General features: G+C 40.1%; 4 protein-coding genes across 6 annotated transcripts in view; 3 read left to right on the plus strand and 1 right to left on the minus strand.

Annotated features, from left to right (window-relative positions):
- The first annotated feature begins 34,640 nt into the window (after positions 1-34,640).
- Positions 34,641-53,367, plus strand: SLC34A2 (solute carrier family 34 member 2). Of its 3 annotated transcripts, none has more exons than XM_079305904.1 (14): positions 34,641-34,997; positions 35,088-35,143; positions 40,743-40,918; positions 41,022-41,156; positions 41,626-41,754; positions 42,685-42,828; positions 43,493-43,604; positions 44,693-44,888; positions 45,651-45,746; positions 47,982-48,102; positions 48,854-49,021; positions 50,746-50,862; positions 50,948-51,072; positions 52,376-53,367. In XM_079305904.1, the coding sequence occupies exons 3-14, from the start codon at positions 40,813-40,815 to the stop codon at positions 52,949-52,951; spliced, it is 2,025 nt and encodes a 674-aa protein (XP_079162030.1). In that variant the 5' UTR covers positions 34,641-34,997; positions 35,088-35,143; positions 40,743-40,812; the 3' UTR covers positions 52,952-53,367. The 3 variants fall into 3 exon arrangements, with proteins under 3 accessions (XP_079162030.1, XP_079162031.1, XP_079162029.1); XM_079305905.1 differs by having other exon boundaries at positions 40,804-40,918; XM_079305903.1 differs by lacking the exon at positions 34,641-34,997 and having other exon boundaries at positions 35,028-35,143.
- Positions 53,368-72,205: 18,838 nt separating this feature from the next.
- SEL1L3 (SEL1L family member 3) lies at positions 72,206-104,641 on the minus strand (the record flags this gene model as incomplete). The annotated part of the gene is made up of 24 exons (XM_079306336.1): positions 72,206-72,375; positions 73,622-73,694; positions 73,789-73,891; positions 75,520-75,647; positions 76,907-77,016; positions 78,559-78,577; positions 78,932-79,022; positions 81,232-81,315; positions 81,945-82,072; positions 83,599-83,775; positions 85,189-85,251; positions 86,311-86,451; positions 87,239-87,358; positions 88,478-88,657; positions 90,199-90,410; positions 90,832-90,978; positions 91,661-91,793; positions 92,398-92,524; positions 93,516-93,571; positions 94,319-94,434; positions 95,794-95,915; positions 98,716-98,866; positions 100,385-100,952; positions 104,504-104,641. 24 exons carry the CDS (start codon positions 104,639-104,641, stop codon positions 72,206-72,208), a joined length of 3,357 nt encoding a protein of 1,118 aa, XP_079162462.1.
- Positions 104,642-105,103: 462 nt separating this feature from the next.
- Positions 105,104-111,206, plus strand: SMIM20 (small integral membrane protein 20). Its single transcript, XM_079305914.1, has 3 exons — positions 105,104-105,813; positions 109,398-109,454; positions 110,769-111,206. The coding sequence occupies exons 1-3, from the start codon at positions 105,153-105,155 to the stop codon at positions 110,804-110,806; spliced, it is 756 nt and encodes a 251-aa protein (XP_079162040.1). The 5' UTR covers positions 105,104-105,152; the 3' UTR covers positions 110,807-111,206.
- An 8,552-nt stretch (positions 111,207-119,758) lies between these two features.
- The window catches only part of RBPJ (recombination signal binding protein for immunoglobulin kappa J region), a 141,778-nt gene continuing 117,357 nt past the window's right edge, over positions 119,759-144,179 (plus strand). Inside the window, exon 1 of the mRNA XM_079305911.1 lies at positions 119,759-119,871. Coding sequence (XP_079162037.1) covers positions 119,858-119,871 — 14 coding nt within the window. The 5' untranslated portion in view covers positions 119,759-119,857. The remainder of the gene's footprint in view (positions 119,872-144,179) is intronic.

Consider the following 144,179-nt stretch of genomic DNA (forward strand, 5'->3'; position numbering starts at 1 on the left):
CTGGAGCTGTTTTGCTCCAAAACCTGGACATGCTGAGCTACCATTGCCTCCCACTTACATGGATTTTGTGGCATGTTTGCACCTTCTTTCATAAACAGCCACTTGAGCTGCTTGAAAAGACAGGAGATGGATGTAGAGCAATAGTGAACAAAAGCTTGCTTTATTATAGATTTAATATAATGGGATGAAGGATGTGTAGCTTTGTAACAACCTACAGCTGATCCTAATGCTCCTTGACTTTAAAAAACCTACCTAAAAATGCCTTAAACCCCATTTATAAACCTTAACAAAATGGGTAAGCCATCTTTGTAAGCACAAACATTCCTTTGTATGTTGCCTGTATTTAATATCTGTAGTCAGAATTTGTTCATGTGTCATGTTACCTAGTGCAGCAGTAACATCTGAGATCTCTCATGCTACCTGGAACTCTTGGAGTTGTAGCTATAATTGCTTGCTTCACAAGCTGTTTTTTGTGCCATGGAGCAATGGTAGCAGACTAGGAAGCCCATACTGGGGAGAGGAAGGAAGACTTCATGGAGCACGTTACAATCACTCCTCCCTAAAGCAGTAACAAGAGAGGCACAATGGCATAGGGATCTCTAGGGAGAATGCCCAGTTGAGGAATTCCAAGAAAAAAGCCAAAACTACATACCAGCTCTATTAGCTGAAGAGAAGAAATGCCACATTTTAGGTGAATAAAATGCATTTAACTATTTCTTTAGGTTAAGTAATGTTGCTGCAAGGAAATCAGCAACTGTAGACCATTGGTGCCAGTGAAGTTCAGGGTTGCAGGAAGTTACAGTGGGATGTAAGTGTCCTGTGGTGTTCAGCATTCTGCCCACAGGGGGTATTATGGCTTCTGTTCCCAGCTGGCAGCATCCCAGTTCTGCAATTATGTAATGGTGCCTGCTCCTGCTTTTATGCCGTTCTCACACTTAACCTACAGGATAAATAAAGAATCCTATCAGCCTTAATTGTGAGAGCTCCTCCCAGGAGCCCTACCTCCCAGAGTGAGTCTGCTCTTGCTGGGAGCATTATAGGTGGTGTCCCTTTTTCTCTGTGTCCTAGACAAACCTCCTGGATTCAGAAGTCTACCACCTGAATTTCATGCTGTCTACTTGACCATGCACATCCAGGTGCTCATGAGTATGTGGATATGAGAGTGTGAATGAAACTGGTTTTAAATTAAGATTAAATTGGCTTCCCCTACACTGCCTGAATACACGGTTTGCTATGTTGCTGTTGTTGATTATGTAAGGAGTAAGGGCAAAGAGAGAGAGCCAGGGCCTTTTAAAATTTGAGAGGATGGACCCAGTCTAAAGAGAGTATTGAGGGAAGGTGGAGAGAAAGAACTACATGCAAATATTTTTAGCAACGTATCTGATGCCTTCTCCCAGGAGCTATTCAAGATCAATATGGATGGTGCCCTGAGCAATCTCATTTAGGGAGTGGCATCTCTGCCCATGGCAGGAGTGTTGAACTAGATGATCCTCAAAGTCTCTTCCTATTCAGGCCATTTGATAATTCTGTGGTTTGTGAAGACTTAAAATACTAGTCCAGGATTAAAAGGCATGTTGATTTACCCGTGGTCTCTATTAAGGATTTTTATTCTTAATTTAAATTGAGTGATCTGATGGCTTGCTTAGGAGGAGTGACACTGAGATTGGGATGCAATAGAAATTGCAGGCAGAAGAGAATGAAGAGACATTCTGTCCCCACCTTCCTATCTCTCCAATGCATTTTATCTTTGTAGATTACTGATATTTCCTTGACCTGAACCTCGATTGCTCAGTACTGAGTGAAGGAGCAGCCTTATCTGTCATGGTTGAGTGTATTGACATTTGATTGGCACAATCTCAGCTCTAGCCAAAGTCCTGTGCCACCCTGTCCTTAACCCAGAAAAACCAACCAGGGTTACCCTTTGGTTCTAAAGTCCTGGCCAAAGGAGATCCCCCAGGAAGGGAGACTGCTTCCCTCCTCTCCTCCCTCCTAGCTTAATACTGAGCCAATAAAAGCAGCTTGGAAGATGTCAGTAAACATGCTTATCTGATTCACTTCATAGCATTAACAGGAGAAATATGCATGTCTTTGCACTCAAAGAGGAGTGGTAAACAAAATCAAGAAAAATGTTTACAATTTGTTGAAATGAAGTGCATCAGCAAAAGTGCCAATTACATACTTTGCAGAGCATATCCAGCGGGAACTCTTAATTGCAAAGGCTGTCTCTTAAAGTGAAGCTGTGCCAGTCTCTGTAGCCATGTTGGCACTGGGTTGCCTCAAAGTGAACCAAGGGAGAACTTCAAAGCATGTGTATCCCTCCTAATTATAGGTGCAGGGAGGGGAGAGTGTCCCAAAAAAGTAAGTAAAATTTACACCTTCCATTTTCCCTCAATGTTTATTGACTATGTTTTTCTTTTCCTGTGTCACAACTGGAGACTTTCAGCTTGCATTAGAGATTGCATTGCTTTTTATTCCATAATGTGTCTCAGACATGCTAACATACATGTATTCATGGCAACAGTACATGCAGCACAGCTGTTGCTGTGTTGGGTTTGTAGTCTGAGTTGAATTTGACTTCCTAGAGTGGGATTGTCCAATCTTTGTTGAGCCACTTTCAGTAAAACACAGTGGCACTAATTCAGTTTGTTGTGGCTGCCTCCCCTTTCTACCGCACAAAGTATACACAGGGAGTATTTTAGAGGAGAGGAATGGTTCTGAGCACAGTCAGAGCTGGCTGGAAGGGACATTGTTGGCTTGCCAGGTTGGGCAAGTTGAAGTCTGTTTTAATTGACCAGCATCCTTCAATGTTTATCTTGTTCATCTGTTGTTCTGGCTCATGGGTGGGACTTTGCTGTGTCTAGGGGTGAAGAGCTGAAGCTGTGCTGAACTCACAAGGGAGCTCTTATATCCTCAGGCTATTTCTGATGTAATATTTTATTCATGTAAAAAGCTGCAGGTGACTTAGTGAACAAAGTAGCCTACCTGCACCCATCTGCAAATGCTTTTAACAGAAACCTGTCTCCAGTGTTCTCAGTTCTGTCTCACACTGGGATCCTTCAGCAGCTTGAGACTGGACTGGACTCTTTGTGAGTGCTTTGTGCCTTGGGGTGATAACCAAAGTTTGTATTTAAGTAACAATATTTTAAACTATTGAGTTTACATCAGAAAAAAAGTTTTAAGATTTTATTCTTGCTTCCCTTCCAAAGAACTCCAAGGAGAGCATGCAAATTCAGACCGAATCAGCTTGACTTTTGCAAAACCAGCAGTTAATGAGTGTTCAGCCAGGCCAAAATTCATACCCTGTTTTGAGTATTACCACTCAAGACAGTATTTTTTCTTACATGTTGATGTCATGTTGTTTTGAATATCTTAGGATGCTTGAAGTACAGAATCATAGATCTGTGGAATGGTTGGGTTGGAAGGGACCTCAAAGATCATTTCTAGTTCCAGCCCCCTGCCATGCCCAGGAACACATTCCACTAGACCAGAACAATTTGATGGAACTCTTGTGTGAAGGTTGGGAGGGATATTTTTAGTGTGTAATTTGGTTTCTGATTTTGTTTCTTTTTTAAAATTAAAATTATTGGCCATAACATTTGTGATATAGTTTCATGGATTTATAGCAGAAGTGTTTCATCAGGTAGCTTTGTGACTTCATTTTCAAATGTGCTATAAGGGAGGTGATAACTTTAACAACCTTTAAAAGGTATTTGGGGGCATTTTATAGCAAACTGCTGTGACTGTCTCATATATCAAATATGATTGGACTGAGGGAATTCAACAAGAAACTTCTAGGTACTACACAGAGCTCCATTGGCTTTTCAAGGGAATAACATTTTTCCCTGAGTCCTCACTGAAGACTCCTCACTTTGCTTTCGCAACTACATTATTTTTCCAAGCCTTTCATTATTGCCTTCTTTTTGTTTGCCATCACTCCTGGAATGAATTTTCTTAGCTGATCTTAGTTCCTTAGCTGATCTATTGCTAAGTCAGTATTGCTTACACCACCTTCTATCCAACACAAGCTGCTCCAGGTATCTTTGCTCACCAAAACCTTTCTGCTGCCTTTTCTCTAAAAGTAGTAATAAACAATTGCTCAATTTAGATTCTATGCTCAGTTTACAGTCTCAAGAAGGTGCCAGACTAGGCAGTAAACTAAAGCTTTGGCACAGTATCATGTCACCAAGATGTCAGCACTGGGAAGTGATGCCTGTTAGGTTGTTTCCTGAAGCTCTGTCTTCCAAGCATTTTATCAACCTCTTTGCCAAACACATTTTGAGTTACTAGCCCTGTGTGTCAGCACTTCAACGTTGGAAAATCCCTTCACTCTGCAACAGGGTGAGGTCAGAAAATATGATTGCAAGTTTACCAGGATGAAAAACAACTGGTAGGACGTGGATCCTGCCACACATTAGCCTCCTGTCTTTTATTCTTCCAGCTGCTGTTTTAATATAGCCAATTTTCTACACTCTGAAAGTCTGCTTCTCAAACCAGCCCTTAATATGGGGTAGGAATTGGTCTCCTCTAACATCCTGGAAACTTGTCCATAGGGAAACAGCAATGATGGAAATCCTGTGCTGGTTTCTGCAGAGTGCCGGATTGCTGTTGCCTATCAAATCTTTGGAGACTGCTTCCACTGTGTAGTTCTTAATCTTATTTAGTCCTGTGTCAAGCTTCATAGTTATTTACAGCAATCATATAATCACAGAACAGTTTGGGTTGGAAGGGACCTTAAAGATAATCCAGTTCCTCTCCCTGTTATAAGCAGGAACACCTTTCACCTGACCAGGTTGCTCAGAGCTCCATCCAGCCTGGCCTTGAACACTGCCAGGGATGGGGCAGCCACAGCTTATCTGGGCAACCTGTGACAGTGCCTCACCACCCTTACAGAGAAGAACTTACTAACATTTCCAAGTACCACACATCATGATTGTTAATGTATTACATCATGGACTATGATATTTTTGTTTGTTTTTCCTCCTACACATTCAAAAGCCCACAGAAAACATGGGGCTGATATAAGGTGCTGTAGCTTCATGATAGCCACAGGTCTGCTTTGAGATGTAAGGGAATGTATTACTCATAGGTAGCCAGAAAAGTTTCAGGCACTGGCTTCACAAAAGTATTCTTGCAGATGGCTTGTAAGCTGCATGGGTCACAATCTTTTTTCAACTTGGTTCACTAATTCTGTAGAAAATGGAGAAAATACTATATGACAAAAATAACTATACAGCATTTTTTAAAATCAAATAGGCTCCTTAATTAACTTCAACTTTTGGTTACAGGCAAAACTCAGTTCTAATTTTTTTTCTGCATACTCTATATACATGTTCTCAAATTTTAACCCATGTAATAGTGAGGACATGCTTATACAATTGCATCATTGACAAAGATCTTAATCTGATGTTTAATTTTAAATCCTTGCAGTTCTGCAATAGATAATTTTGAAAGAGCTGGTTGTTACTGTGATCAAGACTGCATTCTTGTTTTCAAAGAACACCCTACTAGATCAGAATTGTGGCTTACTTTATGTATAATCATTTGCAGGATTCTTATTTACAGAAGTATTTTCAATAAAATGGGGAATACTTGATAGTGCCAGTTAGATAAGCAGTGGGGGACAAAAAGGCATTTTCATTCTAGTAGGCTTTCCAAGTGTTATTTTAAAAAAATTATGCAGCATTCAGAAATTCTCTAAAAATAGTTTTGCTTTTCTAAAGCAAGAAATAATTTGGAAGCTTTGAGAAGAATAGATAAGTGAGAACATCCCTGAGAAATTAAACTGACTACAATCTATCTTCCTACACATGTTATCTACACTATGGTAAAAAGAGTTTTTGTTCCAAATGTTGCCATCCTCCCAGTGTCTTTAATTTCTCCTTGTGATTCCTGATTATTGGATTACTTTTAGACATTCACTGAAGTAAAAATGTAAGGGAGGCACTATTTTTGTTACACTTTGCTGGAAGTTGCTTCATTGTTTGGATGGAATTTACCTAATATTTCTCAGTCATGTAAACATTTGGACAAATATTTATAGTTTCAAATAACTCAGAATCATTTAGCTAATAGAAGAAGAACTTGTTACCAGAAAAAGTTGATTCTTTCCCAGAAGCTAGCAGCAAGGAATGTTACAGATTCCTGAAACACACACTTGAGTTGCACGATCATCACTTGTGCTTCAGAGGCCTTATGGAGACTGGAATTAAATTAAATTTTAAAGTAAATGAAGTAATTTTTGTCCTGGTTTCCACACTTTGGATTGTAAGGTTTTAATTTCAAGAGCAGTAAATGCATGTTCCTCTCACTATGTATCCGTGTTTTAGAAGTTGTCATTTTTTTCATAAAATATAGCTACAAACTATCACAAAGACAGGATAAATAGAAAAAAACTGTTTTTTTAATCAAGGAATTTGTTTGACTTGATATTTTGATAGGGAAAGGAAAAGAAACGTGTACGTATACAATATGTACCAAGTTTTCACTTCTATTGAAAAATAAACCCCAGTTTTGTTACTTGGGGGAGAAGAATGTACTGAAATAGTTTTTTGCTTTTGCTAACAAAGTATTTATCTATATTGTCTGTATGTAAGCAAACACATGCCAGACAAAGGATCAGACACAAAGTAAGGTACTTATCACTTCCTGCTTTCTACATATTCCCATAATTTTTAACAGTGGAGTATTTTTCAGAAGTTTTTTCAGGAGTTTTTTTCAGAAGAGTGCCCTTGATGGAGGGGAAATAATTGGCTAAAAGGTTGTTTCTGTTAATGTGGGTGGGGTGAAAGAATATTCACATTTGGGAGTGGATAAAAAAATCCAAAAGGGCCAGTCATCAGTAATTTTGGAGACTGGGAGGTGAGTGTGAGAGGAAATGGGAGAGACAGGTGGAGACAATGTTGGGCAAAGCTGATGAGATGAGATCTTGTGCCTTGGCAGTGTGAGCCAGTGAAGACTTTTGGAGAAGCCCCAGCCTGAAAGATTCAAGAGGACGTTTTGTGTCAGAGCAATGTGGTTCCAGTAGGGTGTGTAGCCAGAGAACTACTTCTGTTTTCTGGGTTTTTTCACATTAAAAAAAAAAAAAAAACCAAACAAAAAAAGAGAGAGAGAAAAAACCCCTAGCAATTTCCTTTAGCAGAGTTCCATCAAGAGGGAGGTCCAAACACCTTGCTGTTCTTATCAATGTTGATACAATTGTGTCAGCAATTTTGCAGATTTTTTTTATCTAACAGAATGTTAGATAAACTTGAATAAGGTGCATCGTTTGCTGTGTTGGAGTTGTAGGCACAGTAAAGAAGTAAAGCTGACCTGCATCTAAAAATAGAAGTACCTGGCAGAATGCAAATGGAAATCTGCGTCATACATTTTTATTTGAACAAAACTAACTGTAAATCAGATATGGGCATAAGAAGTTATTTGTCTTAAAATTAGCACAGGGCTCCTGTTTGAAGGGCTGTATCTGTAAATCATGTCTGGACATAATGAAAGGTTTGTTTTCAAACTGTTGTAGGCAAATGCTGATAATACTAATGCAATGTCAAGCATGTAATGCCTTTTAAAAAAAATCTACCTGAAGTTTTTTATCTGTCTGAAAAACGTGAATTCAAATAAAGCACACCTTATTGGTTACTCCCAACAGCTGCCCAATATTGGTTCTACTTGCTAATAAGACTTATTAGCTTAGCTCAAAAGTTTCACATAGGCAGATCGGTCTGTGCTTTAAGAGTCCTGTACTGTATCACTTAATTAAGAAGAAAAATCTAGACAGTCTTGCTTGTGATATAAGCAGTGACTTGACATAATCTTGCCTTGTGTAAATCCATTAAATGTTTATCAGCTAAACTAGAGGCCTAAGTTCCTTTAAAAGTCTGGATGGCTGGATACAGATATGGACCCACAAACAAGATAAGGGTGTAAGAGTTTGAGTTTATTAAAATAAGCAGCTGAGTGCCTGCCCACAGGACTGGCACCCTGCAGGGAGGGTACCACAGCTCCATGAGAGGAGGACACTCTCCAGGGCAGCTCCTGTGAAATGCTGGGTGTGTGCTGTCAATCCACACCCTGCCTCAGCTCACAGCAGCTCATTCAGTAGCCATGTCTTCATATCTTTCTATCAAGTAGAATTGTTTTTGGTGAAAGAACAACCTGAACCCTTCTTTTTAATATAATTATGATGAGCACAGGAAGACTATGTTCAGAAAAAAAACCATTCAGGACTAACTGGATAGTTCATGTGACTATGAGAGGTTCTGCACACCAGGAAGGTAATCTGAAAATCTGGGTTTCAGTCAGGATAAGTTTCCTGAGAATGGAACTGAAGCATCTGGGTGCATGCTGCTGTTGTTATGAGCACATCTGAAGTATGGACCTGATGCATCCTCACAACAGATTGGTGAGAGGTTGATTTTCCTGTTTACTGCCTCTGGATAAAAATGTGCTGGCCTCAACCTGCTTGCAGTGTCTGTGCACACACTGTAAGGTTGGCCTGAACATGCACTGAGACCTTTTTTCAAGGGCCCCAAGGTACCTGATAGCCCCATTGGAGCAGCAGCTACCTCCCATCCAGAAAACAGGGAGAAATGACAAACAACCTAAAGGGGAAGAGGAGGGGGTGTATGTACAGAAAGCCTCAGAATTTTGGTGACTAATTCCTGACCGCTGGATAATTTGCATGTTTTAGTACATAAAGCACTGTAATTATTTTAAAGGTCCAGGTGCTTGGCCTATTCATTATTTTCTCAAAGCCAAACCTTAACTCTGTACCAGGGGACAGAAACCATAGAAGATTTTCAATGCTGTTCTTTTTCCTTTATGTCTTTTCTGTTTCAGATGAAAATAATATCTATGACTGAAGATTTCTGATTAAACCTATGCTTTCCCATTTCCATATTTGTGATGTGACACTACAGGAGTATTACCATGTCTTCTTGGCTGGTCCTCCAGTCTGTAGACTCAGGTAGAAGTGGTTAGATCTGGGATGGTTAAGAGTGTTAGAGCCCAACTGGAGAAGAAAGACAGAAGCTTTTTTCTCTTTGAGTTACTGAAGTTGTTTAAGAAGAAGCCAGAGATCAACTATCTATTTTTAAACAGGAAAGATGGGGAAAAGAGGAGTTATATTGTGAAGTCTGATTTCAGAAACTCTCTGTGAGTCTCCTGTACTTTCTGGGGAGACTAGGAGCTGGTGGGACATGTGATTGAAGTGAATATGGACTTTAGGAAAGCAGCTTTACCCATTAGCCTTATTACTTCTCCATCTTGACTACACAGAATGGCTTTTCCTTTTTCCCCCCCTTTTTTAGGTTATGCCTGTTCAGCCTGCCTTCAGTTTGTGTATATCTTACTCTACATGTGAAGTGATCTCTTCATAGTAATTGCTTAAAAGCAATTTTCTAAGAATAATTTAAATTGTTTGCAATATTTAAATTGTTTGCAATAGTGAGAACAGAGAACAAATGCAGAAAATGAGAACACAGATTAAGTGGATTTGTTTTTAAATTAAATTAGTGGAAAATATTTACAGGATTCATTGTTCTCTAACTGTAAAAGCTGCTACTGAATTCCTCATTGTCTTACTTATTCCTGGAGCCTTCAAGCAATGTTTTTCTTTATATCAGGTGCACTCTTTAAATGCCAATATCCTCTGCTTAATGACCTGCCAGAGGTTCCTTACACTTTCTCTGTTGTACTAATCATCATGTTAGGGAATCTTCTGATACAAGGCTGTGCACCTCAGCTAGTGTCAGGAATCTTGCCCCATTATTTCACCACTTGGAGCTCACCCTCAGAGTGCTTTGGAGAAATGTACTTTGCTCACTAAGAACTTCATTTGGCCTATCAAAATTTGTCCTGTCTTTGTGCAGTCTGAAATGCAGTGGGTCTAATGTTGGCACTTCAGAAATACAGGTATAATGCTCCCTCAGATTTGAACCTAAATTCCTGTCTCAGTATCAAACCTGCTCATTTGTTGTAGTGGTAGTTATGACATATTGGTGGTGTTCTGAAAGGCAGCATTTATAGAAAAATATCATTGTATTTCATTAGATCAACAAATTTAACTGGAAAAAACCTCAGAGTTGCCTTAAGAAACAGAAGTGCTTCTTTAGTCTTCCAAAGTTTGTTGCAGGAACAGATTGGTTGAAAAACCCCAAAATATTGCTTCTTCTCTATAAACACATTTAGCTTTTGTATTGAAAAAGGTTAGTGACCTGCTTCTGGCTAATGACCTGATAATATTATAACCTGCTACTCCACAAAATAATAACTCTAACTGAAAGTGGGGCTTGTCTGAATTACCTGCATTAAGAGGGGAGACTGAGTTTACTGCCATAAGCATTCAGATGAAATAGCAGAATTGTTGTGAATGTTTCATTAGCATCAGGTTCCCTAAATTTGTGTCTGATTCTGTTGTTTGGTTGCTATCTCAAAGTGCTTTTCATAAGAAGCCTGAAGGAACTTGAAGTACTGCTGTGTGTCCAGATGCTGGACTGTGGGAGTCCAGAAATGAGAACAGAGATGGGAACACTTCTTTCCTTCACTTGCACAAGGATTTACCTTCTAAGCCATGGCATGAAGGCCACTCTTATTTTCAGTCTTTGCTGTGTTTCTATAGCCTGTGTAAGCAGTGCTGCCTCAGAGATAAGCACTAGACAGGTTCAAAGGAAGACAGACAAGCCAGTTTTCCTGTTGCAGAAACCCTACTATGCTGTAGCTCACTCTTTCTTCTCATCACATTCACCTTTTGTTGCTGTAGCTGGAAGAATAAAGCCCCCTTCAGCTGCATCTCTTTGCTGCCTTCAAAAAAGAAAGATTGGGAATATAATGCTGCACTCATTCTGCCATCCTTTCTGCCAAGATTAGTGGGCAGCATGTGCTGATAGAGAGTTTGGACCAAAGCAAATGAGAAACTTGCATAAAAAATCAAATATTGGTTAAACACTCATCACTTGGTACCAGAATACAACTGAATATTGAATTTAATGGTGAAACCCATCCAGTACAAATTTCTGCTGAAATATGATGTTTGGGTTGGATTAATAATTACCTCTGTTAGGAGTTCCTAAATTAAAAATATGAGCACTTTTCAATACTCAGGAAACCAGGAAATACAGGACAACTGCTAGAACTGTTTCACAGCAAAGAATGTGATTACCCACCACTCTAATAACATTAGTTGTTTTAAATAGTTTCAAAATCTCTCTTAATTGCAGTCTTAACTTTTTAGGTTTCTGTATTTATTAATTTAGTCAAATTCTATATAAATTAATTTCAAAATAAGATTATTAGAGAGGCTTTTTCTTCTTTTCCTGATAGAATCAATAGGGGATCTCAGCCTCATTATAAAGCTTGCTTTGAAAATATCTAGTAATTATAAGATGAGTGAACAGCTTCTAATTGCACATTTAGGATGTCTCATCCAGATTTGCTTTTTCCTCTGAAGCCTAATTTGGACCTAAATTAATTAGATGACTAATTAAAGTGAGGCCTTTGTTTTGAGATCAGGAAAGCTTGTTTGAATGACAGCTACGCCCTCTTCTTTATCTGGCAGCATCCTTGAATATTAGCAGTGGGGAGTAATTAGGTGTGTCAAGTTATGAGTTGATTCATCTTCAAGTGGTCCCAGAGGAAGAAGTGGAGGATGATCATTCCCCAAAGGAAGCTGAAGAGAGTAAGCTGCACAATGTATCCTCAATTCCTGATGCTTCCTCAGAATACGTAGCTGCTAATATTTGAGTTCTTGTGCTCTACAACATCCCTGAAGTGCAGACATGAAGTGAAAGGTAGGAGTGTGAGCAGAAGCACAGCACATGCATGAAAATAAAATAGCCCAAAATTAGTTCATTTTATAGAGGTAAAACCAAAATCTTTGGCAGGCCAGTTGGTGAAGCACTTGCACTCCTTCCACCTGTTTTGCACAGTTGTTTCAGTAAGCATAAATGATCAGTCCCTCATGTGACTGATAAAAGTAATCTGTGTACTTTTTGTATGTGGAGCCCCAAACACCACAACTTTATGAATTATTTATTCCAGGAGGGAATTTTCCAGAACTGCTGACCACTGTAGATTCAATGTTGAATTAATGATTGAATCTGACAATGTTAAGATTGATTTTTGGGTTGCAATCTACCTATGTGCACCTTGAAAAGAAGTGCTGTTAAATGTAGAACAGACCAAAATACAAGGTCATGGCCTTGCTTCCCTATGTTCTGTAATTGGCTATTTGAGCAACAGTCAAACAGACAGCCCAAGCACAAAACTTAGTCTGGAGCCCTGTGCCTGGCCAGTCCTTCATGGTGGTCCTCATCACCTGATGGTACTGGAGAAGAAGCTACAAGTCTGTAGGAGGGATGATGTCAAGCTCTTACCTACCATGAATAAATAAAGGCTCAAAAACTTCATCATGGAAAGAAGATTACTAAACATGGAAAAAAAAATCACAGATAATTTTAGTAATATTTTGAACCTGTAACTATTGTGAAACGAGCAAATGGTCTAGGATGAAGGTCCATGTCTATGATAGCAGAACTGTTGCTGTTAAATGAAGACCTCAGAAGCAAAGCTAAGTCAAATAATAACCTGTATATGAGGTCAGGGTTCAGTTTTCAGATGATTCAATATGACAGTAAGGAGCAGGACCTAGTTAAAATCATAAAGCAGAGAGAGACAAGGAGCCTTCTAGCAAGTTTCTTCCTGCTCCCAAAGCAAAACTAGCAACTTCATCTTATTTTTAAGATGTTAACTTCAAACACAGGGAACTCCGAAAGCTGACATAGAAATAATTGCCAAGAAGCTCTATCAGTATTAATGCCATTTGTACTGAGAAAGTGGTACTAAGTGGAAATTACAGTTCTAGTGCTGATTGTAAATTGATTGAGGAAGGAGAAGATAGGACCCAATCTTCTCTCCTCCTCCAACTCGCCTTACAAAATTTCAGAACTTGGCCCACACCTGGCTGGCACATTGGTGCTGTGAAACTTGTATTCCCAGCTCCAGCTGATGGGCTATGTCTGTTATACTTAGGTTAAACCCCACTGCTCAAACTCAAAGATCAGAAAGGAAAGCACAAAGAGATGCAACTTTCTTGTAACATACTGTAGCTGCTTCTGGGCTAGGATGTGATTAATAGCATGATATTAACTCTGATTCCTGCAAGCACTCCCCTTCAAATCCAGTGTACTGCTTTGAAATAGAAAGTAGCACTGTAGTTTGGACATGGGGAAAGGCTGAAAAGGGTCCTAAGTGCTGGATAGTATCCTGGGGGTTGGAAAAAACTACGTGCTTGGTATCACAGTCTCAGTTAATCCTTCATTTCCTCCCTCCCCAAGATGCTCATGTTCTCTAGCTCTATCTCAATCTGAGCTGGACCTAGCCCTGTCCCTTGTGCACACTCATTGCTTTGCTATCTCCTCTGCTCTCTTTATGAATCTTCCACCAGCCTTCAGCCAAGCACAGATGTCACCCTGACCTCGCTATGGAAATCACTACCCAAGCTCTTTGAGATTCTCACCTGTAAATCCCTCCCCCTGCTCAGATACCACTCTCCTTTCTGGGCCTCTGCAGGTGTCCTTCTTCTGTCTCCCATCAGTGCCCCAAGATCTTTTTACCTTTTTGTTGGTTTAGCTGGTTCCCATTGCAGTCTGGATAGCAACTCAAATACAATGCCTTTTCCCCTTATGTTTCCTTCCCTCTGAATTGTAATTTCTTACCCCAGTCTATGTTTCCATCCAAAGCTTTCCTGTTTTCTGTCTGTGTTCAGGTGAAATGGCACTCCTGGTGGTGGACAGTGCCACTGAGGCTATCACAGGAGATCAGGCTTCACCCATTCCTGTCTCCAGTGTTCTCCTATTCCTATCTCCAGTGCTGTTCCTGTTTCCAGCTGCTGTCACTCCTGCCACTTTGGGCTGATGCAGGCTTTGCACGAAGTCTAAAAACTGTGCTGGGATAAAGCCAGCTCAGATGGCTTTATGTGTAAAACCAAGGATTGCTTTTTATTGTTGGTGTTTTTAAGAGCTGTTATGTTGGTCTGCTCTTTTTTGAAGTGCTTGTGTTTACTGTAAGCACAGAAATCTAGTGCAGACTGTATAAAGGCTATCAAGCTTTAAAAGTAGGCTACACTCAGTTTAAATGAGATAACAAAAGGCTAGCTGAAGCTATCAGTAAAGATGTTTCAGAAGGGCCAAGAGCTGTCTCATGATGGGTGTAGCTTATTTCCATGCTCAGAATGCCCAGAGCAGGGCACTAGACTGCTTCTGTAGGTAACCTGTGGATGCTTCTCAAGGAATTAGGTGAAAACATAAAAAGCTTCCTAAGCCAAAGTACAGCCTGCACGTGTAAAAGTTATGCTGCTTCTTGTTTCCTTGTAAGTCATTGTTATATACTATATAATTTCTTAAATAATATGCTACCAGGTCATGTTTTGTTCCCCAGCTTTTTGAAGTTGGACTTGATGATCCTTATGGGTCCCTCCCAACTTCAGATATTCTTTGATTGTAGGAAATTGAAGTGTCTATTTTAAGAACACAAATTAATTCAGTTTAGCAGCAGCTCTGGATTAGTTAATTTTTTATATTGTATATAACATTTCAGGGAGGTCATACAAAACCAGTCATCAAAACATGGGAGAAGCTATCTAATACAAGATGCTATCTTTATTTTATGAATGAGTCTAACTTAAAAAAAAAGTAGGACTTGCTCTACCTCTAACACTTCAGTGCTATGAACACTGTAGCTATAATTTGTTTGCACTTGGGATGCTGGGAGAAATTATTTAAGAGAAAGAAATCAGGATCTGTAGGATGCTAATAGAAAGTGGAGGAGAGTTGCAGAGGACTTGCAAAGGCAAGCAGCCTTTTCTGAGAACTACAAGAAAGTTAAAGAAAAAGCAGAAGGCTGGAAGTGCAGGGAAAGGAAAACAACATAAGTCAGCAGAACAGCATCTGTGTCAAAGGAAGGTGGGAATGCAGCACCTTGGCTGAGGTCATTGCAAACTTTGGCAAGACAGGTTTCATGAAATTAGATGTTGCATTACATCTGAATGTCACCTAGCACGAGGCAGGGTGTGGCCCAGCACCTTTTGTTTAGTAAGTGTAGACATAACAGAAACAAGCTTGAGAAATCCTGTTTCTGGAGAGGCCAACCTTTCCCAAAGCTGGGCTGCAGCACTGCCACTGCTGTGGGACCAGCCCTTACAGTCCCTCCCCTGCTCACCCAGCATAGGGATTCAGGGGGATGGCTGCCCTGCTCTGCTGGGGCTTTCTGTGTCTCCACTGCAGCTTCTGGAGGTGCAGGGTGCTGGCAGGTGCTGTGTGCCTGCACTGTGCAGAGCTGCAGCACACGGGCTCCAGCCCCACCACCCTCCTGCCTGGGACAGGGGCACCTGCCACACCCTTTGTGTCCTCTGGGCAGCCTGTGCGTAACCTGCCTCCCACTATTGCTGAGCACACTTTTGATTTATGTATGTAAACACTTTCTGAAAAGAACCAAAACTACAAAATCAAGCACAGTAAAAAAAATGGTGCTTGGCTGTCATCTGTTGTTTTCCAGAAACTCATGATTAGGCAAAGGGGTTGCAGTATTTCTATGGCAGCACAGTTGATTTGCTCTTTCTGGTAGGATTGTGCAGCCTTTCAGAGCATCTCTGGTGGTGTTATAACTGAGGTATGGTGAGCAGAGCTGAGTGTGAACAAAGCTTGTGTGATCCACCTGTTTCCCTGTGGGGAAGTAAATCTTTGATTATCAGCCAGCATAGGTGATATCAGATGGCCACAGGTGATGCAGTTTCAAATGTAAATACATGGTGGAGATGAATTAAAACTTTACCAGCTGTGGGAAAAGGATGTTAGTACACATACCTATTGACAGCCACTGCTGTTGTATTCTTCAATGCAAACACACTTGCTTGACATGGGAAAGCTCTGATAGTAGGAATGTGTAAGGTAAATAATAGAGGAGAAACCATAGGACAAAACAAATATTCTTTAATTTTTGCAATGGTGTTTCTTTCACATGATAGCATATTTTGTTTTTCTTATTTATGAATATCTATTTGCAATTTAAAAGCCCTTAAAATTTCCTTAAAATTATCCTTAAAAATAAGGATAGTAGAATGAATACAGAAAATGTAAAATGGATTTGTGTGTGGATTTGACCACAGCATCCAGTTTTGAAGCAAACAATTGTCATAGAAAAATTACTTGCTCAGCCCTTAAATTCCTTTTTTCCATTTTTTTTTTTTTTCCCAGATTGGCAGGTTGGCAGGCACAGTGATAAGTAGGCTCAAACCAGAATTTGATTAGTACCAGATACTTTATTTCATTGTATGAGGAAAAATATTCAAGCTCTTAATGGTGAACAAAGAGGCTTTATGTGCTATTCATATTTTTAACTGAGGATCATTTACCTCTAAACTGTCAATTCAAGCACTTATTGGCTTTGTCATCTTCTGGCCTTTTTATCCAAGATTAAGTTTTATTTATATCCTCGACACTTCAGCTTGATCTAAAATTATGGGTTTGATGATAAGTTATTTGGTCAAGTACAGAAACTGCAGCTGCACAAATCAGATGAGATAATAAATAATAATTTTCTCTTACATCTATACTAACTTTTTCCTCAATTGTTGCTTTTACAGAGCTCTACACTTTCTTGAATGTATTCCAGGGTTATAGGACATATTCTCAGGCACTGAAATAACTAAAACTATCATCACAATTAAGCAATAAAGTATGGCAGCTGCAGTTTCTGGTTTGGAAGAGAAAGCAGAACTTTATTCTTAAGTTCTTTATTTATAAGTAATAGGTTATTTATAACTAGTGCCAGTGCCATTGCTTCCTTCTCCATCAGGAACAATTTTTGTTTTGCTGGTTCTCCTTTCTTAAGTGACTGTTTCATCTTGTCTTTCTGGAGCAGGTCCAGGTCTACAAGTGGAAAATGCATCTATTATATTCTAATATTCATGTTGAGATAACTTTTCTACAGGCCAGCTGCTTTAACTCCTAAAGTAGTGAGAAAAGGGCTGTTTACTCTGAGTGAGGCAATGAAACTGCAGCCTTTCACTTGCCCCTCTTTCCTGCAATGCCTGCTATGCAAACCAATGCTCACTGGTTTGTACTCCCTCAACTTTCTCAATTTTCCAAAATAAGACCTACACTTTAGACATCCTGAGCATGCAGTGCTTAATTGGTCAGAATTGCAAATACCTGCAGTGCTGGGTATTATACAGATTTAAAACCTGCTGTTTGTTTGTTGTTGTTCTCAAAGTTTCTTGCAAAGGCTGTTTTATCCAGAGCTGTCTCTCTGAATATTTTATTTTTGTGAAGGAGAAAGTTCCAGCTCTTCCCTGGTAAATCAGTGGGTGGGGAGCTGGTGTTGCTGACTGAAAACTATGCCTTTTGATCAATGGGCCAGGAATCAAGATAGTTGGGGCCAATTCTACACCAGCTTGTACCTGAACATGTCTGGTCAAGGCACAGTACCTGCAAACTTCACAGGGGGTATTATTCACTTACTTGGACTCACTCTTTCCATACTAGGAACTAGGCTGAGGTGCTGTATTGTATGACTTTCCTTTCCTTGTAGGAATGTGATGCTGCTTGTTTCTTTAATATTCAGAGAAGCCTGTGGCTGGTGCTAAAAATAGTAATGAATAATCATGGCTTTAAAGCCAAAGAAAACAAAGAGAGAATCTGGGAACCCTGAGTATGTAAGTCTTCTTATTTGGCTGGTGTTTGCTTAGCCTTTTAATTTGGTCTATCTTTTTTGCAATCAAATAAAACTTTGATAGATAGGTTTTCAGCTAAGCTGACTCTATCTGGAAGGCTAACAAGCTTTCCAAACAAAACAATTCTTTTAATGAGATCATAAAGCTGTCTCCTTGGGAATGAAGCAAGGTTAGATGTTCAAGGCTTAGTCTGCAGAATCTGACATTTTCTGATGCCAGAAAAAACTGAGGCTCCTCAGCTTTTGTCTTTATATGTGGTTCAGTGCCATCTTAGCTGAAGGCTTCTGGTCATTCAGACACTGTGAAGTAGAAGTAGAGCTGATGTGAAAATTTATATTCTAGCACTCCTTTTTCATGTTCTTTTCCCATTGTGTGAAATGGGGGAGTCCATTAATGTCACTGTATTTCAGCTCCAGGAAAAGGACAGAGATGGTTCTGCAGGAGTTTTGTGTTGAAGTGTAAGTGTATGGAGTCCACACTACAGTGTTTAACACCATCAATGCTTCAGAGGTTGATCCTCTTGTCAGCTGATTATGAGCATCCTCTGTTGCTCTGGAAATTGCACAGCTGCCAAGTCTCACTCTGGAGCACTGCTGTCCATGCAACAGAGATCTGGAGATCTGTCTGTCACAGCCTCTAATACCATCCCTGCCTCTTCTCTTACAAGGACAGCTTTTATTTTAATTGCTAGCTTTTAAAAAATTGAACTCTTTTATGCTATTCTATATGTATATTATTATTATAATGCTTTATTGTATATTTTAATTGTATTCAGAAACATGAAGACTGTTGGTGATCAACCACATGAACAGCTAAGAGAATAAGGGACACTGAAGAAGTACCCTGAAATGTGCACTGTTGTGGTTCCTCATGTGTGCCTGTATCTTGTCTATTCTGGGCAGAAGATGAGTGCTGGTCATAGTAAAATTAAGCCCTTGGTAATGTCAAAAACAGTCTCATTAGAAGTCTGTGAAATTTGGGCTTCCAAGCCACAGAGGAGAGGTCTGCAACAGACACTGAGTGATGGCACAAGAAAGACTTGAATAGTGCCAAGCCAAGCTCACCTGTTCATAAACAGTGCCCTCACACAGAGCTGTGTGTTTGGAGCCAAAACTGAGGCAGCTGCACTCCAGAAATGCTGTACCCCATCAGATAAAACCTGCTAGTTCAGACACTGCTTAGCACAGTGGGGTGGCCTCACCAGGAACTCTGAATTTCTGCTCCCTCAGAGATGTCTGTGCTCTGTTCCAGCAATGGAACCAAAGGAGACCAGTGTAAGCAGGACATGAGCCTGAGACACGCTGCTGTTCAGCAGCTGGGAAAAATATCTATTCAAAGCCTTAATGTTACTTCTGGAATAAAGCAAACTGCTTTAGAAGGCAAGTTGAATGTTGAGAATAGTTAAAATAAAAGAATCTTGCAACATACACATAAATCCAGAGCAACAGGTAGAGGTCCTTAAAAGCTGATGCAACCTCTTTCAGATTCTTTTAGAAATATTCAACCTAGAAACTTGAGCTAGTGCAAACAGTGAAACTGGACTACCCTTAACATTGACCAGGAGCATGCTATGCCTTTTTATTTCCTTAACCTAGAAAGTTCTGTTACTGCAGAAAGATGAACACAGTGGAGTTAGAACAGAAACTCTAAAATATGAGTGTCTTTATTTTAAATCTGGTCTTCCTCTCACTTCCTTGAGCTGAGAAGATATTGGTTAAGTTTGGCTTGGGTTCAGATCTTAACTGTATAGAACTTCTAATTCCCTGATTAAAAGAGAAAGAAACATTGTTTTTAGAAGTAGCATCTAATTTATCTTTTGTTTTCCTCTTGCAGTCATGGGAAGCTGGTTTATAATCTCCCCATTCCTTGCATGCTATTTGTCACCAGAGGCAAAGTTGAGGTTTCTGTAATATGTACAATCAACAAAGATGAGAGATCCTGAGTATTTAACCTGTTTAAATATCCCATGACATTTCTTTCCTAAGCTGTGTAAATGAAAAATCAACATCCAATATTTCTTCACCCTGCTGACAAATGCTGATGTTTGCCAAGCACTCTGCATCACCCTAGCTGAATTGTCCAGAGAAATCAGTGTGGTTCAATGCCCTAATGTGCAGGGGCACCTGGAGAGTACTGCTGCTGTAGGATGGGATTATGTCCAGACTAATCACAATGTCCTCTCTGCAACACTACTTGGAGATGCTGTTGCACTCTTTCAGTTCTGAAGCTGGTTTGGCAGTAGATTAAAAAACCTAAATATTGACACTGCACATGTAAATATATCTCAAACCTCTGTGAAGGTCATTTGTAGACACTGAATTCAGACTGTGGTCTAGCCTACATCCTAACTGAAAACATGGTACATGTCCCACCCCCTCACCCCCTTTTCTTCTTTTTGGGGGATCATCTCCTAATATTCATAGTGCTTTGCTTTTCCGGTCTTCTGGCCTTACCCCACTGCCTTTGCTCCATCTTGCTGAGGAGAAGACTCACGCCTGCTGTGTGTAAAGTCATCAAGTCCCCAGCCTAGTCCAGTGGACAGGGAAGATGCTTATCACTGCCTTCTGGGAGCTCAAGGTGCCTGAGTTCTTGTCCTGATGTAACCCATCTGTCAGCAGGGGTCACAATGTACTGGTTAAGTTCAGAAAATGAGTTTAAGGAAAGAATTCAAATAAGCACTTTTGTACACTGCCTCTTCAATTAGCAGAGAGAAAAAAAAAAAAAAAAGCTGTTTTTGTAGGAGTGGTGTGGTATGTTGCTACCTTCTGAACACCTTCTGGAAAAGCCAGTCTCTCTCTGTTGATTGTGAAGGACTAGAAACTTAAAAAAAGGTTTACAGAAAAGCTACATTTTTCTGAAGAGGGAAAGTTAAGATCAGCACCAGAAAGGCAAAGTACTTTCTTGTTGGTCTATGTCACTAAAATACCAGCTTTTAATAATGCCACTAAATTCTATAGATCTCTGAGTTGTTTGATGATAGCCATCACAGCTCTAAGTACTTTTTACCTGTTCTTGGCAATTGCTTGTTATTGTTACAAGCAGTCATTGCTAGATCTAATCAAGTTTAAACATCTAAATCATAAAAATATAAGACCAGTAGTCTAGAGAAAAGGGAATTTTATTGTAAGCTAATGCTCAAAGAAAGGTGTAATTGTCATGTGGCTTTGCTTTTGTATCTGGAATACATGGCAAGGAACAGCATGAGGGAAGTGTTTCCATAGGAGCATCTCTTAAAAGTGTTGTCCTTAAATTACTCCTGTGAGTCAGTAAAAGAGACGTGTTTAAGGAAATGCTCAAAATTGGAAGTGACTTTGTGCATCTGGGTTTTTTTTTTTTTTTGAGCTATTTAAAAGCGTGGTAAGCTTTTTATTTAACTACATTCTTCACATGGCACTGTAATTATTGGCTATACCTATTTTTTTTTTCACTCTTCCTTGGCTTCTTTTAACTTCTAAATTTTAAACTTTCATTTATTATGACCTTAATTTTGTTCTCATATAAATGTATGGGTTAAAAAAAAATTAAAAATCTTTGCTGTGGTTTGTGTAGAATTTTACACATGGATCCTCAGTATCCTCAAGTAATACACATCTGATACGGGCAACCATTTTCTGACCACAAGGTTAATAAAAATTAAAAAAAATCTAAATTATTACTTTTCTTTCATAGTCTTACTGACCAGGCAATTAGTATTTGGTGTCAAACATAAAAAATTCGATATGCTGATTACTATTGACATTTTTGGTCACTTCTCATTGTATGAGGGGCAATCAGGTTAGCTCAATGAGGGACACCTGCAGGCCCCTGACTGATGGCTGTCTCTGCTCCAAAGCCAGTCCTGCTGCACAGTTGTTTGGGTTATCAACTCCTAATCTTTTCAAGTGAAAATCATCTCAAGTAGCTCTTGACTCTCTCACTTGACTCCAGTGACCCTGTCCACAGGTGTTTGCATGGTTAGAATGGTTTAGCCATGGTTAGAAGAGAATGTACAATCAAGCCTTACTGGGAGCTACTCATGAACTAAACTTTCTGGGCTCACATCCTACAAATCTTGCCTCTTTTTTGAACAATGCAGCAATTTTTCATCCAAAAACCTTTCCTTCAGAAGTTTTATTGCTATAAAATATATGAGTCACAAAGAGTTTGGATGAATCAGCATTATCTAATTAGTTGAAGGTTCCAAACACCTTCCTTCATCTCTAACCTTTCCTGACTCCTTAGGTTTTACAGAATACTTCAGAGAGGCAAGCTTGAGTGATCTGCTCTAATTTCTCTTGAAGAGTTCAAATTACAAACTCCTGAATGTATGGCAAATAAGACAGTGAATTATTATGTTGTTCCATCAAGCTGTGGTGATCATCTTGATGTCCTTCATTTCCATTCCAATTTCCTGATTACCTTTATGTACACTATTGCTGAATACAAGTCCATGTTTACTCTGCTGGCCTTCTACAAAATATGAGTAATAAATTACACAAAATGTTTTGAATCTAATGTACAAAATGCAAAGTTAATTGGAAGGGCTTAAAGGTAGAGGGATTTAGAGTTGTTTCCTCCTTCTCAGAATTTTTTGAGAGCTGACATACTGCTTTTCCTACCCAGTGATTTCTGTATGGGACAAGGATCAAGTTGTGCTGGCAAGCCTGACCAAGTTTCCAGGAAAGGTGAGAGAGCTTTTTCACCTTCTGATTTTATATTCAAGTCTGTGGAGTGGTTTCCCCCTCCTTGGAGGAGGAGAGGCCTCTGCCCTGGCCTTTTCATTGCAGGGTGTAGAAGAGTGGTGGCTGCAGGCTTAGCCATGCTGGGCTGGCTCTGGTTGCTGTGACTTTGGCTGTGGCAGTGTCCTGCTCTGAGCACTCACCTTCCAGAGCTGTGACTGTGTGACTTGGCACAAGATGAAGGCTGCACCAGGGGAAGGCTCTGTGTGACACATCTCTATAAAATTTCTCTGCTGTCAGGTAGGAAAGTATTATTTACTGTGATGACTAAAAGTGAGCCCCATTTTGCTTCTTAGGCATTTTTTCTCAGGAAATGCTGTTTTTTATGCAATTACTGAATACTGGTGAATTCCATGCTGCACATGCAATCCCAAACACAGTGTGCTCTTACATGCTATTGTGTGATGTAATGACAGCTGAGGGGGTGACATGCTCTGTAAGGCAGTTCTTCCCTTCAAGATCTGCTTAAAGAAAGGGGATTTAAGAATGGATTTTTTATAAAGTATTACTAAAAGCCTTGAACCTCAAAAGGCTCATGAGTGTGAAATAACAAATCCTTCATACTAGCCTTTTCTGTCTGTGAAAGTGATTGGAGTGTATTTTGTCTTTTAATAGCAGATAGTTTGTCTTTGCTTAAACCCCTAGCCAGAGAGGATCTACTCCATTGTGTGCTTTGGGTAAGTGGATTTGTTAAACATGCCTCAAACCATCTCTTCTTTTCTTTACCCCTAAAAGAAATGCAGAGATGTGGGTGTCTGTGTCTTGTTGGTCATCAGGTTGATGGTGCATCTTTGAGGGGAAAAAGAAAAAGATATTTCTCTTCTAGGGGGAAAACAGCGCAGCAATTAGGGCCAGGAGTGTGGGAATATACAGACCATACCTGAAATGGCTATAGTGCACTGGGGAGGCTGTTCATTTGAGAGAAGAAATTCTGTAATAAAGGCCAGAGGGAATGTGTGTCAGACGGCTTAAATGGCTGCCAGCCTAGGAGGGAAATAACGAGACTGGAAATAGCAAGTGTGGCATGTTATCCATGAAAGAAGGGACAAAAAAGTGACTAAAACAGTGCAGGTATGTTGCAGTGTTCAAGGTCTCAGAAAAGAAAATTGAGACAAGAATTATGAACATATGGAGGTTGATAAAACAGAAAGTTGAGTGCAGGTGGGATGTGTTAACCTACAACAGTTTTGAATGAAAATATCTGTTGTCTAGTCCTGCTGAATTTGTTATGTGTGCTCCTGTGAGACTGTGAATATATTCTCAGAAAAAAGTGAATACCTAAATCATTAGAAGAAGCATTAGTGTGAGAAGTATGATGCTGTAGCAGTCACTTGGTATTGGTCCTAAGTGTCATAGCAAAAAACCACATGAGGACTGCAATACTAGAAATCAGTCTAAATATATACACAAAATGAGTGGATGGCAAGAATATTAGCAGTCAAGCATTGTTTGCTTTATCCAGAGAAAGGAGAGCAGTTTAGGAGGAGAGTAGCAGGGACAGTATTTTATCTAGATATTTGTGACTCCCTGCCTTCTGCAGTGTGGAAGGAGTCATCTTCCTGTGCTGGAAACTCTGTTGTAGCTCTAATGCCACGTTTTAACTCCTTGAATCTTAGGCCAAGGCTAAAATTCTTTTAGTGAAGCTTGTTCTGCCTGATGGGGTTAATATTATGGCAGAAATGGCTTTAGCATCCAGGCTGTTCTACTTTAGAGCAGAAAAAATAAAGATAAGATAGAGGTTATCTCACAAAACACATCTGCAATTCCTGCAAACCAAAGCCCACAAAAAACCCTGTGCATTTTCTTATCTGTGAAGAATTTACTGTAATCACCAGGATCTATGGACTAGACTAAGCATGTGCAAGTTACACCCTGAACCTCCAGGCCTGTGAGCTTTCATCCCCGCAGGCAAGTTGTAAACCCTTTGAGGAGGATGAGAGCTGCACATCTCACCCTGCTCATTACAGCTGGTACATGTTCCTGTGTGGCAACAGATCACAGCACAGTTGGATTTGCTGGTGGCTGGGGTGAGGACCAAGTCCTACACTAACAGCAGAGAGTACCTCAGCCCCTTCCCCTCCATCCCTGCATGCTGTCCTTGCAGAGCACAGTTTGCACCCATGTCCTTGCAGAGCACAGCCTTGCTGGCAGATGTGCAGTTGTGGGGCTTGGTGTCCCTGCTGGGCCATTCCCCTGCTGGCCCTGCCAGCTCCTCCTCACCCCTGAGCTCTGAGCCCCAGTTTGTTCCCAAAGGATGGTGTCCCCTTGGGGCTGGGACAGCTGCATGCAGTGCTGTGCTGGGCTGCTCCTGCATCCTTTGGAGCAGCAGCCACCCCTGCAGCTGGAGCAGTGTGGGTCCTGTGCTGCTCCCACAGAGAATTCCCTTTTCCAGCAGCACAGAGCTGTGGCTGCTGTACTCAGGCTGCCCTGGGAGGGGTGAGGCATGGGCAGAAGGAGGAGGAAGGGGTTTGATGGTATTCTCTGCACTGAAGGTGCTCTGGGGGGTCCAGTTCAAAGCAAAGCATCCCAGCAAGGACTGTGGCTAGAGCAGGAAGGTTTCCACCATTACCTTGAAGCTTGTGTAGACCCAAATATTGTTTCAAATCATGGTAGCAGGAGCTGGGGTGCTGCAGGCAGCCTGACCTGGACACTAAGGAGCCACTGGGAATCAGAGGAAGCTGCTCCACTGCTGGAGATGATATGATGCTGTCACCTGACTGGAAGGTGGCACATTTTGAAGAATTCAGCAAGAATTTTGTCAACCATCTCAAACTTACCACCCCAATGTTCCTTTGCTTACTGGCCTGGATAAAGCTGCCACTGAACTACTTCTTTTGAGAAAGTATTTAAAGGACAGAAGATTCTCAGAAATGGTTGTTCAAATGGGCATCTCCCTGTCTTCCCTTGCAAAGAACATTTTTGAGCTCAGGATCACCTGAAAGATGATACTTTAAAACAAAGATTGCAGAGATGTGTCAGTATCTTGTGTAAGGTATGGCACCTGTCTCAGGCTACATTACCTTGTCCTTCACCAGAAACTGCTCTTAACCATTTATAGCTATCTTAATATCTTCAGTGTGCATCTTACATTTTCAACAGATTGATTCCCTTTAATGTGATATACACTATGCAAAAATCATCTATAATTGTACTATTATGAATCATAATTAGCCTTATGTATTTTGTTTACAGATTACACAAAATGTGCTGAAAACTGTCCTATATATCTCCTGAACAGGTCATGCTCGCTTTACATTAATGGCATTTTATGGTCTGCTTTAATTTTCAAAATTACCAGTACTTGAATCTCTCACATGGTAAATATGACACCCTTTAGAAACAATGAGACTAAGAGTCAGTGACTTTCCAGAGGAAATATTAGTAAGCCAGTAAAAGGCAAACAATAACATGCTTGATATTCCAAAGAAATTTGTTAAAGCTATTTCTCCTTCTTCCTGCTGCCCTTTGCTGGGATGGTTTGCAATCTTCAGCTCTGTAATATCCTGCTACAGAAGAGCACTTCCAGCTTTGCAGGCGAGTGCATGATGTATCACACATGTGAATGACACACTGCAACTAGAAACAACATTTATGTGAACTGCTCCTGTGTGTAAAAGGGGAGTTGAATTGAGCTTGTGCACTTGTTTGGTGTGTGAATCACACTGTAAGCACTACGGGAAACCTTGGCACTTCACTGTATTCCTGTTTTTCAGTTTTCCAGGGCTTGTATTTCATGGCACTATTTATTCACTCCTGAGAAACAGCCATGTGTTTCCCAGGGCACCAAAGCTGGACACTGATGCTTAGTTGCTGCCAGGACTCATCTGTGTGCCTGCTGGAGTGTGTGTTGGTCACCCCTGGGGGACCAGGGATGTCCCTGTCCCTGAGCACAGTGGGCAGCTCTGTCCCAGCTGACCCCATCACTGCTTGTCTCAGCTCACAGTTGGTGCCTCAGACAGGATTTTGTTCCATGCCCTCTGTTCCCTGTTGCCCTTAATGCACCTGGGCTGGAAGAGGATCCTGGCTGTTATTCCTGCTGCTGAGTTCCAGTGAGAACAGTCGCAATCATGGAACAATCACATCTGATCAAGGGGTTCAGACATAAAAGCCGTGCATAATAATTGTTCTGAAATGTCTGCTTTGATTATCAGTGAGTATCACAAGCTCTATACTTCATCCTTTTTTATTTCATTCAACAGTATTTTTCAAATAAAGAACCAAACTCACCTAATAATGAAAGAGTGTGCTCTGTGGAGGATGACATGTGCAAACCCTTGCTGTGACTGACAGGGGAGAATGCTGGTAGGTCAAATCCTGTTTCCTGGAGCCAGTAAGAGTTTACAAGACCTGTGGAGACAGAGCTGATTAAAAAATAGCAGACCAATCCAAACATGGTGTGAGGATCAAGGACAGCACGTAACGTATTGTAAATGGGCTATATATTATTTATATAAATTAGCATAAAGTTACAGTTTTACAACTCTGGAAGTCTTGAGTTACACGTCAGCTGTAACAGAAGCACCTCTTTAAATCTTAATATATGCAAAATGACACTTGTTACCTTCAGGTACAAAAAAAAAAGTTCTTCCAGCACAATTAAGAACCAATTCTTGTCTTCTCACTGAACTAATTTATGCTTGTTACTTGAACAAAGAAACACTTCATTTGAAAATAATGGGAGTCATAGGTTTGCAATAGTATAATTTTTGTTGAAAGTGTAGAAACATAAATGAAAATGCATTAAATTATTACCAAGACTGTGTTTCTGCTAACTGATAAAGATACTTAGCAAGACTTAAAAGCAAGAGCTTAATTAGGTCACATTATGCAAAAATTCCAGCTTATCAATAAGCATAATATTTGGTCTTAAGTCTGAAGAGGTTTTGAAGAGCAGCCAAACTATATAGCCAGTGGTTTATCAATGAATTTTTTTAAGAGATAAAATTATCTTTTCCTGAGCAGAAAAATTGTTCATAATGCTTTTAAAAGTTAACGTGATCCACTCTTTAAAACAAGATGATATTTGCTGTAGTATTTTCTCTTTGGACGTGAGCAAGCAGCCAAAGTTTAGATCTGTTTCCTTTAGGAAAGATAGCTAATGATGTATTCAGATATCCTTGAACTATCACTCTGTATTTCCAAGAAATGTTCAAATTCCTGTTTCGTGAATTCAGCTTAAGAACAAGACAGAGAATATTTTGTTGTGAGTTTTTGCTGTAATTTTTCTGCCAACACTGAGCCTAGAGATTTGGATATACTTTTGATTTCTGCTCTGTGTACTCAGAAGGAAAACCTGTTACAGATTCCAGGCCTTATAAAGTAGAGGGAGAGGGATTTTTTCATAAGCAGAGAGTAACAGGACAGAGGGCAATTGTTTTAAACTGAAACAGGGCAGATCTACATTAGATGTCAGGAAGGAATTCTTCCACATGAGGGTGGTGAGGCACTGGAAGAGGTTGCTCAGAGAAGCTGTGGATGCCCCATCCCTGGAAGTGTTCAATGTCAGGTTGGATGGGGCTTTTAGAAACCTGGTCTAATGAAACATGTCCCTGCCTATGGCAGAGAGGTGGGAACTAGGCAATCTCTAAGGTCCCTTCCAACTCAAGCCATCCTATGATTCTATGACTGATTTTATGATTTTCCATATAAAGAGACACAACTGCAATAAAATAGCATCACTTTCTGTCCTTTAGGGGAAGCAAGCAGCAAAAATACTGCACAAGAGGAAATACTTTCTGTCTTAGGCTCCTTTTCAGGTTTGCCTTGTGTCTATTGAAGTCTTCTTTTGTAAAAGCAAGTATTGGTCTTGCTACTCACTTAATTACCCTTAATTATAGAGGTAAAAATATTTGTGTAAAAGGATGAACTGTAAACAATTAAAAAGCAGCTACTGCCTGCATGCCTTGCTCAATATAATGCCTTACACACATATATTTACAGTTCTGAGTCAATAGGAGCTGTAATTGTGTATGAATAGGACATTTAATCTTTCAGAAGTTTATAAGAAGCTATGTCTTCTTGTTCTAGTGAAGTCACTCACTGCATGTATCTTGAAGATGGGCACCTGAAGTCTACAGAAACTCCTGAGGATAATATTTTAAAAAAACCAAAAAGCCTTGCATTTCTTCATGTGTGACTTAAGACTGGAGACTTATATCCAAGGAGAGTGGCAATGGTTCTTGCACTATGTGCAATGTCATGTTTCCAAGAATAAAATCCTCCAAAAGAATCCACAGTTTCAATGTCTGACAGCAGGACTGGAGCAAAACTGTTTATGTGCCACAGGCATCACTGAGAGAAGCTGCTGTGAAAGAAGGAGACAATTTTTCTGATGTTTGGCACACTCCCAATTGCAAGATCTCTCAACTATGCAGCAAGACTTGTTTGCCTAATGCAGTGAGAAAATTACTGCAGTGCTCACACAGGAGAGGGCCATCCTCACACCTGACTTAGATTGATTTCTTTCCTGATTATCCTGGCTGGAATAGAATAGAATAGAATAGAATAGAATAGAATAGAATAGAATAGAATAGAATAGAATAGAATAGAATAGAATAGAATAGAATAGAATAGAATAGAATAGAATAGAATAGAATAGAATAGAATGAACTCAGTTGGAAGAGACTTACAGTGATCATCTAGTCCAAGTACCTCACCAATTCAGGGCTGACCAAAAGTTAAAATATGTTGTTAAGGGCATTGTCCCTGCATCTCTCAAATGCTGACATGCCTGGGGCACTGACCTCTCTAGGAAGTCTGACCTGGGGTTTTGTTAAAGAAATGCCTCCTAATGTGCAGGGTAAATCCTTCCTAGTGCAGCTTTGAACCATTCCCATGAGTCCTATCCTGGGTCCCTGGAGAAGGGATCAGCTCTCTCTCTCTCTCTCTTTACTTCCCCTCCTCAGGCAGCTACAGAGAGCAATAAAGCCACCCCTCAGTCTCCTTTTCTCCTACGTGGACAAATCCAGAGTCCTCAGCAGCTCCTCACAGAACATTCCTTCCAGCCTTTCACCATCTTTGTTGCCCTTCTCCAGATGCATTCAAAGACCTTTGTATTAGAGGATAATCATGGATAATTGCTTATAAACTGTACATTAAGGAAAATTACTGTGTTTGACATTTATTAAATACCAGATGGTTTGATTTTGCTGTTCATTTTGCAGATCTGGTTTAATGACTTGTACAGAATTAGTGAGCTGGACAATTAGTTGTACAGCAAGTAAGTTCAAAGAAAAAAGGTTAATTCCCCTGCCTTATTGCAGAAGATCACATTTAGGTAAGTCACCTAGAGTTGCCCAAAAGCTGTTTTATGCATGAAGGCTCAGAAAGGAGATACTGTCAAGCATTTTGCAACATTAAGTACAGAACAGTGTCATTGATGAAATAATATGCAATTTTTTACTTGGAGTTTGAGGTGTTTCCTACTATATTTGGAATGTACATTTTTGTACAGAATTAGTGCATATGGCTTTGAATAAGTAACTTGCTCTTATTTTGTCAACAATCCTCATTTTTTTGTCACTCTCAAATTTGCCTTTTTTGGCAGAATTAATTTAGGGAGAAGATAAAAAAGTGTGGGTGTGGAAGCTGAGCAGCTGCTCTGTAGGCAGGCACAGGAGTGCCCAGGTGGGAAAGGTGAGATGAAGCTTCTCTCTCTGCAGTCATGCTCAGCTGCCAGTAATTATACTTGCTTGTCCTGCTAGCAGCAACACCGTGCCCAGTGTCAGCCAAGAGTTAGCAAAGCATTAGCAAATCATGTAGGAAGAAAACAATGGATTTCTTAAAATTAAACATACCTTTAAACTGTCTCTCAGTAATAAAGTAGCCAACATCACTTATTTTCCCACAGCACTTGAATCTGTAAATTAAGGTTTTCCTAAGAGTGTGAATATTATGATTTATTTAAGAGCTCTCACATTTCTCTTCTCTTCCTCTTCCCTGTTACTTGTTTGTTGGGAAGGTGCTACTTGCATTCACGGATATGTGTCCAAAGTGGGAGGCAGCCAGAGGCTGTGGAATATAAGATTGGCTGAGAGAGTGAACAGGAGTGGGGAAAGAGGAGTGTGGTGTCGGGGCAAGGTAAGGGGAGAGACTGTAAAAAGTGTAATGAAAGGTTAGCAGGAGGGGAATAATATTGGGTTTCTTTAGTGATTAAAAATTTCTGACCCCAAAGCATCACCAGTTCTTCGTTTTGGAGATTGTTTTTTAATGAACTATCTTAACATTTAGTTAAACCTTTTAGTTCTACACTCTAGACAAGAGGTAAAAGTTTAAAACAGCTATGGTAAGCAAAGTTTTAAAAATTTATCTGGGATTTAGTGGTCAAAGCAAACAACATGATCCAAATTTTTAGCATTTTTGCTGAAATCAAAGGCAGGCTACTGTTGGTGCTATTTTTTCCCTGTTCTAGCCTGTGCCTTGTTGCCTCTGGCCATGCCTCCCCTGGGAGAGGGTCAGAAGCTGTGGTGCCTGGTTGCTGCAGGGCTAAACAGAGCTGCCCCTGCTCTGAACCCCTCACCCAAGTGCCTGGACTGCAGGCTCCAGATGAGCTGTACACCACAGTAAATGTTGAGAACAGTGCATTTTAGTAGCAAAACATCAACTAAACAGGACATTAAAATAAGATACTGCAGGAACAATAAAAGCAACTGTAATAAGTGGATGGAAAAAATAGTTATTATGCAAAATGTGAACAAAATAACCCCCGTAACTCATGTTCAAGGATTCATTTGTACTGACAAAAATATTTGAGACATAGGGGTAATGAGAATAAACTCATTCTATACTGGAGGAGCTGCTCAGTTATTATAAGACCAAAAGAGATTTCCTTTTTCCTTTCAAATACTTCTGTCTAAAATGGTTTGACATATAATTGGTCCATAAAAACGATTTCTCCTATGTTGAAATATGTATTTTCCTTTGTATGTCTGAAAACCCTTCCTGTAGTTTTTCTCTTTGTGACTCCTTTGTTCCACATTTTATTTCCCCCTTCCATTCCTGGCACTGGTTCTGTTGAATGCTGTCTCTTTATGGCTTTATTCATTACTCAGTTTTGAAAGTATGTTAACTACTGCAGCTCCATTAATTTTTTTGCCTATCATTCATGTTCAATGAAATGCACAGCATTGTAATATGGAACCCTGTGGTAGGATCCAGTTTCTTTATACATTAAATTAGGGGTTTTCTTATTCCTGTCAAAGTAGACTTAGGTGTTACTTAGTTCTTTACTATTCCCAACTATAGCAGAAATACTGGGGTAAAAAGAGTTCTGAGTATGTGTTGCAGTAATAGATAGAAGAGTTCAGGGTAGCTAAAAGCCAATGATTTCCTTCAAAGATAAATTTACACTTCTTAATGAAAAATAGATTAATTAGTGAACAGCAAAACTGTAGCAGTTGCCCTCTGTTACAAAATCAAAGCATGCTATATAATATCAGGGTCAAAGTCATCTACAAATACTGTTTCCAAATAAATACCCAGATGGGGACCACTGTGGAAGTTTGTACTCAAAAAACACATCTGCCTGGGTGTTTTCATTAATAAGCTCTACTGCTAAAATGTTTATAGGCAGAACAGGTTTCAGACAATAGGTAAAGCCAGGACTTAAATTTTTCCAGGTAATTGCAGAAAGAAGAAAAACGTTTTTTAGCTGAATGGGTATAAGTCCTTTACCAAGTAACTCTTCTGGCTGTAATTCTTATTGAAATCAGCACTGGCCTCTCTCTTTAATGTTTAGGGCTTTGTGTTTTGCATTTTGCGTATCTGTAAGAGGGAAGACTGATTTACACTCATGTTGTTCCCAAATGTAGACAACTAGATTTGTTCAAGGTTTCTGAACATGATAAAATAGACACTTTTGTTTCCAAATGATGGAAACAATACCTGTTCTCTTCAGTAAAGAGTCATATGGCTGTTTTCTAGATTCTCATCCTTTTGAATGTACATTGTTTAGGTGTGCATTCATTGGATTTGTGGAATATAAAAAATTAAATTAAAATGTAAGAAAGGGAGAGAGTTTTTCTCCTAACATTAGCTGAGAGCCATGCTCATGCTTGCTGTCTTTTGAAGCTGTGTCTACTGAAAGAGCAAACCTCATTATGTTAATATTACTGTTAATGAATATTTATCTTGGACTCCACCGACACCTTTGGAGGATAAATGACCATTTCTTTTACTTCCTTTTAATTATTTCTGTTTTTAGCTGTGACTTAGGTGCCCTTGGTGTACTATACTAGGGTTTGGGTGTTAAAGATGGATGGGGTTGGCACTTGCACAGCAAGTATACCTTTTGTGGGGGAGATCTGCAAGGGAACTTTTAGCACAGATGCTATGTAGACATGTTTCTTGTCTGTGTCATAACTTCTTGCAACATATAACAATGACTGGACAGAGTTCACCTCTCACAGAATTTGCACATGCTAGGAATTTTTTCTTATTCTGTGTTTAAGACATTTTCTGTGTTTGCATTTCCTTCTAAATGCTAGACTTTCACAGGTATCATTCCAAATAGCTGCAGAGTAATCTACCACCTTTATTGGAGGAAACCAGGAGCCCTGAAATTTGCTTGCTTGCTTGCTTTGCTTTATTAAGTGTTTCCTATTCTTTTCTCTCTTTTTTTTTTTTTTTTTAATTAGGTCAGTTTCAAAGTAAGTTCTAAAGTGGAAAGATAGAGCATTGCCCTATACCTCCTGAGAGGGAGCAGCATCTTTTGAATGTGTGCCAGACAAGCACTCTGGACTATCACTCTGATTGCCCTGGTGTTCTGGGAAGAACATCAGCTTCTTCTCCTCTGATTTTGAATGAAGGGTAGGCTTCTGGAACAAATAATACCCACCTTCAGCCCTTGCAATAAGCTTCTTATGAAGGCTCTTTCAGAGTGACTCTGCAGAAGATTCACCCTGGACTTCCAAAGACAGATTGTAAACTGTCTGTCTTTTCCTAATGACAATTTTTCTTTCCTATTTTTTTTTTTTTTTTTTAATACAACAGGTCTCATATAGAATTTTTCTCTTTCTAAAATGTTAACTTGGCCAGTACTTAGGATTGTGTTTAGCAAATGGAATGAGCAATGTTGGAATAAAAACATTGCAGAAGACATCACCACATTCTGGTTGTGCTATGACAGGGTACTTGGATACTTGAAATGTGCACATCTCATAACTGCCCACTCAAAAGAGCTGGGTTTCCCAACCAGTGACTCAGAAGAGAATAAGCCATACCTCAAAGAAATACAAGTATTCCCAATTTAAAGATTCCTTATTCCTATATGTTGGGCATCACTGAAAATGTACTATTTTTAGATGTAATATTAAAATACACTCCTGTTAAGAAAATTGAACCTGTGAACCCCCAAGGTAGTCCTAGTGTCCTTTTTCCATTACTTCTTGGACAGTTCTCCCCTTCACACAGAAGAGAAATTGGTTTCCTTTCCATCCCTTCCAGCTCTGTGCACACTGCAAGTGGGGAGAGGGAGGCAGGGCTGGTGCTTCCATCTTTGGGCTGCACCTGCCAGGGCAGTGTGGGCAGGGGGGTCGACAGCAGCAGAGCCCCTGCAGGCAGGGGAGGTGCTTGGTGGTTCTGCTGCCAGGATGTGATGCTGCACACGGGGCTGCAGAGGCTCTCATGGCCACTGCTTATTAAACATTTCTGACGCCGACTCAGAAGGGGAAGTAGTGACTCACCGCTCCAAAGGCTGGGCATCTCCACGGGACTGAAAGGTGCAAAAAGCAAGAGTTTTACTTTGCTAAGTTACTAAGTCACTAAACTGCTGGGACATGACTGCATACAAGCAGACAAAGCAGATCTGCTGGTTGGACAGCTAGTTTACAGCTTATTTTCTCAGTGTAAATTGCCTAGTGAAACAGAAAAAATTCCTAGATGATAAAGCTGTAGTACCTAATGCAGTCCCTCATCCAGCTCCCTTTTAAGATCAGCACTAGAACACACAGCAATGCTGGTGGCTGCTTTGTCTAATCTATAGTACCACACTGTTTTACTGAATAACATTTCTCTTTATCATCTATTTGTCTTCATCTCTAGGGTTCCGAATGTGATTATCAAAGGTGTCCTTACACCTTTAAATCTACTTTGGAAGTAGAGCCAAGCCAAAATGCTAATGAGCTTGCCTTAATTGTAAACATTGAGCACTGATAAGAATGAAACTCCATCCTCTGTTCTAAGGAGTTCTTACGTGTTTCCTACTTACACCGTTTTTTATCTGATTCTCCTTCACTTCTGTTCTTAGGCAGATTAATAGGCACCTGAACAGACAAATAACAGTACTACATCTCCTTCACACCCTTTTGACAGACTTTTGAGACTGCAAAATATTTTTGGAAAATTATTATTGGAAAAAAGATTACTGAATGATCAGGCGGACGGCAATTTTTCAGGCTGGAACAATCCGTTCCCCAGCACTCACATGAACACATTTGTAACTTGTACTTAAATGCTGATGGGACATTTTTTAGAATGTGATAAGTGTGAAAGAGCCCATAGTTTTATCAGTGTCGGTTGCTGCCCACTCCTGAAAAAAAAGTTTTATTGTGATCATTAAGTTGCAGGTAGGCAGTGCCTCTGGACTGTAAAATAGGAATGTTAGTGTGCAGTGATGAAAGCAAACTTTGCTCAACACCTGTCTATATATATTGCAGGTTTCAGTGGCTGCCCAGTTGATCCGTTCACTCTATTGTCTCGGAATTAAGTTGTGGTAAGTAAAAGCAACTGAGTTTTCTTTTCTTCTCTTCTGAACTTTTTTAGCTTGCAAATCTAAAACTCTTTTGCAGTTCAAGAAATAGCAAGAGAGAGGTAATGTGGGGTACTGGAGTGGCATAGGAAATGTCATTCCCTTGTTAATATTTTCACCTTGTTTTCCTTTAAGTGCATCTATGTTTCAAGGAAGTGATAAAAACCCCCTACAGTTCTGAAAACAAACTGTGCTCTTTTTTCTGCAATTAGCTAGGTTTATTTTTATGAAATATGATAAAGAATGTATTTTGCTAGCAGCTGTCAAAAAAATCCCACCCCCCAAAAAAAATCTACCAATAGCAAAAGAAAAGTATTTATTTAACTATTATTTGAAAAAGAGTGAAATTTTTAGTCATATTAATCAGTGGTATTGGATACTGGAAAATGTCTAGGATATGATTAATGAAACATTGGAAGGAAATACTGTCAGTTCGTGTGTTAGCATAGATCTTCTGTGAAGCCTGTGTGCCCCACGACTGCTGTGTCAGGCTATGCTCAATGGAAACATTTTCTTATGCTAATTTGGTTTGATACACGGAGGTAAAAGGAATACATTAGAATCTAATGCAGTTTGCTCAACTAATGTGGCAGTAGGCAGAAATCAACTGGTTTCTCAGTAACTTTTATTATCAGCTCTTCCATTTGATCAGTAAGTCTTTTTAATGTCATTATTTTTCCTCTCTTTATTCTTTACTATGTATTTTGTGTATGGGATGGGGTAGATCTGTACTATTTCCTTATTGGTGGGGTTATTAATTTTCTTGGCATTTTATTATGAAAAAGTGTTTTATTTAATACCTACTAAGTATTTTGAGTAGTTCACTGGTATTTCCTGGCTCTGGTTCCTTGGTGGCAGTCTTCAGTGCTTTGCTTGATTGTGAATTCAAAAATTAATCTTTGGGATTTGTTCTCTGTCTGCACATACCTAGATATTAGTTCTCTTTTCGAGTTTTTTAAATGTGTTTTCTTCGTTTTGCTGTGTGTTAGATTCAGGAGTGTGAGCAATGAGTCTTACAGATCCATAGGAATAGAACTGAGCACAGAGCTCTGTTTTTGTAGCTCTCACATATCTCTTCTTGCCTTTACTACTGCATGAGTCGAAAGTTTACATCCTGGCTAAGCCTGCTGACTTATTCAAAGAAAAAGCCCCAAGGAAGCAGCTGATGTCAGAGCAAAGACAAGACTTGCTCCTAGCAAGGCTGAATCATTGCTGGTGTTTATTTAAGTTGTTACTGGTTCTGTTGCACCTGGGGCTTTGTGGCTGTCATGGAACAGGTTCTGAGGCAAAACTATCAGTTGATGTAAAGCTACTGAATGAATTGTGCTGGTTGAGGGGCTTTATTTTCCTGTCTCTACATAATGTGCTTCTATATTACAAGTGATATACGTTGAGGGGAAAAAGACAATGTTTCTTCAAACTTTGTATATGAAAGGCTGGTATGTAGCTGAGTATTTATTCCTATCGAGTATGTGTGATAAATACTCATATTTACTAGTCGTATATTTGGATATCAGGAGAGCTAATAAATCCCTTTTTTAAGATAACAAACTTCAGTGCTGTGGTAAATGATAAGGAATAGATGCATTTTTGTAGAAAAGCTGAGGCAGAAGGAGGGAGTATGAGGGAAAGAGAATGGGGAAAGCCTGGCTGAACCCAAAATCTGATATGGAGCAGCTTAAGCAGCCTGTAGGTGCATGTATTGTCATGTAGGTGGTTGTAGTTATTATCAGTTAGCTTTGAAAATACTGCTCTTTTCTTCAGTACTTTCTTTTACAGGAGTGAGATTTCTTTAAGGCTTTCTGCTCCATAGTTTTTATGTCAGGAACAACGTGGCTTTTTGGTGATCTGTCATGGGTGGAGAGGTACGAACAATACTGGCCAGGCACACGGGGCTGGTAGTTCATCTAGCTGTGTTCAATCCAGCAAAATAAATACATTGACAACTGTTTCTGATTTAGACCTGCAGAACACAGAGGGTGCAGCTCTGCAACTGAGGCAAAGCTGTTACAGCCCAGTGAGTCACTGAGGAATGCAATATAGGGCAACTGCATGACACCTAGTGCTGCTCAGATAATTCCCCAGAGTCTTTAACTCTTTGAAATGCTGTAGTGAGAGAGTATGGTCATAAAGACCACAGGAGCCCAATTTGGCTCTGAGTTTTTCTCTCTCACATTTTATTTCAGAACTTGAAAGCCGTGGATTTTTTTTCTATCTATCTCCCTCTTAGGAGAAGGAGGGTTCAGTTTCTTTTGAAGTTAGAAAGGTTGTCACACATGGTTAGCATTTTCCAAAGGCAAGGAAAGATTATACTCACAACGAAAGAGGCACACACGATGGTGTGAGAGGATTTGCCACGAGGTTCACTGAAACGGGCTGGATTACATCTTGCACAGGCATTGGTTTTCAGACCTTTGCAATATGCATAGCATATTGTGACCTGCCACTCTCAGGAGGAAATCAGCTCCCGTTTCAGTACCGCTCCCAGCAGGTGGATATCCAAAGCACCAACGCGTGTCCTGACGTGAGTGAGCTCCATGACTTCACCCTGGGTGCAGGCACCCTGGCTGCCAAGCCAAGGCAGGAACCAGATGAATGGCACTGAGGCAGCTGGGCTGGCACAGGGGTGGGCAGAGCTCATCACTGCAGCGCCTCATCCAGCAATTGTGGCTGTCCCTCCTCTGGACCCAGACCGGTGCGTCCAGCTGAGCACAGCAAGCTGTTGCAGTGTGGGCTGTCCCTGGCCTGCTCTCTAATATGTTCCTTTGCATGTAGTTGTCTTTGGTGCTCAATAGTAAACCACTATTAGGGTTTCCATTGTCACTGCTATCCTGCGTCAGCAGTGTTGCTCTTTTCTACCACACCTGACGTCAGCCTTCCCAAAGGCGCCCGTGAGCTGCCAGGGAGCCACGCAGACACTGCTCTGCTCCTCCAAGCACGCAGATTATCTTCTGGCTGTTTTCTCAAGGTGTTAATGTCTGTATTTGAGCCAAGGAAAAGGAAAAATTATAGAATGTAGATTATCTTTGTGGCACAGTGATTAATTAAAAGTTAGTAGCTGTGGCTAGGACTCCAGCAGAGAGTATCAAGTGTCTCTCCACTATCTTCCCAGCAGTTCCTCTTCATAAGAGCTGGCATCTGGGAAAGCTGACAACTTTGGTAGGACAAGGGTATAGATGGTTCTACTAGTATCAGTCCTTGATACCACTCACATGGCATGGGCTGTTCCAGTAATACCTCTGCAAACCCAAAAGCTCAAGACAAATGATGTAAAGGCCTCCAGTATTCAAGACTTCCTTCTTAAATTAGAGGTTGGCTAGGGCTCATTTGATTGACTTTATATACATACCTACAAAAAGCTTCCTCTACAGAGGTGATTAACTCTCATTCTATGATGTTTAATTTACATAAAGCAAAAACAATAATAATACATGACGTATCTGTGGGATCCTGAGCACCTCAGGAATATGGGAGATACTTATTATGGAAAAATGTTCTTCTTGTTTGGAGAGAGTTTATTGAGGAGACGTAGAGGCTGTCTGTCTGCTGAAGTTTTCAAGCTCCAGTTTCTCCTCTGAATGCATCAGCTCAGTTTCCATACAGTAATCATGCAGGCTGAATCCTTCATTTCCATACTAAGCGTAACAGAAGAGCTGTGGTACTGATGGCATCTCTAGGGATGGTGGTGTCCAGCATATTCTGTGTCTCCATGGCTGGAATAAGTTGCAACTTCACATCTGAATTTCCAGTATATTTTCATGATTACATTTCACTTAAGAATCACTTGTGCAGAGCAGTTATTTTCTTAATAGCTTTTAAATGCTGAACATATATAAATGAAACTTGTTTAACAAGATGGAGGTGTTTTTGCCTGGGTGGGGCTGGAGGTTGTTTTAGCATGGATGAAAATGCAAGAATTTGCTTCAAGCAAATGGGAATCCTTGTTGAAACAAGCAAGAGTGACTTTCATCTGTTCTAGGATCTTTGTGTATCTTGGGAGCTGCACTGGGTCTTACACCACAGATAAAGAATGTAAAGCATGTAGTTTCTGCCAATGGAATTATAGAATAACTTTTCCTGGTGAGGTGGAAGGGGAGGTATTCTTTCCTTTGAGAAGTGCCAGAAAACAATACCCACCTGTGTTACAGTAAGACACAGGTGATTTTGTCTGTGCCTTTTCCTTCCCAGCTAAACAAGGAGGATGTGTGGCTTACTGATGTGGGTAGGGACAAAACATACTGACCATCAGCTACTTAAAGGATTATGATTAAATGAATGATTAATTATATTCCCTTTGAGTGGCTGCTAACTGCCAGCAAACCTTATGTGTAGGAGCATGATGCCAGCTCTGACTTTTGGAGGCTGGGCACAGGGGCTCTGTTTGTGAGGAGCACTGGAGGCAAATTTGCTGGCCAGTGTTTCAGCCCTGTGGGTGCCAGATGTGCTGGTCATGGGGCAGCTCTGTCTGCAGCACTGACTGACTCGTGTGGCAGAGAGGGTGGAAGAGACAGACATGAAGGTGGGGCTTTCCTGGACAGGGTTCACTTCTCCCGTCCTCTCCACAGAGGTTTTGGATGTGCTGGTTGATGTCACCAAGTCTGTCAAGGCAGAAGCATTGTGGTACAGATTGGCTCGTTTTTCCATAGTCACTTTCCCTCTCTTTCATGTCTCTCCCTCTGCCTTCCAGTATTGGTGAAGCAAATAGGGAAGACTCTTCCAAGTTTGGCCTTGTCTTGTGCCTGGACCAGGTCTGTCCTGTGTGCTTGTGCCTGTGTTGGCAGGATCTGGACATGTGATGTCTTACTTTTTAAGTTATTCTTTATTGATATTACAGTGCATGTCAAATATGCCCAAAAAGAGGAAGGAAGAGGTTCAGAGAGAGAGATGGGTGAGCTGGACCTTGCTGCTAGCAGCTCAGCTTCTTTTGTAGCATCAGCTGTGAGGTGTAGGCAAATACAAACCTGCAAATGGCCACTGCTCCCTAATTGTCCTCTTCTGTGGGCATTCAGCAAGCTCAAAACCCTGGGCTCTTCTAAAACCCTGTCCAGGATTCTCCTCTTCATATGTTTCAATGGGAATGAACCATTAAAGGCAACAAGGCATTGTGTTTAGCATTCATGACCCAAACTAAGCAGTGCTTTAGGGAAGAATTTTTTTGCTAAAAAAAATTCTATGTATTGAATTACCAGGTAAAGGTCTCAGCATTGAATTTACCAGGCAGTTGCTTAAATCCAGAAGGTGGAAGAAAGTAAAGCAATTCTCTGACTTCTTCTTGAAAGGAGTTAAAATTCATTAAAGACAAGAAATGCCTACCTTTTGGAAAATAGAGGAGTCTTTGCTTTCATGACAGTTAAAAGTGTATGAAAACACAGATGTAAGATGAAAATAAATTTTTAATTGTGTAAAAAATTAATTAAACTGTGATTTAAAAAATAATTGAGACCTCAATTTCCCAAATAGAGGAATAACTCATAAAATTTAGTAAAAATTTGTGTTCAAGGGAAAATAGCTTATATTTAATTTGAATTTCCTTTGCTCTTTATCCTTATCATATTTCTCACAGACACTGCTGTAAGGTGAATATTTTGACTGCACTTGCATTTCAATCAGCACTTCTTTATTAGTCACAGATCATGGCTCCCTGGCCTGAGGTAGAGAAGCCTGAAACCAATAACTATATTGGGGACTCCTCCAAACAAAACCAAAACATGACTGGGAAAGAAGGAGAAAATCACAAAGGTAATGTGCTCACTCGTGAGTTATAAAAAATATATAAGTTTTGGGGATCCTTGGAGAAGATGGAAAGTAATTAAACAATTTTTTAAATGTTGTGTTTCACCAGGCAACGTGTCTTCACTTGGAAATAAAGGGGAAATTCAACCTGCATTTTCCACAGTAGCTTTGATAGATGAGACAAGGCCAGAAGAAGACCCATGGGCTCTGCCAGAGCTGCAGGACACTGGGGTCAAGTGGTCAGGTAGCCATTTCTCTGTCAATAAGTTACCTACATTGTTTTCCCATCATCTCTCATGTTCTTCAAGACTTAAAGAGCGTATTATATTCAGTCAGTTAAGAAAAATCCTGAAGTCATGTTTCTTACCCTCCTTAAAACACAAGGAGATTCATGTAAAAGAGTCCAGCACTAATATAATTTTATATCTGGTCTTTTTGGTCTTTTTTTACTCAGTAGGATGACTGTAACAACAAGGGTCAATGTCAGATTTCATAAGGCTTTTGTCACATACCAAAAAAGTTTTTTTGTGGTAAAAGTAGGTAAACAAAATACCTGCTTCTGCAGTTAAAATGTGATTAAGAACATTCTTTTGTGTTTAATCACACACTGGAGCCATGCCATTGTCTTTGTCTCCACCATCTCTGCTTGTGCACTAGATATTCCAGAGAAAAATTCAAGTGACTCTTTTATACATCATGTATTTGTTTTGCAGAACTGGATGGAAAAGGAAAAGTCATTCGTGTACTCTATGGGATAGGGAAATTCATTATGCTACTTGGATTGCTCTACATGTTTGTGTGCTCTCTGGATGTGCTGAGCTCTGCTTTTCAACTGGTAGGAGGTATGGAAATGTCAAAAATATCAAGAATGAACTATGAATAAAGCAGTTAATTTTGTCTGAGACACTTAATTACAACTATCTCTCCTCAAGAACATTCTTCATATGTGATGAGAGGTAGATTCAGAAGGAAGTAGCTCTGAACACTGACCTTCATTTGTTTGAAATGATCTTTCTGTCTCAAATACCAAAGAGCTGTTGATATAGGGATTATTGCTCCAAATTTCCCAGTAACTTCCTGCTACTTTAGTGACAGTTTGCAAAAATACATCTGTGCATAAATCTGTCCCATGTAAAAGACATTTCAACAAAGAGAAATAGGAAAATTGTACTCTTGACCAAAGAATCTAATACTGAAATATCCCCTAAATCCTTCAAAGATGAACACTATTGAAATGTATTTTTTACATTTCATTACATTTTTTTACATTTACATTCAAAGTGTTGAATTCTGGTGATGGACTCAGAAGTGGTTATCAGAGAAATATATGCACTTCTGTGGAAGTATTTTGCAAACACACAAGGGTACAGGAACATAATTAATCAGTATTAGTGAAAGCATTTTCCTTAATTCAGTATCCAAAAATACCAAGTAATAATATTTAAATCAAGGAATGTGTGGATTTTTTTGTCCTTAAGTCTTTCCACAGATGGCTGTGGCATTATATGCTTCTCTGCAGAGTTCAACAGGGCTTATAGTCACTGAAATGAGAGAATATAAAGTATTCTCTAAAAACTGAGAAGCTGAGAGTCCAGGACATGAATCTGGATCCCTGGGCTACATTGTACTTTTTTTTTGGGATAGCAAACATAGTTTTATATATATCAATTAAATGGCTGAATAATCTTTAATTAAACACTCTGATAATGTCTATAGACTTCATCTTGTACTTCCCTCACTCTGAGAATATGTTATTTTGGTGTTTTTAATAGGTAAAGCAGCAGGGGACATATTTAAAGATGATTCAGTGCTCTCGAATCCCGTTGCGGGGCTGGTGATCGGAGTTCTGGTGACTGTTATGGTGCAGAGTTCCAGCACTTCTTCATCCATTATAGTCAGCATGGTGTCCTCCACATGTGAGTCTGCTTACAGTCTCTTCCTAGAGGTCACTCATAAACCTTGTCTCAGGTCCAAACATTCCCACTTGTGTTCAAATTGTAGAAGCTTTGGGCAAAAGAATAGAAACAGTAGGAAAAGAATTTTACAGGTGCTTCCCTGGTATTAAATCAAAATTTCAAAAGGAATAATAATGGTATTAATATAGGTAGTAGCAATAGTAGTAGTAGTAGTAGTCGTAGTAGTAGTAGTAATAAAATCACAATTGCAATGAAAATCATTGGAAGCCTTGGTACTGAATGACTTAATTTTGGGATTACCTGCATATATTCTCATGTTAGGCAGTCACTGGACTTCCTTGTTTCTGTGATATCATTTCAAAATTCAGCAGTAAGTAGCCAAATGCCTGGGAAAGAAGAGACTTTATCTTAATCTGACCCTCTAACATGTGGTGAAAATGGTGAAATAACCACTGGCCATAGTGGCAGTGGGGATCAAGCGACTATGGGAGTGCCATGTTCCCAGGGGGACTGATTAAAGCAAACCTGTTTGGATTGGAGCAGTTTATCCCACTGACATCAAGGGAAGTCAGGATTTCACTGATAGTAATAGAAATTTTCATTGAAGCATAGAGCTTGCTGATAATCTGATTTTTCATTCAGCATTTCCATTTCTGCTTTCCAGTGCTGACTGTTAGAGCAGCTATTCCTATCATCATGGGAGCAAACATTGGCACCTCAGTCACAAACACTATTGTGGCACTTATGCAAGCTGGGGACAGGAATGAATTCAGAAGGTATTGTACTTAAACTCTAGACCTGAAAAATTGCTTTTTTCATTTTTGAAGGCCTTTTTCTATATTCCCTATCACTACTACAGCCATTCAAACTTTCTATGTAGGAAATTCACAAGCATGGCCATGGCAAAGGTATAATGCTGCCTATGCATATGGCTTCATATGCTTGAAGAAATCATGTTCCTTTGAAAGTTTTGTGAGTTTGTAAAAATTCATCATTTTTAACAATCTTACATAGGGATAAATTTTAAAGTGCTCCCACTGTACCACCCACTTTTTACTATGTCTTAGTTATGGGAGGGCTGTACAAGAAGTTCATATTACATGAATTTGGTCTGGTTTCCTTAAAAGAGATTTCAATGTTGAAGGCTTCTTAAGTCTGCAGAAAGCCAGAGCTGGTAATTGTAGAGAAATGAAGTGTTCTGGCTGTCAAATATATCCAGTGACAACTTTTAGACTGGCACCTGACATAGTCACAGAGAGAGGTCATGGAGCACTTAGAGGCTCACTGGAGATGGGCATTAAACTTGGGAGGGTTGGAGACTTTAATGCATTGTCATTTGTGATGCACTGGGCATATTGAGATACTCTTAGTCAAAACCTCTGAGGGAAGAGCTGTGGTTCCTCAGGCTTTGGAGGAAAAGATGGGAAGGGAGCTATACACCATTTGCAGAAACATTTGGGAGAGTTGCAAAGCCCTCTTGCCCCAGGAGTCAAGGAGAACAGGTCCCAAAGGCAATTACTGGTTGAGAATTAAAAATGTACCTAAAACAGGTGAGAGGCAAAGCAAATACAGGCTGTACAGCCACTTCTTTCTTCAAACAAGTACTCTTGGCAGCCTCATGTTAAGGATCACTTTTGTCTTTTCTAGTTTTTTTTTGTTTTACTCACCTGTCTGGCTCTTTAATTGGCCAACAATGTCTAGCCAACCTAGTACTCCATAACAATGTAGTATCTCCTTTGACCCCAGAAATTAAATTATTCCCACCTCGAAATGGCCTTCATCTCCCCTTTTATGATTTCATAATTGAAGTTGTACACATTTCATTTAACTAAAAGCAGCTCTGTTTTTTAATTTCTTCTTGCAGGGCCTTTGCTGGGGCAACAATCCATGATTTCTTTAACTGGCTAGCTGTGTTTGCCCTGTTGCCCATTGAAGTTATTACTGGCTATCTCTTCCATCTGACCAATGTCATAGTTGAGTCCTTTCATCTTGAAAGTGGTGAGGATGCCCCAGAGCTACTAAAAGTTATCACAGACCCCTTTACAAAGCTCATCATTGAGGTAAGTTCTTTCTCACTTCAAGATAGCTGCTTACTTGGTTCAACCACAACTAATCAAAATCTCTGAGTATGAGAGGGCTTCCCACTTCTTTCTCAATGTCCTTGGGTTAAAGCTCATTAGCAGATGAATTGTTCTCTTTATTCACATTTCATAAAGCCCCAGCTCTATGTTTCTAGTTTCTATTTCCCCCACATTTCACTGTAGCAATGGCAGACCTAGCCAGGATGGCTGGGAAGGCAGGAGAGGACAAAGACAGCCCTGTGGGATGGATGGGAAGGCAGGAGAGGACAAGTACAGCCCTGTGGGATGGATGGGAAGGCAGCCTGTTGCCTGGACATTGGCAGATAGCACTGGGTGAGCCAACCTGCCCCAGCCAGAGAATCAGCATAGGACCTGGTGATGGCACTGAAATCATGGGACATAATCATGTGCATCTAGAGGCTGGGGGCATGCACACAGCTTCTGAAGGGACATGAAATACAGTCAAGCAGTTGTGTCAGAGCAGCTGATTGAACAGAAAGGGTGAAACGAGGTAGTGGATGATGTGGGGAGAATGAGACAGTGTTTGTGCAGGCAGAGCTGTACCTTTTTTCTGGGAGTAACCCCCCTCCTATCTGTAGGGCAGGAGTTCCAGTGTTACATTCATGCAGACTTTATATGGCTGAGCTTCCAATGGGGGCTATTTGAGTAGAGCTGAACAGAGGTATGTGATACAAGCTGGAATAACGCATTTTTAAAATTCTTCTTATTCTTCTTTTTAAGCTTGATAAATCAGTAATAAATGCAATTGCTATGAATGATGAATCAGCAAAAAACAGAAGCCTGGTAAAGATCTGGTGTGTCACTGAAAGCAATGTGGTGAGTATCATGCTAAATTGATTGTCAGGTACCTCAGGAAATATATTACTGATCTGTAGCCGATGCACCTTATCTTAGGATTGTGAAATTAGATTTTTAAATGAGGGTGGGGTTTTTATCAACAGAAAAAGAATGAAAAAAATTTAATGTAGTTTTTGCTCCACTTAGACCAAGCATGATCATCAGTGGTAACCTTGACCTGGCTGCTTTCAGTACTGTGCAGAACTGGTGGATTGGAGCCAAGTCTTTCACTCCTTTCAAACCTAAATGCCTTTAAACCCTGATACTCCTACCAACTCCCTGAAAGTGGAAAAAAATCGACAACACAGAAAGATCGTTAGAGAAAAGATCATTTCAGCCACGGCTTATCTACTGATCTAATCAGCTTTAGGTTTACATTAGGGTGTGTTAGGGTGATCTGGTGGCAGCTGGCTATTTGCAGCTTTCTTGGAAAACTGCCCTAGGAGAAACACGGCCTTTGTGGGGCTGTGTTCTGTTCCCCTTCCCCCAAGCAGCCCTGCAGCTTGGAGCAATCTCTTGCCCAGATTGACACCAAGGAGTGTTTTGGTAAACTGTGGAGCTGAGTGTTTGGTTTGCATCGTTCAGCTAACTAGCAATTACAGCATTAAATACCCTTTGATTCTCTAATTAGAGTATCCTACTTGTTGGCATGCATAGAAAAGTAATTCCTGAAGTCCTGAGGCAGAAGATACTTAAGGACACACGGTGGAGGTTGAAATTAAGTGCTGAGCTGCTATTGAATGACAGTCTGGATGGCCAGTGAAATGCTACCTACGGAGATAGCGCCGGAGCAGAGCTGGGCTCACCTGAAACCCTGCTCAGGTTACAGCACTGAGGCTCCGGGTGTGTCACCTGGGGGAGCCCGGGCTGGGGCAGCTCTGCCCCGGGACAAGAAATACATGGAAAGTGCAGGCAGTTCTAGACACACGTACCTTTTTCTGTGTTTGCCTGTATTTTGGCTGTATACCTACTGCTCAAGCTTATAGTCAAGTTACAAAAACATGTGAAACCCCCAGAATTTTGACTTGAGCTTGGTGGGGGAAAAAGGATAACAATTTACATTGTTTTCATTCCTACTGGATTAAACTAATTTCTAGCAAAAATTATTAAACAGACTTATAGCAAAGATAAATACATGCAGACCCTATATATTTAAAGCAAATCAAACATTTTGATCTAGTGCAGCTGCTCTGAAACTCAGATGTTTGAAAAAAATTCAGGAAGGTGAGGAACAAGACTGTGTTGTGTTTGTAAAGGTCTATAGGATGGGGGGCTTGGAGCCCAGGTGCTCCCTGGAGATGTGGGGAACTTGTTTTGCCACACCTGCATCATCTGGAGAGAGGTAAAATGCAGGCGTCAGTAGGCAGTACCCAGCAAAAAAATACAATTTTTCTTTCCCCATTTCTGCAAAAGAAAACCACTCAAGCACCTTGGAAAGATACCTTGTGTTCAGGAGCACGGTTCAGAGTCCATTTGGCTGTTAGCTGCTCTCGTGTGGAAGTACAGCTCAGTCAGCAAACTCTTCCTTCATCTGCATAACGACTTGTGGACCTGGTGCCAGAATGCAGAATGTCTGGGCTAGGAGGACTTATAGGGAAGGTTTTATTGTGGTATACACAGAAATTCAGTAATTTAGTAATGCCAATCATGGTCCTTGTAATAAGCTCTTAGAGAGTATTTGAAAATTAAAGTGTCTGTTTCTACTGACATGGAAACTGAGGCACAGAAAATCTTGAGTGCTTTGTTCTCATCCAGCAAGAGAGGCTGCACTGGTGTTGTAGCATTCTGGCTCAGTCCTGTAGCACTCATCACACCACAAACTGCATTGAGATGTCAGTAAAGAGGACATTCTTTGAGCAAGGAAGTTGTGTCACTGTCCCACAGCTGCAGCCAAACATGAACCTCACTCCACAAAACTGTTTTCTGTACAGTTCCTCATTCCTTAGTTATTAGTGGCTTGGTGTTGTAGTTATTACAATGTAGAAGATTTTGGGGATATTTTAATCTTTAAATGTTGATCTGATTAACTTGGGTAACAGCAAATAATTTATTTTAAGAATGCAAATGCTACCATATCATTAATGTGGGGTCAGCTTACAATTCTGACCTTTTAGCTGATGAATCTTGGTTGTAAGAAAATTTTAAAATTCAATATGAGCTCTTAATAAAGGATTGTAGATGACTGAACTACCTGCTTTGTCTGACAATCTTTAGACACTGCAGAACGTCACAATTCCACCTTCTGAAAACTGCACATCTCCTGACTTTTGCTGGACTGAGGGAAACACGACGTGGACGCTCAAGAACATAACTGAAACAGAGTATATCAGTAAATGTAAGTAGCAGAACTACTTCCCTGCAATATCCTTGCAATAGTGTATAGCTCCCTAATGGTGCTAACAGACCACTCCAGAGGTGTATCCAGAATCCAGAGGTGCATCCAGAAGTCCTGGGACACACGGACACATGGACACATGGACACACGGACACAGGGCATGGCTGTGGGTGCTGCCTCAGGAGCCTGTGCTCTGCTAGAGCTGCACAGCTGGAGTTACCAGCATCATCTCAGTATCTGCCTGCAGATGGATCCCTTTCCATGCTGCCTGACACCAGTAACGGAGGTGTCAGTATCATGTCACCCTCGATGTTCAGATGGCTCGGGGCTAGGTTTCTTTGCTGTTTGTGCTAGGATATCTCCATCTCTATGCATGCCCTGCAGGACTTTCAGCAGCCCTTCTCAGGCATTCTGACACCTCTGGGAACAGCTGACCCACCATGCAGCTTGCAGCACCCCAAAATTTTCTCCTGCCTTTGTCCTCCTGTCCCTTACACATGGTCACCTAGTTCCTGCCTGCCCCATAGGGATGCCTGCTGTGTATTTTATAAACATATCTATGGAAGCCCTTCTCCTGCCTCACTCAGACATGGCTTTTGTGGAAGGTGGCATTTTCCCTCTTTGCAACCACCCCTCAAGTTTTGTGTGCTTTGTTCCAATTTTCTTAGGAGAGTGAATGAAAACCAGAGCTGGGCATAGGATCACAGGCAAAAGTGTGGGTAGGTTAATTAATTTCTCTCTTCTTTTTCAGGCCAACACATCTTTGTAAACTCAGACCTGCCTGACCTTGCCATCGGGCTCATCCTTCTGGCTTTGTCCTTGCTTGTTCTGTGCTCCTGTTTGATAATGATCGTTAAGCTGTTAAACTCTGTGCTTAAAGGACAAGTGGCAAGTGTCATCAAGAAGACAATCAACACTGGTAACTATCTGCTTTTCCTGAGGATTGTTTTTAGGAATGGCAAGGACACTGAGTATATATATATTTATGTCTCATGTTCTATAAGACATTATGGAATATTTTAAAGAAAATACTATTGAATGAAAATCATGCACAATGCCCAATATTTTTTCTCCCGAGTGGTTTTCTTCTTCCATTTAAAAATCTATTAGTGAACAGCTTGATTGAGAAATGCAGCGGATTAGCAGCATTAGAGACCAAAGTCCAGGCTCTGTTTCTAGATGTATAATCATTAGCTGTTAGAAATGTAATGTTCCCATCCTCAAAAGATAGCACTGAAGTGCTGATATTGTGATTGCCTGCTCTGGCACAGGGCCTGCAAGTAAGTTGAGAAAGTTTGTAGTAATTAATGATCTTATCCTGTTCTGATGCCTAAACCTCTCTTCAGAAGGATAAGGCAGCCTTGAATAGTGGTGTTTTTTTCTCTTTCCCTATGTTGTCCAGGAATTTTTTTTTTCAGCCTGGATCCATTTAATGCAAATGTTAGGGTTTTTTTCACCAGGCTGCTTTTCCTTCATACTCTCTTTAATGGAAAGATAGGAAGCTGTATCCTAGAAAAGCAGTCCTGGCACAGATCTCAGGCTGTGGTTGAAGTAGAGGTTCACAGAAATAAAGAAGGCAACAAAGTGGTCCCCAATCTGTTTTCTCCTGGGCAAAGAACACTGCCTGACTTAAAAACAAGGGGTAGAAAGTAAACAGCTCACCACTACTGCTTATTTAATTTGGGATCTGCTCTGTGTTCCTCTGTGTCTTCCCAGATGATTAAGTCCTCACTTCTCAGCTCTCTCCATTAATTTGCAGACTTAGGAGGTATTTGTGCCTAGTTTCCCTAATCAGTGTAATTAGCTGTTCTCTGCAAGGGTTAACAAGTGAAATTCCAGGAGATAATCTGCTTGGAACTAGTTAGAACAAACATCTTGGTTCTCCCAGGATGATCTTCAGAGCTTTCTGAAGATCTGATCCATGCAGTGGGTTCCTGGTTGTTGAAACCAAGGCTCTCAAAACACCCAGAAGGTTTTGTGTTAACACTTCTGGTACCTAATTGTATCATAACACTACCCTGGGTCAGAACAAATGTCTGCCTAGTCTAGTACCCATCTCAAAGTGTATCCAGTGGTGCAAGGCTGTAAAAGCACCACAGCAAAAACAGGATAAATCAAAGTGGTAGAAGTGACCCCAAATCATCACTTGAGACCCAATATGCTGAGTGTGTCTGTTGCTATATGAAGGGTTATGGAGCAGTGAGAGAACACAGCAACAAGGCACTCCCTTACTTGGTGCAAGAAGGAGCAGTTTATTGCAGGAAGCCATGCCTTAAATAAGATAGTGAAAAACAAACTACAGACAGCTGGTGAGAGAAAGAGACACCTGTGAGAGAGACACCTCTTGTCCCTGGCTTTCCCATGGATCCAGCAGGTGTTTATCTCTTGTTATGATTCTTTCTCTTGTGTTTATAGTAAAGAAAAGTCTCTAGCCTGGGAAAAATCCTGACTGGAGCTGAGAAAGTTTCACGGCCTGAGAAAAAGACTCAGAACCTGAGAAAAAGCCTGGCAAACTCTGCCTGGGCCTTCAGTGGTGTCCACATGTATCTACATTTTTAGTGCTTAACAGTTTTCTCTGCTGTGTTACTGTTACATAGATCACTCAGTTATGCTAACAGCAATGTTTGCTCCCTCGATTTTCAGATTTTCCATTTCCATTCACCTGGCTTGCTGGATACCTGGCTATGCTTGCAGGGGCTGGTATGACCTTCATTGTCCAAAGCAGTTCTGTTTTCACATCTGCTATTACTCCCCTTGTTGGTAAGTTGTAAATACAGTGCTCTTTATTCCCATGTTTTATCTTCATCATTCTGAAACCAACTCAGGCATGTTTCTTTTCCTGTAGGCATTGGTGTTATAAGCATTGAGCGCTCCTACCCCCTCACCTTAGGAGCCAACATTGGCACAACCACAACAGCTATTCTTGCAGCTTTAGCAAGTCCAGGGAGTACATTAAAATATTCATTACAGGTCAGTATAAAAAAATGCTTTCCTGACTTCATTTGTAACTTTTCTGAAGAAAAACCTGACAAAATTGGCTGTTATGCAAATACACTGTTCATGCTGCGTCTGATTTTATATGTGCTATTAATGACAATGCATTTACCTCAACTGCTAGAGCAAAAAGGTTGCATTAAGAATTCTTAGAATGTCAATATATAGCTAATCTTTCTTTCACAAGTTGCCTGGTTCTACCTTGATTCAGAACTGAGACAGGGGAGGCCACTTGAAACCTGAGAGTGGATTCTCTGCTGCTTGGAGTTCAGTGCTCACATACTGAGAACCCTCTGGGGGTGACTGATTTCTCCAAGCTCTCTTCTCAGGACCCTAAGTCAGTTCATGAAGTGTACAGGGACTCCTGTGTCCTAAGTGAAGGTTGCACAGTCCTTCAGCTGGCAAGCTCTCTATCTACCCTATGTTGCAGTGAGCATCATGGCATCAATTTTTCTCATTGTAAATGTAACTTGAGTGGATCTTATTTAATTCCTTTTTGCCTCAAACTATTTGAAAATTTGGAAGCCTTGCTTTGGCCTCCCATTTTCCACCCAGTAAAGAACCTGGCAGCAGATAACATTTGAATGAATGCTTTACATCAGAGTGAAATGATAATGACGTTTCTTTGGTGAATAGGATGAATGTCTTTACTAGCTAAAATAAATCAAGAAAATTACAGAAGTCATTTTATTGTCCTCAGGCAACAGATGTAATCATGAGAAGATGTTATCTTGATAAAGCTCAGATTTCATGATAACATGCTGGTTTTATAAAGTCCTTTATAAATAAATCTCTGTACTTTCATATTTACTTTATTCTGGTAACAGTTACAAAATTTAAATAGGATAAGGTGAGCAGGGAATGTACTGTTTTGTTCAATATATGCTTATTCGGTCTAAGTGACTCTTGTAAGCTTTAGTCAGTCTGTGCCTCTAATGCTAATTTTTGTTGAAAAATTTTTGAAGTATGTGAATCAAAGGATTGTAAAGACTCAAAGTCCCCTCCAGGAATCTCCTCAGTGCCCTATAAGCTTATAGCTAATTTCTATAAAACCTAATTTGTACCATTAAAAATTTTTCTGCAGCCTGTGTGCAATACCAAATTTATGTTTCCCATGTTTTCACTGAAAATTCATGGATGCAGAATCCAATGGTTCCCACATCTTACTGACAGCAGTACTGTTTCCTGAGAGCTGGAAGTAATTAGCATGTGGGTAGGAGCATTTAATGGCATTTTAGCTAATGAACTTCTCCTATGTTTTCTTTTTTTTTTCTTTCAGATTGCCTTGTGTCACTTTTTCTTCAATGTCTCTGGGATTATTCTGTTTTATCCAATACCTTATACCCGCCTGCCAATCCGCATGAGCAAGACCTTGGGAAATATAACAGCCCAGTACAGATGGTTTGCTATATTTTACCTTCTCCTCTGTTTCTTTCTTTTGCCTTTGTTTGTATTTGCTCTGTCACTGGCAGGCTGGGGAGTCCTTTTGGGTGTTTGCCTTCCCCTGTTTCTTCTTTTTATTGCTGTGGTTGTAATTAATGTTATGCAGAAAAGGCGACCGCATTCACTGCCTGAGAAGCTCCAAAACTGGGATTTCCTACCTGTCTGGATGCACTCCCTAGAGCCCTGGGACAATATAATTATGTCTTCACTTGCTTTTTGTGGGAAACACTGCTGTGGCTTCTGCAAGTGTTGCAAAGTCAATACTGAACAGGAGGGTGCCAAAGACAACCAGTTAAAAACTATGGAAGTTTATGAAAACACCATGGCAATGGCTGATGAAGAAAGAGGTGGAAGAAGGGCACCAGCTGTAGCTTGTGTTGACAAAACAGGCACAAACAACACAGCCTTATAGTACTGGATCCATGCATATTAGCAGAGATACAGCACAGGACAGCCAGGCTCATCAAAACCACCTTGGACCTTGCACTGAGGACAGAGTGAACATTTTTTTAGGTTTCTGAAGCCAGTGATACATCACTCAACATGGAAGGGAGTCAAACAAGCTTGACAGAGTCCCTAGAAAAATCTATGCTCAGTTGCAAAGCTAATGACAGATTTGTTCACAGAGGATCTACTGTGTGGTACCTTCCTCCAATGTTATCAGTAGCAAACAAAAGAAATCCTGATGTAGTCCCATGAAGAGAGGGATGAAAGAAGTGGCAATCAATTCAAACTTAAAAAACCAATAAACACTCGTAGAACAGCCTTTCTCACCTACTGACTCAGCAAAAATTACTTTAAAAGCCCTTGAAATTAAAAAAAAAAAGGGGGGGAGAAAAGGGGGGGGAAGAAAAAAAGGGGGAAAATAAGGAATCCTAATGTTTTCATTGGCCTGTCTGCAGTCGTCAAAATGGAAAACAGTAGCTTTCCTAGAATAGACAAAATCTATTCTATGTGTGTGAAGGAAAATGAACTGCTGGGACATCCTCCAGAAGCTTTTGGAGTCCTGCTCTGGCATAAGGGTTCATGCGAGCCCATTTGGAGCTCTCTCTGTCTCCTCTAACAGTGGGGACAAGAGCTATAATCTGTTATCTCAGGCTAAAGACCATAAAAGTAATTGCTGCTCCCTCTGCCTGCTGAGTGTTAAGAACTGTGTGTGGAGACATTGGGCTGACAGAGGATGTGATTGTGTGGCCATTCCTCTCTAGATGGTCCTCTTCAGTCCTGTTCACCATGTAATGGTGAACCCCACAAGTGTGGACTGCTGCAGGAAAGAGGACAAGTGGCCATGGTAGGAGAGGAGAGAGCTGTGCCAGCCTGGGCTGGTGCCAGGAGGTCTCTGTGCAGCTGTGGTTGTTTGCCACAAAAGGAGCTTCCAGAGCAGCAGCAGAGACTGGCTGTAGACCTGCAACAGAGAGAGCCTGCAGAGCAGATTATGGCCAGCACAGGGCATTTGGTAACGTTTACTGAGAGAAAGGGGTTTTCACTACTGTGCTCTGAGCCACCCTACTGGGAAATAATGTGAATTTTACTGGCAATTGTATGTAGCAAATCCCAAAGAAAATCCATAAGGAGTGTAGTCACTACAATGTCTAGCAAATCTATGGGTAGTGCAATACTTGGTAGGAAGCTGCTTGTGCTCAAATTTTACCTTATTGATGTTTTAGTAAATGCTTGTGAGACTGCTCTGAATCATGGGCTGACAGAGGCATAATTTCAAAGTCAGAAGAACATTTCAAACATGCACTCAGTACTTCTGCTGGTTTTCAACAGCTTAGATATTAGTGAGTATGGGACAATATCTGAAGCCCAATCACTAATGTTTGAAAAAAAATTAGGTGGCTGAGTGTAGTCCAAGTATCATTTAAAGCCCATTTAAATAATTGAATTTTAAATTAAATGTGTAATGAAAATGATGAGAAGACCCTTAGTGTAACAATGCCACTCAGTGCTGCTAGAACACAATTACTTCTGAATAGTTGTTTTCTGCAGAGCTTGGAATTCAGTAGGTTAAATTCAGCAATCAGGTGAAGACATACATTTTAGAAGTGAAAATTTATTTCATTAACTTTTTTAAACTAGCATTAAACTGGCAAATTATGTGTTTGCAAATTGCATTGAAACTGAGTTTCTAACTATTTCTGTAATTGTGAGCCAGTGACAAAATACTTAGAATCAGAGTGAATTTCCAAAACCATCAAGCTTTGATATAGTTCTGCTCTTTTGGAGAATAGCAACAAACAGCAGAATTATGTCAAATGTTCTTTTTAGAGTTATTTTCCTTATGCTTCATATAGCTGAAACAGAATTTTGTCATCATCTCATTTTTAAAGTGGAATTTTTATATTTTCAATAATTGTTGTTTGTTTTATTCTCACAATTCTGGATGGTTTTTGAATCTGTTTCTTTAGATCCCTGTGAGCATTTCCTATGCCCTGTTTCTTTGGGAAAAATATGAGAAAAATATCCAGAATTGTTTTCAAGTTATCTTACGTTTCCATTGACCACCCATTGAAAGAGGAAACGTTTTAGTCTGCTTTTACTCATTTCCTCAATAACATGCACCTTATTTTGCTTCTTGAAGTAAAGCCATCAAGAGCAGTGATAATAACTGTGGGAAAGCAATTCTTAGGAAAGAATCAGGGTAACAATTGTCAGGCGTATCAGAACTTTATGGTTCCTCTTTGTAATGTCTCCCCTTTGATCTCTTCTCCTTAATTCAGGCCATACCATGCCACTGTGCTAAGCAGATTCCAACAAATATTTCTGTTTAATACAGCATGATATGTCCTGGTACACTCACCCCCACACTCTTACTAAAAGATATTTACTCTTTATTTATAATTGTTTGAGTGTACAGAATTTTTCATAACTTATAGAGAAAAAGGCTCGTGATTGTGTTATATATTACGTATTTGAAAACTATGCAATGTTTATCTATAAAAATGTAAAAAGGAACTACTGTATATTTTGTAATATAACTTTTCAATTGTTTGTAACTGTGTATACTGTGTATTATGGAGACTGTTGGCTCCATCAACAGGTTACTTAAAGATTGTTAGTAATGCAGAGACAGATTTCTTAAAGACGAAAACCAGCAATAGACTTTCATAATATGGCTTAATGCACAAGGATATTAAACACTATGTTTCTAAAAGATTTGAATTTTCTGTAATGAGAAATTTTGGAAATACAATGTTTCTAGAATGCTTTTTTAAACTCTTAAACACTTTATCTTTTAACTGTTTCAAGGGCAGTATATGTCTTTATACTTTGTCATGAATGTACATCTTGTCTGTCCTCATGCATTGAATGTAAAAATAAAGAGAAGTTTAAAAAAAATCTTTTCATAGTATCTATTTATATACATATCATGGAATCTCACACTTAAAAAGTATTCAGACAAGTTCTAGCTTGAGCTGATGCAATGTGCTAGAAATGAGATGGGTTTTTTATCACTGAGCTAAAGAAAATCACCTATGAGTGAGAGATTTTCATTATGGGGAAAAATAAAAAGAATTGCTCAGTGCAACTGTGTGGGTCAAGATATCTTCTGGCAGAGTGCTACAGACTGTCCTTAGTGAAGGCAAGCATGTAAGAGCAAAGCCAATGCTATTGTGGCAACAGGATGTATGACGAGTCACCACAAATTATCCCTGTCACTGTCCTAGGCTCAGATTCTTCCTGCATCCTCTGGCAAACAAAGTGTCTCCACAATGTCCTTATACCCTGTGACCTGAGCAATGTCCAGCTTATAACTGGCAAAAATATCCATCTTACTCTTTTGTTTTTTAATCACACATGACCCATGGAGCTTAAAATTAACTATAGAGAAATAAGAAGTGCTCTTTAAATGTGTTAAAGAGTATAAAAAATTTTATTAGGATTCCTAATTATGAACTCAACAGTAGCTGAGGAACCAGCCCCAAAACACCTCTCATACCCAATTACACCATGCTTTGTTGAAGTGAAGCTAGCAGAAGTATTTCTTATAACACCAGTAATTATGAACTAAAGTGTAAACTGTCTTATTCTGAAAGATAGGCACCCTAGGCCCAAGATTTAAAATTTAGAGCTTCTTACACTCATGCATAAATACTGTAATTCACCATCTTCCATGTCTATCTGTCTGTTGGAACTCAAAGCACACCCAGGATACAGGCACACACTGTGCCACCCACCTTTCCATTTCCAAACTGCCCGGGACAAAGTTCAGACACTTATCACTATTTAACCAATAGCAGTTAAGTCATGGAGCTGTGCACTCATCAGAAGCTTTCAAAATGTGCAAACAATGCTTCAGCTCATTGCCTGTTTTCTGTCCTCTTCCCTTCTGCTTGCAGCTTAGCCAGGCTGTCCACAGCTCCCTTTGGTGCTCCTGTGTTTTTTTAGTCTCTACTGAAGGGTCACATTCACTTCCCCCAGTTCAAACTCTTTATAACACTGCACTGAAGTGCACCAGGTGTACACTGTGCAGCACTCTGGTTAGTCTGAAATGCTGCTGGAATGCTCCATCATCTCTTCCTTCCTCTTGCCATGTGGTTGGAGAGCCCCCTTGAGAAAGGCTGATCCATACCAGGGGGTGCAGGCTGGTGTGATGCCAATGGCAGCAGCTGAAACAACCACAATCAACAGCACAGGATGTCATCAGGTCCTTTAAAAATAAGTAGTGAGCAGTGTGAAGCAAAAATCCACAGTTTCAAGAACTGCATAAGGAAGGATACCACACGCAGAGCAGGGATTGCCAGACCATGTTTGTGTTGCACCATCTCAGTGGGCTGTGCTTCCATGCAAGCACTTTATCTGCACTTGGATGTTTTGTCACTCATGGCCACTCCTGGTGTTGCCACATGCCAGAGGCATGACACTGGATGTGTAAACCCACTCATGATGTTTTTACAGAATATTCTTTAGATTCTTTATGACAATTCTGCTACAAAGGAAACACCTGATCCACATGAGAGAACTGCGTGTTCACTTTCCATATTGGATAGTAACCACATTGGTTTAATGGAGTAGTCCCTAAGCAGGTTTCCCCTAACACCTGAGATCTGAGTGTTTCAACAAGACAAGAGAAGCAGAGCAAAGGCTAGAATTAAACTGTCACAAGCATTGTATCTTACTCAGCAGCTGATGAAATTCCCTAATTGCCATTTACACTTCTGGTGTATCAATCTTTTTACATGGCTCAACATCTAAGGACACATTACCATGACATAAACAATCAGGGTAATTACAGGAGCAGATATTTTGCAACTAACACCACAGCTGATAGACTGGGGTTTTTTTACACAATGCAAAATGCATAAATTATAGGACAAAAAATGTGTGGACTAAATGCTGCCCTTGGTGAGGCAATATGTGGCCATAATTGACATTAGGAAAATTGATGCTCATGTGAGTGAGGAGAGTATTAAGGCCTATTTTAACTGACTAATGCAATGGCCTCAGGCACTGGATCTCAAATGGTTGCCAGCTTGAAGGCTGGCTCTGGTGTTGCTGCATAGAATAAACAAATTATATTGTCTCTGGTTTCTTGCTTCCTGCTGGTATATCATCTGAAAAAAATATTCTTAAAGATACTTATCAGTGCAATTTCCATGTCTTCCTCAAAGACTAGAGCAGTTTCCAACACTCCCCAGCAGAGTGGGATGCAGAGGTGCAGAAGATCCTTTGGCCTGTGCTTGAGGAAAGGTGTGACTCAAGGAGTGTTTCTGGAAATGCTGGAAATGGAAAGAAGCTCTGTCTGAGTATATCCTGGGGAAATCTACTTAGCCTGGTACTGCCTTTGGGCAGGTTGGACATGTCCTCACTGCCCTCAGAGCTGACACCTCTATCCATGGACAAAGGAAAGAAGAGATCCCAAGCAGCTCATTGTGTTTCAGATGGGACCCCATCTCTGCCTTCAGTCCTCTGTGCCTGTGGCAGCTCTTCTTCCTTCCCCTCAAACATAGCAATGCTGCCAAACCAAGGAATCCCCAAGCTGATTTTCACCTAGCTTGGGAAAAGGAGGGGCAGGGAATGTAATTTTGCTTTGCCCTCTCCTTCCATCACATTGCAAGCTTGGGTTGCTGGGGTTTGAGGAATCATAGACAGAGCAGGAATGGGGCTGGAGGAACAGAGCTCCAAAACAGGCCAGGGCTTCTGGGGTGGGATGAGGTGGAGCTGATACTGGGGCTGGGTGGCTGGCTGAACCTGATGGTTAAATGACTGCATGTAATGCATGTAATGCAGCAGGCAGAGAGCACTTTGCATTCATCAGCAGCAATTTCAACACTACCTTGAAACACAGGAAAAGGGAATAAGTTTTACTCCCCTTGGAATAGAACAAAATGCCTGGTGAGCCAAGCAAGGCACCCTAAGCCCCGATGCATGGAGCTGGCAGTCCTTCTCTAAGAACCTCATGATTATGGAGGTGATGGAGCAGCTACAGTCCACCCCTCCTAGTCAGATGACCACCAGCCATTCATCCACAGTCTCAACAAAGCCCTAAATGAGATGGGCTCAAAGCATTCACTGAGGTGCTGTGAGAAAGCAGCTCAGTGTCCAGGGGTCCCCCATCCCAGGGCTTCACCTTGGGCGCTGCCAGGGGAGGGATGGAGGAGACATCCCTCCCTCTGCAGGACAGCAGCCAGCCCACTGCTGCACCCACATGGACTGCTGTGTGCAGCACTTCAGGTGGGTACACTCAGGGCAGATGTCTGCAGCAGGAAGGAAATCCACGAGGGAAAGTAACAGACACTAGTGGCTACAAAGCTATTGCAGACAGGAAAACAGCACTGTTGTAACCAGCAACTAAAAAATAGTCTGAGAGATTAATTTGTGGATCATTCAAGGTCATCATCAGTCCCTTCAGAGAATGACAGGTCTGGTTCTTGGTGAATTTGGAGATTGATTCATATTAAGTGGTTTTCTACTGTTGCAATGAACTGTCCTGTACTGGATATGAATATTGCCTGAGAGCACCACAAAGAGCCTTTCTCTCTTAGTAAAACTAACTTACCAAGTCGGATTCAGCTGCCCCTCTTGCATGTGAGTCAGAGGTATAATACCTGAGAGGTGACTTTTAAAGCTGTTGTCTTGACCATGTGTAACAGGTGATTTGAATAAATTGCATTGACCCACAGCTTAGTGTAAAGCTTTTGGGGTTTCTTACACCATGTGCAGCAGTACCTTGCTGGTCAGGGAAGGCTTGTCACACCACACTGGCAGGAATGTTTGAAGCTACATTTACTCAGCCTTTGTCACTTTTAATTAAAACCCAGTTTCAGGACACCCTATTGGATAACTTTTGAAGGAGAGTAATTAATGAGATTTTTGGTCAATGAAAATGTTTCCACAGAGACACTATAGATGTCATCATGGAAGGTGTTTTGGGGGTCAGAATCTCAAGCTGGTAAGAGCTGGAAGGACCCCTCAGCCAGAGCATCCACAAAGGCAAAGCATAAACCCTGAGTGCATTGGGGTGTTTGTAGGGCAGTGAAGGCACAAGAGATGCGGCAGGATACAGCAGCCAGCTCTGCTTTTCTGGGGTGGTCCCATACTCACCCCATCACTGTGGTGGAGCTGTAGGGTTTTGAGGGCACCCTGGTTCTTGGGGTTTGGACACCAGGGCTGGCTCAGACACAGGGCAGAATGTAGACAGAGATCAGCAAGGGCTCCTCCCTCTTTTGTTCAGTCATAGATCTAAGCCAAAATGTGAAATACACGAGTTTTACAAAATGCTTTCACATCAAATTTAGCATTTAAAAGGCTTAGCAACCTTTTAAAATTGCCTAGGGAGATTGGATGGTAGAATTCCTGTAATGTACATAGAGTATCTCCAACAAAGCTAACCCTGGAAAATATCATAGAGCTGAGAATGGATTTCAAATCTGACCAGTAGAAAGGGCCATTCCAGCTCCATCTGTTGACACATCCTGGCAATTCTCCTAGTTGCAAATTCCAGAGAAATTTAAAATTCCCTGGGCCAGGTACCTTGCTCACCTCAGGAGGAGGCATTGACCTTAGCCTCTGTAGGGCACAATTTTCAAATGCCTGAATGTGCATGGTCTATGATGGGCAGTTCTTAGTCTTAGGCCTGCAAGTGACCAGTAGGATAATTGGTTCTGGGTAAGATATCACAAGCAAAATTTTTGTGGCTTATTTTTAAATAATCACATGTATTTCCATACATGGAAGTAAGAAAGTGAAGTAGTAATGAAAAGACAATGAAGTTGACTCCAAAATGTTACTTTATATCTATTGGAAACAAACAAATGCCATTCATGATGGGTCAGAAAACTTTTTCCCCCCTTAAAATTTCAAGCAGCTTTTCAGCTCAAAGGGGATGAGAAAAATTGCTCTAGAAAAATAAAGTATCTGAAATATCTAAATCAAGGTTCCTGGGGCACAGCTGAGGAGGCTTAAAAGCAAAATAAAGGGATTGAAGACAGCTGAAAAGGGACTGAAGAAAACCAACCTCTTGCTAGGGACAGTCAGCTTCAGGCTTGCTGGTATGTGCAGAAACAGCTCTGTATTTGTGTGTCTTGGGCTTTGCTTATGGTGGGCAGCGTTGCTCCTAGAGATTTATAATCTGATGCTGTGGCTGTTTAATGAGGAGGTAAGTGTTTAATTATGTTATAATTTGGCACCTCTTACTTGGTCTGAATCCACAGAGTTATAACAGGAAGGAGAAAGGTTTCTATTCAGAGTATTTTCTTCAACTAAAGGAGATGTGGGGGAAGGACTTTTTTGCTTGGGCATGTCAGCAATGTTCTGAAGGATGTACTCGATGAGGATCTTTCTGTTGATTTTTATTGTAGTAGTATTCTTTTGTTTCTCTTCCCCAGTCATGAGCTAACTCGTGTGGAGGTTTAAATACAGTCAAAACTTGCACTGTTGGCTGTGTGGTGGGTGTGGTGGGAAAACACCAGTTGATTATTTATTGTGTCTGTAGAAGAGAAAAAAATCTAGTCTTTTTGCAAAAATATCCCACTTCTGTCAGAAACTGTCCTGTTGGTTTTGTATGATATTTTATCTGAAGTCAAATGTACAAAGGAACAATCTAATTCTTCCCTTTTTTTATTGGTGGAACACAAATCCTGAGGATATTGTTATGTGTCCTTCTAGCAAACAGAGGTCTTGAAGGAGGATACTGAGAGAATTATTCTATGTTCTGAATCTAATGTAGGTAAAATATATTTGTCTTGTGATATGCATTACACACCTTATGAATTTATGTCACCTGTGCCAATAAATGTATATTGGGGTGGGCACACTTCACACATTTCAGTAGTTGATATATATGCAGGGGCTGGTGAAACTATGGCAAAACTATGGAAAATTTACAGAGTACAAGCAACAGACCCAGTCCATCCATGTTCTGGACCAGCTGTGGATGTTCAAAGTCTGCTTCCTGTGGGATTGCCACTCAACATCAGCAATCTAACATGGCTCATGAACTCAAGCTGGGTTCAAGAGCTGTACAGTCTGGACTTCACCCATTATTCTTGGCTGAAAGGGGACCATTGCCTCCTCACTAAAGAGCAGAGGTCAACTTTCTAATAGCATCTGGGATAGTCCGTGCAAGGATGACTCATTCTTGAACTAGTTTGTCTTCTGCTATGCTTCCAGGAGAATATTCTAAGCTCTTCTGTGCTCTTATAAACAAAGTCACTGTAATTATCAGAAAAGTGCAATCAAGACCAAAAGAACTGCTCTTCTATTTCTGTATAGAAAAGTGATGGAGACTGTAAAAGGCTTCAGAATATTCTCAGGACTCTGGTGACTGTGTGGTTTGGGGTTTTTTGTGTGTCCTTTTCCTTTTTGTTTTTCCATTTATTCACAGCCAAACAAAAATGGCTTTCTTTTACAGCTACCCTCAATTTAAAGCACCAAACTCAGGTTTTGTTTGTTGTGTTGGTTTTGGCTGAGTTAATTTTCTTTATAGTAGCTAGTATGGGGTTATGTTTTGGATTTTTGCAGGAAACAGTATTAACAATATGAAAATGTTTGCATCATTGCCAAGCAGTGCCCACATGGAATTAAAGCCTTTTCTGCCCCTTACCCCATCCCATCAGTGAGGAGCCTGGGTGTGCACAATGAGCTGGGAGGTGACACAGCTGGGACAGCTGGCCCCAACTGACCCAAGAGACATTCCATCATACTAGGAGAGCAAATACAGCTGGGGGCAGAAGGAAAGGGAGACATTTGGAGTGATGGTGTTTCTCTTTCTGAGTCACTGTTTTGTGTGATGGAGCTGTTTTTTATGGGGATGTCTGAACACCTTCCTCCCCATGCATGAAAGTATTCCTTGTTTTGTTTTGCTTGTATGCATGGGTTTTGCTTTACCTGTTAAACTGTCTTTATCTCAATACACAAATATCCTAAATATCCTCATACCTATTCTTCCCATTTTCTCCTTCCATCCTGGAAGAGTCTGTGTGAATAAGTGGTTGTGTGGAGCTTAGTCACCTGCTGGGGTTAGACCACGTCATGTGTCAAGGAGATCAAGGGAGAGACAAATATCTAAGATGTTTTAGATCAATTATTCTTTAGTGAAGTAGCACTAACTTTGTGTGCCTTCATAAACCTCATCTTGAACTCCTTTGTCCTAGGATATATTTGTTAACACTAGTGTAACCATTTTAATGTTTTAAAGAAAACACTTCAATTCGGTTATGTGAAAGAATCAATTGCAGGAATCTTACATATTTGCAGAAGGGGTCTTTATTAAAGTTGGACTCCTATCATCATCCCTTCAAATAGTTCTGGAATTAGATGAGGCAGGTACACAAAGCATAGGGTAGATATCTAAATTTCTGCATTCATCTGCAAGTGGTAGTAGGGTAGGTGGATGCCTGGGGAATTCAAATGTTATGGTTTTTATAGGCAGACTTATGGCCATAAAAATTATTTCATCTGAAGGAGCGATTTTTTTTTTTTTTTTTTTTTTTTTTAATGCATGTACTCCTAACAACCATTTACTGCATCACAAAAGAATCTAAATATTCCTGGCACAATGATATTGGGGCACAAGGTAAATAGGCAGGGGAGGAGGCAGGGGTTTGCAAGCCAGTCTGGTACCTTCTTTCTTTCTTATTTTCTTACTTTCTGTCTCTTTCTTGCTAACCAAATTATCACTTGGGTAACAAATGTTTCTTGGAAGTGTGCATAGGTATTTTATTAATTGAAATGCTGAACAAGGTGGTTTCTATCTGTCATATCAGCAAGACAGTGTAACCAATTCTGTCATGCTCTATCCGCATGTGAGGCTGATAGTATGTGAGTGCCAAGGATATCCTGTGCATTGGCACCAGGTATTTGAGATATGAAAATGAAGTTTTATCTCCTTTTAACATTGTAAAGATGCAGAGGGTATGTTTGCAGAGTACACTAATGCAGTGCCACGCAGGATAGAAGAATTTGCCCTAGGAGAGCCCAAAACCCACACTGGGCAACAATACTGCTGCCTGACAGCCTCTGGCACCAAGGGCTCAAATCTCACTCACCATAGTTATCTCTGCATGGCTGTCACTCCTCTGGTGGGTTGGCCTCTGTAAGGACATGCTTTCAATCAGTGTAGATAACTACTTCTAATTCTCTGAAGTATTTGGCAATTACTCTAGGCTTTGGAATATTTGGATTCATGTCTCTAATCTGTGGCAGATCTTCAGGCCAGAAAATTAACTCTTAAATACTGGCCTATTTGTGATTCTGAAGGCTACTGGTGATATTACAAAAATTTATTGACTGGGGCCAGTCACAGCTGAGCAGTAAAGTCCTAGACCTAGAGGAAAAAAATTCTGTTCACAGAATGGGTAAAGCTGAAAGAGACAAGAGTTGGTTGGTTTTCTGGTCCAACCTCCTCGCTCAGGCAGGATCCCCTTGAGCACATGGCACAGGATTGCATTCAGACAGTTCTTGAATATCTCCAGTGACAGAGACTCCATGACCTCCCTGGGCAACCTGTTCCAATGCTCTGTCACTCACACTGTAGAGTTTTTCCTCATGTTCAAGTGGAACTTCCTGTTCATCAGTTTCTGCCCAGTGCCTCTTTTCCCATTGCTTGGCAGCACTGACAGAGCCTGGCTCCATCCTCTGACCCCTCCCTTCAGGCACTGGCAGACATTGATGAGCTCCCCTCTCTGCTGTCTCTTCTGGAGGCTGAACAGGCCCAGCTCCCTCAGCCTGTCCTCTCACAGAGATGCTCCAGCCCCTTCAGCCCCTCTGTCACCCTGCTCTGGCCCTGCTCCAGGAGCTCCATGTCTCTCTAGTGCTGAGGAGCCCAGAGCTGGACACAGCACTCCAGATGAGCTCCACAGGGCTGAGGAGAGGGGCAGGATCACCAGCCTTGGGCTGCTGGCAGTGCCCTCCCTGATGCACCCAGGGTACCACTGGCCCTCTTGGCCACAAGGACACTGCTGGCTCAGGGACACTTGGTGTCCAGCAGCCCCAGGCCCTTCCCTGCAGAGCTGCTTTCCAGCAGGTCAGTGCCCAGCCTGTGCTGGTGTGTGGGGTTATTCTTCTCCTGGTACAGGACCCTGCACTTGCCCTTGCTGAATTTTAGCCAGCTCTTCTCTGTCCATCTTTCCAACCTGTCGAGGTGAGAGACAATGTCAAAAGCCTTACTGATGTTGAGGTAGAAGACATCTAACTGCTTTCCCTTGATCCATCCAGGCAGTTGTTTCATCTAGCAGCATGACTAAGCATGATTTCTCTTTAGTGAGTCCATGCTGACTATTCTTGATCACCTTTGTGTCATCCATGTGGATAGAGATGGCCTCCAGAATGGGGTGCTCCATCACTTCTACAGGGATTGAGGTGAGGCTGACTGGCTGGTAGTTATTTGGGTCCTCCTCCTTGCCATTTTTGAAGACTGGGGTGGCATTTGCTTTTTTGCAGTCCTCAGACACCTTTCCTGATCTCCATGACCTTTCAGATGTGATCATGGGAGGTTTTGCTGTGGTGTTGCCAGCTCTCCCAGCACTTGTGGATGCCTTCAGTTGGGGCCCATGGACCTGTGGATGTCATGTTCACCTGGGTGCACTCTAACCTAATTTTCCTTGACCAAAGGAAAGCCTTCTTTCCATCATTCCCTTACCTTGGTCTGGGTCAGAGATTGCTGAGGGTTGGTCTTGTCAGTGAAGGCTGATGCAAAAGGTGGTTGGTAACTCTGCCTTCTCTGCATACTCTTTTACCAGAGTTCCCCTCCATTTAGTGACAGGCCCACATTATCCTTTATTTTCCTTTCATTATTGATATATTGAAGAACCCTTTCTTGTCCTTGACATCCTAGGCCAGATTTAGTATCAGATGGGTCTTGACCTTCCTGGCTTCAGTCCTATGCACTCTGAAAATATCCTTATATTAATTCAGAATGGTTCAACCCTGCTTCCATCCTCAGTGAGTTTCCTGTTTAAACTTGAGTAAGGATAAAGTCCTTTAAACATCCACATAGGTCTCTTCACACCCTTGCCTGACCTCTTGCTCCTTGGGAGGCACTGTTCTTGAGTCTGGAGGAAGTGATCCTTGGCTATCAACCAGCCCCCTTGAACCCCATTCCCCTACAGTGCCTGTTTCCATGGATTCTTCCAGAGCATCCCTGAAGTGGCTGAAGTTAGTTCTCCCAAAATCCATAGCTGCAATCTTGCTTTCTGCACTGTATCCTCCTTGCCTGATGCTCCAAATCTCATGGTCACTGCAGACAAGGCTGCCCCCAGCCTTCCTGTCTCCATCTTGCAGCCTTCCCTGTTTGTTAGCATGAGGTTGAGTGGCACACTATTCCTTGTGGTAACTCCACTACCTGTGTCAGGAAGTTGTCAGCAGTGCTTTCCAGGAACCTCCTGGAAACCATCCTGGATGGATTGTTTGTGCTTCCCTCTTGCTTTTCCAGCTGATGTCAGCATAATTAAACTCACTCACAGGAACTAATGCCTGTGATTTTGAGGCTACTAACAGGTGCCAGTAGAAGACCTCACCCTCCTCCTGACCAAGCTGCCTGATCCTCTACAACTTCTAATATTTGTTTAATGAACTAGCCTAGAGGTTTCTGCATTAGAGTAGGTGTATCTGGGTTTCCCCTCCTGGTATTGTAACCAACTGAATTGCAAAGGTTAATTTGTTTTATGGGATTAGCGTGCTGTGTTTAACTCAAAAATTAAATTGGGAAGGCCATCCATGAGCAACTGGAGCTGGCTTGGAAGAGCAATGCAGCACTGGTGAGAGATAGGAGCCTCTAAAGGCTGTCACCTGGGTAGGACAGAAGACAGAGCTGACATGGGACAAGGAAGCAGGGACAGCATTATTGCCACTACTAACTCTGCAGAGCAGAAGGGGAAAACTACAATTTGGTCTTAATGAAACAAGATAACACGTGAGTGGAGACTTTCTCATTCCACTTAGTCAGTACTGGTGTTTTTTGAAAAGGGTGTCCTGTGCTCTATAAACACAGGCTGAGCACACTTCTCAAAAAAGCAAGCCTTCAAAACAGCTCTGAACACACTGGGGCTGCTGGAAAGCTCACACTGATAAACAGCCTGGTGAAATTGGAAGGACTAATCTCATTCATTGCTTGGGGGGTGAATGGAGCCTCATGACCTGTAAAAGAGGCAAACAGTCTTGGCTCATCTGCACAACTGAGCTGAGCAAGGTCTGGAGGATATGCTTGGGCACTGGGTTGTGATTTTTCTCAGCTATTTGGGGGTGTGTTGCCTTACCTAGCCCAAGCCCATTTGAGAAGAATCCTCCTAGACAATGGCTGGGCACCATTTGGGCACTTCATGGACCAAGACTGGTGCCAATAAGCAGCAGATGAGGTGAATGGGTTCACAAGAAAAGTTTAACTCATCACAATCAGACAGCAGAGCCTGGCCTTGGTTAGTTTATTAATACAAATCTATTCAGGGACATTTGTTTATAACTTGCACAATTGCTTGCTGCATCAATCAGTTTCTCAGCCATGCTGTAATGAACAGATAGATAATGCCAAGCAGGTAACTCGGTTCCTGCCTTGGCAGACTATCAAGAAAGGGTGCTAGGCTTGCTAATGGACTTGTGCTTTTTCCTGCTCACCTGGCATAACCGATAAGGGCAAATAGTAATGCTGAGCATTAGGAGCTATCTATTCATGAGTGATAAAGGAGAGGTCAGTGTGGACAAATGAAAAAAACAACAGAAGTCGCAAAATGCAAACTGGGGAGGGAAGCAAGGTCAAGGAATACGTTAGCAGAAAGATCACTGAACACAGTTATAAACAAAGCTGTTGCAGCCAGTTTTCTTCTAAGGGATTATTAAGATGCCCAAAGGTGGATGGGTATCTGATAGCACTTGTCAACTCAAGTCCCTTAAGTCAACAGGAACTCAGCACTGTTGGTGCAATTTTAGTTTGGAACATCAGTGCCTCAGGATATCTGATCTGCAGCAGATGATTTGGCTTCTGCTTGGTTTTATTTTTTTGGGTTTTTTTCTTGCTTACTGTAACTGTTACCTAAGTACATACTGCAATAATGCAAGTATCTTTTCCTTTCCATTTTGGTTACTCATTTCTCCTGATCTGAGTTTGATACTCATTTGATACTCATCTGTATGTGGCTGCTTTTATGCAGACACCTTCTACTTAGGTAGACTCACTGTTACTTTTCTTGTTGCAAATATAATTAAGTTTCCTGGCATAGGAATTAGATATTTAGATAAATAACGATGCTGTAATGCATTTCCAACACACCTATATTCCAGATACTGTGGTTTTTCTTTTTTATTTACAATTTTCTGTTGATTATTCAGTAATTGTTCCTGTCTACAGGAACATCTTAGAAGATAGCACAGAAAATTGCTCCACACTCAGATTCCCTTTGACATTCTTTGGTTTTCTTACACTTGGGCTTTTTCTTAAAAAAATCCAGCCTTTTATTTTTGTTCTCTTCCTCCATTCAGTCTTTAATAGAGTTCACACATTTATGGGAGGAAAGGAGAGAGTGTATGGATGGAATTTCTCTGCTAAAGCTTATTCAACATGTTTTATGTTTTTGTGCTTTCATCCAGGATAAGGGTCAACAGCCTGTGTAAAATGTCCTATAAGTCAATTCTTTTCACAGATAATCCATGTTCCACACGTGGTTTTTAAAGATCATCTATGCTTTTCCAGTCACTCAAATGGGAATACAAAAATACCAGCAAGAGGTATGTTTATAATCAATATACCAGGATTAATTCACAAGTGTGAGTTCTATCACTAAGTAACATTGATATTGCAAGGTACTAACACAGAACCTTGTCTATCCTCATGCCTATTTATTGGGATGCAAAGCTCTTCACTGTTTGGTCTGGGAAGCAACACCATGCAGCCAATGGTCAGCCACCCACATATGGGGGCCCCCCACATTTGGCACTGTCCTGCTACTACCCTACTGTGCAATTCAGAGCTCAACAAACTTTTCAGCATAGCTGCAAATCTTTCATAACAGGTTTGAATTGTTTCCTTCATAAAGTTGTAATTGGCAACTACTCAGAACTGCTCAACACTGACTTCTTCTTTTTAAGCTTATTTTTACCTATCTATCTGATTCTCCCTTCTTCCCACAGCACTTTGATACATTGCTTGTAGCAACTTCTCTCCCTGGTCACTTTCTGTAACACACAAATCTATTTACTTAGTGTAAACTGCATTCATTTTAGATAATTTGGATAATTAGATAGCTACTTTGTGCATAACCCTTCTGAAATTCTTTCTTGTCCATAATTTATTTGCTAGAGATGATTCTGAGCAGAACCAAGGGAGAAAGAAAAATGGTCATCACTTACACTGCCTTATGCATGACCTGTGTTGTTCAGATGGCTGGGACTTCTATTAGATGTGGATAAACAAATGATATAGATCAGTTCAGCTCTACATCTGTGATTTATTATTTCCTTTTTCCCACCCTGAATGCTCAACATGGGTTGCAGAAACTATAAACTTCAGTGATCATGTTTTAATTTATGAAAAATGATTATTGATGCAGCAACTCTTTTCCCCTTCTCTCTCTGCTTTCCTTGTGAATGTAGAACTGTGTAGCTGCTCTATGTAAAGAACCATTCCCCTTCTGACTGGGAATTGGTTGATTCTCTAGGTTGTCAACAGCCCCATGGAACTTAGAAGAAGTGAAGGATAATGACGTAACTAATATTATTTTAGCCTTCAAGATTGCCAATTTATTGTGAAGAGCTGCTTATCTCAACATACTTTGGTAGAACTTCTGATGTAATAGATAACAATAAACAAAGATAGAACTATTAACTGCTCGCGTCATGAAATATCTTGCGGATTCAGCAATTGCCTTCTGAAACATAGATGCTGAATTGTGTTTCTGGCAGAACTCCTCAAATTAGTTAATTACTAGAGTTTAGAACATGGGCTTTAGAGGAACACAAGGTGAGCTGGAGTGCTAACACTTAACTCTGATCTGTGTGCACACAATCTGAACCACAGCAACTCGAGAACTCCCAGATTGCAACACACGGGCTGCAATCACACCACCACTGACAAACTCCCATGGGATTAGTATTTCACCAGGGGCTTCAGTTTTGCTACATGTGACATTTGGAGCAAAATACACCTTTAATGTGTAGCTAGCTATAAGCAAGATTTGGTTTATGCACACCCAAATAGCTTTTTGTGAACATCTAATTGTGCATGCCATTTGGTACCTAACCTAGCACTGTGCCATATGTCTGACATTTGTCTGCTTGTATTCAAGGGCTACACTTGGCTTTCTGCAATGCTTCTGGGTTTACTATCTAAACCTGCTCCAGTTTTAACACAGATGCACAGTCTTTTATTAGGTGACAAAAATACAGTTGAGAGGGCTCTTGAAATAGCCGTATCTTTGTGGTAAGGAATTTGATATAATCAAATTTAGCTGCACAAATTTTTGCAACTCAAAACAGATTGAAAAATAATGGAGGCCATTTGCAATAGATATCAAATAACACATAATCTAACCCCAGAGAGTACAACAGTTTAGTATGCAAAAGTCAAGCTTCTTTCTAATATGTTAAAATACCTACCTCTCCATAGAAAGAACAATATATGTATCTATAACTGTACCAAGGACAAAAAGTGTTCTTTGCACAGTTCTTGATCAAATAAATGAAAAACTCAGTAACATGGCACACTATTTACTTTCTCAGTGGGAGGGGGAGGAGCTTCAACATCTTCATTTTTATCCCATGACTTGTCAAGGGAATACTGCCTCAAAGCATCAGCTCTTCTCTACACACCTGTGAATGTTCAGTTTTCTGCAAGTGAAACATGCCCTGATGAAATGTATGTATAGACATTTATATACAAATATAAAAATCTGTCTTGAAGGTCAGAGCTTTTTTTATCTTTTGAATCATTCCTTTCTTACTGAAACCTCCTATGTCTTGCTTGAAAAACAAAACAACATGTTCCAGGTTTGCTCTGTGAGAAGACTATTCCTCAAAGAAAGTGAAAACTGGTTGTCTCATTCAAAGCTAAGAAAACAGACATATAAATAATGATCTTGAGAGACTGCAACAGTGAGATAGTATTTCATCCTAGAGGTGCTTTAAAAGAAATTTCTCCACATACAGGCTGAATTAAAAAAATATTTTTATTTACAAGAGTACATAATGTAGTGCAAGGCGAGTGGATTTAACCCTCAGTAATGCATAGATTGATGCAATTTATAATCTGTGATCTACATCATTTTGCAGAGGGGACTGCACATCTGCTGTTAAGGTTAGACCTTTCCTACAGCCACTTTCCATTAAATCAGATAGAAGGTATCTGCACTCCATACATGTTATCCATAGGCCCCATCCAACATTTATCAAATTAACTGTCACTTAAATAGGTGTCTTTTAGACTCACTATAGAACATGAAATAAATCCTTGCCAGTGTTATCTACAGAAGAATATAAAAATAAATTTTTGCTCATTTTGTGTCACCTGATCACATATTTAAATATTCTTTTATTTATTCATTGGAGAGCTCCTTTCTCTTATCAGCGGCTCTTGGCAGGAAAAGAGACATTTTGTTGTGTCAACCAGGGAATGTGGATGCTTGTAAAAAATAATAACTAATATGTTATGACCATATTACAAATATTCCTGATGTTTCCTTTCAAAACAAAACACTTTTCATATTGAAAAATCAGCATGGAATATAAAATGCAAAAAACCTCATTGTTACCATTGCTTGTCCTGTCCTGACTGGTTTCCATGGACCTTGGAAAGTGTTTGTCACTGGGTTTCACTTTTATGCTACTTCCATGATTCAAACTTTGAGAAATTTGCTAATTTCACCAATAAATAAGCTCAAATGCAGTAAAAGCAATTTAATAAGAGATTACATGTGTAAGTAAAATTTCATTAAAACCTGTGGGATGTTTGCTTATTTTTCAATTAGGCAAAGATGTTGCAGGTTACCTTCCAGGTCCTTCCATGACATACAGTATGATCATGTGTTGGGTATAGTGAGACACTCTGCATCATCTTGGAGTTAAATAAATTATAGGATGGTTTTCCTCTATAGTGAAGTCAGATCAGTGAACTTCCCTACAACTTCAGCTTTTGGACTGTATTATTAATGCCACGAACAGGGCTGGTTGCCAGCTCTTAGATTTGTAGCTGTTCATATCCTGTCTTCCCAATGGACATCAACCTTAAGAAAACTGCACTTCAGCTGGTAACAAGAGGATTCTGAGAGTTTGACTCCTGCTGTGATAAATCATTTGAAAGAGTAGGTTCATCTTGCTGTACTGGTCTGGTAGCATCTTCACTGTCATTCCCTAAGGAAGATGGGACATCATGTGACAATGGTCCTGATCTTCTTCCAGAAGAATTACGAGCTTCAGAAGAACATAAAAAGAAATTACTTAAGAAAACCCCCCTGTGTCTAGGAAGTCTATTAATCAATATTTAAATATTATGTGGATGTAAAATTACATGTAAAGATAATATTCAAAGGTTTGGGAGTACTGAAAAAAGAGTATCTATTATTTTATAAATTTGTTGTGGGATTCCCAAGTTATCTAAATTAATAGCTAGTACAAAAAGAAAACAGGATTTCAGAATTATTTCCACATTTAGCCTATTATTCAGAGTTACATGTTTTAATTCAAATAATTTTTTCACATTTAATGGTGTTGGGTTTTTAAAATACTATTTCTTATAGGTGTAGGTGGTCAATGTCAAAGTAATTTTTTAGTATTTTATTACAAAAATGTATCAGAAAACATTATTTTCTGACATACATACACTTAAGCTGCCTACTGGGGTTAAAACACAACATAAGAAAATGTACGGAGTAGAAGAAATTTTTTTGTAACTGGTAATATTCACCATTTCCTGATCAAGTCCTGTGATCTGAATTGAAACATTTGACTGCAGCAGGAATTGCTTTTTAAATGATGACTTTTTAAATTATTATTTTTCATGTGATGGTAGGGTTTCCTCCCCTTTATTCAACAATGTCATTTAGTCTCTATCTCTTTCAAGTGCAGTAGAAAACATGGTAGCAGTTTTAACAGATTGAAGTCTGGCATTTCTGTTTGTTAATATTGTTTATCCCAGTAAAAGAGACAACATAGAGCAAAACTTTCTGTTTTAAGACAGGAGGAGTCTGCAAGTCCTGACTGAATGCATTTGCTCATTCTGTTACTGGTGTTAAGAGTCTGAACTGACTCTCACCAAGTTACTGCCATGTACTAGCACTTGGAACCCCACTTTTTCTCCCACTTTGCATCTGAAGAGATCCCATCCTATGAAACAGGAATCACACTTTGCATATTGCAGAGACTATAGTGGGAATCAAAGTCATGTAATTACTGTAACAATACTGCATGTTGAGAGATTGGGAATAATCACATGAAGTTTATGTTTTTATTAAGAATCTTCTTTATCAAGAGAAGTTCAGAAACCAACTTTTGCTTCATCTGCCCCTTTTTAATGATCAAAAAAATGACTTATCTGTTAAAGAAGCTACTGCTCAGAGGTACTTCTATCAAATCTAGAATTCTGCTTTCATTTTTGAAGATTTGACTGACATAGAAAGATCACTCCTCTTCCTTCAGTTTTACTATGCCCCATACTTACCAGATAAAGACTGAAAAGACTGCACTGCAAATGCAACAAGAATCGATAAAAGAAAGGTTCCCATGAAGTAGATCTGTGACAATAATTTTAAAAACAGAGTTAGAGCAGTTCAAAGATAAGGTAGAGCTCCAAATGAACTGTGCATATAATAAAGCAGCAATACATACCAGAGTAGAGTGTAAAACATTGTTCCAGAGAACTCTCATGTAAAAATAAAGCAATGCTAATGAACATGGACTAATTGATTCCTGGTTACTATTATTCCAGCACCTACAAAAAGAAGATTAAAACAACTAATTAGTCCTCCTCAACAGTTCTGTGGCAATGATCATCTGGGAATCTCAAATGGGTTTGCAGAACCAGTAATCCATAAAAACAAACAAATATCATCATCACTATATCACAGATGGTAAAGTAAAAATTCAGAAAAATACTATCTTAAACTTACTAAGCACAGAATACCTTACCCTAGAAGCACATTTTTTATTTTCTTAGTCAACAATGGGTCTAAGGATCCAGGCTACACTTGCAAAGCAGTCACAGTTCAAGTTCTAACTAATATGAGTCAACATCAGGACTTGAGTTAAAATCAGATGTACAAAATTCAGTTACCTACATGAACACTGGTGCCAAAACTCCTTTAGAGACAATGCTGTATAACAGAATGAAGTCAGAGCTTGAAGAGTGTTTTAGCTGACTAGCACAAGGTACCTTCCTCCTCTGGGGTGAGCTGAGCAACTTTCTCAGTTCCATCAAATGAGACTTCTCCTACTAGGGGAGTTTAGACAGCTAAATCATAGGCATCTATTTTAAGCTTCATTGATCCTTTTCTACAAAGCTAAGGAGGTGACATATATAGATATATACCTTTTATATGTTTTTTTAAATAAATATATATATAATTTAGTTATGAAGTAATAGACTGTGTATATACATACACATATATAAAAATAATATATAATATATAAGTATATAAAAGTATGCACCTTTTGGACAAAATTATATGACAATAGGAAAACCCTTCAACGCTGTCAACTCTGGAATTACTCTCACAGCAAAGCAGGTGGATTCAGCCCAAGTGAAAGCAGAATTCTGACTCAAGCTTACAATCCCAGATGGTTCAGAACCCCTATATATCTCACTAATAGTTTCATGTGCAGTGGAAGTAATTCAGTGAACAGACAAATGAGGTCTTAATGTTGCTATCATCTCCACTTTTCTGGGTTCAGTCAGCAGCAAAACAGATGATAAACCACTCACTCATCATAGCTCCTCCTTCTTCAAATATTTGAAAGGCAATTCCACAAATTCACCAAATACTGTGTAAGCTTCACATTCTCACTGTGCCTTTCAACACCTGTTGCTTTACCTGGGTAAAGGAACCCAAGTTCTGTACTGGAACCAGAGCACACTAGGTGGTTTGTCCATAAATAGTGCTGGCACAGGTCATTCAGGCAGCAGACCTATAACATTCTCACAATATCTATGCCACCCTAGACATATTTGCAGAATCAATAGGAAGAATTGCTATTATCCCAGTTACACATTTTAAAGTTCTGTATCAAATTATGCTACATTTATAATGGAAATATTTTTTTGGACTGCACACAAATCACCAGTGCCTAACTTAGGAAGTTAAATACATTGAACTGGAAAAGACCTCCTGGATTGTTGAATCCTGTCCCTGCTATTTCAGGTAATCACATATAATCAGGTCCCTTTAACAGACATAAACTGAAATATATTTAGGGCATTTAAGAATTTTGAGTATGTTGACCTTAATCTGCCTTAAATCATACAAGTGAACAAAGTTAATAATTGCAGGAGTTGCTGTCCTCCAGAGTAAATGTTACTCACGTGGAAAACCAGAAGATGCTGATTAAGGGTAAAAGACTCACCTGTAATATAGTTCCTGAAGAAGTGATGTATTACTGGAATGCAATGCTTGATCAATTTCCAAGTGATCCAGGATGTAGGAAGGTATGGAGTTGCCCTCTTCTATGACAAGGGCCAAATTGAAGAAACCCTAACAGTAAAAAAATGCATACTTTCTAAACATTAAATTTTCATGTCTGTATTTAAGCACTAAGTATCTAAATAATTATAACTGTCTTCCCTAGATTTGTTTAATATAATGTGATATTCAATGAATAATTATGAGAGCCCTTTCTCCTAACCATACACTCAAATAAATACTGAAAATGCAAAAGAAGCATTCAGATGTCGTGATACTCTTTTCTTAGTTCATATCTTTTGCCAGGTGATTTCTTTCTTATTTTTACTTGCTCATCAAGCACCATATCAAACTGTCATATTTTATCTCCTAGGGAAATACAGAGTGAAAGCAAAAATTGATTTCTATTCTGTTACTGTTTAATTCCTCTTCACATAGCTTTACAGATAACAGAATCTGAATAGTGAAATTGAGAGCAGAAGTTTCCTCCAGACAATCTAAGTCCTTAATCTTACAGTTTTGCTTATTTGGACAAGTCTTAGGCAACCCAGTGTCTCTTCAGAGTCATGAAGATGAACACAGAAGACATTTTACAGGATTCCCATCACTTTGACTTTCATACTTTAACTATTTATGCATCTCTTCCTTCCTTTGCTAGCTTAGCAGTAATGTTTTGTCCCAATAACCTCAAAACAGAATCTACCCACACTACCTCTGGTACATTCACATACAAGACACTGTCTGGGGATATTGCCATAGGGACAGGGAGAACAGAATATTGCATCCAGGACACTACAGGAGGTCCTGAGAACAGGAAACTCAGTGGTGAAACACTGCATGTCTTTGGTAATGTGTCATGGTCTATTTTTTAATTATAAAGCATTTTGAGATGAAACCTTCATTAGTAAACAAAACTCACCCTGGGATTCACTTGGTATAATATATCAAGGGAAATGGACCAGTCATCTTTGTTTATCATAAAATGGCAGTGGATAGGACTGGAAAATAACCCAGCAGTCTACTAATTCTTCATCTTGCAATAGCAAAAATACTGAGGTCACAACTGAGTCAAATGTGCCCAGATAAGGTAGCCCTAAATTAGACTATTTAGTTTTAGCTTACAAAGCAGCCTAATTCTAGGACCATTAATCTTTGCTAAGTTTATCTTCTATTATGAAACAGCAACTACTGACTCACAAGGTATTTTGAAATAACTGTAACTTATTCTAGCAGGTTTCTTTGGTGCAGGTGAGGCTGAGCAGAAGAACCAGTCACAGCTAAATCCTCAGGTTGTTCTACACTCTGATGTTTTGCCATGGCTGCAGACCCACCTGTGAATCACCCTCCAAGGCAGCCTGGGCATACATCCGCATGGAGAGCTCAAGGTCTTTAGACTGGTTTTGGTAACCATAGTAGTAGAAATCACCCATCTTCAAATAAGCTGTGGAAGAAACCAGCAGATGATTTAGACTATTTGTTGCAATAGAATTAACCAAATATTAATGTGATGGAGAAGTTAGCAGTAACTATATTTAAACCACATTAAGAAAAAATGTACTCTTTCTCTCTGGGTGTTTCTGCAATTACTTTATATCAGCCTCCCACTGAAAATAATTATCCTGGATGAAATCTCTCATTGTTTCTCTTTAATGAATTTAGTGAATGACATTGTTTTTAAAAAACTGAGGCTTGAGCGTCTTTATATTGCATTCCTTCTTCACTTGCTGAAACTGTCTTTAGACAGCCCAAAGCCTTATTTAGTCAGATTAGCCCTAAAACTGATGATGTTTAAAACCATGCCACTTATGTGCCTGCTCTGTATGTGACACTATGGTGGCTGAACTTTCCCAGAATTTAGAGAATGTTGCTGCTGATAATTTTATTAATTTCAAATCCAACTCAACCCAGGACAACAGTAGGGATACAATTTTCCTGGTCTAGAAGGGAGCAATTCCCACCAAATGCTTTACACACATCTTTCTGTGACATTGCACCATAATGAAATTCATCAAAAGACAGGGTGTTAACCCAGACAGGAGCAAGCACGATGTTGCACTAATCTGTGCTACTGAATTTAAAAACTCCTATGACTGTGTCTACATATATCTGACCTAAGCTTTCCTCAAATGGTTTCAAACTCTTCTAGGTCTGTGTGTCTACAGCAGCTGCCAAGAAATCCCACATGTTTTTACAGCAGACTGAGATGGAATGACAGTTGCATCCTATGAGTCTGACCTTCAGAAGTTTTTCTAATGTAAGCTTGTCCCAGTAGATCTACCAAAGGGTCAACCAAACTACACCTTGCTCAGGTGTCTACAAACTCCTCAGGAAAGCTAACAGTGTTTGTCAGCTCATATGGCTTCAGGCTATATCCATGTGGTATTTCCACACATTTAAATTTCCCACACAGTGCATTTAAATGAAGAACATGAATTATTTTTACACTCCACTTTTCCACATGCTTGTTGCAAATTACTTAAATGCTCTTGTGAGACAATCAGATCAATGTTTTCAAACATCCAGTAAAGCTTTCAGAGGCACCAAAATGACTTAGCTATTGAAGCCATAGATGTAGTAAAATTTAAGGCCTGAGGAATGTAACTTATTTGCAAAGAGATCTTAGGGAATCCTTTAGTTCTCCAAGGTAAGCCCTATCAATGTTGATAAACTCTGTACCCTAAGAGAAAAACTAATAATAAATTAGATAAGGAATCCCTTAGCCTTTATTAGTTTCTCATGACTTGATTATGATATGGAAGTGTATTTGCTTTTGGATTTTCCCTCTGATAAACCAAACAGCACGAGCTCCTAAAGCCTACTGCTTTTTTTTCTTAAACTTTGAGTCAACTGCTCAGACTCCGAAGTATCTAGCCATTCCTCAGGGCTTAGCTTTTTTATTTTATTTTATTAAAATTTAATCCATTTAATGCAATAAAAAGGAAAATTTCAGAAAACCTGTGCTGAAATACACCACTTTAATTACCTTTTCTCCCTTGATATTCCTATCAAAACACAAAGAAAAGCAAATGTACGATTAGAAATCATGTAGGAATTAATGTTCCCTCAACCTGCTTACTCACATAGAAGTTAAAATAAACACAGTTTTTGAAAGACAAAAAAAAAGTAAAATTAAAATTTAGAAAGAATTCCTTATACATACCAAATGATGGAGCATTGACTTGAGAAACAGAGAAATTGTAGTATCTCCAGACACAATCAGTTGCTAGGTATTTTCTTGCTAGGTCCTATAAAGGAAATAATTGATTCATTCATATCCCAGGTAAGAGACTAATGGAACATATTATTATTAACAAGGGCTCCTTTCAGGATAATGAGTTGTGAATTTGTTTACTTACTGGTCTTTCTTCACAGATGTGTGCTAAATTTGACTGTGACACTTCAATCCCAGTTTCAGCTGCTAAAATGTAATGCAGCAGAGCTTCATGCCTAATGTTAGACAAAATAAACTAGTGAAAAACCTTAAAAAAACAACATGCATTTTAGTTAAAGTCTAAAAAAACCCCAAAAGCAGTAAATAAATGTATGAAATAGCCTATGAGCAAAGTTTTGGTACATAGTTTAAGAGCAAAAGGCTGGGAAACTCATGCAACAGCGCCATATACAGGCAGTGCTTGGTGTAACCAGCCACCTGGATCTCAAGAATTTGCAGTCCTTACCCTCTTACATTGAAGCTACTGGCTCCAGTGTGTTTCTACTCTATGTGCCAGACTGATGGTAAAGAAGAACTGATACTAAGCCAAATTCTCTATTTAAATGTCTCAGATAGAACATTCTTCAAAAGAGTTTACTTAAAAAAAAAAATCTATAATTAACTTAGCTGTGTATATAGCTAATATTCATCTAAGTATTTCTTTGGTATGCTTTACTTTTCATTCATGTGACTTATTTTTTTCTTGTCTTAGATGGAGCTTTTTGAAAAAGGATTTGCCTCTCCTTATATTTGAGTCTATGAATAGAAAAACAGCCTCTGCCCCTCTAAGGACTTTATGCATCCCACTGACTGTAAAGCAAGTAGTAAAATTTAACATTGCATTTGCATTATAGGAATTCAGTATTCTGATACTAGAAAAGAGCATCACTCATATTCTCTGCCACTCATCTACTCTATATTATGAAGACTACACATTTAAAATGAAGAGGAAGACTTTCGAATCATGTATGTAGTTTTAAAATTCCAAGACAATTAAAAAACCCACTTGGTGTACTTTTTTCCTTCTGAAGTTTCCTACTAAAGAGCAGCACTACCAGTGATTTTCTCCACAACACAAAGGTAAAACCATGTTTCAAATGGCTTGTTTAACTGGAAGTACATATGGTCAAATACACACTTGACTTCAAGAGTTGCTGCTTAAGCAAAGCAACTTAAAATCAGAAAGCAGCTGTCCTTTCAGAACTACCAGGTATAACCTCCTGTTATCCAATTATTTCTGCATGATTACAAATTATTCCTTGTACTTGCCCTGTAAAAACATCTTGTACAAGAGAGACCTGGGACTACAGAAGGAATTCAGGGGAAAGCTGGGAAATTGGTTGATCCTTAAGTCTCAAAGGGCAACTAAGAAAATAAATTATATTTACACCCTTTAAATCAGTCTTTGAAGATCAAACTGCCATGACAGACAGATGTGTAAAACGTGTGTGCAAACAATGACTGAAGAACACATATTACTTGGAAGGAGTGGCAGCACAACACTTCACACCTATGCAATTTACACCCTGGAATCTCAATTAGGACTCCAGAAGGTTTTACCTCCCAGCTGTTGACCCAGGCTTACTGGAATCTTAATGCTCTACCTGTCATCTATCTGTGGACTGCAAAGTGAGCTGGGCAGAGTCACAGGCTTGTACAACAGAACACAATACAAAAATATCAACAATTTTTCAGTGTTCAAAAGGGGGCTCAAGTCTAAGAAGAAATGTCTGTGATGGACTGAGCAAAAAGACACTCCTAGAAATGGGTTACTCCAGAACAGTCCACTGACAGTTTCTTGTAGATCTCCTTAGCATGAAGCACTAATTCAGTACTTACAGGGGAAGCTGCAGTACTAAAGAGCTATTGTTTTAATCACATATGGCAGACTGATGTTTGCACACAAAATATCTGATGCTTATGCCTCAGAGGCTGCTAAGATGGAGCATTAACCTGGACACTATTTTGAAACCTCTTGACTGGCTTATTCAATATTATAGTCCCCTATTATACTTACACAAAAGACAATATTAACCATACACAGAAACCCAACAAATCTAATCCAGCAGCCAGACCTTTCATGACACAGAAATATACAGAAGAGAGAAGATAAAATATGAGATTTGTAGCAGAGATAATAGTAAAAGTGAAAGGTGTTCCTCTGGTTAATCCAGTGCATATTACACAAATATTATGGGATGAGAACCACAGTCAATACAACTACTTGTCACTACAAACTCCTTGTTTTTCACTTGATTCTGTCAGAATTGTTGAGTTATACTTAGGGTCAAGTCCTCCTTCTCTTTACATCCATGGATGTTTTGCAACTGATTTTTGTAGTGCTACTATGTTTTTTTTCTTAGAGGTGATAGCCCATTATTAATTATTTCATCTTGCTATAAACTAAATGAAAAATAGAAAATAAAGAGAACAGAAGAAACATACCATGAAAGTTCTAGATAAGCATTAAGAGCTTTTCTGATTACATGACCTAAGTAGCCATTCTTCTCTGCAATGTGTTTTGCCCAGCTGTGGAGTAGAACAAACAAAAAATGAAAGGTCATCCTCTAGTAAGGTTATCTCAACTCATGTAGACTCAAAGAACACAAAAGGATAGGGGATCACCATCTGACTTCTTCTGTAAGACAAACTATGGGATTTCACAGTAGTCACTGCATCAATCCTGTAATAACTGTGAGAACATGAAATCCATTCATCTCTGTAAGTGTATTAGAGATATCCTATGGTTTTTTTTCTCAGCAATGTTTTTTTAAGAAAACAAACAAGTTAATAGGTGGTATTTTTGATGCAAAATACTAATTCTACCACATCATGAGACTGATATTTCTTGAAAAAAAACCCCAAAATATGAGGCTTTGTTAGATACAACCTTTCAGAGCTGTTTGATACAATCTCTCCAAGTTATTCTGGAAAAAAAAAGTAATAGAAGCACTCAGTATCTCTTAAAATTATCAGTATCTACTGATCATCTAAATAACACACCTACTCATGAAGATCAAATACTACTGCAGAAGAACTTTTTGCCACAGAGGTACTGTGAAGTAAAGGTATTTAGGCCATGGACTTAAAAATCACCAATAATGAAAATAATCAGATTGGAAATATATTATCCTTTAAAAAATGGTCTCCTTACTTACATGACAGCTTTTTCTGGATCTCTGGGGAAGTCTTCCATATTCCCTGTGATGTAATACACAGAGCAGCGCAAAGTCCCTTCTATATGTCCTCCCTGGGCAGCTTTATAGAAATAGCGTGCAGCAACTGTCTGTGAAGAAACAAGACACAATTAGCAACTCTGCATTACTAATCTTTATTGGGATTTCTTCCTCAGGAGTCATTTCATCAAAGGAATAAAAATAGGTAGCTGGCTAATGAAGGCCAAGATAGTTTAACTACTTTTAATATACCAATATGAAATGAATTCTTTCTTCTAAATTTTTAATAGCTTAGGCTAGAAAAAATTTTGAAAAACATATATTCAGGTAATATATGGAACACCAAACAGAGAAGTGTTTAAATGTCTAACTAACACAAAAAAGTCTTGCATGCACTGAGAAAAGTAAAACTAGTTATTCACTAGTAGGAAGATTATTAAGGCACCCTGGAGAACAGAATTTTCCACTTGTGATGCCAAATGAAGGCTGTGGAGCAGCAGCAATTCCCTATATGCTCAGCAGACCACAACCACAGTGCTCAAATCTTTGAAACTGGTTTATAAAAGATAACACAGATTGAGTAAGCAGGGACAGAGCTACAGAAGTGGGAAGGCTGTGTGACTCCACATTTTACCCTCAGGAACAGTAATCTGTAAAGAAAACCAAACCAGCACACAACCCAAAATAATTTATTTCAGGAAATTTTTAACCATCAATAAATGCTTTCTGTTAGTGAGCATAGAATACACAGTCCTTCTTGCCATTGGCTTTGATGAATAAAGAAACCTGGGCACTTTTAGGTGTACTCTTATAATCAGTCCACTCTGAAATGTGTATTTTTGTCCCTGGAGAAGAAAAATGTGTTGCCCAGATGCACATATTGGTGAGCACTGCTGCTGTTGGCAGCAGAAATACTCATTGTCTGGACTATAACCAGATCTCAAAACTCAAAGGCCACAGCAGAAAAAGTTTTTAGCTCTAAGTATGAGGTCTGCTGGTGTTTATTACAGTCTACCTCACTATACTTTTGTTGCTGTTCATACACTACCAAGTTAATAAAGAAATATAAATAAAGCAGACCATTTGATTAGGGGAAAATTTATTCGGCACATATGTTAATGGGTTCTGTCACAGAACAACAAAATAAAATACTGCCATCTACCAGGAGTGTATCAAATAGTTGTATTTTCAAGTCTGGAAAGGAGGCCTCTCACTGTAATTCTGAGGCTCACAGAAGCCATATGAACGTAGCATGAGTTCAGGGACAAGGTTGTGCTACTTTCAGTTATTGTGGAATCCCTTCCCTATAAACTTTCCAATCCAAAACTGAGAACCCAAAAGGTCACATTATGTGAGAGCACATACTATCCCTCCTGGCTGCTGCCACTGGAAGGAGTAAAACTTGCACTTGTTTTGTTTCTAAATTAAAAGGACACAAACACACATATAATTTTGACTGAGATATTTGAGCAACATACTTCTCCCTAAGCTATCTGATTGAATGCCTCAGTAAAATCCCTCATGATAAAAGGTATCAAAATCCCACTTAGGGTGAACAGAACAATCTCAAGAATGAGGCAAAAACTTCTAAATTGGGCCTTAATGTAAGAAATAGTACCATTAAATATTTACTCACTTGATTTCTACCAGATACTCCAGGGTAAATCCCATCTAAATATAGGACACCAAGGTTGTATGATGCATCTGGATTTCCCAGTTCTTCAGCAATTAACCAATGTTTGGCTGCTTTTCTGTAGTCTCTTTTAAAATTGTGGTAATACCATCCTAATCCATTCACTGCCTGGGGCAAGCCCTAAGGGAAGAAGAGCAGACTTGGGTCACACATTTGATTCTGCTTTTTGTCACTTCTGGGACTAGTGACTATAAAGTTTTTTTTCCCCCCACTACTTTTCCCCGTGGCCTCGTATATAGAGTGAGGAATAAAACTCCAGTGTTCTACAGAGTCTCAGCCATGTGCTGACTCTCACATGTTGATAAAAGCAAACTCTGACTATTTTTCCCCTGTCTCCTCTTCAAAGTCAAACAGGGCGCTTATTCTTGTGAACTCCCAGAAATAGATTGACAGGATTAGCAATCAAAACCCCCACTTCTTTTAAACTAGAACATTTCTTTGAGAATAAACAGAAAGCAATGAACACAGAACTTGTAATGCTGCTTTCAAAATGCATTTCACCAACATCACACAGATCTGCTTAAGATATTGCCACTTGCTATTACCAAGTTGCATCTTTGCATCTTGGCTCAAGAGGAAAAAATCTTGAGACAGCTTTTATTTTTGTTGCAATGAGTCACCACTTCCTTGCATAAACTGGTGGATCATATGGGGCTGTAAGTATGCCAGCAGTGTTACTAACTTGCACATTAAAATGCAAAAGCCATTAAACTTTTCAATAATTATGGTGTTGTTTTGTATAGAAAATGTGCATTGGAATATAAGAAGTCAAGTGTCTGAATTGAAGGACATAAGGAAACTGATGTCTCTAGGAGTCTTCCAGGAAGCTGTTCCTCAAATCCTGAACCAAGGGAATTCTGATCACATCATAAAAGCCTCTCAGTTTATTTAAGCCTTTCCCAAATGGCAGTAGAACAGATAGGCTCACCGTGTTTCAAAGGAATCACAGAACTGGCACAAATATTTTCTGATGGTAGTCAGCAGTGAAGTTCTACTGTGAAAATCAGTAATTTAACTAATTCTGGTTCTGAGAGCTAGAAATGTATTCAAAGTCTAGCTGCTCTTCCATTTTTATTCTAAGGACCAGATCATGGCCTGGGTAACCTGGCTATCTTAGATCATTAAACAGAGTGAGGCTCCTCTGTCCTGTGGTGCCTGACAATGTTTCTCCCTACTATGGAAAAAAAAAACAGGACAGTTTAGGACATCCAGGTCTTCTCCCTTAATACTTAGGAATATGAGGCAAAAGCATATTCCTGGATCAAACACTCACTCTGCAAATCACTTAATTAACAGCAAGTTCCAAAAGATGTAAGTAGAGAGAATTCTTTTTCTTTCACAGAAATTTTAGCTGATTTTGAGTGGTCTAGTCTCCCAAATTGTGAAAATAAGGCTTTCACCATTCATGGTGATGACACTGGAGGAAGCAAGCAGTATTGACAACGAATTATGGTAACAGGCATTTTATATAAATCAGAGCTCATTGCTATTAGCACTTGGAACTACAATAATAAAATATTTACTGTATTTTACCTTGGCTGCTGCTTTCTTCATCAATTCCAATGCAAGTTTTACATTCTTTTTCACACCTTGACCCTAGGAAATGGATATGTGAAATAAACACTGTTTACAAATGCAGGGTGATAAAACTGACAAAAATTCCCTTATGCACATCCAAAATACTGATACTACTACTTACTAAGTGCCATTCAGCTTTAAACAGTTACAACAAAACAAGCAGCTTTGTGTTCATTCTTCTTTCACAGCTTTACAAAATCTCAGTGATTTGATCTAGAAACAACTATTTCAGTATATTCAAGTGATTTTTACAGGTAAATAATATCACAGATTTTTAACTTTGAGCAACTGAGGAAGCATGAATAGCATTCAAAGGGGCACAGGTTGTGCACAGTTTGGCAGTGGGTAAGAGCCCTCAGCTCTCCTGAAAAAGGATGTTGGAGTGTCTCTAGAGGAAATACACAGATATCATCCTTATGAGGTCCACATAAAAAAATTCTAGACACAGGTAAAACAGATTAGATGTGCTCAAAATCAACACAAGGAAAACCTAAGCAAGCATTCCCTACAGAAAATGAGAGGAAGACCTGACAGTTCCTCACCAATATTTCTAAGCTTTAGTGCTTGAATGTCTTATGGGTGACATCACTTAGCTGATACACTTCATTGACTCAGGTGAGGTCATGCTTCAGTTTAGCATCTTCTGTCTACTGCTGCAAGCAGGGAAAGACTAACTGCATGTTAATTTAATTCCAGCTAAAAACCACATTCTAATAAAGGGCATTCTAAGAGAGGATTAAATTTCTACCTACATCTCCACACCAAAGTCTATGCCTACTAGCTGGTTGAACTGTTGAGGTGACAAGACATGAGGAAAAATTAGGATCCACAATTTGGGTGGTATTTTGATCCTGAATATGGCTAGAAATAAAGTAACTAGACTGGTTTTAACTTGCTCTTTCTGAAATCTTTTATGCCTTTTTTGGTAAAAATCAACATTAACTTCATACCTATTGATTAATTTTCAGAGTAAATCTAAAAGCATTTGTATCCACTCTTACTGTCACTGCAGATAACTGAGAAACATCTTGTTAGAGGAACCATTATTTTGAAGTGAAAACATGAAATATGTCTTACCTTAAACAACACAATGGCGTAATCATATATTAACACTGGATCTTCTGTTTCTATTGCACCCTTCGCATACCATTCTATTGCAGCTTCAGGATTTTTTGCCACTCCTTGTTGGCCCCAAAACAGCATCTGAGCCAAACGTTGCTAAAAGAAAACAAACTGTAATGCTATATATGCTACTATTGAAACTGGAATTGCAGGAGAAGACTTTTGCAGGCTTAGATGCATTTCAAATGTGAGAAGAAACTAGTATACACCCTCCACAGTTTGAAAACAACTGGTTAACAGGAATATTCAAAGAGCTTTTCAGTGGTGGAATGTACTGATACTAACTCTACAGCAGGCTTATTTTTATAGCTGTCAGTATCATAGAAGTCTGGATTGATTTAAGTGCAGAGGTTAAGTAATAGACAGATTTGATGCATGTAAATGGCTTGGTATTACAATATATGACAGAATCATTAAGTTGGAAGAGACCTTCAAGATCATCAAGTTCAACCCATACCCTAACACCTCAACTAGACCATGGCACTGAGTGCCACATCCAGTCTTTTTTTAAACATATCCAGGGATGGTGACTCCACCACCTCCCCAAGCAGACCACCTTCCCAGTATTGCTACTGGTTTCAGATCAGCAGCAGTAATTGCAATGCAGCAAATACAAAGCCAGGGAAAAGGATCAGAGAAGGAGGTTGCCAAGACTTGAAGACTCTTTCCTGCTCCCTTTCACCATTGTTATGGCTTTTGCATGGTTACTGGATATTATTGAACAGAAATATGAGAAATAGTCCAGGCTCGGAAAAAAGAAGCAATTCTGGGTGGATGGAGAGAATGTCTATCTGCTCTCCTCTGCAACTTTCCTATGTGGTCTATAGAGGTACATTCTTGAGTGTGTCTAAAACCAAGAATGGGGAAATTTACTACTTTATACCTGTGCAGCTGCATTTCCTCTTGTTGCTTCATGTTTTAACCACATAAAGACATCACCATTTTCTTTTGTTTGAGCTTTTAGCAGTTCATCATCCATCAGTCTTATAGTTTCTACAAATGCCTAAAGAGTAGGTGAACAGAAAAAAATTAACTTCCACATGAATCCCACAATGAATTTCAGCATCTGCTACCAAAATGAAAATGCTGTCCATTTCCTATTTTTCCCTAAAAATTTACAATTAGTTCTGGATTTAAAATTCTCATCACTCCTCTGCTGGCCAGTGCATTAAGACCTACTCTTACATTCACTGTAAAAAACATTTACTGCTTTGTTCCAAAACTGTAATTCCATTCTACACTGGAAAGATATGCCAAGACACCAACAACTGAAAAAAGTCCCAAACCAACTTTTAGTTTTAAATGCACTTAAAAATTACAAGGAAGTAATTTTAAGTCTTTTAAGGCTTAACAATTTCTACAGAAATTGTTTTCAAGAGATTAAAAAAAGGCTGGCAAAAAGCTTCATGAAGACCTGATCCACAGCACTCTTATCTAGGCAAGTCTGCCAGTTTTTAGTTCTTCAGCAATTAAAATCTCTCTATTTTTGTACAATAATCATGCTTTCTGATAAGCCAGGATTCTAGCACTAACCTACCTCGACTATTCTTTACAAATAAAGTTGTGTTACCTCCTGTTTAGCAGCCTATTCTAAAATAATCATATTGTAAGTTTATCAGATAACTATTTTGCAACCAAGTCATTACATTTGATTATAGAAAAGGTTTAAGTATGGAGAGGACAATTCATCTTTTATGGGAACTTCATGATGTCTGTCTACTGAAACCACAGATCAGTTGCTTAATAAACACATGATATTATATTAATAATTAAAAACCTGAGTGAGGATTTAGGGGCCAAGAATAAGGCTTGGACTTTAATAAAAGACAGACTTGTGGACAATTCTGAGTTTTTGAGTCTGATTTTGATTTTCATTCCCCATTCCTAAGAAACACAGTAATGAATCTATATATAATGTGGGAGATTCTGTAACAATCATTGGATTATAGAATAATTTGGGCTGGAAGGGACTTTTAAAGACCATTTAGTCCAAAACCCCTGCCACACAAATCAGATGAGCTAATATGTATAAATCAACACATAAATCTTCTGGCCACATAATATAAATATGAAAAATAACTTGCACAGAAAACAAATTCAGATACACTTATAACTCTTTTACCTGTTCCCCTTTTATATTGTGTTGATCCAGGGATGTCTTTATTGCAATATTGCTGTAATAAGCATATGACAGCTCCAAATCAAGTGGATAGTTATTAATGCCTTGGTAATGTTTATAGCCAAGATTCATCACAGAAAGTCTCTCATTCCCCTGAGCACCAACCAAACTATACAGCAGTCCCTGGCAAAAATCAACAGACATAAACAAGAGTGAATTCACTGCACTTCTCACAAGTTCAGCACTTTGCAGGAGATTTACAGGGAACAGAATGTTTATATTGGTAGCTGATATACTAGCTATATAATGCAAACACAGTTACAGAAGCAAGCACAGCCATAAAGTAGTCAAAATGTCTTATGTTTGCACAGAAACACTTGAAAGAAAAACTAGGCTCTAAATACTTTTCAAGTATTGCATTTATTCTGTCATCATTAAGTGTGCAGCAATTTTTAGATGTCATTTTACTATGGTGTTGTTTATACTCTGACACATTTCATACTCAGTAGTGACTTAACTAGTCCCACGGATACCAACTGGAGTTTTCCCAATGAATTCTGTGGAAACATATGGAAGCTAACAAACAGCATTTGAAAATCTTACCCTAGGGATCTGTCAGGACTAGGAGGATGGAATCTGTGGCTGATAAGGTTTCAGCACAAATCTCCCTTGAGATACATGCTGATTTGTTTATGCACCACACAGTTGCCAAAAAAATATTTTCAACACTACTATTATTTTTCACCTGCACAGTAAGAAAACCAGTGGTGTCCCATCTGTGCTGGATATTAAATTGTTTCCTACACAACCTGAAGCAGATCTAATGATGAAATTACTTAGCCTCCATAATAGGTAATATGTACTCTTTAATGAGGGTATAGAAAATGTTCATTTTCCTGTTTACGGTTTCTTGTTTTTGAAGAATTGCAGGTGAGCTTTGTTTCTGATTGGCCTGTCAGGGGTTCTTCTGATTTAGAGCCCTGTAACCACAACAGACAGATCTGATATTCTATATGAGTGTTTTATATTATACTATTATATCAAAATAAAATATATATTGGCAATTTTAGTGTTGCCTTCTTCCCCTGACATATAAACACCTTCCTTTTATTTAACCTAGAACACACTGAAACATTTCAGTTATTTGCAACCTGCCTAAGTAGTCAGGAGTTCTCAAACTGCAGTTGCTCAGCTGAAGCATGGTCACTTTCCTACAAAAAAAACCTGTTCTACTTTGGTTAGCCTTGCTCATTTGACCATAATACTCAGTGTCACATTTTTGCACTGTCTAAAATCAAACTTCTTTCCTGATTGTAGAATGCAACCTTTCGTCTTTAGATTTGCCTGATCTAAGGCTTTTTTCTTACCTGCCTTCAAATGACTGTGGGTGACTCAAGAGCTCTTACTCAGGATCCTGACTCCACAGTGACTAGGAAATGCAGTATTTTCTATACTGTTCACTTTACTACCATTTTCAGGTCTTTACTGTATCACTGATTTCCTTGTTCTGCTTGAGCAGGATAAAGATTCCCACCATCAGGCCTTCATAAATATATTATTGCCATCAAGGTATTTATTAGTAGCTTTAATAGAGAATCCCTTCAACCACCACCTGGACCTGAGGGCCATTCCACTTTCTTTAATTCAATGGACCATCCCCTTTCTTAACTGTCTTTAAAGGTAATTAATTTCACAGACATGACAGAACATGTTAAATATAGTACCTTTACACGATCCACAGGCACACCAAGCCCTGTTTCAAATATAACTGCAAGGAAATAGGAAGCCTTATGGTATCCACAACAACTGGAATCCACCAGGAGAGGTACAGAGGAGCCCAAATTGCTGAGGCCATTGGCACTGGACAGGCCTTTCACAACCTTCTCAAATATCCTCTGGCCAACTTCTATAACTGTATCACTTCCATCCTCTACCACTAAAAATAAAATGTAGGACACACAGTTATTGTAAGAGTTAAAATTAGGAACCAATTTCCCTAGAAACTGAATAATAGATAAAATAATAGATTTTGTTATTTCTCAAGCTGAATTGTATTCTCAATGCAGACGAAATTCCTAGAGACACAAGGTATTATTGAATATGAAGAGTGAATAAAAATCCAGAAGACCATCTCAGAGTAACTAACTACTAAAAACACAAGGATATTTCTAATTCCTTCTACCTAATAAGCCATCCTTCCATCTGCAGCATATTGCAATACATAACCCACCTAGTACTCCTTTACTAAGTTAGCTAATATGAAACAAAATGTATAATACATTAAGTGAAATCATACTAAACTATATAATAAATATTGTTGAGAACAAAGAACAATTTTAAAAAAGACACATGATTACCATCTGGACTACTGAAATCCATCTCTTGTAACAGTTTGAACAAAGTGTGGTACTTTTCCCTGAGCTCTTTTCCCCACATGAAAGCATCACATTTCGACTTTTCTCCATATTTGTGCATCAGCTCCAAATAATAGCTTTCATAGTAACCTAGAGAAAAAAACATATTTAAGACATAAAAGCTGACTTTTTGGTCTTGAAAACAAGTTTCTGACAGAAAAAAAAAAAAAAAAAAGAATTCTAGTAAACTAAAAATTCATGGACAAGATGAGCACACCCTTAACGCAAAGCTAAAAAATCACCCAGGCAGCACAGGCCTCTTACAAATACATTTAGATTTCTTCTTGCATGCTCTGGTCACAACACATTCAATCAAATTCAAATAAGAAATATAAGCTAGTTTTCAGCAGTCATTCTCCTCTCACCAAAGTGGACACTTTGGTAGAAACCTGTTGATTTCTGAACATTAAGCAACTGTGGCAGGAACATTCTAGCAAAATCCACCCATTTTCCTTCAGGGTCATTTTGAAAATGAAATGGAAGAAAAGCAATTGAAAGCTTGAGAGCATTTCTTTGTCCCTTTATGTGCCTGTCTTATTAGAGAAGACATATCAAGATGATTTAAGTGTTTATTCCAAGACACAAAATATTTTCAAGGACAAAACCCTAATTCTAGCCACCTAGCTAATGAGACTACACTCTTCAAATTGCATTTTCTTGTTATGACTAAATTTAATTTTACTTCTGATGATCAATATCCAGACTGTTAAAGGAAAAAAAACAGATCTCCAAAGATGTGAGTTTAAAATTCATGTCATAAATCAACACTTACAACTTCTGTGGGTTTTTTCGCCTTGCTTTACAATATATCTGTAATCATAAACTATTTCTTGAATGTCCATACATCTCTCATAGTAAAGTTCAATTTGTTCCACTGTGTCTTTGTCATGAAGAGGATTAGAAATCTGTAAAAAGGCAAATGATGGATGGATAAATGGCATTCCTGGTATCTGCTGCTGTGTACTGTCAGCTAGAAAGATTTATTGCACACAAACAAAAGGGAACAGATTGTTCACTATAATCAGCTTATCTGGCACCTCATCTGGCATCATAATAATATGTCAGACAACCTGATACTGGCCACAGTAGACCACTGTCTACTTAAATGGTCAGCATAATCCAAAAATCACAGATAAATTTCTAAAACTGACCAAATCCATGCGATTTTTACCTCAGTTTTATCAAAACCATAGATTAATCAAATGTATCCAACACTGTATCATCAGAAACTTTGGGAACAAAGCAATACTGAAAATATGTCCTTATTAAATATAGATTTACAAAGACTGTTTTATACACTCACTTCCCAAAGTATTATCTCTTAACATTTGAAAAGGTAATTAATATTACTAGATTTCAAAGGAAATTATCATATTTGACATATGTTCCCAGATATGATTGTGCTTCATAGCTAGTTTATGACTTGATGAGCACTCCATCTGAAAAAATAAAATATAGTCGTAGCTGGCTGCTAATATTTCAACATTTCCAAGTAGTGCTTTTGCTCACCTGTTCTGTTTCCAACACATTGAGGCGATAGTATTTCACAGGTCCAAAGAATGCTTCAATACCATTTACATATCCACTGCCTCCAAGAACAAAGTATCCAGCAGTGTCATCATAATAGAAATCTTCCCTAAAACTTGAGAACATGAAAGAGAAGTAAGCTGACTATCTAGAGGTACTGTGAAAGAAGAAAGAGAAATTAGTATTTCTAAGAATTTCTGCAACTGAGTCTTCAGTTTATTGCAAGCATCTTTTTCTTTCATCATTTGTTTACTCCCAAAATCTCTGCAATTTAGTGTAATAAATTAAGGAGTAAATTTACAAATTTGTTGTCTACAAACACATTAAACCAGCAGGGTGCTTTATTTTTCTGACTTGTAAGTATCTTTTGATATTTTATGTATCTTTACTCAACCTCAATTTTTTTCAGTTTCACTTTTCCCATTCACTTTTCTAAAATCAGCATACGAAAATTTAAGTTACTTGTCTCCTAGAATTATCATCTGCAACTTATCAATTTCTGGATTTAAAGCATAGCAGAGAATGAAGAATCCTGAAGTCTGCCATGCAGTTCATTGTTAGGTAGTTCCCTTATTAACAGCGGCATTTTTAAATTACTTGCACAAGAAAGAGTCCATCTTAAGTTATAGTGTAAGAAAACAACTAAAAATCCATTTTAAAAAATATTCAGTTCCTTAGAATAAAGGACATAGCATGAATATTTTTGGTAGTGATTTTGCTCTCTAATTAAGCAAGGCAAGTAACAATTTCCCTGATGAAATACTACCTCTCACAGCAACAGTAAAACTAAACTCCAGTAAGGCCAAAAGTTCATTTGAAGACTGATCTTAATACCACTGACCTGTCAATCAGTTTCTAGTGAAGGTTATCAGACTCTAGTACTAGACCATGTGCCAGATTAACTCATGGCATTAACAAAAATATTCAGCTTGTGCTTAATGTAAGCACAGTAAAGCAAACTGGTTTTGAAAGCATAGTGTAGAAAAAGACCACTGACATTTTCAAAATCAGTTAGAATCTCAGTGTGCTATCCTTCTCCCATTCTCTGTATCTGAACATATGCACACATAGTACTCCACAAAGGGGAAAATGCTGCTTACGTAAAAGATTGGTGATGATGTCTTTTCAAATTCTTCCCGACACTGCTTACTTCAATCTAAAAGAACACAAAATATTAATTAGAATAAAATAAATGTTATAGGGTACATTTATTAGCGTCAAGTTGCTCCAGGGTACGTTTGAATTGGATGTTAGGAAATATTTCTTCATGAGCAGGTTGCCCATGTTAACTGTGGAGTCGCCATCCCTGGAAGTGTTCAGGAAACAAGCGGATGTGGCACTCAGTGCTGTGGTTTTAATTGATATGGTGGTGTTAGGTCAAAGGTTCGACGCGATAATCTTTGAGGTCTTTTCCAGCCTTAATGATTCAATGATTCCTGTTGATCCACAGCCCAAAGTCCTTCTCCCCAGGGCTGTTCTCAATCTACTCTCTGCCCAGCCTATGCTTGTGCTTGGGATTCCCCTGATCCAGGTGCAACACCTCACACTTGGACTTGTTGAACATCACAAGATTCACATGGGCCCGCCTCTCAAGCCTGTCCAGGTCCATCTGGATGGCATCCATTCCCTCCAGCATCTTCACTAAACCACACAGCTTGGTGTCATTACAAAACTTGCTGAGGGTGCACTCAATCCCACTCAATCAATCAAAGTTGATTTCCCAAAGCTGGATGATCTAAACATTCCCTCACAACTTCTCGGTTTAGATTTTTCATTCTTTTGCTATGTGAGCATGTACAATTTACAGTATTTCTTTCAGCCTCTGCTACTACAGAGTTTGTCAGAGGCATAATCAAATTACACAGATGTCAGCCTTGATCCTGTAATTCAGTAGCAAGAATACCTGTCCACCCTTAAAGGAGAGATCCAGTCGAAACCACTGCTTCAGAGGAAGGCTGAAGCTAGTTTTCACTGCAAGATCATCCCCTCTCATAAGGTGCATCTGAATATGCACATAACCTGAGAGCAAAAAAGGAAGAAAAAGAAAATAAACACCACAGAAGCATTAACAGTAAGAATGGGTTTACTAATGCGTTGTTCACAGTGATTCTGTCATCTTCATCCTCTCCATCAGCAAGGACAGAAATCTGGGCACTCACCAAGCCATACATCAGCTCTCAGAGTCCCACAGACAGTGCCCCACATTTCAGTTACACATCTCAGATGCTGATGCTCAGGCTCCCACATGAAACCACAGACTGAAAACCAGGGTTAAACAGACTGTTTAAACCTAAGGCAAACAGGGAGGCTGTCACAGTTGATCTCAAACATCAGAAAGCAGTTGTGACTTGCAGTAAACAGCAGAAGGGACCAGTAAATAATGGCATCTGCTCAGCACTCAACTGGTGGCATGTGACTGTAATGATCAAGTATAAGATGACTCTACCCTCCACTTCTTGGACCTGCAGAAGCTACATGCACAATCTGAGCTTTTAAAACCAGAAGAGCCTATTATGATAACCTAGGCTAACACTGACAATAAAATTGGTCAAAAAACCTCATCAAGTAAACCTCATATTAAGCTGATGAGTTCCATTTTTATTTATTTTTTTTGTTCCTCAATGAAAAGTATCCAGTTTATAATGGAAAAATTAATTATCAAAATTGGCTACATGACAGAGAAAATGAAAATGACAAAAATAACAGAGAGGAAGAGACCAGTGTCAAACTTGCAAAGAAGAAAAAAAAAATGGTATTATGAGAAAGCCAGGTGTGCACTTTTAAAACTCTGCATGCTTATTTCCTCTGTGAGCCTGCCATCCAGCTCACAGCCCACTTCTGACAAGAACAGACCCCTGCTGTAAGTCTTGCCAGACTAAGACAGTCCTATCTCTTAGGTTTCTTCTGGATCAGGGAAACAAACTGATTCTTGAACACTGCAGTGTAGGCAAGACCTTGAATGACTTTGACTTTTTCTGAGGCTACTTCAAATTACCAAAAAAAAATTATAAAAAATTGTCATGTTGTATATATATACAGGAATTAAGATCAATTTAAAATAACATTTCAGTAATAATAAGAAAGCTTGTTCTTTGAGGTAAGACTGTTTAATCTCAGTGTATGTTCCTGGCTAATCTTCAGACAAAGCACCATTTCCTGAAGTTAGCCAAGACTAGATGCTATGCAACTATTCAGTTTTCTCCTGTTAATTTACTAGCTGCTTTCCTATTGAGACACTACAGTCAAAAAGAAGCATTTTGCAAGGGAATAATTTCACAAAATAGGTCTGATAATATATTTTTATAAATGTTTTCCTAGGCATGGATTGATAATGACTGTATTAGACCTCTTCTGAAAGCCATTAATAATATCCCTTACCTTCCTCATTTAGAAACACAGCAGGAGTACCATACATTTCTTTTGAATCAATAAAGTAGAGTATACCACACAGATCCTTTTCACAGTGATGGAGTAGATATAGCCAGATTGAAACGGTGAACCTGTATGAGCAAAAGCAAAGAAAAAATTCCTGCTGATGAGAAAGCTGTCTATATAATTTGAAAAACATGCATTTCACTTTAATTTAGCAAACCTGTGTCACACATGTAATCTTCAGAATAGAACACATCCTCTGCAGCAAAAACCTTCAGAAAAACCACACTTATGTCTCTTGGATGTTTGATCTCTAACCACAGACTCCTGTGGTAACAACAGGAGAAGAGAATAAGGAAGTGTTATCTGAATCCATTCCAGAATGCCAGATCAGAGCTACTTCCAGATCCTACATCAGCAAGGAACTGAAAACACAACCGAGACAAAATGGAGCCAACCTCCTACACACAGACTACAGTACCCAATCCCCAGATTCATGGTCTTGTCATCTTGATTGTCAAAGCCACTAACAATTATGAGCTCTGTCATCTATACTAAAAGTGAACTGTGAAAAGGTGCTTGGGAGAAGCAGTTAGAAACGAGTCCATCATCTGGACAGCACAGATAGGTGTGAATAGCTGTCACAGAAGTATCACAGGATAAATAAAGGTGGAGCCTCTGCAAACTATGGAACAGTGCAAAATAAAAAAATCAAACATCAACAGCACTATGTATTCAGAAATTTCTCTTCAAACATTGCTGAGGCACTAAAAGCAGAATTTATACCACAATGTCTAATTTTAAGGAGTTCATCTGTGCCAGACTAAATCTGCTTCCATGCTCTTAACAGAAATTTGATCACTTATTTCTGTAACATTGCCACAGCAGTTAGGTCAATGCTGAATGACTTTGTAAATTGTACCTCCAATGTACAATTCAGCAAAACATCATAATTATTATCATATCTGATGAAATAGTTCACTTTTCTTAGTGACTTTTAGAAAGAGATAGTAAGTTTTTGCATTTCTATACTTAATAAAAATGGTCAATATTTGTTTATAATACTTTAGGATTGGATCAGCTTGCCTTGCTTCTCTCTGAAAAAATTGCTTACCATGACTACTTTCTATCTTTTCCTAAACTTAAACCACAGTAGGTCTGAAAGCCTAATACCTGCTCTCCTGCTTTATAAAAAATGCAAGGGTAGTTAAGTTTTCCCTAATGGAAACTATACCTTAAGCACTAGTAACACCATTTTCTCCAGAGATGTACATGGGTGAGTTAGAAAGGTCTGTAAAGGACAATCACTTGTTTATTGATTGTTAGGACCTACAAGCAAACACAGAAATGCTTCTAGAACCTAGCTTCTAGAAATGCTGCTCATGTGTTCATATACTGCCCTTTTCAACTTTCATCTCTGCCAATACAGTAAACTCAAATGCCTCAGTCTCCATTTAATCCTTGATTGCCAGTCTGAGACTGTGTTTGTTCTGGACACATTTCTTGGGACAGAGTTTGGGACAATGCTTACTCATTTCATATCCCCATTGCTGCAGAATGCCAAACAGCATGAGCAGTCCCTTACACTCCCAGCCAGTCCTTGCTGAAGGCTCTCCAGAATGAGTTATGTATCTCAGGCTCTCTTTCTTTACAAATCTCTGACTGAAACCAAACAAGAAACCTAGTTAGACATATCTACTTCTTTAGTACAGTGGGGAATCACTGCTCACATAGATGGAACTGAAAAAGAACTGAAGAGTTCTCTTCCTCTTCCTAACAGAACTACCCCATGCTGTCATACAACCACAACACACACTGAAGACATCAGCTGAAGGCAAGAAATATGTGGAGCAGATACAAAGATGCATAAATTCATGCCATATACTCTAAACCAGAGCTTGAGTGCCTCATTGCCAGAAGCAGAATGCAACTGTGTTGGTGGGCAAAGAGAATCAGGCTGTCAGCCATCCAGAAGAGATTAGGAGCTAAAAATTGCTCTGTATTCATGGCTTCAGTTATGGTTTGAGAGCTACTACATTGCATGTGTCCAAGTTTAGCATGCAACCTGTGCTCTCTGGCAGGTCTTCTTGGCACTCTACTTGCGACCACAGGCCAAATGCAAACCTGCAGGCAAGTTCCAGTTCCTGCAATCATTTCCTACTTTTGTAATAATGTTGCCAGGGCGAGAGCATCTGGTGGAAGGGAGGTATATGTCTTTTCCCCTGAAGTTGCAAAATATGACTGGAGAGTCATGACATTTTTGGGAAGGGGGACCAGAGCAGAGCAAGATGACCCTGCAAGAGCGATTCCTCTGTAACTCTGTAATAATGTGCAGGGGCTAAGGAACTGCACTCCTGTCTATATAGGAGGGTCTACACAGCAATGGTAGAAGGAAATGGAGTGAGCTCAAGCTGGAAGACTTATCTAGGCAGAGGACTCTATCAATAAGGGCTTGTCAGGTGCAAAATAAACTAGAGTGCAAATTTATAGGGATAAAGCTGCTTCATGCTGCTTGCCCTTGCAAGAGATCCTACTCTGCTCTTGGTCTGCAAACAATGTTAGAAATGCAGATCTGCTTGTAATGCAGAAAACCCCAGGCTAGTTAGTCATGAGACAGCAGTCTTATCATGATGGCAGGTAATGCTAACCCACCCTCCTAACTAGGGTACCTGACCCATTCAAACACCTTCTACTGGCATCTCTGGCACAGCACTGCACTAACACATACTGTAAGTATCTTCCTGAGGTTCAGCTTAAGCTTGTCCAAAACTAGAATCAGAAGGAACTGCTAACTAGGCTCCTTTTGCATCTTTTCCCCAATTAGTAGGAAGTATGCCTTTAATTTATGATATAGCCCAAGAGTTTAAGTACATTCTATAGCGTTCAAAAACCAAATATTGCCCCATGCAGTTACTTGCCTATACTTACATGGGATAATCAATCTGATGTTGTCTGACTGTCTCAAGTTCTTTGTTTTCAAACTGTTCAAATTTCTTCACAATTCCTGTTTTTTCCCCACTGGAAGCGTAGATGAAGTCGAGAACCTGGACACCATCTGCAAAATACAACCTTTCTAAATCTGACAGACAGAAAGCATAGAAACTAATCAATTAACTCACATTCCTACAGTCAAACATTTAAATCACACAACAGATCAAAAGTTAACACAAACTCTCAATAAGTCCTTATATACAAGCTCACTTGCTGCTGTTAAATATATTACAGTATTGGACCAAATAACTCACAAAAAGTGAAATTCTTTCCAGATGGAATTAGAAGCAGGGGAAGAACAGACTTATTTAAATCTAAGATACTTAAAGAACCAGTCAGTAAACAAGAAATCTTTAATTTATGTTATTCACTTAAATCTCATCCTAGCCTTGGTTACGCCTAAGTGACATTTCTCCACATCTCTTTGACTTGCTCTCCATTTGTGCTTCAATATATTATACACATGCATAGATACCAATTCTATTCTTAACTAATATGGATAATCCTGTAATAAAATTGATAAAGCTGTGTGTCCTAAAAAACAGGAGAAAAATCTTCAATGTCATGACATATCATCAGCTTGCCTAGAGAAAATCAAAAATCAATCAAGCAATCAACAAAATAAACCAAAACCTGAGCAATTTGTTACAATGTTATTTTAAGAAACAAAATTCGAATATTTCCTCCTACTGTCCATTAAACTGATTTAATCAGTAACAGAAATAGATAATACAGCCAATAAGATATTTCACAGTGTTGTCAGATATTACATGCTGTCTCCAACAAGTATTTTAGAAAGCCCATAAAGGAAGTAGGATGTTCCCTGTTCCTCTTCAGAAAATGTACATGCCAATGTAATGAAAATAAATAACACAAATACCATAATGGGATTTTCTCAGAGAGAACCATTTAGAAACAAATGTTCTTTTTCCTTCTAGTGTTCTGCTTTGAGAATGTATTGAGAGCAAAAGAATTGTCAGCAAGTATAAAGCTAGAGATAGGCAGGGAGAAAAAAAAGAACTCAAAAAGTCTAGAAAGAAAAGTTGTTTCAGTAATCTATACAGTTGGCAAGACACGATTTTTTATTTAAAACTACTGCTTTTTTTTCCCTAAAATGCCTGTTCATAATGGTTCTGGGGGGAAAAAAAAGAGGTGCTATAAAGCTCACTAAAAAGACTTGAAAATATGTTTCTGAATGTGAGTCCATCATCCTAAGCAGAAAGAGAACACTTGTGTGAGGATTATGTGTGCATGAACTGCAGAATTGATTCTGAAATAATATAGTAAGGGACTGAACAACTCTGTCTGAAGATGAAGTAATGATGTCCACTGACTTTGGTGAGTTCTGACTAAAATTATTTGAATACACTTAGAAAATAGGGAGTGAGGTTGCCACCAACTTCCAGGCTGGTTGCAATGAAACAATCTGAAGAGCAGGATGGCTTCAGCAACTTGCAACTCTAACCTCACAGTTATGGAGATTACATGTTCAACAACACTTCCCAAATAAACCACTGTATGTAACATTTACTATTTATTACCAGTAAGCAGCTTACCAGAGATGTTATTTGTTCCCTTGGGGAAAAAAAAGTGACATTGCACCTACCACTTTCATGAGGGCACTGAGGTATCCTATTGGCCTGGAGCATCCACAAATAGTCAGCACCCCACTGAAGACAAACTTTGTGGTCCTTATAAGGCCGTTCAAAAGGTGGAACTGCCTCTAAAAATGTGTAATTCTTGGCCACTGCAGCCTGGTAGTCTTCATTCTGCTCATCATCATAGTTGCTAGCTGATTTGTGACTAATCCACGCATACAGTATCACACTGTGCACTATTATTGAGTTTCTGAGGATATAATCATCTCTGTAAACCATGATGCTTGGAAATTTCAAGTGTACTTGTCGAGTTCTGCTAACATAAAGGTTCTTCTCATCCTTCCATCTCCTTCTATACACTGGTACACCAGTCCTGAACTCAGAGGAAGCTACTGCTTCCAAACTGACAATACAAGGCTTAGAACATAAGTACTGAACTGAAACCTCAGAATTGTTAAGAACTTTCTTTTCTAAAATATTTAAATAGATAAAGTCTGCATAATCCATATTCTTCTGAAACTGTGGAGTAACTGCTGTTGTTTGTAGTGTCTCCTTTCCAAAGGACAGCACAAAGTTCTGGAAGAAAACCCAAAACACAAACATGTTAACCAGATAATCTAAGACTATGTGATTACTCCTATGCTTACAGTAATAACAGAACACTGCATCAGCATGTTTATATACCATACTTAAACTCCAAAATATAAGGTTTCCTTTACCCAGCAAGAAGACATGGATTACTGGAGAGCCACCATCATTTTAATGGTAACAACTGCCCTACATCAAGGCCTCAAAGTTACACATGCTTCTACAAACAAACTGTATTTACAGGGTGTATCCTTCAGCCCTCATGCAAGTGGAATCCAGTAAGATAGCAACTTCCACGTCACACTATTTAAACATGCTTCTAGGATCAGGCCTAAGGAGTGTACCTGAAAATGTACTGGCATATATTCATTGTTTGCTAGAATTGCCACAGCCTGATGTTTCTCTATCTTCTTAAAAAGTTAGCTGATTTTGTTACCTGTCATGCAGGACAAAAAAACAACAAAGGTTTTCCTGAGAATTAATTAATATTCGTGAAATGTTTCATTTTTGACATGTTCCTATCCTGAAGATGGACTTGGAAATCTGAGCAGCAAGATCAGCAGGCAGAATTTGCTCAGCTTTTGCTCTTCACAGCTATGTAGATTACGCATAGTTTGAGAGTGAGTGCCTGGACATACAACAGCATTATCCTCCATGCTGAAGTTCTTGTCTCTAAGGCTTCAACCAGCTTCTTTTCTTTCTGCCCTGCAGTCAGCATCCAGCTTGATGCACTGCCAAGGATACTGGGGATTACTCAGCTCTGAGGACTGCTACCAGCATAGCAGTTCCAGGTCCCCTGGTCTGGCTAAAACACTCAGAATTGTCACTTAGGATTACCAGGGAAGATGGTCATTAAGACTGCTCAAAATGAGAGCTGTCAATCTGTCTTGGGTAACTTTTAACTTTGCTAAGATTAAATTAAAAAAAACAAAATTTATCTTGGATTGATCCATTTTTCACTGTGTTTTTCAAAATATTTAAATGGCTTGGCCTAGCTATTAGCACATTTCTAATCACAGAAATTATGTGCTGTGCACCTGGAAGACTAGACCTTGCCTGCAATTCAATACAGGGATCAGTAAAAGTCCCCAGTGATAAACTATTTTGCTTTTTATCTCAAGAATATGTTGACACTCTTTTAAGACTACACTTAAAAAAGTGTAAAAACATCAAGCCAGTAAGACGTGTGAAGGTGTAAATATTAGGAAAAGTCAGAACTAAGTCCTATACTACTTTCTTGTTCCTACAGAGGAAGATTTTTGGATTTTTTTTATTATCTGTGATCAAATGCTATTTTTCCCCGGTTCCCTGCCTCCCAAGAGGTGCAAAAGAGCTCAAGGGCTGTTAGTGGAACACAACTATGCATGGAGGTGCTGTTTACTTCAAGATCTTGACTTTATTAAGGGCAGACACTGGAAGACATAACTGAATGAGGGAACTTTTTGGATGAAAAAAAGATATCATTGCAAGCAGATGGGCAATTTTGCTCTAGTTCACTAGATTTATTTAGTGTTCCTAGGAAACTTCTCACTTAAACCACTTTCCATACTGCAACCAAATGCTCTTTATCCTCCTGTATCCAACAGAAGACACTGCAAGCAAGATGTGCAGTGATGCTGAACATAAACACATGTAGTCACCAAAATATACACCTTGAACAAATAAAATGCTAAAAAAACATAAAACACTATGCAACTCAGTATTTTGGCTTTCTACAACAGCGAGGCTCATCAGAGTGACAGCCTTCCTCTCTGTCTTATTTCCCACTCCACAAAATGTGTATTGGTTAGAGCCTGGTGCTAATAATGCCAAGATTGTGGGTTTATCCCTTTATGGGCTGTTCACTTAAAGAGTTGGACTCAGTGATCCTTGTGGGTCCCTTCCACCTCAGAATATTCTGTGATTTTCTGATATTGTTGAAACTATGCAAACTGAAGGGGATAAAAAAGGAATAGCAATAGAAGGTTGGTGTCCATTGAAACACATGGTATGGTGTCTACCATATGCTGGAATAACATACATACACAAATACTTAGATAAAAGCTAATGAGAGAGCCTTGATTTCAGTACTAATTTGAATACCTTTCAGAGTTTGACTTGACAAGCTTCTTTTACATTTCCAACACAATTCTTCTTTGGTTTAAATGCTTTCAAAAACATTAAAAGCCCATAGCAGCAGCAACAAATTATCCCAAATCTCTTGTACTTGATGATTATAGTTCATATTTCTTGATCTTATAATAAGGAGTACTTGCAAGTAGCTTAATCTCTGTGATATGGGGGCTGTGTCACGAGGAAGGTAGTAATATACTATGAACACAATGCCATGTGGTCATCACAAGATGCAGAAGTCTACCAGGTAGATACTACAAAGCATAGGGGTGCTAATGTGTGCTTACCACACACACACACTTACTGTCAAAACACACACAGCCAGCACTCAATTTTCTCAGTGGTTATCCAATACAGAGAGATGGAAACTAGACTCCAGTAAAGACAGCTTGGTCTGGCACAGTTGATTAACAAAGATGCAGCATGTATGAATATGTTAATCTGATTTCCAGTGAATGGCAGAAACTTTGTGGTGGGGATCCCAAAGAAGTAACTCCGAAACCCAAAGCCAGTTCTTTGTAGAACAATTTCCATGATGTCCCTAGAGTACTTAAGCACAATGCAACACATTTGCAGATGCCTAAGTTTAGCTACAGCTCTGCTGAGCTAGTGCCTTTCCCGTAGTGCCTGATCTGCTAAATGGCTCTGCCTTTTACTTTGCATTCTTTGGTCCCTGGGTATTACTCAGTATTAATGTGCTGCCAAAATGCATAAAGTGCATTTGAGTCTGCTGTTGCATCCCACCTAACACACCCTTCTGGAGGCTCATCCAGTAAACAGGTGGAACAAAGAACCCTGATAAACCCCACGGTGATGGAGGCCTGGCACAGACTGCACACCATAAACTTCCAGACCATGGCTGAGTCTCTGATACTACTTGGTTGCCACTACACAGTGCATAGAGAGTGCATCATCTAAATGCTCCTACTTGGTGAGGAAGCATCTTCCCTTCCTGTAATATCAGACAAGGCAGAGTTAAATCTGCATCACCCCTGACATAAAACAAGGATGAAAAGATTACACATGGAATGTGATTATGAGACTTAAATATAAAAGTTCCAGCACACTAAAGGGGCCAGATACATCAATTCAAAATATTATCATGAACTAGGCAAAGTTCAACAAGACAGACAAAGGCTTTGTTGTGTGGGGCAACTTAGCCATTAAAGCTGTAAATGTTTTTGGTTTTTTTCTTTACTTAAATTCTGCTGAATCTGAATGCATTAGCCCAAGTCATCCCATCAAATCTTGGGACAGAAATCAATATGGGAGGCAAACACTGCAAGCATTAGGAAACTGAGCATTTTCAGTAGTGTAATAATACAGAAATGATTGAGTAAGTATTCTTTCATTTGCTGGAGATCTAAACAGGACCCTCCACGAGTTCAGCCCTGCAGAAATTCCACACAGTCCTATGAAACCCGCACCTGTTTGCACAAAACCTGAAGATAACCGCAGCCCTTCACCTGCAAATGCCCAACACGTCGCGCTACATTTTGAGATGCGTGAAAAGAAGACATGACAAAAAGAGGGGTTGATCTGCTGCTCTCCATCAGCACCAACATGGCACAGACACACAGAGACTTTGACAAGAGCTTATGCTTAGCAGCAAAAAAGATTAAAAAGTAGTTTAGTAAATGGCCCTAAAACACGGTTGTTTCCATACGCCAGTGCAGCACTATGCTCAGTCGTACATCTGTAAGCAGATGTCAAAGGCCTCCCGCTCTTTGCACTCTAGAAGTTTATCGTCACCCAGGGCAGAAAGCTGAGCACTTGCAGGTGACGGCTCGGCGTCCCTCGGTTCAGCACGACCCTGGGGGCTGGGAGGGGGCGCGGAGCCGGGCCGGACAGCGGGCTGGCTGCGGGAGGCGGCGCGGCCCCAGCGCCCCGCCGGACTCCGGCTCCGGCTGCAGCTCCGGCTCCCTCCGCCCTGCGGCCGCGACCCGCCACCGCCCGGGACGGCCCCTGCCCGGCCGGGCCGCCTCGGGACGCGGGGCAGGAGCGGGGCCGGCGGCACTCACCGTGAGCAGGACGAGGAGCAGCGGAGCGGCGCGGCGGGGCTCGGCCGGGGGCCGCATGCTGCTGCTGCGGCGGCGGCGGTGCCCAGCGCGACGGGCACTGCGGGCGGCCCGGCGACAAGGATGCGGCAGATCCGGCTTCCTGGAGGAGGGGCCGCCGCCCGGGCAGGGCAGGGCAGGGCAGGGCAGGGCGCCGCTCCGCCGCCGCAGGTGCGGAGGGGCTGGGCCAGAGGACGCCCAGCCCCGGCCGTGCTGCGCAGCGCCTTGGAGGCTCCTGCAGCTCCGTACAGCAGGCAGCGGGCGGGATCCCCGAGCAGGGCCGCCCCCGCCCGCTCCCGTGGCGGCTCCGCGGCAGCCCCCGCCCTCCCGCCTCGGCGCCGCGCTACCGGCGCAGTCCCGGGCAGGGACAGCTCCCGCTGTCGGGCGCGGCGCTTTAGGGCGGGGCGGCGGGACTGGGGCGCATCGTCTGGGCTGCCCGGGCCGGGCTGACGGCGCGGCGGCCGCGGCCCTGCGCTGCGCCCCGCCGGCCGCGGGGGGCGCTCTCCGGCGGGCCGGGCGTGTCCCGGAAGGGCCCGCGCAGGCCCCGCGCCGCGTCCGCCGGATCGGGGCCATGGCCGGGCTGTCCCGCACCCTCGGCATCTTCGGCGCCTTCGTGGCCGTGGTGGGAGCCGCCTTTTACCCCATTTATTTCCGGCCGCTGCTGCTGCCCGAGGAGTACAGTGAGTTCCTGAGCGGGGGGAGCTGTCTGGGCTCGGCCGTGGCTGTGCCCGGGCTTGGGGTAATGCTGGGGCTGCTGCTTCAGTGGGTGACTCCCGAGGGGCTTTCTGCTCGCTGGGAGATACCTGAAAACCGAAATAATACAGCTCGCCATACTCTTATCTCAAGTTATCGGCCTTAGAAGATTGAGATGCTGCTGAAGAAATTGAGATCAGAGAGATGGAGCACCTCTCCTGTGCAGAAAGGCTGAGAGAGTTGGGGTTCTTCAGCCTGGAGAAGAGAAGGCTTCGGGAAAACCTTGTAGAACACTTGAAGAGAGCGTGTAAGAAATCTGGGGCAGACTTTTTAGTAGGGCCTGTTGCAATAGGGCAGAGGTAATGGTTTTAAACTAAACAGAGTAAATTCAGGATAGGTAGAAGAAATACTTGATTTATAATAGTGCTGGTGAACCACTAGAACAGATTATCCCCAGAGGAGGGGTGGGTGTCCCATCCCTGGAAACATTAAAGATCGGGTTGGACAGGTCTCTGAGTAACTTGATCTGGCCAAAGATGTCCCTGCTCAGTGCAGGAGAGGTGGACTAGATGATCTGTAAAGGTTCCTTCCAACCCAGACTATCCAATGATTCTATGAGCTGTTCGAGTTCTGTTTCCCTTCTGCCGTTGGAAATATAAGTTAAAACTTGTCAACCAGTTGTGATGGTGACCAGCTAGAGCTGGTTTCAGTCTGCAGAGCCTCTGAAACTGACTCCTGAGGAAAAGCCCCGCTTTCCTGCCAGAAACACATGCCAGGAAAATCTGCAAAAGCCCACAACTGACTCTACCCAGGAAGCCCTCGAAGGTACCTGCAGCTCCAGTGTGAAACCTCATCAGCTCCAGGCAGGTGCTCCTTAGGGGAAGCACCCATTACTCCTGAACTTCTGTGAAATACTGCCAAAGAAAATGGGGGGAAAGTTCTGGTGCAACCAGCCTTGCCCCCTCTCTTTATTTTTTATGAAACTAAGCAAGCTGATAACGTGAAGATAAATGTGGTTAATCAGCCAAGACAACTGAAGATTTCTAGGAAGGAAAAAGGATAACAGACTTACTGATCTTATTGGAGAGGCTTTGGCTTTGTCTCAAAGCTCAAGTAAAATTTAATTTACAAGCAAGTTTTTATTCAAGGCTGCTATATTTGTGAAACTTCCTGCAGTTGTGTTTCATACTCTGTGTTCCTTTTGAAAACTATTACTAAATCTTTTTTGCTCATGCTATACTTTCCAAAAATACTATATTAGTAATGTGGCTTGGCAGTAAGGAAAGGACAGAACTAGTGGAGCATGTCGTCCTTTGTATTTGTGAATTATGTGAGTAGATATTTCCTATCAGTTTAGGAATTTTTAATCTCTAATTAGGACATAAAATGATTGATACACAGTTTGCAAGTGCACAAACTTGTGATTTGTTACCTGATTCTAAACTTTACTTATTGCTGCTGAATCTCCATCTGAAATCACCTTTATTCATTTCCAATGAGGTTTTTTTATGCTTATCTCTACATTATGAGAGGTACAAGCATTTGTTATCACAGTGCTTGAGGCACAATTGTGGACTTTCACAGTTGTGAAGTTTGAACAAAAGTATTTAACCTTTGTACTGAGTACAGTCTAATAAGCTGTATGGCAATTTCTGTAGAAGCTCCTACCCTGTATTGGCTTGAGCTGTGGGTGAATACTCTGTATTTCTGTGTTTGAGGATGCTGTGTCCCAAAAGATGGGCATTTTGATTAGCATCACATAGCATGTGATCATGCGAAAGGCAAGAATGAATTTTAGTTACCTGGAGTGACACTGATCTATGTAAACATGAAATGCTGTCTCTTCTTTCTTCATTCTTGTTTTTCTTGTGTATCTTCCAAATTCTATACAAGTGAAGTATATTAACATTCAGGAGGAAGTCTTTACTGCATGATTCTCAAACATCTTCAGAGAAGTTCCTAGTAATTAATAAGATGAAAGCTACCTGGAAAAATTGTATGTAATCAAATTGTTGATATGAACTGTAAATTGTGTGCAAAGGAGTTTAACTTAATTTCTTACAGAAACGTTGTAATTTTTAGTACCTCAGTCAGTGGCTTTGCTGTATCTAATATTTTCTTGTATCTAGCTTTAAAAAAGACTGTTTCCTCATGTGAAACATGCAGTTTAGTGGCAATGATGAAACTTTGAGGCTTTCAGCACAGACCTTTTCCACATGAATTAACTAAAACAGCGCCTTGACAGCTGTTCTTTGTTTCATTTTCACAGATTTCCTGAATGGAATTGTGAGATTCTGTTCCTTCCCCATCTTGTGAGGTGGCTCTCTTGTTGTCAAGACCGAATCTTCCTTGTCCTTCTTGTCCTCCTTTCTTCCAAGCTGTTTTCAGGCTCCACAGCAGTCTCCCTACTGACTGTTCATGCCCTGTGTGTTTATCATCTCTTACATTTTTGCACTGGTTTCTTTGCCTGACCAGTTAACAGCTCCTGCTGTTCAACCCAAGTGTGTTCCCACAACTCTCAGATTGGTTCCTGGTTTTGCCCCTATCTTTCTAAGTTTTCACTCAAGGCTAAATATCCTTCTCCTTCATGTCCTACAGAAAGTCTTGTTCCTTCCCCTAATATATTATCTTCTCCCTTTCTGGGTTTTGTGCCTTTTCCTTTGAGATTTTGTCTGCTGAAAAAGATTAAATGTAATTACCGTGCTCAGTGATAGATAATTACCATGCAAGGAGATTCAATTTCTGTGATATTCCTGCTGGTCTCCAGTAGCATTAGGCTTGTACCTAGACATCCTGATAACATGTAGTGCCAGTGCATTCCTATTGGGACAGGATAATGAAAAATTTCAGTTTTAAGGTTAACTTAGTTCTGAGCTTCCTCTGCAAATGCACACCCTGCAGGTTTTTAAAGGCCTCAAAAGTTCAGTGGTGTGGGCAAAAGGTTAATTCACCTGAGCTTTGAGTTCTTGAGTTCCTGCTTCTGAGTACCACTGTGGTGGTGAAGTGTGTAACTGGAAGTGGAAGAAAAGGAGGGGCACTTAGTAAGGGAAAATAGTGTAGTTTTCTCCATTTCTCTTTGTTGAAGTGGTTGAATCTTCCAAAGAAAAAGACAGACCCAACGTATGGGAAAATATCCCTCAGATACTGAATTCCACTAAGTATACAAGCAGTAATTTTGTAGGTGCTGTCATGAAATCTGTTTGCAAAATCTTACAAGGCCTAAAAATGGGAATCACCCAAAAGAAAAAAATCTTTTGACTAGTTTTATGTTGAGCATATGAATGACAGTTTCTAAAAGTACTAGTCATTCCTTAAGTGCTGGGACCATGGAAGTGTTTTGGCATCTTTACTAAACAGTAGGCATTGTTTTAAGAGGATTATCTTATTGTTTGTAGTCTTTACAGACTACAGACTATTAGGTTCTCGGTGAAGTAGGAATACTACATTTGCATTCTGCAGAATTTTACTGTTTGCATCTAAAATTAGTAAAATTTTCCAGATTATTTTATTGGGTGCAATCAAGATAACTGGTATTTTCTTTAAGTAGTGTCCTTTTTGTTCTGTTTTCCAGAGAAAGAGCAGGTAATGAACCGAGCTGGTATTGTTCAAGAGGATATTCAGCCTGCAGGTACATTTGATTTGTGTTTGTATCAGTTGCTTTAAAGACCCTCTTGAAGTAAGGCCTAAATATTTACATGGATTTAAATAATATGTGAAGAATACATTCTATGAAAATGTATTTAATAAACTTGACATTAAATTATTTTTAATAATTAGGCTAATTTCTCACTGAAAAATTGCAGTTTTAATGAAACTCATCTTAAAATTACTTAACTGGTCAAATAAATTGTGGAGTTTCTGTTGTCTTCACACTTTCTTAAACAGAGGCCAGTTTCAATTTCTAAACCAGCTCAGACCAAGCAAGATCCATGGATAGGCTGAGCTGTAGCTATAAAGAACCATGTTGCACCCTAGTTTTGTGGGATACTGAACTCAGCTGAAACAGATCATCAGCACTTTGGCAGTGCCTTCTGGCCTCATGGATGGATTGGCCATGCAGAAATCCACTACACATGAAGGAAAATTTGGATTGCAATGCTAATAGCATCTGGATCCAGCATTTGGCTCTTGACAGTAGAGAGCTTAGAAAACATATGAGGGAAGTAAAATTCAAGTATAGCTGACTATCCTTGATAGTTCATTTTCTCATAGTGGTAAATGGAATGGCTGTTCATTATGCAAGGCTGACATTTCTTGATTAAAAATGTGAGAGTGCCTGTCTTGATAAAAACATGTAATATCTGAATATGTTAAAGGGTAATGTATTTTTGTTTTTGAAAAAGCCTAACATCAGAAGAAGGTGAAAATCAAACAGGATTTAAACCATGACCTTATTACACCTACTGGTTAGATCATTAGTGCACGACTTGCTTTCTAGAGAGATAGGTGAAATACTGATGAGAAGTAGGAAGGGTATTATGGAATACAGGTCTGATAAACCTGGTTTTTTTACTAAACATTCAGGAGGACTGGACTGGTTTATTTATCCAAGATGCAGGTACTTAATGACCAGTTCTTCTTAGTATAAGTTCTCCTTTTCTTCTGAATTTAGCTGCTGATAGGTTATGAGAACCATTAGTTGAAAAGGAAATGTAGACAAATTTAAGCACAAGGTGCAATTCTAAATGATTGATCCAACAATATTAGAACACCTTACCTATGAGTGTGGCAAATTTTGCCATTCTCTGAAGTTTAGGATCAAGATGAGGTTGTCTTTCTGTATATTTTTGCAAGTTTAAGTAGAGCTGCAAATTCAGTGCAGAAATTGTTGGCTTCTTTCATTGTTCAATACACCAAGCTGGAGTAGCAGACCTGTTTTGGTTTTTTTTTTCTCCAACAGTCTAAATTATCAATTGCTGGTATTCTGATGTTTGATTTGTAGGGTTAAAAGTGTGGTCAGATCCATTTGGAAGAAAGTAATTGGCGGCTGGGTGTATTGCAAAACTGAAGATGGACTTCTTCAGCTGCTGCTTCTTTCACTGAAGTGTCTTTGGGTGTCGCTGGAGGAGAATTCTGAATATGCTGTGTGGGCACATGAGGAGCAACAAAGGCCACTGGTTGGAATCCCAAGAGATAAAAACATGCTAGTTTTGAGAGAGAATGCTGGTGCATAGTTCACAAACTGTTAGAAAGCTGAATGATTGAGTGTAGAAGTGAAATATTTCCTTGAGAAAAGGAAAAAGGGTTTACTTCTAATGTGTAGACACTTACAGAGAGAATTATGGGTAGAATAAATCATGCAGACTACTGCAATTTCCTCTCTAGTTTAAAAGTTACAACATGGTGAGTGTAAATTTGTACATTAAAATTTTTAAACCACTGTGTAAGTTTTTTCATTGTTTTGCAAGTGTGTGTGAAAGTGTGTTGGCTGCCTGCTAGGTGTCCCCCCAGCCATTCTTACTCCTGCTCCTCCATAGGACAAGGGGAGGAAATAGAATGACAGAGCTCAGGGGTCTGGATAAACCCAAGGAGATTTCTTACCAGTTACTTTTGCAGGCAAAACAGATTCAACTTGGAGAAAATGAATGTAATTAAGTAGAATTATGACACACAACATTTTAAAGATCATTGCTGGATCCTGTATTTTTTGAAGCATGTATGCGCAGTGTTATTCCTAACATTGTCAGCTGTTTGTCATCTTTTTGGACATCACACACTTTTATTGGGACAACAGATGAAAGACTCCATGTTTACAGTGTTATTTTCCAAACTGCCATTCTGCTAATTGCTGTTCTATTTCTAGCTGTCTTTGTCATTAGTCTCTCACTCAGACACACCTCTCCTGCTCAGTTAGTTTTTATTTAGTCCTCTATTATCACTCTAAGCATGAGAATATTTTCTGTTTGCTCTCTGGGAAAATGTGGCTGTGTTTGATTCCTTTCCATGATGCTTGGAGCCAGAGTTAAGTGTACTCATTCAGTAGGGATCATAAATTGGTTTGGGTTGGAAGGCACTTTAAAGCTCCTCAGGTTCCAGTGCCATGAGTTGGGACACCTTCCAGGCTGCTCAGGGCCCCATCCAGCTTGGCTTAGAACACTTCCAGGCATCCACAGCCTCAGAGCTACCTGTTCCAGTGCCTCATCACCCTCACAGTGAAGAGCTTCTTCCTCATATCTCATCTAAACCCACCCTCTTTCAGTCTGAAATTTCACTACATAGGACAGAGCAACTGGCACAAAGCTAAGTGTTGCTGCCAAAAGAGGAAAGTTTTTTCATCTAAAATACCTCTTCAGTGAAAATAAAACATTGCTGGAATGCAGATACTCAATCGATAGCTGACAAGCTGCAACTGACAAGCTACAACTCAAAAATTTTTTCTGGGAATGTGGGAATTTTTCTATTATGCAGCTTCTGTCACTTGGCAATATATGCTTAAAAATCATGTATCATGGTAGTATGGAACCATCAGTATAAATGAGGTGACAGAGAATGTGAAATTAAGAGACAAGACAATCTTTGCTTTGTGAAGTTGTGCAATTTGCTGAGTCTGGATCTTGCCTAGAAAAATGTTAGATGGCTTCAGAGCAGTGGCTGCTGGTGGCTGGTGCCGAGCCTTTTGCCTTCGTATTACTTAAATGTTGCTAAACATTTGAGTACCTGGACTCAGTTATTTAGCATTTATAGAACTATACATGTCTGTCAGTCATGATCACTAATTCCTTCCAGTGTAGCAAGGCTTGGTAAGTTTTGTAATTGCCAATTTATACAGAATTTACAGCAGTTGAGTGCTACTGAAGTGAATCTAAACTGAAGTGAATCTAAACTAAAAAACTGTATATTGGTATTAATGAGCATTGCTTCCCCTTCATGTTCCATCTGATAAAGTGGGCTCAAGGGCCATGGCTTTGGAATAGTGAATGTCTTTTTTCAAACTTCTTACTGTTCTGTCCGGATAAAACTATTACGCCAATAAGGTATGTACTGCAGTAATTATCCAGAACTGACACATTTTCTGATTGCTCTGCCGTGTCCAGTTGCCTGGAGACTTGCCCAATTCTCTTGGATTAGGTTCCAGTCCTGCAGCTGGCTTTGAGACAATGCTTTATTCTGCTCATGGATGCTTGACATGAGCCTCTTCTTCCAGGTACTCAGTGATGAGTGAAGTTCAATGTAGTGAACTGTGCTTTCCAGGACTCTTGTCTTGCTCTGGAAGTAAGAGTTGTTCACTACTTTCATAACCTCCAACTACTACTAATTTGGTGGTTGTGAGGGACTAGGCCTGTGTTCTGCAGAGTAAACAAATTTGCTAATTTTGATCAAATTGTTCAGATCGTTTTGGCATAATGCCTTCTTAGAATATTTTTAAAGTTGTTATCTCTATCCTGTTACCTGAATGTATTTTGCTTATTTATTATAGCTGGATTGTGAACAGCAAATATACCTTCAGCACTTGAAGGACTGAAGAAAAGCTTTTAACTTTAAGGTCTTTTTAAAAGTTTTTGTTGGTTTGACATCCCAACAGAAACTGGTTGTACTAGGTTTTGGCCTGTTGTATGCTGATATTTTGAAATTATTAAAACTTGTTCCATAAAAGCAAATCTAGCACTTTGGTGTAAACACAGCTTAGTTTTGAAGCGCTGCAGATTGTTGATGATGCAATGTAACCCTCAAGTACAAACACTTGAGAAGGAGTAAATATGGCAAAAGATACGGGCAAATTGCCAGATTACACACATGTGTGGGAAGGAACAATCTCAATAAATGAGTGTGATATTCAGCAAGAAAAATTCCACAGGATTTTGAAAAAATCAAAAGGGATTTTTCTTGCTGAATATTGTAATTATTTACTGAGATTATTCCAAATTATGAGAGGGGATTTTTTTATCTGTGATACTCAAAGCACATCCAACAGCCTCCAATTACTGTGAATTTTACTCTGTGTGCCCTCCTACAAGAAAACAGCCCAGAAGTTGGAGTTCTTATGATTTGCTCTTTTTAAAACCAAATTAAAGCATGTGTTTTCCCTTCTTGCAGTCTAGCAATAATTAACTACTCAATTTCTCTGTATTGTGTACACTCCTACTGACCTTCATGTTAACATGCAGATGCAGCAGTAAATGAAAAGCTGTATTGGCTTTTTCTGTTGTGCCACACAACTCAAAAAGTATGTTTGCTAGTGGAAGGAAATTATTTTCCAGCTTCTGAGAAAGTGCTGTGGAATATGCACTGTTTCTATGTGGACAATGTATAACAGGTGAGAGCAAAACACAAAGTTCAGGTCAAAGCTTAGGTCGGACCTGTGATCCGAAGTCTCTTTCTCCATAGTGCAGACTGTGTGGGCCTTGCAAGAAAAATGGTGCAGTGTTTAAGTCATTGTCTTGGAAAATAAGGCTGTTGTAGTCAGTTCCATATTCCACCACGCTTTTGGCTGGCAGCAGGTAAGTAATTTAGCCTTTGAGCTTCAGTTCCATCTGTAAAATAGCCATAAGTAGTGCTCCCCTTCTTTGCAGCTGAAGGTAAATACAGGAGTGTGGGGCTTTTTGATGCTCTAGAAAACTTTTTTTTCTTGTCTGAGAATTTTTCTTCAAGATTAGGAAAAATTGGTCTGAATTTGTGTGAGAATCAGATATTTTGGTTCCAGGAATTTAAAATGTTTTGAAGAATCTTTTCCAAAAGAAAATAACAATGAAATTTCCCAGATCTTTATACTGCTGAAATACTCGGTTCCGAGAATGAAAAGTTCATGTTTTGTAAGACAAACAGAAGACTAATCCATTTTTTACTGCAAATATGAGTAAGTTGAAATTCAACCCAACATGAATGTTTTGTAGAGCTGTACAAAAAAGCAGAAAATTGGTTAGCTATTTTGGTGGCCAAGGTGCTTCAGCAATTTTTTGAGACTCAGCAATTTTCAATATTTTGAATTGCTATTTCTCTTATTTTCTGTAACAATGGGTACTCCCTTCTGACCTTGGCATGCCAAAACAACTGAAAGCCTTCTAAGACTTTCGGGTACTGAGCAGAGGAAGTTGGGGCACAGTGAAAGGAGGTGAGAAAGAGCTTGAGCTACTGCTGGGAAAAATGTTCCTCCTGTAGCCCTGGAGGAACACTTGGAAGTGGAGTGGTGGATGTGAAGCAGGAGACAGCATCCAGTTGAATGGGAGGATGAGGAACAAAGGACATAAATCCATTGGCATACAGCTTTTGTAGGCTCTGCAGCTCACAGAGCAAATTTGGATACCTCTTGACCTCTTTTCTGTTTCCTCCCCATCAGATTGGAAGTGAACCTTTCTAAAGAAAGTTCCCAGGCAAGACAAAGGTCATCCTACCTTAAGAGGCCAAACACCACAGAATCATTTGTGCTGGAGAGGACCTCATGCTGAAAAGTGTCTTTCAGGCCCCAGTTCACAGGGAAAGGTGCCTTCTATCAGCTTCTTTCCATAGTTCAGAAGGGTGAGAATCAGCAATGCCTGTCAAGGTAGGGGAGGAAGTTGTTCCCTTTGCTTCAGAAATTCCTGTAGGAGGAGTTTTCAGCAATCCACTACTGGATGGCTCAGGCACAGTCTAGGAATGTATTCTTCCACTCTGAATGAAGAGACACAGCTATGGATATTAGCCAGAAGTATTTGCTCCTTTATCTATTCTGTATGAATTTTTGGGTGCCAGTGATTGTGGCAGGCCAGCTCTAGGAAGGTTCATGTGAGAACTGTAACTTGTGCCATTTCTGGCTGAATAGTACCATTAGGAGTCCTCTGAAGCATAGACAGCAATTAGTCTTAGAATCTCCACTGCTTGTCTTCCTCTGGTTCTTATACTCCTGTAAGTGGCTGACATGGGTTTGCTGGATGTTTCATATAACAAAGAATTTCTTATAGTTCAATCCAAAATCCCATGTCCTACCTAAGAACCTTTGGGACATTTCTACTCTTTGCATTTTCTGTATGTTTTTAACATGGGTTGTGTGATTTTGTGGCTTCTGCTGCCTGCCTGCCCACCTCTCTATGCTTCTGGATCAAAGCAACAATGCCAGCAACACCACTAAATGAAGGAGCCTGCAAGGAGCTGGGAGGATTTGAGGGACACATTCCCATACATGAAGCCTGGCAATCCTAGCCATATGTCTCAGATTTCATCCTGGTTGCTTTCAGTTGACAAGCTTTTGGTTCATTGCAAAAGCTTGTTATTCCTTATTGCACTTAGCAGTTAAATTTTGTCCCATAGCTAGTGTTCTAACTATTATTTTGCTTTGACATTGCCTCTCAAGTTGTTTAATCAGAAAATTTTATTAGTATACTTTGATTTTTGTGCCAAACAATTATGTTAAATTTGTCCTGGGGCAGTCTTTCAAGGAATGCCACCAGTAAAATCCATCCAGGCCAATGACTTCCCATTTGTCATTTCCGCTTTTAGCTACTTTCAAGCTTGGCTTACAGTTCTTGCAGCTACTAATTGTTTCCCATGTGACATCATTCCAAATGCATTGCTAAAGTCCAGAGGGAATATATCTCCTGGATTTTTGTCAGGTTGACAAGCTGGTTACCTGGTTAGGTAGTACGATTAATACTCTGATGTATTCTACCTTGGGATTTTTCACTGTCCCCACTTTTCTCAGTGTCACAGTTTTCTATGATTCTTATGTGCATTTATGGACAGAAGAACAGGTAGACAGATGTTTTCTAAAGAAGTACCTGGACATTCTCATACTCCATCTGTCTGGATAGATTGTGATGCACATAAAATTAAACATTCTGTTAGAAGTACCTAAACATCAGACAGTGACCTGCCTCCCCAGTCCAGGTAGGAAGGAGAGATGTTTGCTTTTATCATTTTATTTCAAAGGCTCAGAAGTTAATAACCATCCTGTCTTTTGTCACTGATTATGGACTCATAAGAACCAGGCTTGGTAATAGAAAATTGCCCTAAATAGTGCAAGAACACAAGGATGGATTTATTTAGTCAGAAAAAACATCACTCACCAGACTTGGAGAAGAGGAAAGGCAGCGAACAGTCCAATTGACAAAATGTGATTAAGTGAATTGTCACATCTGCATTCATTAGCGAAATCATTTAGTGGGGTGCAAAAGCGTTCACACCCAATTCTGGTTTCCACAGGTCGTTGAGTGCCTGTTGCTTAGCAAGGCTCCTGACAAGGCAGGCATGACAACCAGATAATGGCTGCTTTGAAGAACATAAGAAATTTCCCTTTGCTTCAATCCTTTGGAATCATAGAACACATACAGATAAAGGTAAAAGTATAATTTTTCAATTGTGCCAGCAGTTTTAGTTGAATGATGCTGATGGCACTTTGTGATTAATTCATGAAGTGTCACATGCTTTGGGAACTGCATGGATTATGATCTGTATGCCCTGCTGGGTCCTAGAAACTCTGAGGATATCTTTATCCCGTTTCATGTCCTATTTACCTTCAGTCACTTTGTCCATCTTTTTTCAGGAATCCTCCTGTGATGGCATGGTCTAGCTAAAGTTCTGATCATCTCTAACTCTCAGAAGAGCAAAAGATGTTTTATTCCTGTTATTTTCTGTCTTTCCAGATAAAATAAGTTGGCATGCAATTCTTTGTTGAAACTACCCTGAATCTTCACAACCAGGTTCTAATTCTAGCCCTAAATCTGTGGAAAGTTTTTCATCTCCTAGATGATTTTTTTCTACCTATGTTTGCAGGCAGGTAGTTCTGGTACCAGAAGGGTCCATGTTGAGTGTTCTGGTGGTAGTACAGAAACGCATAACCACAAAACCAGTTTCACTCCAAAGAGACATTTAGCACTGCCTTGGTTAGGGTCATGGCTCTTAGGGCAAATATCTACAACAGGCAGGAGGCTTCAACCCCTTAATTCTTTCAAGATTCAGCAATTTTGTCTTCTCTACACTTTTTGAGATAAATCAAGGAAAAAAATTGTAGTTCCTACTTATAGTACAGCAGTCTTCTTCACTCTGTCCTGAAATTGATCCCAAGCAGGGCTATCAGATCCTATCTATCTGAAAATAATGTCTGACATTTTCAAGACTGTTCTGGGTAAATAGCCTCCTTTGTATATGAAATGCTTATGAAATCGTACCTCTACTGTATACAGGAGGTATGATAATACTTATGTCTGCTCTGCCAATTTTACCTGGATGGACATAGGAGTCATACTCTCTGTTCTCTAGTGTTAGTTAATGTGTTGACTATCCTGTTACCATTAAAGTTCTCTTCCTGAAACACAGCAAGGAACAGCCCTTAACTTATCTGTATTTTCCAAGTGTGTATTCTTTATGGACATTTTCTTATTAATATTTCTATGTTGAATGCTAGCTGTTATGTTGAAAGTGTTCCTCATCATTCTAATGACTTTACCATCTTGTATCATTGTAGAAAACATCACAGTGATACTTCATACATAATAAAGGATTTAACACACTTGTATTTGCAGATTCTGGGTATCTGAGGATATATTATGTTTAGTACCACTGTATATTTGCTGTTGTAGAAAGTGACAGGGAGTTTACAAAGAGGAATTACGCATAGGAAAGGATATCCTTCCTCAAAGGAGTGAAAACATAATCCCTTGAGTCGTCTCTGAATGTTAGGCATCTGTCCAGTGTTTTTCCACTGTGTTTGCATTTAGTTGATTACAAGGGTCATCAAGAATCTTTGCCAGGACTACGGTAATTCTACTTGAACCCCCAGTCCCAAATCTGAGGTCTTTCCATTGTTTCTTCATATATGTGCTGCCTCAAAAGCAGTCATAGCACAAAATTACAGTCTATACACTGGAAATGACACTTGGAGGTCGTCTAATGCAATTCTCTGCTCAAAGCAGAGCTAACTCCAGAGTCAGAACAAGATGCTAAGGATTATTTGGTATGAAAGTGTCTCAGGATTGTGTGCTTTCTTGTAGCTAGTTCCTTAAGCTTAGGTAGTCAATACACAAGATCACTATCTCTGGGAGCACTGCAGAATCAGTACCTACTTGTCTAAAGTGTAGCTGGAAGTATCATGTGTGTGTTGGTGTAAAGCTTGTTAGAATATACCAGGGACTATGATATTGGTATCTCTAGACTTAACATGCCTGCCCTGGAGAAAAAAATCCTTACTGTGATTCAGGAATTCACCTTTGTTCCTTTTCTGTGCATGACTTAGATGGCATAATAAATGAGTGCGAGAGTAAGTCTCTATTCTCTCTTGAGGGCACCAACACGAATCTACATGCTGGTGACTGGATTCATCTGTCTGGTCAGGAGGTTCTATTTAGCCTGCAGTATTTTTAAGGAAGTGGAAGGTCTTGGTGAAGTCTCAGTCTTTACCTGAGCAGGGCCTGCTCTATGAACTCTCTCATTCAAAGCAAAGAAAATCTAGAGAGCTCTATTTGCTTTTCGCACTGCAGATGAAGGAATGGGCTCCTAGTGAAATTATGGATGGAGCAGGCTTTCAAAGAGGTGTCTGAAGAGGGGAGGTGAGGAGCTATTCCTTTTGAAGCCTCACTGACAGAAGGGCTTTGTCAGAGGGAAGGCAACCATGCAGGGGGCATGAGTGGTAGTCACATCTCTCTCTCTCTCTCTCCACCCAGCAAAGCAAGAGCCACAGTCGTTTGTACAAACTCACCTGCAAAGCAGTGGGGACTGCTCAGCCCAGCCCAGTCCAGTCCACAACAACAGAGTCATCCCTCCAGTACACCTCAAACAGTCCACACCATGTATTGCTCTTCAGCCTAGTCAAAATTTCTAGTTCTCTAAGGGAGGGCTAATCATATTTGTAAAGTCTCTACACACAAGGTCTTTCCAAATACTCCTCTCTTATTTCCCTTGGGCTGGAAATCATTTTAGATGTGCCAGCTGGGACTCAGCCCCTGGGCTGATTCCAGGATCTGTGCCTAGTTTTATGTCAAAGTGAGCTGGCTAAGCCTGTGGGATGTTGCAGTGTCCCTGATGCAGGTGGTGCTTGGAAAAGTGCTGCTGGACTTCTGCAAGGAGGTGGAAAGCAACCGTGTCAGAGCTGAGTGGTGGCAAAGTGGTGATTTCCAGTTCCTTCTGATGTTTATTTCCTGGTGAGTGACATGTTTAAGAATATTTTTAATGCTTGTAGTAGTAGCAAGAAGTGATACACTAGTTGCTTTGCATGTTTCTTTTGTCTTGAATTTTAGTATGTCTGCTGCTAAAGATATAGTTACTCCTGCACTCCAGAAGACCCCACAAAACAGGGACTAGTCAGCTGGATAATTACCTACTCCTAGGTGTCTAGAAGTAGAGTAAAACTTCTCATTTTGCACTTTCTGGACTGTTTCTTTTCCATTGAAACAAATTTTCTTTTGTTATAAAATATGTGGTTCAGTCTCTAGAGAACCCTATCACTGTGTTCTGCATTATTCTTATTAATAAACAAAAAAAATTAAACTGAACCCCCAAAACAAAGCAGTAACCTAAGTTCACAGCTGAATGTATACTTTATTCCCAGGAAAAAGTTGAAAGGGAAGACAAATTGTATTTAGTTCTATTATGTTACCAAGAAAATTCTTTCAGAGATCAGTACTATGTTTTCTCCTCTCAAAGGATGTAAATAACATAATTAATGATATATTTATTCACAACGAACAAGGATGCTTCATTCACCTTGTTTTACAAAAGGAGAAAAGGATCCTCAATCTGTCAAGTGCAATGGAAATAAGAATTGAGGGTTGTTTCTGAATGCTGAAAATGGGGCAGAGATGGGAAGTTGTGGCAACAGTGAAAGAAAGAATAAAAGGTTTATTTGCAGTCTTCATTGTAGCTTTCAGTTAGAGCCTGGTTTATATTCAAAGCTCTTGCCAAACATTTGCTTTTTCCATTTTCAGGATTATTTATCAGCTTGGATTGATAAAATCAGCTTTGGGCCCATGATGTAAGTCAGATGTATAAATCTGGTTTTGTAGAGGGAGCAGAGTGGGTTTTCCTAGCCTAATAAGCCAAAACTGTGTCTGCCATGAGGGACTAGAGAATTAGTGAAGTCTGACTCTTGTCTGTGGAGGCTGTTTTTGAGAGCAGTACTACTCTGTGGCCATTAAAATGGGCCAGCATCCTTTCAGTGTCTTTCTTCAGATACTCTTTCACAGCTGTCTGTTGTGGCTTCTTTTCTAGTAGCTTCTGCATGACCAGGTGCTCTCTGGGGGTCGTCCCAGCACAACAGGGTTGAAGCTCAGGGAGCTGAATGTTGTGCATCCTCTCAGGAGAGAGGAATCCTGAACTATTGGGAGTTACATTTCTCTGGGTGGATCTTCACGCACATCTCTTCATGGAGAGTTGTGCATGAATTCACAAGCCCAGAGTTGGCTCATGTTTTCTCAGGTGCAAATACTGGCCTTTCTTCTACTACTCAATGTTTTATAGGCTGAAGAATTGAAGTACTCTTAAGTGGTGCTACTTATCCCATGCAGATGAGGAATTATGGAGGAAGTCAGGTGAGTTTAGATACAGGACTCCCAAAACATCTGCTCTTTAGGAAAACGACTTGCACTGCAAGCAGTTCTGGGCAGTGCCTGTAGTCCTCATCTCTGTGCACTGTCCCAGGTGACACCTTAGCTGTCTAGTCACTTAGATGTCTAGTGCAAGTATGCCAGCTGGTTGTGTGCCTGTAAGGCACCTCTCAGCAGGCTTGTGATGCTCAGAGAGCTTGGAGAGGTGTCCCTTAGGACCTGTCTTCAGTGGGTTTTCCTTGCAGATACTTCTGGACACTGACAGTATTTCTTTTATGTCGGATGTTACATGCTTCAGATGAAAAATCTCTTGGCCCTTTTTGTGACCTCTAGGGGCATCATCTAGAAATGCTGGACCCCAGATTACACTGTAATTGTGAGGCTATGCAAGCATTTGCGCCAAGGCACTGTTGTCCATATTACTTTGCATTTTAGAGTTTGGACATGAGTGGTTTCTGAAACATTCTACCATCCCCTTAAGACAAAACTCATCCTGAAATATACTTCTAGGCGGAGGCCAAGCAAACATTTTGTGATGATTCTCAGAGTAGTGCTTGTACTTTGTGAAATTTCATGTACAACCCATCACTTGGTTTACCAGCAGGCTTAGATCTACTGCCAATGATTTCTTTTCCTGTCTGTTCTAGAAATGATGTATTTCAATGTACTTATAGTAGCTTCTCAGATTTTTTTACTCTGAGTTGAATGAGAGCCTCAGTGGGGATGGGATGCTGTTCCTTTCCTCCTTTACAGTCTATTCCCTGCTGTGGCCAGTTTATTCTTACAGAGTTTCCTGGGTAACTCGGGTTACAGCTCCTCAAAACAGAAGGTTGCACCTGTACTTCCTAAAGACAATGTTGAGCTCTGCTTGCTGAAGAAGGTGGTTCATCATTCTCTGTTGTGGTGTGACAATAACTCTTCTCTGAACTTTCATGCCTGGCCTAGATAGACATGCTGATAGTCCTGTTTCTGCTTAGAATCTATAAGACTCAGAAGTCCTTTAAGCAGGAGGCTTGTGTGCCTTGCAGGAAATAGAGTTGCATACTGAGTATCTGCCTAAGCAGACTGTCAGGGGCTGGCTGGGGTCATGTGGAGAGAGGATGGCTGTGTGTAAGGTCTCATGGTGGGTCAGCTTGTAAATATTGAATTACCTGGTGGGAAGCTTGCTAGCAGGGTATTTGATAGTCTTTCCCTTAGCTGCAGCTCTTCTCTAAGCACATCTGATTGAACCTGCAACCAGCATGGGAGGTCAGGGGGCAGAGGGATGCTACAGTACTAGCACAGCCCTTGAAGTGCATGATGAGAGTGAGGCATGTGCTAAAAGAGAGAAATCCAGCAAGTCTTCCTCTTAGGGTAGTGTAAATGGTCTCATCAAGTCAACCCAAATTTTGTTTTCCCTTTAGATATCTGCCTGCTCCTCAAAGGAATAGACCCTCCTCAGACAGATGGACTCACTGCATGCAGAGAAGAGAAATATAAGCTCAACAGGCCTTTAGGGAACCTTACTTGCTATGTAACTATTTATTAAACAAACATTTTAAAAATCTGTAAGATGGCATGGTAACCTTGTGATGACCTTACTGAGCTGCAGTACATATGGCTGCTTTGTGACAGCAGGCTGCTACCTAATAGCCTTAATTTACCTTGGCCCAATTCAGAACAAAAGAAGGAATATTTATTTAATTTTTCAAGGTTCATGAACTAGTGTTACTGAATAAACTGCCCTAGTATTCCCTTTGAAAATAATACATTTTAATCTTTGTTTGTTACTTCATGCTAAATAATTGGCCTCAGGCTCCAGTTTGGTAGAGCATTTATGTGCTTAGTACCCTCAGTAGCACTTATATATGTGTTTAAATTTAGAATTGATAACCTGAGTATTGACTGAATTGTGGCCTCAGTGGTAATGCTTTTAATTGCAGTATAAATCCAATCTTCCCAATGGCCAGTAGATGGGGCAAGTAGGCCTCCTTATAGTTATGGTCAAATTTTTTTGGTGGTTTGTTTTTTTTGTTTTTTTTTTTAAATGCAGGGTTAAAATGTAGCTGTCGTTGGCTCTTAGTTCAACAGTCTAGTTTGAAGGCTCTTTACCTTTGTACTGTAAGGGTAAATTACGAACTTTGACGTAACTGCAGTATTTTCTTTACAAACATGTGTCGTAAACAATCGTTGGAATTCTGAGATTTAAAATTATGTTCCTTTCTTTACACAGGGATGAAAACAAATCTTTTGAAGGTTTTGTTGTGCAAAGATATGGAGATGTGTGTGCCCTCCCCAAAACTAGCCAATAGTTAGGTGTTTACAACACTCATGTGGATGCAAAGGATCCAAGTTTTAGTCCCTGGTAGTCTTCCATGTGCCTGTAGAGTGTACCAATGACAAGATCACCTTACTTGCCTTTGGGTAATCAATTCTCTCCTGCAAAAGCTGTTGTCACTTTTACACATTTATTGGTGCACCAGACTTGTACAGACTACATGAGTGGCCATGGTTGCCGGACACATTTGCTTTCTTACCACTTCTTGCTTCCTGTTAATACTTCATGTTGTGTGTCTGTCTAAAGAGAATGTGATCCTCAAGTCAGTCACTGATTACTGCCTGTTAAATGGAGTAAGAGCTTTTTCTTGAACACATAGATACACATAGGAATAGAGTCCTCAGTTTCCCTTTAGCCACAATCACACTTCCCTTTGTTGTCCATCGTGTCAGTTCCTTTAGTGGTGCTCTGCTTTTCCCCACTTCTTGGGGCTCAGCTTTGTAGTGCGAGTCCTGGAGCAGGCTGTGTTCTTAGAGGCAGTGTGGTGCAGGTGCAAGAACTTTTTTTCTGCATTACACTGAGGCAAACAACTCCTCAGATGCAGAGCCCAGGGATGATGGGGAGCTTTTTGTCACATAGACCAGATATGGTTTGCCTAGTTGGGTGTATTTCGCTCTTGTGGAAGCGGCTCCTACTATTCAGCCTTGAATAAAAGGTAGTGATATTTCTATTCTGTTTTATTTTAGAGTGGGGCAAGCTGTCTGAGATTGTTTGGTGGGGCATGAAGAAACCTGTATCTATACTAAACTGGCCAGGCAAATACAGCATGTTAAAATAAAGGAAAGCAGTTTGGCTAAGGATTAAAACCATAAACAATCATCAACCCCCAGCTCTTTCTCCTCAAACATTCAAAGGTTAAAATGGAAGAATAGGTGTGAGTCTACCTTCTCAGATATATAGGGAGACCCTCAGCTGCTGGGCTTTACTTTAGCACAGGGGTATGTGTGTGCCACCATCTGTCATTATCTGTTTGTGATATCCAAAACTTCTCTGAGCAGGACAGAGCACAGAGGAATTCCTGACTGGATTGGCATGACGTTCTGCTCTTTCTTGAAGCTGTATACATGGTTCAATCTAAGATGGGTAATGGTGAGTGCAGAGGGTGGTGCAAGGCTTAAGCTGGTGTAAACTGAGAGCAGCTCTTTTGCAGACAGTGGAAGTAACCAAACTGTACAGATCTCTAAACCAGTAAGATTGGCTCACCTTCTCCCAAAGAACTTTATACAGAATGTAGGCATTACCTTAACCTATTCCATATTTTGGAGGAGCAGTGTTGTCTATTTCAAAGGTTGCTCCAACTTCTCTCTCTTTTTGCAGCTTCACGGTGCTCTCAGACCTCATCTCTAGCACTGCCTGCTATGTGGTGAGCAGCATGATTCAGACAGGACTTTTTGCAGCCAAATTGCTACAGCCTGCAGCAGTCCTGCTTTCTTTACTTTCCATTCAGTCCTCTGTCAGTTCCATAGCAAAAATTCCTTTGGCTCCTGCCATATCTACCTTTGCCTTTGAATATTTTTATTGGCTTACTGTATTTTGAATGAAATATAAATTCCTCAGTGCTTTTCCAGACAGTGTTTGCATTTTGTTAATTGTGTATGTCTTGACTGTCCAGCACCCTTTGACTTCTTTGAGGTCTTCCTCTATTTATAATTTTCTTCATATCTTTCCCTGTTCTCAAAGAGATGTTCTCCTCATAAGATGAGCAGTGTTATGAACTCTCAAAGCCTGTGCATTGACTCTACTTCAGACTTTCCCTGAAGAGCTGGTCATTTCTCTCTAAATTTTCTGGTTTGTGATATAGAAAGGACTGCTTTAAGATAAATATATTGCTCCTGGGGCAGGTATAAAACATGGCTCAGACTACACAGGCTCCCCGGGAACATGGGTTTTGACACAAATACCTCATGATGCAGCTGGAAACACCTACAGCCTGCAGTGTTTTAGAGTAAACCAACTGTTCAGTGACATGCTGGCCTCTGAGGAAAGCTATGCATGCTGTTAGCCAGAGGTATCTCAGGAGGACTGAGAGTCTGTCTGCTATTTGGCTCCTTGCAAACAGCATCTGTTCCACAAGAAGGTGAAACATGCAATAAATGACTGCAGAGCTCAACCAAAGGCAGTGGTCCAGCCAAATATGTTTACTGCTTGGGGAATGCTTTTGTGCTGAGGCAGCACCTTTCACCCAGAATCTCTGAACATTTTTAAAGCATTAAGTAAGATAGGCTAATACCTGTGTTTGCAGATGTATTTGAGCCAGGTTTTGGTTCCTGCCATCCACATAGCTTACACTTAGTTTGGTACTGCTGTGGCTGCTTGGCCAACCTTTACTTAGTTTCCTTAACTGCATAGGTGGTTTTTGCAGCTGGTGCCAGGCTCATGCTGGTGCAATTCCATTGTTAACAGGACCTGAGCAGGCCACTGCCTGGCTAGCTCAGGTAGGTACACATGAGCTGTGGTCACTTCAGTATAAAAATGTATTTGTCTTATTTTTAGGAGGCAAGAAGATCTGTGACCTAGACTGAAGACAAAAGATCAATCCCAAACATACATTTCTCTTTTCTACTGCTGCTTTTGATGGGAGAGAAATGGGACAAGTGAAATATTGTGTAGTTTGTCACTAGTGAGAATAGGTTCAGGCTACTCAGCAACTGCTGAGTGAATGTTCAGACAATGTCTAATACAGGAAATGTCCAGTGACCCAGAAGGGAGAGAAGTCTCTTCATGTGTGTGCATATTTTCCTCATGGATTGTGGGAGTCCAGAGTATTCCTTTGGCTTCCCTGGGAGCTTTAAGACCCCCCCTGGCAGGGTCCCCAAAGACCCTCAAATGAGACCCAAGTATCTCAGGTGCTGGATTTAGCTCCTTGAAACAATCTACCAACATTGAGGGAAGAAATGCAAGGTGCAAAAATAAATAGAGTGTAAATTAGATTGTTAGAATGTAGAATAAGTAGATTTCTAGAATATTTATATTAAGGGGCTCGTGGTTAAGATTTGGGGCGTGGTATGCTTCTTCCTCCTTCTTCTTCACTCCATCCATGTTGGAGTGCCACCTTGGCATCCTTCGATTGGATGGGGACAAAACTAGACATTGCAATAAGGTTGTGGTGTATTGAAAATTAATTGTAAATATCTAGTATGTAATTTAGAGTATAAAAGATAAGTCCTGCCTCTGCCAGGCAGAATCTGCCATGGACGTCTGGCGAGCATACTGCTGTTTGCTGGACAAAGCATTCCTGAGATAAGCAACAATAAACAACCTTGAAACCTCTGAGAACAGCCTCTCTCATCGCGGATGTAGGGAAAAACCTGAATTCCAGACCACCTTCATGCCCTCCTGAGGTGATCTCAAGCATAAAGAGACACCTTGGGCAGTGACAATGGACCAGCAGATACAACTTTGGATGCTTCTTTTGAGATGCAGAGGTCACTTGTTAATCTGTATTGGCATACAGAAAAGGGCTGTACCTTTAGCCAACAGGAGGGTGTTAATGCAAGGATTTAATGTTGTTTTTCTAGAAAAGAACATGCTGCCAAGTAAATATCACCTGCTTTTGAGTATGTGCCAGGGGTTTGGTAATGAGTTAAGAGCCAGAAGAGCTGCACTGCCCTGAACTATTTCCAGCAGAGCCCTGGAGGCTGATAGCTCCAGAATGGAGGATGGCTCTTCATTGCCAAACTATCCCCGGACAACTGGGGTGAGTGGCTCCTCTCTGATGTCTAGTGGCCCTCTACTCATTTTTCCTCAACTTACAAAAAGAGGCAATCTCTGAAAATTCTTGGAGTAGCCAACCAGTTCCTTCCATCTTCCACACATTTTACTGAGAAACTTGCTTGTTCCCTTCTCATTTTCTTAGCTCACTCCTGATGGTTTTCTGCAGCCATTTCCCTCAGATGACCTTCCTAGAACCACTGTGAAACTGAAGGCACTACCCATGTTCTACTCTGAGTCCCTTAACTGCAAAGTGTTTTCAGTCTGTGGAGAGGGTTTTTTCCTCTCATTCTCTCTGCTCCTTGGCTTCCCAGAGTGACAGCCGTATCTGTTTGATTTGAGAGAAGCTTTGCATGTGCTATGAGTGGCTCCTTCTGCTAACAATTTGTCCTCTGGAGCCTATTGCTGCACAGTATAAATAAATTTCACTGTTTAGGACTTTCCCATTTTGTTCCCCTGCTGCTGGCAGTGAGTTGACCTACTCTGTTTTGTTTTTCAAATTTATCTTTCTTTGCTCTTCTTATATAAGACAAAGTCACAAGCAGATTAACGAGGATGGTGCATACTTTTTTTGTTGTTTCGCACTGCACAAAAAGTTCTGCATAAAATGGAAAGTAAAATGCAGATTGCATTCTGGAATAGTATTAAATTTGGTCTTAGAATGAGGACTAAGACTTTATCCCACTTCAAAAAGGCTAATGGTGTGTGCTGAACAGATACGATCTTCATATAAAAAGCATTTTTCAGTCATCCTGCCACATAAACTCATTGTTTTTATAAGCAATCTTCATTTGGCCCATTCCATGCATGTATGCTGCTAGAATGACCAGGATGTTTAGCACATCAGACCTTGCTTTGCAGTGGTGAATGTAGGCACTGGAAGTTCTCCAGTTGTAGTACTATGCGTGCCCCTGCAACCTCCAGCTCAGACTATGGTAAATATTTAGAGTGGCTGAGCCCAGTTTGGGCTCTGTGCTGTTTTAGCTAGATTGTTCCTGCCTACTTTAAAGCTGGCTTAGGCATTTATCCACCACACCAGAAACACTGTGGAGTACATGTACCCCTAATTGGGTATGATGAAGGCCACAGTCATGTTTTCCATGGTTCCAAGCCTGAAGCTTAGTGTGCTTGAGGTTGTTTTTACTGCATGAATGTGACTGCATGTGGATTTTAATATAGAGAAAAACAGACTGTGGCCACCTAATGAAGTCAGTAAAGTGGTTATATTTGCCTACTTTCTCAGAAATTATCATAATTCATGTATTTCTTGGGATGACTAAAGAAATCTATCAATCTGGACAATATTATTTTTATCTATTTTTGTATCTTATTATAGCATAAATAGGTTTTGAATAATATATATCAAGGGGGTTTTATTTTCTCTTCCACTGACTTCTTCAAAGGAAAGAAGGATGTCACCATGCACAGGGTAAAAAAGGCAAAGAGAAACTAACCCATTACCATTTGCATTTTACAAACCAGATCTTAAAAAAAAATATTTGAAGGAGGGGAAATTTGTCACCTTAACATTGCAAATTATGTGAAACCAGTATATCCTCCCACTACAACATATGCTTGTGGTGGGTGGGCGGGGGAGATGCAGGGAAGAGGTGATGGTATAAAAATACCTTGTAAAAACAAATGTTTGGCTAGGGGAGAGAGTTTGTCACTTCAGCTAGACTAGAGGGGGAAACCAGACAGACAGGGGGTGGATGGGGGCGTGGGGGAAGGAACTTAAGTCACTTCAGCGAGGTAAATAACTTGACAGTGTGTCAGAAATAGCAGTCAACTAATTAGCTGCAAAAGATCAGATATTAAACAAGAAGGTAGCCTAGAAAGTTAAGGAGTAAAAGCTATTTAAATTAAAGATTAAGACCTTTGGGGAGTTAAACGTGACAGATACCAAGCAGAAGGGTGACAGGTAGAAACCCCAAGATAAAGCACACAGTCTTGCTCGCAGCCACTCTTCCTGCCCTTTCATGAACTGAGAAGTAGGATTTTTCTCATTTCTCCTTCTAGTAGGCATGCTAAGATAACACAGACTAGGGGCTCTATATGCTAATATATATGCAGCTTTGTAATGTACTGCCAATGTGGCTCTCCCTCCACATGCCACGTGGAACAGTTTGCACACTCCACAGCATCCAGTACCATGCAAATGTGAGCAGACACCAACATGACCACCCACAGTGGCAGCCAGGGTGGAAAATGACAGTTGCCTTGTCATGCTCATGGGCAGTTTGTGTGCTGTGGTGGGAGACTGTCATCCCCACATCATGGGACCTGGGGGTGCAGAACCTGGTGGGAGGGAGGGCCAGGAGGGACAGCACTCAGTGCCCCTGTGCTGTTCCAGCTGGAAGTAGAAGCTGTCTGAGACTACTTCCTATCTGTGATAATTATGGTTTTAATTTGATTTTAATTTACTTGCCTCAGTGGACAAACAGGTGCCCAGCCCAGGGAAGAGTGGGTGAGTGTGTGAGAAAAACAGACATGAGGAGAGAGCAGGCTGCTGAGGTGCCCTTTAACAGATCCACTGATCTGTTACCCACACGAATCCTGTTTTATGGACAGTTTCAGATGCTGCTTTCCTTTCTACATATTCCCTGTTGCTTTAATCTAGTGAAATTTGAAAGTGATTTGAATGGACATCTCCACGAAGAGAAGGTGTTTTACTAAATTAGACAAAACCTGCTCACCTCCTTCCTCTCTTTTTTTACTTGGAAGTATATCTTTCTCCTGCTTTGGTGGATGACTTTTGGGGATAGGTCGACCTCCTGCCCCATGGTGTGGGATCTGAAGGGTATTTTAGCTGGGTAACCAAGGCTCTCTTGCTGTGAGGGCTCATGCCAACCAACTCTGTGCTGACAGACTGGCTGGGGGAGCTTCCAAGTTGCAGATATGGGGTGTTTATAAGTGCAGGCCAGGTTTCAGGGGTGGCATATGCTGTGGAAGCTCCTTGGGTCTCAGTTTGCAGTCAAGGACAGAAGAAGATTGAGCTCTCTTTTCCTCCTCTGACCTAAAATATATTGCTGAGTTCTGTTCCATAGGGTGAAACTTTCCACTTGTAGGTGTTCACACAAATTTGGCTGTATCTGGCTATCTTCATATGTTGCTATACAGTCATTTCATACTTACATCCTTCTGAAAAACAATGTATTTTCCCCCTTCAACAAATTTCAAAGAAAATACGCCAACAAAACATTGATAGAGAAATTTTGCATACTTCGGTCAGGAAACTGAAACCTAGAGTACTTTCTGAGCCCCCATCTGTGCAGCTGTGTTGTTGCTTTGTCCTTCAGGGCTGACTTAGGGTAGCTGTGGGGATTAGTAGTCTGCGTTCCCTGACTTACATGCATGTAGTATTAATGAAATATTTTGGTGGAAATCTAGCTTTTACATTTCAGATTTGTTTCGTTGCACCAGTTGGTGGATTAAAACTGCCATCACAGCAGCTGCCTGAATATCATGTAACACAACATGCCTTGATGCCTTGTCATATTTCAGGGTTTGCTCACAGCATGAACAGTCCCAAGCATTGTGTTGTTTTTTTACGAAGGTCCAGAGTTAGTTAAATAGAGAGGATCTTTTTTCCTTCTCTTTCTCACAAACCCCCCCAAATTCTCATGCCTTTCCACTATCCCTTTCACTGATTTAGTGATCCACCCTTTACTGTGCAAGTGCTAGGGGACTCTTGCACTCTGATAAGCAATGCAGTACAGAAAGCCTTTGCAGATGCTTCTGCATGTGGCTTCCTGAATACAATGAGCTCTTCCTGTATATGGTGAGCAGGTAACACAATAATAACTGAAGAGTGGGTAGTATAACAGTCAAAGCTATGAGGTTTACAATTAGTCAATAATTTTTTTTTTGCTGGAGAGCTTAACGCTAAAACTTTTATTGGAAATTAGAAGATTAAGATCCTTTTCTTGGCTCTTAAAACTTTTCATGGTACTTGTGATGCAACTCTTTGAGGAGTTTCTTATGTGTAGAATGAAATTTCTGATAAAAAGGAGAGAAAGAGAAGTACATTGTAGGGTGTCCAATAACCTAATCATTAGGTGATCACTGAGATGTACAAGACTAAGTTGTTAGTTGTCTGGCTGAATAAGAAGAAACAGAAATATCAATTAATCTTTCCAGTACTGTAGGTAAGTGTTGTATTTTGCAGATAAGTGTCTTAACTGTTGGACTTTTGAGGAGGATGCATGAGTCTCTCAGAGTCTTTATCCACTTCTAAAATTCCTCTTTCTTTTTTGCTGGTACTAAAAATTTATGGTTTTGCAAAACTAAAACCTTGTTATCCAGCCAGATAGAATAATAAAAGTTGTAGGTGTTTTGTGAACATGAAGCAAAGAGGAAGAAAATGTGTTAATTTATTGGCTCTCTGTGAGAGGAAAGTCTGGGCTTCATTTAAAAGTCAAATGTAAATATCTATTTTCTAACTTTGGCTTGTGACAGATCAAGATTTGACATATTCTTATTTTTCCTAGCAAGCTGCTAAGGATGCAGACCAACTTGATGGAAATCTACCTTTGACAGATGACAGCAGGATTTCATGAGTGATTTCAATCTCAAGGCAACTGCCCCTTCTCCACAGCCAGCAAGTAGCAATAGCATTTTAAAAGAACGATGTCAGAGAGCAGCTTGGTTTTCTCAGTTGTCATCATTATTTGTTTCTCTCCTGGCCAAACCACCAGAAGCAGGTTAAGGATGACACAAACTAGCAACAAATCACGGGGTGGAGGACAGAGCATGTGACAATGCCCTGGCTATGGTGCAAACATTTGAGCTACGTTTCGAAAGCCTGGATTTGTGTTCAGCAGAGTTCATGAGTGAAAAATAAAAAGTCTCTGACGATAACAATCAGCAACCTCAATCTCATTAGTGTCTACTCTTCAGAGAAGAGGCTGGAGTGGATCCCATCAAGCTGTGATTTGGTTCAGTGCACTGGGGAAGGTTCCTAGAAGCATTACCCCAGCTTCTTTACACTGTGCACTGAAGGGAAAAAAACAACATTTGGCAATTTGTTGTCAATATTTGTATAACTCCTGATGCCACTAAAACTGCATATGTAGGCTTTAAACTAACAAAAACAAAGCCATGGCCAAGCTGGAGAGCTGGATTTGTTTCCATGCACAATTAGGTTTATTTGTTTAGGTCTCATTTTATTTGCTTTCAGATGACTCAGATAGGAGTATTGCAATCCTTTCAAAGTGAAGTAGTGTTCTGTGTATTTTGGGCATTGGGCTTAGCCAAATGTGGAAAGAATTGGCTGCTCAACAGTATTTTCCTATCCAGAGGTTTTTTCAGACTTTTGAGAGGAACTGAAGGAATGTCCCTTCCACGCCAGGCTTTCCCCCCCTTCCCCTTCACAGCGTCTCTCTGCATTATTGTTAAAGAGCACAGGAATTTTAAAACACTCCTCTGTTGTGCAACTGTTAGCAAATGCTCTTATTAATTGCTTTACCATTATGCTGGATATTTAAATTCTCACTGGTGTCATCCATAACATGCTGTTGTGTCTTTTAACCCATTCCAATAGAATATATCGAGGGGCCTTTCTCAGAATTTCCCATTCTGCTAGGACAGCTCTGGGTTTGCTGAAAATGATTTCCTGCATACATGAAGGGATATGTACATTTTGGCAAGTAGCCAAGTTTTCTGTTGGGAATTAGTCACTAAGGGCAGATTATTTTCCAGTGGACATGCTGGCATGCTATCAGTGTTAAGAGAATTTTCTTAAATCTCAGCACCATGGTGTTTCTTTTATCCCCCAGCCCCCACAAAAAACAGAAGAAAATGAAAATGCCAGGGGTTTGGTTTTTTTTTCTCTTCTGTCATATGTGTGGGAGGCAATGGCTTTTAATACGTGCTTAGGCACCACTGTATTTTGGGGGAAATTTTTTTCCTCTGTTTTCTTCTGATAATTTGGCTTCTAGAAATACTACTTCAGATGGTGTTTAAAATGTAGACAATATGAATAGATCCACATTTATTTCTATTTCCATGAAACATAAAGGATTTCCTGCACTCACCAGAAGTATGCATTTGATTTATAGCCTTACTTAATGCTCTTCCCACTCACACTCATAAAAGAAATATAGTAACCAAGGCTAATAGACAATCTATTTCAAAGTTTGTCCTGATAAAACCAAACTGGAACTTTATTCAGTCTTAAATGTCAATTCTCAAATTTGGGATGTTTTTCTAATCAAGAGCAATAAACGTGGAAAGTGTCTCCATGGAACGGAGCCGTGGCGCAGCACGCTGCTGGCCCGGTGCTGCACACACACTTTGGGGGCAGATGGGGTCTGCACATCACAGAGTCCTCCCCATGCAATACCTTCCTCTGAGAGACTGCTTGACCCTGGGAGGGACTGAACAATGCTTATGATATGGGATTTGCTGGGGTTTTTTTAGTTTTTTAGAGGATAGGAACCCAAAATATATCTATGACAAATTAAGGAGGAATGTAAGTCTTCAACTACAATAAAGAGGAGAGAAATAATACAAATTTCCATGCCTATGATTAAAAAAAACCCCAAAACCCAGAAGAAGTAATACGGTGGGCAAGCTGGATGGTGCTTAGAGATCTGCATATGACACTTTGTTTCCCTCCCTCTAGCTGTGAGGAACAGAGACTGTCAGAACAGATCAAACCCATTTAGTGGCCTTACTTATCATGGTATCCCTTTATAACACCTTCAGGGCATTTCAACACTGTGCCTGGAAAGCTGTCAGACAAAACAGTCTGCTGTGCTGGCTGCAGCTCTCCTGCCCTTTCCCCACACTCACCATTTTGCTGTATGCAGTTCTTCAAGTCTAACCCAAGGCTAAATGAGATTCTGGATTTCACTGCAACCTGAGAGAGGAGGCTGGACCAGGACCTGTCAGGGCTTATATTCTATGGGCTAGTGTTGAACATGTAATTTGAATATCAAAGTATGGTTTTGATGCAGGACAGTGAATTGGTTTCACTTCTGTTGTTTACTTTGTTGTTGTTTCTGTTCACTTTCTGTTGTTTTTGTACACTGAAGATGTGTAACCATAACAGATGCATATCCTTCTGGTACATAGGAAAATATAAAGACAGTGCACTGTATTATAGGTCCTCATCACATAAGAGACGCTCTATATGAAACTGATTTTTACAGTGTTTGGGCTCCCTTAGTTGCCATGTACCTTTACGTGGTAAGACAGAAACTTTTTTTTTTTTCACAAGTTATACGAATCTTTTGCATTTTTACTTACACTGTGAGCTACAGCCAGGAAGGTTGTGATTTCAATCTTAGGTGGTTTCACCCCTTCCTTCCTGCAGATGTGTAGTTGTGTGTAGGCAGATACTTGCTGATGCCTGGCTAGTAATTCAAGTATTGAGACTTGTGGTCTTACCACCACTTCCTGATGTGCTTTACAGGTAAGCCTGGAAGAAGAAGGAGGCTCTGGGGAGGAAAATTAGAAGAAAATAATTTAAAGATTTAAAGCATCAGCCTTGAAGCTACAAGGCAGTCAGGACATGGAAGGAATCACAGAAAGCAGACTGAACTTCCTCTTCCATATGATGAGGGACCTGAACAGTTTAAGAATACTAAAAACTTATAGCTGTGTCCGGCACGAGTAGGATAATGCACATGTTAATCCTATGTTATCCTATCTCTCTCTTCCCTAAGATGGAATGAAGTAAGTCTGTGTCTAAATACCTGCTCCTGTTTAACTTCAGGGTAAAGTAAAATACCTCACCCTGAAACATCTCTGGAGGAGTGTAAGTAAATCATAGTCCAGACAAGACATACATGCTTTTCATCTGTTGAGAAGTATTACATCTTGGCTGAGGGTGGGAAGGAGGTGGCTATGGTCAGGTCATGAAGGAGTAATTTAAGTCATCTGAACATTAAACATATCTTAATCACTAAGGGCAGCACCAAATGTTAGCAAGCATAAGGAGAAAGAAGGATGGAGTAAGTTGAACCACCAATGAAGCTTTGAGGTCTGAGTATGGCAGAATCCAGGAGGGCTCCAAAGGCTCAGAGGATACTTTACCTGGTATACTCTGAAATGGGATTTTTTTTTGTCCATACCTTAGGCTTAGTACACATAGTCTGATTTAATCTAATAAAAGGGAGGATAAACTGCAGTCTGTTTTGATCTACAGGTGCTACTTGTCAATAAACACTTTTCTCCCCCACTAATGCAGATCAAACTGTCAGTTATTTTGATAACTCAGCTTTTTTGTGATGTTTCACTTTCCACTGATAGTCTTTATTACCTTTACTTTATTTACCTGTTCATTTTAAATGGGACCTTCAATCTTCCATGATTAATAACCCTATTACAGTGATACGTGTTTATTTTCTCCTTGTTGGATTTCATAAATTTGAATTTCCCATCTTTGAACTTCATCAAAGTAGAACATACCAGGTATCTTCATTCCAGCAAATTTTTGTATGTTGCTTTTTGTATTGTTACTCACTTCCTTGTGCTATATCTATAGTTGTGTGTTCACTCACCAGCAGATAGGAGCTTCCTCTGTATGTGCTTTCAGCTGTGCCTGTAATTAGCAGGTTGCAAAGCCCAACTCATAAACTTGCAGCTGTGGCTTAGCACTTCTCTAAAATGGCCACGTAGCTTCCAGTTGGCCCTGAGTGCCAAAACATCTGTCTGCAATGGACCTTATAATAAACCCTATGAGTCAGTGTAGTGGCTTCCTAGACAGAGGAGTGCTGGTGTGCAGTTGAGTAGCCTATTTATGCCAAGATGGCATGGCTTGACTCAGAAGACCAGTGGAGCTAAATGTCATGTGGGCAGAACAAGGCAGTATATGCAGTGCTGAGCAATAAGGCACAAGTGAAGGTAAGACTGCAGGTTGTGAGATCATAGGCTCGCAACCTGGGACAAAGCTACAGATATGAGTGAGCAGAAAATGGCACTGTGTAGGAGAGGAAATCCTTTTCTATCTTCTCTGAACTTACATGCAAAGCAGAATTGCTGGAGAAGACTCTGATTCATAGTATTTGCCCTTTTTTTCTCTCTTCTCTCTACTATCACTCAGAAAAGTGTATGTGTAGGGACTAAACCACTTACCCATGATTACGATATCTGCCAGCCATGTGGAGAGAAGCCAGTGTGCCAGAGAGCAGCACAGGTCTGTGGTACAAAATGTGAAACTCCATGACAATATTTAACCATGCATGAAAGGAAGAAACCCTGTGTTTGTACGTCAAGTCAAAAACCCATCTTTTCACCCTGCTTTCATTCACCCCTTGTTAAGCTTTATGGCTGAGAGTCTGTTGTGTCTCCTCTTTGTCTCGTGCTTTGTTTCTTCTTCCCAAGTACCTTCCTGAGGAACCAGGCAGGGTCTGCACAGTGCTGCCAGGAGCTGTAGTGCTCCTTGGGAGTGGATGCTGTGTCTCTTGCTTGTTCTGTGCAAATACTGTCTCAGCCCAATCTTGCACCTTGTTTAAATGCCTGTGTGCTTGTTAAGGGCCTGGCTTTCCAGAGGACCACATGTGACAGCTCTGTGTTGCTCTTGGAGTCAGATGTTCTCTCACTATGTTTAAAGGGAACACTCATATCCCAAGAAGTGTTATTCCCAAACTGACTCTTTGCTGCAGGGTTTCCACTAGGGTGACAACTCCTGATTTCAAGCAGGGGTGCTGGCCCAGGCACTGTGTACCATGACCACTGCAGTAGCTATTTTCAGCAAGCCCTAGTTAACCAGACCCTCTGAAATATCCAAGAAGTTTCCAGCTAAAAGCAAGAACTGAGCTGTTTGCAACGTACTTCTTGCATAGTAATGGCTGCATGTAAGGACATTCTCAGAAATAAATGAAAGCCATACTGGTAGCTGTCGGCACTTTACAGCAGCTCCAAGAGCTCTTTCTGTTTTGCTCAGCTAAAATGGTGCCAGGATGCTTTTGTTGCCTGACGGGCTGCTGGCAGGAGCCCTGTTCTGGATAGTGCTGATTGTGGTGCTGCTGGCACTGGGGAGCCGGGCTCTGTCCCACTGCCCCCGCCAGGAGAGCACACGGCCTGGGGGCACCAGGGACAGGCTGGCCCAGGACATGGTGCCTGTGGCCAGGCAGGGCTGTGGGGAGCAGGAGACCAGTCCTGCTGTGGTGCTGCTGGGACCAATGGCCCAGGGGATAACGAAATGGGGTCCTGGCGGGTGAAATGTGGAGCCCTGGCAGGTGAAGCGTGGAGCCCTGGCAGGTGAAGCGTGGAGCCCTGGCGGGTGAAATGTGGAGCCCTGGTGGGTGAAATGTGGAGCCCTGGCGGTGGCAGTGCCCTCAGGGCCGTGTTGGCTCCGCAGCAGCAGCTCCGGCCTGCGCAGGGGCCCCGCTGGAGCCGCTGTCTGCCTCGGGGCTGGGGACAGACACACCTGCCTCCCCCTTCTCGGGTCATAAACCTGGAATTTAATCCAATACCAGATTGTAATGCTTCTGCCAGAAGAGGGTGGCTGCTGGAGTCTGGCTGTGTTCCTGGACAGCTAGAGATGCTACAGGAACACTCGTGTCCCTTGAGTGCAACCAGACGAAATTATCATCTGGCCAGGCAGCAAACAGCCGTTGTTAAAGGTGAGTGCAAACCCTCAGCACCATCCTGGCCTTCTGGATATATCAAAATGCTGGTTTGAATTGAGGTCTCCCTGCAAACCCAGACTGAGCTTGCCCGTCAGCAGAGCACATTTAAATGCAAAACCAAGGAGAATGTCAAGTACTCAATATATGAGCAGTGATGTTACAGAGAGCTAAACATCTGTAGACAGGTAAAAGGATGCCAATGCCATAGTTAGGTAAGCAGGACCAGAGAATAACCTGCTGCTTAACAACTGCTGAGGAAAGGCTGGTAGGATGGGAGAGGCCTCTATCTGTTTCAGAGGCCTGACTTTCACCTCTGTACTCATGCCAATATTTTTAATTTGTGCAACATTTTTCACCCAAGAAACAATGCTGTTAAAGATGAAATGATACTGCCGATGAACTATTTGGTGCTAGCTTTCCAGTCAGAAAAATGAAAGGGTGATGCATTTGTCATACTGAAATGATGTCACTTTGGGAAGGGAATGATGTTTTTGTAACATCTTCTATCCCTGAGGGTTTGATTAAATTATCAAGTACCAAGTGACATCTTTGTCATATGACACTTTTTTGGAAACTGTAGGTGCCAGAACAGCATTTCAGTGTATACTTTGGCTAACGTAGAGCCACTGCTCCTCCCCAGGGCTGAATTTGTCATGACTCCTGGGCAGTGAGGAATCTTTGGTCTCCTGAAATAGGCTATTTCCTTTTTTGGAGAGAAATAAGAAGACAAAAGCAAGGGATTAATAAATTTTTGAGGTAGAATTATTGCAGTAAGGAATTGTGATCCATATGAAAAAGCAGTAGTACTGAGACCTTGGGCTGTGTTGCTCGGGAGTAATACTTTGCATTTCACAATAGGCACAAAAGGAGATATTTTAATATTATTTTTCTGTAGATGTTTTAAATCCAGTTAATGAATGCTGGGGCCAGTAAAGTTACTTATATTGAAGGTATTACACTGATAAAATGTGAGGGATGGCCATCTGAGACCAAAGAGGTTAGGTAAAGAAAAGGGAGCAAAAAGGAGAAGGATGTACAGATGACAGAAATAAAAAATGATACAAATATGAGAAAAAAATAATTGTTAGAAAATTAATCTAGGAATTACCCCAACACACTGTAAACCTGTGGGCCCTGGTGATCTGGTAAATTACACTGTCCTAGCTGCTACCCCTTCACTTTTAAAAATGTAAAAGCTATCCTGATCCTCAAATGCCTTCAGCCTTAATGTTCAAGTTCTGGCAAGTGCTGTGCAAGAACAATTCATGCAGGCCAGCTCTGACAGAGCAGTGGATACAGCAGGTGGAAAACCAGAGAGCTAATTAAAACTAAATCTTTAAATCCTGTTGCAATTCCATCATGGGGCTTGGCATTAAATGAATTTTCATACAAAAATAAGGGGCAAATATTTGGTTTTGTATTCTTATTTCTTTCCTCCTTTTAAGAAAGTGTACCATAAAATTTTATAATGTACAGTTACCATCACATACAAAGAGCTTATTTCCTGTTCTATAACTGCATAACTGTCAGGGGCACCACAGTCACGATGCTTTGTTGCTCCCTAGATTTCCAAACTGGAAGGAAGTTTGCTGAGTAAGTTAAACAATACACATGAAAAAAGGGAAGAAAGAAACATCCCCATAACTCTTCTAAATTTCTTAAATTCCATAGGAGGATGAAATTAAGAAAAACCCAAATGAAATTCAGCTTGAAATCTTTTGTTGGATTTTGCTTTAAAACTTTCTGTGTAAAGATTCATTAGGTATTTTAACTCAATCCCTAAACTTCTTATGCATGAACTTCAGTTTCTAAGATCCAGATATTTACTGGCAGTAATTTTGGTTGGTGTTAGAAGACTTCAATCTTGGATTCCTCAGATTATTTCATTCACCTATATCTGCCAAAATGTCAGTGAAGCAATTTGGGGGCATGCAGGACTGGAATGGGAAGATTTTGAGTTGTTGCCCCATTGTTCAGAAACTGAAGGTCAGGATATATTTCCTTCTTTTTCATATGCAGCAGTATAAATTGTCTCAAATTTCAGTGATCCTAATTAAAATTATTTTGCTGTCGCATTGTGGAAAGCAGAGCAAGTATGAAACAAAAGGTCCTGAGTCCAAACACATAGTTAACTGACCAAATTACTACAAAACTCTCCTTAAGAATCTCAGATTTATTTAAATGTTTTATTAAAGAATTATCTAACTTGATGTCTCTTGTTTTATTTGTTCTAAGGATTTGTGTGTTTCTTAGCTTGCAAGGGCGTGGGACTGACTGGAATCTCTCATGGCTTCAAGAAAGGAAGTAGTTTTTTTCTGTGGTAAATTTCCTTGCTTGATAGAAAATGTTTGTATATTCTCTTCTTAAGTGAACCTATTTGTCTTGAAAAAGAAACCAATTAACTATTGCAGCTTCAGCTAGAGATATGAAATCAGACTATTAGACAAGGAACAAGAGCCATCTTTATTCAGTTGTCCCTGTAATTTATATCTTTGCCCAGGTCACTTTGTCACGATATTGCATTATTCTCTAGGCACCTGGTTCATAGTCCTTCAAACAGTTCCCTGAAACTGCAATTTATGGTAGGGCCCAGAAGATTTCAGAAAATCTAAGAACAAAGTCCCACCATTCTCTGGAGGTAGACTGAGGTTAATATCTTCCACTATACCAAGGCTAAACCTTAAGTTGAATTTCTTTCAAAATAGGTGTGATTGAAGCAAGTTTTTACGCAGTACCTTTAGAGACTCAGTAACACATAGGAGAAAATAATGATGTCACTTTGGTGGCACTGGTGTCATCATTCTAAGAACAAGAAGACCAAGACTGGTGCACCTGGTGCACCTATGGAAGGAAAAATTAAAGCTCACGTGCATAGCAGCTTTTGACTTTCTCTTATGAATGTCATTAGGGCTGAATTGTTTTGGAGGCTTGAAAGAGTAACTCAGAGGTGAGGCATCAAAAAGAATGAGGAGTTGTTTATATACTTACATGGTGAACTAGACCTGTTATTGCTGTGGGTGAGTTATCTGACTTTTCATAAGAAAAGAGAGTAATTGGATTTTTTTTGAGATTGATTTACTTATCAATGTAAGAGCTAAGAGATGACAGTTTTCACCTCTGGATGTCATAGATTGTGACAATATGCAAAGTTTTGTAGAAGTCTTCATGATTGTCTCTTGGCGGCCTGTTGGAGATCAATGAAACATTTTGGATTATTTGAGTTATTGAAATAGGAAAGAATTATTTGAAGTATTGAGATGTCACTTTTGCACTTTGTAGGCTTACCTTAGTAAAGCAGAAGTGAAATGCACATTGCCAGGATTTTTAAGAGCTCTGCACTTTTCAGAATCAACCAGGTATTTGTTTTACACATATGGTAGACCTGAGGTGTGTCTGTGTGTCTGCTTTAGCACTATTGGAAACATTCCCAGACTTCACAGAGACAATCACCTGGTCTATAATATTCTCAGGAGAGGGCAGACAGTGGGATCTGATGTTGCACAGTCTATTTGCTATGATCTGTTACTGCTGGCAACTGTGTATGTGGGATTTATAGGTGAATGTCCTATGCAGAGCTTTGGGAATTTGATCTTCTCATGCTTTTATTAATAAACAGTCTTTTGCTGAAAAAAATTATATCAGTATGGACTCTTATTGTTGGTATATTGAGGAGCACTCAGACTTTTGAATAGGACCCACATATTTTATTAAGTAATGAAGAAGAGATTATATGGAGAGCTGGGGTGGAAAGTGAGGCTAAAATTATACCAAGTTAAATGGAAATGTTCTGGCCTAAATGGACCTTGTGCCTAAATGAGTCTGGCAATTCCTATATTAAACCATTTCTAGAATATACAAATAAAGGAGCTGAAAGTTTATAGAATTCTATTGAACGTGTATTAATTTATTTCTCTAATTCTTTAACTGCATGGAAATAAGGATACATGCATTCACAGAGTTCATAGTTTATTTCATTCTGATTTGTTATTATATTGGAAAGACAAGTTACTGAGTCACTATTAAAATAATTTTTTTCCTTAGCTGCTGATTATTTCTTGATCATGTTAGTTTTGGAAATTTTTATTCTTCAATTTATTGTCACAATATGAGAATTTTTCTCATGTTCCAAATTTATCAGGGTGTCTTGTTTGTATGAAATGTTGCCTTGCTTTGCTTTGTTCCTCAGGATGATGGGTGATGTTGAAGTTCTCCATGCAGAGCATCTCACCATTGCCCTAGTGTGTCTGTATTCTTGGACCACCACACTGGAATACAAGAAATGGTAGAATTATAACTGAAATACTTATGTGTTGCTAATTGATACAGAAAAATATATGCTGAAGAAAGAATTTTGGCCCCTTTTTTAAAGATCTGGGATTCTAGCCAGCCGTGCCACTACCACTAGAATTAGGTAGGATCACAAGATATCCTAACACCAGATTTTTCAGTTGACTGTATGCAGCTCATGTTGACACTTCATTTCTAAACTGTTTGGTTGAATCTGTTTTCATTTATTAGTTGTGTTGCAACAAAGTATACTAAACATTCATCACAGAGCAACTGGAGGTCTGGACAGAGGGTCAGGAAGAACAGATGTGACTTTGTAGATGCAGGTTAGAAGTTCATTCAAGTGGGAGGGAAAACACTTATGTGTCTCAACAGGAGGCAGGAAAATAGGAAAGGGGCAGCAAGTCATACATGTCTCCAGAAGGCCTTGCACGTATAGGATGCAGCTCTCTCAGAAGGGTGGCTTTTTTGCTATTCTGAGTCTCCAAAAGGCACAGAAAGCATTAATCTGAAACATGAAACCAGGCCCAAGGTCCTAAGCCACACTGAAATAGCAGTGTTGTTTCTTTTTCCAGATGAGTAATTACTCTTTGGAGCCAGGGAGGAGGGGCTTGGAATATCATTTGAAATTACTTCCCCACACACACACCTCCACATTTTTTTAAAGACTTTCCATGTGATGAAGTCACTGCTTAATTCTTAGGAGCACAGGAATGGTGATTAGTATACAGTGAAGGAGGAGTACCTCTTGAGAATTGCTGGGGGACTGTTAAAAAAAAAAATAGAAGGAAAAGGGGAAAGGTCAGTTTAGATTCCAGGTTTTTAAATCATGGACACCCATTCAAGGTGCATTTCAGCCATTCTGTATCACCAGAATGGCAGAAAAATGTCCTATTCTTTCTGGCCCAGATACACAGGCTATTGCTCTTCTATTTTTATTGTTAGGACGGTCCATGATAAAAGTGAGAGAACAATCCAAGTTTCTTAGTGGAAATATTGAATTTCTTTATATCTGCTGCAAAACTGAGCAGTATTTAGGACACTCAGCAGAGAAACCCATCCTCACAAGCTTGTGCTTCTGTCTTTCTGTTTTTGACCACCTTCTTTCCACAGGAGTAAAAAAGCTTTTCTTTTCCTTTAGGTTCTCCCATGTTTATTCTACTGTTCTTGTTAGCTTCACTCTTTCACCTGACTGCCTATATTCCTGTTTTCATTCCTCCTCAATATTGAAATTGACTATTTATGGAGTCAGAATCACTATCTATTGCCATGATGTGCAAATGCTATCTCTAAAAATTATTAAAGTGGCTAGGAAATGTTGTGGTGCATTACCATACTCATTAGAAAACCCTAAGTGCTCAGGGTAACATTCTTTGCAGGGCTGGAAATTCATTTGGGTTTTATTTGAGACGAGATCCATGATAAGGAGGAAAGTTTTGATGTATTCATTGCATTGACCAGAGGATAAAACAGCTGCAGAGGCTTGTTGATCAGAATCAATTTTAGCTTCTGGAGTTCACTCCATCAACTGTTTTAGAAATTAGGAGCAAGTTTTCAAACCATTTTCCACAGCTTTTGGAAGGACATCTTGACACAAGGGTCTGAATCCAGGAGAAAGAGGACAGAGGAAGTGTGTCAGGGCTTAAAAGTTGTTTTGTTTTTTTTTTTTTTTTGCTACAGCAAATGGAGCTGCCTGGTTTTTGATCTGACCAAAGTATGGGTTGTTCTTCTCTAAGTAGTAAGGAACAAGTTTTCCAGCAGACCAAAGGAGGGAAGAAATGCTTTCTAGCCATCCACACCTATGAGGGCATTTGTCTGTTTTACCATATGGCTGTGATATTAAAGTTTCAAGAGTATTTTCAGTCCCTTAGAGCATTTTTCCCAGTCTGACAACACTGACTCAGTATTGTTGGAGATCAGCATGAGGCAGTCAGCCATACTTTATCAAAGAGCTGAATTCCTGTTGGTGTTCAATCTTTTCAATAACAGTGATAGCTGTAACTGTTGAGAAT

This window comes from Erithacus rubecula, assembly GCF_903797595.1.
Source record: "Erithacus rubecula genome assembly, chromosome: 5".
NCBI classification, from domain to species: Eukaryota; Metazoa; Chordata; class Aves; order Passeriformes; family Muscicapidae; genus Erithacus; species Erithacus rubecula.

What these genes read in the sequence shown, in the direction of transcription:
- SLC34A2 (XM_079305904.1), top strand. Translation starts at nt 40,813, where the DNA reads ATGGCTCCCTGGCCTGAGGTAGAGAAGCCTGAAACCAATAACTATATT. An exon ending in CAGCATGGTGTCCTCCACAT is followed by an intron (nt 42,829 to 43,492) that starts GTGAGTCTGCTT and finishes TCTGCTTTCCAG; the next exon opens with TGCTGACTGTTAGAGCAGCT. An exon ending in TGCTATTACTCCCCTTGTTG is followed by an intron (nt 50,863 to 50,947) that starts GTAAGTTGTAAA and finishes CTTTTCCTGTAG; the next exon opens with GCATTGGTGTTATAAGCATT.
- SMIM20 (XM_079305914.1), top strand. Translation starts at nt 105,153, where the DNA reads ATGCTGCTGCTGCGGCGGCGGCGGTGCCCAGCGCGACGGGCACTGCGG. An exon ending in GCTGCTGCCCGAGGAGTACA is followed by an intron (nt 105,814 to 109,397) that starts GTGAGTTCCTGA and finishes TCTGTTTTCCAG; the next exon opens with AGAAAGAGCAGGTAATGAAC. An exon ending in AGAGGATATTCAGCCTGCAG is followed by an intron (nt 109,455 to 110,768) that starts GTACATTTGATT and finishes TTTGATTTGTAG; the next exon opens with GGTTAAAAGTGTGGTCAGAT.